This window comes from Camarhynchus parvulus, chromosome Z, assembly GCF_901933205.1.
Source record: "Camarhynchus parvulus chromosome Z, STF_HiC, whole genome shotgun sequence".
Taxonomy (NCBI): Eukaryota; Metazoa; Chordata; class Aves; order Passeriformes; family Thraupidae; genus Camarhynchus; species Camarhynchus parvulus.
In genome coordinates this window covers 19,864,156-20,008,334 of record NC_044601.1, presented here as the reverse complement: position 1 = coordinate 20,008,334, position 144,179 = coordinate 19,864,156, and the positions used below count along the sequence as shown (strand labels likewise).

At 38.0% G+C, this 144,179-nt stretch overlaps 2 protein-coding genes across 3 annotated transcripts; one reads left to right on the top strand and one right to left on the bottom strand.

Annotated features, from left to right (window-relative positions):
• Positions 1-41,011: 41,011 nt before the first annotated feature.
• Positions 41,012-109,970, top strand: SRFBP1 (serum response factor binding protein 1). Its single transcript, XM_030968223.1, has 8 exons — positions 41,012-41,124; positions 63,467-63,555; positions 64,496-64,568; positions 86,099-86,170; positions 106,075-106,156; positions 107,055-107,793; positions 108,213-108,250; positions 108,975-109,970. Exons 1-8 carry the CDS (start codon positions 41,095-41,097, stop codon positions 109,166-109,168), a joined length of 1,317 nt encoding a protein of 438 aa, XP_030824083.1. The 5' UTR covers positions 41,012-41,094; the 3' UTR covers positions 109,169-109,970.
• A 3,209-nt stretch (positions 109,971-113,179) lies between these two features.
• Positions 113,180-126,401, bottom strand: LOX (lysyl oxidase). 2 transcript variants are annotated; one of them, XM_030968743.1, is made up of 7 exons: positions 125,536-126,400; positions 125,035-125,143; positions 123,611-123,748; positions 121,178-121,334; positions 118,690-118,785; positions 118,434-118,549; positions 113,180-116,892 (listed from the first exon to the last, which is right to left on the bottom strand). In XM_030968743.1, exons 1-7 carry the CDS (start codon positions 126,257-126,259, stop codon positions 116,886-116,888), a joined length of 1,347 nt encoding a protein of 448 aa, XP_030824603.1. In that variant the 5' UTR covers positions 126,260-126,400; the 3' UTR covers positions 113,180-116,885. The 2 variants fall into 2 exon arrangements, with proteins under 2 accessions (XP_030824603.1, XP_030824604.1); XM_030968744.1 differs by lacking the exon at positions 113,180-116,892 and having other exon boundaries at positions 118,430-118,549; positions 125,536-126,401.
• Positions 126,402-144,179: the final 17,778 nt, after the last annotated feature.

Below are 144,179 nucleotides of genomic sequence, written 5' to 3'. Positions count from 1 at the left end.
AAATAAAGACTGTTGGTAGAAAGGAGAGCATCTGAAAGAAGTCAACAGCTCAAATCTGAAAATGGAGTTCATACAGAATGGCAGACCTTTTGTCTCTCATCCCTTATCAGAGAGGCACGGATCAAAAACTGAATCATATATGTAATGCAAAATAGATTATATTGCAGAGAAGAGAGAAAGATGGAGCTAGTCGAACTGATAGAGACTACACTGATTGCTCAGACATCTGAAGAAATAAAGATATTTAATTAATAACTTTATCTCCCTTCTTGATTACAGAATCTACAAAGTTGATGATGATCACAGTAACTAAAAATTTATGAAGAAGTGCCTGAAAAATGGCTGATCTAAAAGATTACAGAGTCTTCTTTAGAAATCAGACAATGACAAAGAACATTGATATATGCTCCTCTTCGGCAGAGCAAAGAGGAGCAAACCCAGATCTAAAAAGTACCTAGATGCCCAGAATGGCACCTAAATACCAGACTTAGATACTGGAAATTAGGTACAAAAATTCCCAACGTCAACTGCCTAATCTTTTAATTACAACCTACAGACAGGTGAAGGCTGATTAAAGAGTGGCAAGATCCCAAGACAGAATAGCTAGGAAGGCTGTGGATTTAAATGTACGTTGTGTTTCAGACCAGCACAACAGTTTTTTTCACCAAGCAAAGGCAGAGGCACCTTATAACATGGCATTGATACAGATGCTGATATTATATGCTTTAAAGGAACATGGCTGCTATAGGAGGTGATTGCCTCAGGATTAATCTTGTTCAGCTCTCAGAAAAAACAGTTTAATGAGAAAGTTCAGGGCCTGTGATGCTGTTTTGCAAAAGTCATCCAACAGAGAAATTTAAGACTAATGTTTCTCTTACGTCATCGGCTGACTCTCAGGGCGCAATTTGCTCAGCAGGTTACAGGGCTCCAGACCTCCCTTGATTTGCAGCTGCAGATAGTACAGGCAGAGCAGGCACACAATGCTGGGCCATTCCACTTGAGAGGCCCCACACCAAACTGTTCAGTGTTGAAATGCATGTTCTACCTGCTTATGTATTCTTACTCCTGTTCCATTTCCATGCTTCTACTCTAAATAAAAAATGATGGGTTTTGTGCGGGGAGGGGGTTTGTTTTATTTTTTATTGATGGGGGTTGCTACTCATCTTTGTATCCTTTCACTTCCATGACCTGACCTAAAGTCAAGTCCAATCTAATTTACTACCTTAAAGAGATTGAAATCAGTTTTAAGGTCATATTACCTATAAGTAACAGATAGAGCACTTAACATCAGTATGGAATATCAGATTGCAAATGGCTATGCCAGACAGAAATATCAAACCTAACCTGTAGGAATACACAAAGACAAAACACTGGGTTTTACAAGTTTCTCTATGCTGATTTTTTTCTCTATGCTGATTCCTAAAAGACAGTGACTTCCCCACCACCATGGTCACTTCTTAATAAGAAGTAGAAAAGTCTCTTCCCACCATATTTAAAACACCTGTGGAAAAACTGTTAGATAAATCAAAATTATGCTGCAAGGTATAATTTTCCATTAATGGAAAAGTGTTTGAAAAGTTCAAATTTAGTCACCAGGAAACATTTCTAAATATGTTTAAGTAACTGGAAGTGCTGCCAACACTGGATTAGCACTGTACCACATACAATTCCTCGTGCCATACACCAGAGAATATATGGAGTGATGGGAATAAGTTAAAATTTAACCTTTCATTTTTGACTGTCATTTTTCAGAACCCCTCCTATGCTAATACAGAACTCAAATGGAAGCCTTTTACCTTGGGGAAGCCAGATGCTATTTTCTGTACAATGAAAAGAGGGAAAGTTTGGATCTTCTTCTTGGTCATTAGTCTGCAGATGATTCATATTCAAATGAATATTGGTTTAGAGCTTTTTAATTGCAATTAATGAGATAAATAGTTACATTTTCTGGAAAACTTCAGGAAATCCTCTTATCATCGTCCACTTGAAAGAAACTAGAAAGAAACATAACCCTATTCTCACCCTGGACAAAAAGTGTTTTAATACTAATCAGTGCTCATTTGTGGTATGACTTTCTAATGTACATCTTATTAATGCAACAAAAATCTTCAACCTCACCAACATAAGAATAGGCATCAGAGGTTTTTCACACCTTAGTGTTCCCCCACCAACCAGATGACTGCTTCTACAGACATGATTTAAAATTCCATCAGCTTACAATGGGTACATTACTGAAACAAAACACCCCTAATTTACCTTAAACAGTTTGGTTTTGAGGTTCGTCTTACAGAAAAACTAAGACACTGGAAATTCTTACTCTGGGACAGACATAGACTCAGTAGTAGTAATGAAAGATTTTTTACTCTATCGCTCTTCTAGATTTTAGAAATATGTGAAACAACATTATTCGTTATTCTCATAATCCAAAATAAAAGGATTAACATGTCTCTGTTCAAAACCAGCATGAGTTGGAACTGGTACAGTGTTCCTTAAATAAAAGAATAAAAGAATGTTATGCACCAATTTGCAAGTCTCATATTAATCTTTTTCCAGCACTTGAAATGTTTAAAATTAAGAGCAGAAAGTATGACAGATAAAAAAGAAAGGTATGCTACAAACACACTGGGATTCCTTTTATTCTCATTTGTACATATATGAAGAACAAGGGCAAAATGAGGGGAATTAACTTGTATAAAAGTGGCAGAGGACAGGAGTTCAGCACATATGAATTTAAGGTAATCTGATTCTTGGTGTACCACTGCACCACAGCAGAGGAGCACAAAAAGTTGTCTTTGACTGCTCTAGCACCTAAGCTGGAGCAAGATGGAACATCCCCACCAACTCTGTGGATGCTGGGCCATTCCAGGCAGAGCATGTACACAGGTGGGAAAAGAGGTTGCAGCACACACATAACACAAGCCTTCATTCGGGCTTTTCATTTGATTTCAGGAAGTTTATGTTTCGTTTATTGAGAAAGCTGCTCTGTACACACTGATGAAGCCTGGTCATTTATGTGAATGGAAACAAGCCAATTCAGAGCCGAGGGCACTGGACAAATAAATTCTTTTCCAGCTCCTATCATTGCATGTGTCAGAGGGAATTGTTACTGTGTAAACTGTCAGCTCAGATGCCCCTCGGTATTGTCCCTACAAATGTGAGTAGAATACTTCATGATCAACTCTGTGCAACTACAGGAAAGCTGCTAAAGATCAAGGACATTCAAAAACAGCGGTGACATTTATCGGAAGTTTTACATTTTATTAAAGAAGACAGAAATTGAGCTCGATAGGCAACCAGAAGCACTAGATGCTAAATTATTCTGTATAATTCTGTGGTCCAGAAACACAAATTAGCTGATGCTCAAGGCAGTGAACTCTTGAAGTTTAAATGTGGAAGGTTCTACCTATTCCTATTACCAAGAATTGAAGTATTTGTCAATATTTCTCTCAAACATTCCATATACATCCATTCAATGACACCCAGCAGGACACAGGTACTAAGTATTCAACTGCAACTTCTTCTGAAATATTCCATAACACAGATTTTCATAATTCTGACATTCAATTTGAAAGAATTAAAAATATATGGTGATGAATAGGGCAGTGCACCTCAGATTTAAGATAACCCCTGTTTTGAATGTGCTTTGTGGAGTTATAATTAGGACAAGACCCATCAAAATGTTGCAAATATTGTAGTGACAGAGCAACGGGGCACAACATGCTCATACATCCCTTCTATCAGTACTAGTGTACTAGCAATACTTCTTGCACATAATAATTATCTCGGGTGAAGGAAGCAATTAAAATATAAAGTCATTTTTTAAAAACCTAACATGTAATTATGAACTTAAATTTTTAATGAATGATGACGTCCATATTCCTCCACAAAATATTGTCAGTGCTAAGAAGAAAAGATCAGGTTTGCCTATTTTAAACATAACAGTACCATGATGGTATTCTGCATTTAAGCCCACACTTTGTCCATTTATCTTGTCTAAAATTATAAACTGAAGTTTTATGAATAATATTTGGCTTATCTTCTGAGGCTTTAGTTCTTTAAACCACTTCTATATTGTAATATGAATTTCAATTTATTTAATTTCATCTCACTTAAGTGCTTCTAATTTTCAGAAGGTCTATTTTTCTTCAAATTTTTGGTCTAATTTCAAGTAAATCAATATCCAATTCAAGATAGAACAGGAGTTACAGAAATAACAGAAAAACTAGTTGTATCTATATGTTATACTACCGAGCTCGTGCTACAGTTATTGTGATTCTTCACAATAGGGATTACCTATTTGTTATTCAAAAAACCCCTACAGGTTAATCTGGAAAGTATATTTATAATCATTGAGCCATAATTTTGAAAAAGGTCAGAGAGTATTAGTACACTACATTTTAAAGCAAAGAAATCATCCATTTCCATTTTACATGATCTATTCCCCTAAAGCATAAGGTCACAAAAATGTACTCCATTAGCATTTCTCTTTCTACTTTTTAAATAATTAATATCTTTGCTTTAAGAGTTTATAATATCAAGATATTAATCTCGAAGGATTGTTTTTATGGTCTAATATTGATTAAAAGTATAACTTTTAAGCTTTTAAGTGCAAATCTACAAAAAATTACCAAGCCCATTTTCTTTTCAAAATTGAGACATGAGCATAACTAACTATATTTGCAGTTTTCAGATCAAGTGTTTAGAAACTTCAGTTCCCAAGACTTACATGTCAATTTATTTTTTTATATTGAAGTCAAAAGCAAATTTACAGTTGACCTCAGGGAAGTTCTGAAATATATCATAGGTAAATTTTAAAAAACACTCAAGCCCTACAAATAATAATACAGAAATGTTTCTATGCTTTTGCTAAGTACTCTGAAATACAGTAGTAAGTATATCTTTCAAAAGATACTAAAACTTTATTTTAATAAACAATTCTGGAATCTGTTTATTAAAAATATTCTCATAACTGAAGTTAATAAGGTTTTGATATTTTTGAAAACTGCATTTTTCCCCTCTGTAATTCTTAAACTTTCCTTATATCTGTCAAAAAGCACCTGTACAAAAAATCATTTAAAGTAATATATTCAGATAATCATTTTGCTTTACATTTTTGTTATCCTAAATCAAAAATGGGAAAACTATTTTAAGCTGAAGTATTGCAATAAGAAAGGCACCTGATTATTAAAAGATACCTTCTGCAGAGGGTAGAAAACAATAAATAGTGATTATATTTTCTCCTTTTTCTAGATATTAATTGGCTCATCTTTTATTTTGCTGTAAGATATCTCACTGTTATTGTTCCTTGCTTATGAATAATAATAAGCAGGAGGTTATTGATCACAGAAAAAGGAGAAAAAAAATTGTCCTAGACCAGATTATATACAGTTCTGTGTCTACAGCAGGAAGACTTATTTTGGCAGGATTCTGGTTATAGTGAAATTAAGGGCAAAAAATACAGCTACTTCAGAGGAACCAAGTCTTTGAATAAAGTGGCATCAAACCTTTACAGTGTTTCTCAGGTTACACAAGAGAAATCATTTTAAAATAATTCATACTTAATGAAAGACTGCTGACAATTCATTTAGGCATAAATGTTTTTTGAAAAAATACTGATGTTACTTGAAGTAATGCTACAGAAAAGTAATGTCCCTACTAGCCATTTCCTGACCAAGAAATCATTGTAACTGTGACATATTTACCATCAGCAAATGATTATTCATTTATTTTCCCACATGCATGAAATTACTTGAAGTTTCACTATTACACTAGTCCTCATTTTTACCACTCTTCTCTGCCATTGTGCATATGTTCTATAATACTGTTCTTGAAAACCTGACATTAGAAAACAATATCTTCAAGGTCTTCACACAACGATTTTAATAGTGCATACAGTTTGGAAATATGCTATTATCTTTGTCGCAGATCATTTGTAATACCTGGATTTTCTCAAGTATATTTATAATGATCTCAAAATAAATTAGTATGGTAACCGGCTGGCCACACCCTTGTGAATTTACCATTTCTTATTCGTGTAACACATGCCACAAATGACACCTTTGACATGAATGACACAAGACATACAGGAGCTTAATATCCAGCTTTAGATGTCACTTGAGGTGTGGGAATAGCTAACAGTTCACCGCAGACAAGAAAATTTACAAGGATTTACTATCTTCTTACCTAAGAATAGGAAATTAAGCATGGTGCAGAATGCCCAAACAGAATGTACTTCACACTGCTAGAATGTGGTTACAACTGAGAATTCCTGAAAGGTGCTCAATCCCACAGCAAAACTCAGATCAGCAAATAGCTTTTATATTCGGTACTGAGTGTTCATGTTCATTAGCTCATTAATTTGTAAACTGAACTTTGATTCTACCACCTTTGCTGCCAACATTTGAGCTGTTTGAGATGATTTTTGGCTTAATTAATTCCTGCTTCTCTGAAATTGTTTGTATACAACTTGACAGTCGGATTTGAGAGTGATTTGTTGGGTAGAAATGCCATGGCCATCGGACTGCATAAGCCCCAGTGGGAGCATTAGACATAGCTTGGCTATTTCAAAGGATGGCACGTACGTGCAAAAATGTTTACGAGAGTCAAGCTATAATACATTCCTACTTCCGGTAGGTCACTCAAGTCAAACACTTCTCTCACTGCTTCTGCAACACAAAGCAATGTGCTGAAAGCTGTACTCAACTTTCCATGACACAAAAAGCTAGAATAAACATCATGAAATTAGTATTGGGCAGGATAAATGTCTGGAGAAAGGGTAGTAAAGTTTAAGGTAAAGAAGATTCCAAGATTCTGAGCTGAGAAAAGAAATGGCAACTACACTGAAAGAAAAAGAAATCTGCAGTTAAGAGTAGATCAGCAAATACTTGTTGATAATATAAAAGCTCTCCAGCTAGTCACTGTAGTAACTTGCTACACACATATTAACCTGTCTGAAGTACGTTATTTAAAACCTCATCTGCAATTCTTACTTGAGAAAAACACCTTAGTTTCTTCCTTTTCTACTATTTATACATTGTTCTTCTAAAAAAGTCGGTACTTGAGATGACAAAGCAGACTCAAGGCCAGGTATTGCGCTGGAGAGGTAACTCAGCCATAGGGACTGACAGTGTCCAGATCCAGCAGACCAACTGAAGAAAATGTGATCAGCTGAAAATTGCGAGTCTAAACCTGAACTTCTAACTCAATATATCATTTGACATCCATTTTCATTGCTAAAACCTACTCCGGTGTTACACATGTTTATTCTGGGTCTACTTCTACTCCTCACAATCATCTCATTTCTGCTTCTGAACATGATCTGATTTTGACTAATTTTTGAGCAGCACAACTTCACTAGCTTCGGGGAAACTGAACCTCATCTACAAATGGTGAAGCTACATTAGAGTTAAACCAATGATTTTGACATTATCCTTGTCAATGCAGGCTTAATTTTTCAAAAAGCAGATTTCCCCCTATTTGCTGTCGCTATGGCAACAACATCCCTTGACTTGATGTGACAGCACAGGCAGGAGTTCGGATGGTGATGAAGATGAAGCCATAAAAATACTCCTTTTGCAGCAAGTAAAATCTGAAGCAGAATCATATTACTACTTTCTCTCTATAAATCTTTTTTTTCCAAACTATCTTCCACCAGACTTTTAAAAATCCCCGTCGGCTATTTCTATCCTTGTGATACATGAATAGTTTTTGCTTTGGCACTTTTAAAATTGGAGAGTGCTGATGCAGAGTTCTCAGGCTAATAAATTTAGGATTTAGCATTTATGTTGGCTCTTTAAGGCAATATTTTATTACTTCTTGTAATTACAGGAAAGCCCTGAGGGGGTCTTCGGTGATATATACACTATAAATATGAATATTGATTCACTCAGTCAATCGGCCAAACATTTTTTAATATAGTACATCTACCTTTCAGTGTTTATATTTGGTCACTACAGATAAATAATGGAAAGAGAATTAGAACCATAAATAAAGCCCCTGCAAACAAAGGATAGTTCTGACAGAAGATATAGTATGTAATGAATATGTGCATGAGGGCAACTTATTAGTAAGATAACTAGTATTCTAGCTTCTGTAGCAGCGCCCTGAATCATGCCATGAACCAGATGCCAACCACATTCCCCAGAGGCCAGCTATTAATTCCTTGGCTAAGCAGCAATATAAGCAACATTACTTTAAACACGGGCTGTTTCTCCTCTACTCTTTAACTATCCCACAGTGCTAAAATTGTAATGAGAAGAGATCTGGAGCTCAACCAGACAGTAATTTGCAATCCAGCCAACTGGATGTTACTGCACAGAGATTTTTTTTTTCTTGCTATGCTTTTTATCAAATTAAGGTTAAATACACCCAGTTTCTTTAAAATCCTCCTTTCACTCCTGTAAGTATCCGGACTTCAAAGTGGCCTCCTTATTTGTAGATCTACAAATTGGAAAGAACATGTGCTGCATGGTACTTGTCCAGAAAAATATTAAAATGCATTCTTAACTTCATGTCTAACCTGACTCTCATTGAATCAAACAGTAAGTCTCATCTTATTGATGACAGTGCTGGCTAAGTTTAGAGTGAAATATGGGTATAAATGCTTTGCTAGATAAGTTACAGAGTTTTGCATTTCTGGTATTTCCTTGAGAAATAATTGACACTTAAAAAAAACCAAAATTAAAATTGTTTGTGGTATGTGCATCTGGAGAAGTGAAGTGAAATCTGGTTAAGTTCTGAATGTTACAGTAAACAATGTAAGAGTTCGTAAGAATTTCAGTCTTTTCAACTCTCAAAACAGCATTCATACTTACCAATAAACTGTTGGTGCTAGGTTGGCCCTTGCTGGTAGGTAAGTGCTCACCTCATTGTTCACTCACCTACCCCTAGAGCAAGACAAGGAAGATAATTGGAGGAACATAGTTAAGACAATTTAAAAGCAAATGAAAGAAGTAGGAAAATTAAGAAGTGGGAAAATGCTATGAAGAAAGTTAACTCCACCAGGTTTCTTATCTTGATGACTTCCTTCTCCAAGTGTTAAAAAGAGGAGGAGTTAAAAAGAGAGGTGTCATGGTGGATTTTGCTCACACCAACAAGGAGAGGCTGGTGGGGATGTGAAGCTCAAGGGCAACCTTGGCTGCAGTGACCATGAAATGGAGTCCAAGATATGTGGGGCAGTGAAAAGTGTGCACAGAAAGCTCATTATCCGGGAATTCAGGAGAGTTGATCTGGCATCTTCAGGGATCTGTTTGGTAACATGCCTTGGGATAAAGCTTTGGAGGGAAGATTGGCCTAAGAAAGCTGGTTATTACTTGAGCATTTCTTCCTCCAAGCTCAAGAAGATGAAGAGACAATCTTATTAATACATACAAATAAGAACAAGGGTCAAACAGATAGGTCCAGGCTCCTCTCAATTTTAAAGTGACAAAGCAGTAGAGAAAAGCCTCTCCATTAGGTTATGTGGATGATTATTACTAGATTTGTTGCTAATAAAATATCTAAATATTGTCAATGCAGTATATAGTATAAATAGGTCTAAAGAGATAAAATATGAACAGATTGCCCTAGAAATGTACACGCTTTGGCATTGCAGAATGCACAGCTGCAAAGCAACAAAGTACCTATCGAACTACTTTAAGATTTTATCTCTATAGGTAATCAGAATCTTAACACTTTTACTTATCCATTCAAAAGTGAGACTTTCCAGTGTTATGGCTGGATGTACCTGGCAGACATTCCTGGCTGGAGATGGGGGAGAAGGAAGGAGGGGAGAGAAGGGAATGGAGTGGGTGGAGGTAGATCCATCTGGAAGCTGCCTGCAACTCCAGCAGACCGGTCAGCTCAGTCTCCAGCAGCATGTTGTACCCTCTTGCAAGCCAGTGTGCACCAAAGCCCATCACAATCATCACAGCTCCCTCATCTCTGAAATGCTTTCCTCATGTGATCATCCTGAGTCCCCCCCTGCAATTTGTCCTATGTTAAGACAAATCATATTGCACATTAGAGAAAATTGCAAGGAAGAGGAGGTACAAGTGTGGGGAGAATGCAGGAGAAGGCATTTTGTCACCAACAAACAATACCAAATACTTTCAGAGAGATATGAATCAATGCCTGACCACTAAATTGTTACCCTGTTTGGCAAGCCTTTATGGGATTCTTGAACAAAAGCTGAATGAATGACGGAGTTAATCCAGGGAAGAGGAATTCACTAAATTATTTCAAAGTAGCATTTACTGGAGTGAAAAGCCCATTATTGTGTTACTTCCCACAGCATACTGAAATAAAAAGTACTCTTTGGAGAGATCAATAAGACTTAACTTGATTGAGTTAAATCAGTTTGATTTCTTATTTGATGGTTGCTCTACACCTTAAAAACTAAGCCTGTCCAACTCTATCATAGCAGGCAAGATGGATTTAAACTAACAGTAAAGGGAACAGAATGTAAATATCTCTACATTTTCTATCCAAGCACACATATACTGAAAAGTGCACAACTGCTGTGAGGCAAGGATATTCCACAAAATATGTCACAGAGTTTCAGTATTAAAATACATTGGATTCTTGTCGATTTACATAAAAATTTATTTAATTTACAAACAGAATTTACATTTTTTTATTTCACAAAAGTGTTATGATTTTGGAAACATGTTTATTTGCTTGTTAGAGCTGACCAACAAGTTACTATTCTCAAAATCCCCAGAGCATACAAATGCAGGCTCAGATATCCTCAAACCCAGCACTAATTTCCTATGAACATGTGTGTTATCTTTATTTACTTTGGAAAAATGACATATGATACTAGTAATGTCATTCATTTCTTATATATATATAACTCTGAGAGGATGTTTACTGAATACTGAATAATTTAGAAATATAAAGTATGAGTCTCAATTTAGTCTTCATTGATAAGACCCAGTTTGCCCAAGATGTAGTTTCAAAGACTGTATAAACCACTTCCAACCTTTTAGAAAAAGTAACCCTTTACTCATACATTGTTAGAGGAGAATGTCAACATTTCTAATTGCCATTTAGAAGGACAAAAGGTAGTTGGCTGTGAAATGTCACCACGGAAATCTTGCTGCATACCTCCTAAATTCTGGCCGCTTTGGGAAAAAATAGACTTTCAGACTCTCTCATCGCTGTTATTTAAATTATATAGAGACTTCAGAAGTAATGAACACTCTTCAAGTATGACCAGGGGAAGCTTAAGATGTTCAAACATCTAGCCCAGCATTTTACAGGAGGAAACTGATGGCCACCACACTGTACAGGAAGAAGGCAGGCATGCCTCTTGGAAACTGGTTATGTACACTGACTCCAAATACCACAGTAAACTTAGTCAGATCTGTCCACTCTCTCTCTATTCTCCCTAAAATGCCTCACTCATCATCTCTGGCAATGATACAGTTTAAGAGTTTGTCCTTCTCATTGTTTTCCTCGCCCTTGCACTTGGCCAGAGACAAAAATATGGACAGAACATGAGGGTCATTCTGGTGGGGAGGTAACACAAGGTGTCAGCTTCCTTGTTGCCCATACCTGACATGGCTATTGTGGGAGTAGCAGGTATGGAGTATGGAGTGTTAAACATTTTCCCCTTTCTCTTTGACCATGATTATAGCCAAATTTATCTGTTCTATATGGGAAAAAAAAGGCCATTGCTTACCACAAATATAGAATACCCACATATTTAGGAACATATATCCTAGGACATTCTGCTTTAAGGCATTATTCATGCTTCCTCGTTTCTGATAGATAAAAAGAAATTACATTGGAATGTGCCTTGTTCCAAGTTTGAGAGACATTTACGTATGTGTGAATGAAAAAGGATGATGTGCTCTTTTCTAGTGAAATCCCTGCTTTAAAAAATGTGCTTAACAAATTTGTACACAACATTCTTAAGTCAATATTCAGTCGTGGTGGCTTATGGCAGAATTATCTGTTAAAACTCTTCAACAGCTATCAGAAACACCAAATTAAGGTGGTTTGACGTGATACTCTTAGTGTAAACACAGAATTAAAGAGCTCTAGAGATTACAAGAATGTATAAATCAGCTTTAATTGGAAATCATTGAGCCCCCAAATGGAGGATACTGGTTTTGTGAAGGGCTTTGGTATGCCAATTTATGAGGAACAAAACAGTTGAACAAAGTACAACAAAATTTCTCTATTCAGATGGCACAAAGTTATGTCTTGATCTTGGATTTTTGTTTCTTAACAACTCCCATCTAGAGATCTGAATATTCCTGAAGCCACAGTCTTCATGCAGATGTAGTGATTTTGCCAGACTGGCACACATACAGGTCCTAATTCGATTCCAACACAACAAAAATGTTTATATACATAAATATTGGATAGATAAATGTGAAAAAATCCATTAGTCTCCACAAATAGAAACATGTAGTTGAAGAGTTGATGTTGTCTATCCAGAAGAACTGCCTTGGCCTGCTCCTTGCCAGCAAACACACTTATGGGCGGTGTTTATCTATTGCTCATACTTTCAGTGTTTGCATAAAGCAGTAACCGTGAAACACCACTTGTACAACACTGATGCAGCAGTTCCATCCGAGCTGGAAAAGAGAACAATGACAGAATATAAACACAGTTTTATGGTATGACAGGCTTTTTGAGGGAATGTATACCCTCAGAAATAGGGGATAGGACACTGCACTCATACTAGGGAGCATGATTGTAATTATTTGAATAAAATAGCACATCCATGACTCTGATAATCATACCAATTTAAAATGTTTACATTATCTCAAGGACTAAAAGCTTCTCCACTATTTTCATATGTAAGTTAAAACTTGGGAACAAACTGTACTGTTCTGCAAGATGAGAGCAGACAAGCTGCATTCACTTTTAATGAATCTAAAGAGCAGAAATTTAAACTGAAGGCACTAGTTCCACCAACTGCTTACAATATGTAAGAAAATTTTGTCCCAGTTATTTCATTGTTTTGTTATTTTAAATTAATGGTATTTTTGTAAAGGTACAGTTAAAATGCAGTTCTGTTCTGAAAAGAAAATATGTGTTATTTTATTATGTTTCCCCAAATGCAAACTACCACTTCATTCTTTCTAATTAACAGCACTAATATAACTTACCTAAGATGTATTTAAAGGCAAAAGAGATGTGCTGCAAGGTGACAATTTTGCCACTGAAAGTTATTCACAACCTAAGATGAAATACAAACTGATTTACAGATAATTTCTCTGTAATTTTCACTATTAATTTTTAACAAACATTAACACTATTTCGCTCTTTATTTCTGTAAGGAAAGACACAAAGCTTGGAACACATACAGATAATAAAAAAATTATTGCTTCATCAAATTCTACTTACTTTATTAAAAAAACTAAGGTTACTCAAAATGCAGTTAATAATGATTTGTTCTTATGTGTGGAGTTTCACTGAATCAGTTACAAAGTTGCAACTTTTTATTTCACAAAGGTTTATTCAGGGCAGGGTCCTGTACAATGCCCAATGGAAATTATGACTCTGAAGATAAAAAAAAAAATACCTCAGACCTCTCCACCAACTCTTGTCCCTTGGAATGGAGTGTGGGATGTGTGAACACATGACAGCCACAAACAAAAATATACCAGCCCATAATTCAGTTTAAATAACTTGTACTCCATATTCCTCCTTGAGATATACATCTAAATTCACACTTCAAATAAGTACATGTGACTTTTAGCAATATGACACTTTAGGATGAAGTCCAAAATCACATGCCAGAAGTAACATGGTTAAATTGATCTCTGCATGGCAATATTAAACATAGGACTGTCACCAACAGAAAAAATTGTGTACAATTTCATGCCTCTATTATATCACTATATAAGAATCAAAGAGAGCCTCAGGGCTCACAGAAGGTCAGCATGTTTGCTTAACTGTGGTTTTTCTTCCACTATTATGTCATTATGATGCACTGAGTAAGAACTCAAACCCTTTCTTAAGCAAACCATGGACCAATTCTATGTCAAACTTATATAAACCTCTAATTCAAGGAATGGCTTTGTTCAACTAGGCTATTCGAGAACTCCATATTTTCCAAAGTGCTAGATGATTATGGGCTAGAATTAATGCATGTATTTCATATTCTCTCAGGCTGCTCAGACTTTCACTTGTGGACCTTGGCTGCCCAGAGTGGTCAAGTAACTACTTTCAAAATCATTGTGTCACAATTAGGTCAGGAGCTAGAATATTGGATGAAGAAGAAATTAAATGCAGTAGTTTTGTAAGAAAAAAACTCCACAATAAAGGTCAAAAAATGCAAATGAGATTACTATTAATCATAACTTTGCAGAGATTTAACTGACCATTGGAGCACAAAATATTATTACACTGTCACCCAATAAAATTCCTGTGACTGATAGGAAAAGAAGTTAATTTTTATCTCCTGCCATGAACTATTAAAGCATATAGAAGTAGATATGTAAGTAATAAAGAGACTGTTCAGCTTTATCAATTTTGACAGCTAATGCCAGGAAACATTTGTTTTCACAATAGCTGGATGTTGTCATTTATTTTGTTGTTTATAATTTTTTATCCTATTCAGTTACCCTTCAGTTGTCCCGATAGCTAATAAAGCTCAATTTTGTAGAAATTCCTAACCACAATCTTTTTGGTCTCTCCTCTATTGTATCCAGTCTGCTATCACAATCTTTTTGGTCTCTCCTCTATTGTATCCAGTCTGCTATTGTTTGCTTTTAATGACCTCAAAATCCAGGGCATTTGCAATATCAGTGATTAAAATTCTCTTTGGTCTTCTCCCATAGCAATTTTGCTGTCCCTTGTCTAGGTTATTATTACCTTATATTTGTTCCTTTACAGTGTAGAAATCAGAATCATCTTGCACGCTTAAAAACCATAGAACTCTCAGAATCATCTTGCACACTTACAAATAATAGAACATCTCCCTTTTTAATCTGTTTATCAGCTTCTGAGTTCCTGTCATACAATTTCTTACTTCTCTTGTCATCCTCTTTGATTTCTTTTACTGTTTGTTTTTCCCCAGGTACCTCAACATTTTAAAAATTCTTCAGTGTTACACCTTTGCCTGATTATGACTTCATGTTTTCCAATACAGACCTCCAACACAAGCTCTAATCTGAAAAATGCCACATCAGACAAATGGGTGCAGTAGTACTTATAAGATCTATAACTTTTAGTGCATGAAAACATTTTAGTGCATGAGAACCCTTTCTGCTTGCAAGCCTGTAGAAATAAGGAATATGAGGTTTAACTGTATGTAAAAAGGTGCAAACTGGCCAAGATCCCTTTACTGTGTGATGCTTGTAAGAAGGGACAGTGAAGCGTCAATCTGGAGAAGGTTCAGGGTTTTGAGGGGAGTGTTCAGTAAATACTCCTCTACAGCCTACACAATTCCCTCAAAAGTGATGAAAATAGAAATACCTATGAAGTAATTAGAAGAATGTCTGTTTCAAATAGATCTGTCAGAGGAGACTGGGGTAAATCAGGAGGAAAGGTTTGCTTTAGCAATGCTGTAGGAAAAAGCTAACATGGCTCACAAAGCAAACTCACAAACTCTTTTCCCTCTAACCTATAAAAAAGATCTGTCGAACTACATCATTCAAAATGCTTCTTTAATTTGTTCTGCCCTTGGCAGGCATCAAGCACTCCATCAGACTTAAAATAAGTATTAACATTGCTAGTAACAAGCATTCGAAAAGCTCAGGGAAAAAATGCCACTGGGGACACCTAGGGGGCATTCTGTGGGAGGGAGGAGGAGGCAAAACAAGGGCTACTTTTATTTCATCTTGTACTGAGGATTTTGTGAAAATGAATGCTTTTTTGCAAAGTGCATTGTCTTTGCCTATCTCAATCAAGTCATTGAAATCATTCTGCATATCAGAAGTGTGCCAGACAAGAATTCTGTGCTTCAAACACCTAGAGCAGTCAGTCTGTTCTTCTGTTCCTTATAAATTGAGTGCACATACCTGCTTTCTATATTGTCGTTATGAGTTATGCAGTTATTTCTCATAACTTGTAGAAATTGCAAAACCCTTGAAACAAGCAACATACACTTTACTCATGTTGACAAAACTATCATTTATAGGGCACCTACAGAGATGTGCTAGCCATGATTATTTACTAAGGTCTCAGGTGAGATTTTCAAGCTGATTTCACGTGCAGTGAGCTGTAACACAAAATTTAACACTTTGCCGACTTTAATCAGCATTTTGTTCTGGACTTGGCTATAGATATCCAAAGATTTAGATGTTTTTCTAACCCACCTTTTCTATCTGAACCGTTGTAACTACTGCTAAAAACCAACAAAGGATAAACTAGTAAATATTCAGAAAAAATTAATTTGGCCCCTAATGCATGGTCTTTTATACAGAATGAACATTGGGCAAGTGGAAAAGTTATTCAGTCTTATGCATTCCTAGTTATATTCCTAGATATTCTTGCCATGATTCACTTCCTCTTACCATCCAAAACTAAATCACAGAATCCTAGGGACCATAGAATGGTTTGGGTAAGGAGGGATCTAAATGATCATCTAGTTCCAACCTCGCCACACAGGCGGGGCACACCTTCAATGAGACCATATTGCTCACAGCCCGACCCAGCCTGGCCTTGAACACTTCCAGGTATAGTGCATCCATGGCTGCTCTAAACAACCTGTTCCAGTGCCTCATGACCCTCACAGTAAAGAACTTTTAAACCAACTCTTTTTCAATTTAAAATCATTACCCATTACTAAGTCATAGTAAGCAAGCCTAAAATATTAATCTTTCATACACGTCTTTTTTTTTAAAACCCACCAATTAAAAAAAATACATGCATTTACTGTCATTATGTTATTCTCCTTCACTTTTAATCCTGTATCACTCATGTTTTATTACCCATTAAACCATTCTGGCTTACTCATAGCTTTCCTCTTGGGAAAATTAGATTTCATATTGCAACCTTTTAATTTTTTACTATCACCTTCATTTTAATTTAGATTTCACCTTGAATTGCTAATATCTTCTTCCCTTCACTCATTTTCACTTAAATAAAGGTAAATTGGCAGTGCAATGTCCTTTCTTGATTTCTATATTTGTTCATTAATTTTAATCTATTTCACTTTTTTTGGTTTTTTGTTTTACTTTGAAATGTTTAATATTTTTCAAGGCTCTTTTTATCTAGCAATTATTTTCTTCACTCAGTTACAACATAAATGCCAATAGATGATGTTCTGGAGTTTCTTTGCTCATTAGCTACAGAAGAGTCTTCTCCACTGAACAGTCTTTCCTTTTATTTTTTCAAATCAAAGCAAGAAACCTTCATTTTAATGCAAATAAATGTTTGATGCTGATTTGTTTCTTAGGCTTGCTTCTTGCACCTCTCCTTATTTAATAAGAAAATAAAAAGAAACAAAATGAGTTAAAGTGTACAGGGAACAACTTGTGGATTAACCTTTTGTAGAAAGGTGTTCTTTAAAAGCAGACAGCATTCATTAGATCCTCTACACAAAAGAAAAAGTAAAGCAAATGGTGAATCCATCCCTCAGAAAAGAGTGGCAATAAATGTCTTAGATTAGTCAGGATTGAGCAGTTTGAAATAAGCAAAAGCCAATAGCTCATCCCCTGTTTGTGTTTATCCCCATGCAGCATGTTCAGTCTAACAACTCAGAGAAGAATAAATGAATTTACATTCCAATTCCCCCGCCAGAATCAAAATATGAAATTACTAAGATACTACAATTATTTTTTAGACAACTTAAGGGAATTTAAACTTTTCTTATAAATTGAATGTAGAGAGATGGAAAAGACAGATATAGCAGCAGGGGAGTTTAATTTTCCAGTACCCATGAGATCATAAGCTATTTTTAAGGTAATGTCTTACTGGGATTACTGGCAGTGGTAATTAGCTAAAATTGACAAGGCACTCATTGTGACATATTATGACAGGGAAGAATTTGTATCACAGCTCTACTTTAGCACTTCAACATATTAGAATAAATTTGCCTCATGGTCTCAAAAGGATACTCAAGGGTATTCCTCTCTTTTTATGTTTTGTAACTATCAGCTTTCCTAATGTATTATTATGAGTGTTTCTTTGCCATCTGTACCACTAGAGGAGACTCGCTATAAAATATTGTTTACATCTGTTAACCACACAGACTTGATGACTTTTATCTCAATGCACAGCTACATAGAGGAGTTTTTGCTGAAGCATGAAAATCTTGCAGCATAATCCTGGCTACCTTGAAATAACAGAAATCTTTGACACTTCAGAAGTACTTATTATTAGTTTGGGGCTTTTGATTTATTATATGTTTGGGAATTAATGAAGTTTTGATCTTTTTGCTTTTTATCATTGCTGCATTTTGATACATCTCTGAGAAAGGGCAAGAAATAGAGTTTAGGATCACTTTAAAGCTGACTTATTACTGTGTTTGCTTGAAGCTTTTAATGGCACATCATAAGAAACAATAGATGCCTACCTAAACTTTACATTCACTAATACCTCTTAGATGAAAGGATATTTTGGCATGCAAAACAGCACAACCTGGCAGCCTAAGAGTAATTACAAAATCATACTGCATTTCATTTTTTAAACTGGTTTCTAAAGAAAAAAGTGGTTTTCTAACTTTGATCATCATGTACTAGCAGAGAGAAAAGCGAAAAGTGGTTTTCCTTTCAACAGCAGTTGCGATCCCTACTAATGTAAACACTGTGGAAGCCTTCAAAGACAGATTCTATATGCTATTGTTCAAGAAATAGTTCAGTGTCTTCAGCTTATTTGGAAGATCTCCAACACAAGCAATGTATAATCAAGTATTTAAGGAAATTAGTAAGAAAAAAAAATTCTTCTTTTAAAATTAGAACCTGAGGAGCATGGATACATCTTTCTTCTGTGACAGATTTTTTTTATAATTCGATAGCTTTTTATGAAAATTACCACTTAAAAACCTTGATACATATAAAAAATTATAATTTGTCATCAGAAAGCTGTTACAGTATGTGACATCTAAGAGTTTATTTTGCATAAATGCAATAATCTAGCCCAACTAAAAGAGAATTGCTTCAATGTCACTTTATATTCTCATTGAATGAACAGAGGGCAACCTCCTTTAGACATTCATTTGTCTTGATAATAAATCACAAACTCCAAGTTCTTTAAATAAAAACACTGCATTTGGCTAGCATCAGCAATATCTTTTCACCCAGCCTCTACAGGGCTGCCAGTTCAATTCCTTCCAAAAGCTAGTAAAGCAGCTCTTCAATCAGAGGAAGGCTAGTAGAAATTCTAGGTGATAATGCTAAACCTATTTCCAAAGCCCTAACTCACAAAAGTTGGATTTGAAATGCAGATCTTGTTTTAAAATCACATTCTTTCCACATCATAAAAATGCTAAGTAGGAAAAGTCTTCATTTGTGTTTCAGATCCTGTGTAAGAATTTTATGATTTTAGTGAAGAGAAAAATTTTCGGTGACCTAATTGAGGCCTTCCAGTGATGCCTCAGTTTTTAGCTCTGATATTTTTCAGATTCTGTACTGCATTAGTATATAACTCTGAACTACATATAAAGTGTTAGCAAGTTCTCTTCACAGTTTAGTTAGACAACACAATCCACTTCCAGCCTGAAAACCAAGGTCACCATCGCATCTTCAAACCCAAGAAAGTATAAACAACAGCAAATTGAGAAGAGCAAACCAGGAGGATGGGACTTCATAACCTGAAGGTGTAATTGGACAATTAATTCCAATATGGCTTTAAACTGAGAGTAGGTTTAGATTAGACTTCAGGAAAAAATTTTTACTCCAAGAGTGGTGAGGCACTGGAACAGGTTGTCCAGAGAAGCTGTTTATGTCACATCCCTGGGAGTGTTCAAGGTCTAGTGGAAAGTGTCCCTGCCCATGGCAGGGAGGGTTGCAATTGCCTTTACAGCCTCTTTTAAGGTCTCCTTAACCCCAAGTCATTCCACGATTCTGCGTGCAAAGCTGTCATACAACAGCCTGAGCTGAACCAGTGATGGGGTCTGTGAAAATACTACTAGTCTTCATTAAGCAGTAATAAAATTCAGAATTTCCAGATGTTAAGTTTTGTAACATTACACTTACAGCACTGAGCAAGGAATTTCCTGCACACATAACAGGAGGTTCAATTGCACATGCCACTTGTTTAGAATTTGTGGTGTGGTAACTTGGAGACTTTGATCACATTGCTACTTTGATTCACAAGAGCTACTGAACCCAGAACTTTTGAAGTAAGTTCTTATTAAAAGTCCTTTCACCATTTCTTCACCAGTGTTTTTCTCTGGATGTTCATCCGGGAACACAGGATAAACATGTCTGCCCACGCATTACCTTCAGGAGATTCAGACTTAACAGGAAAAGTTTGAAGTGATGGATACCAAACAAATCCTTTTCTTTCTTCCGCTGTGTATTAAGAAAACACCTAGAAATAGGAGATATGGTCTTGAAAACGTCATCTGGTTAAGTCATAGGAATTCAAGAATTTTAAGTCCTTTCCCTAGCTCTGTCTGAGGCCTTAACAACCTTGGGATGTTTTTTGCATTTGAAAATTATGTTAATAACTACCTAGCAGCCTCAAAAAGTATTTGTGGTACTTTATTCTTCAGTGCTATTAAGAGCAATGAAGTGTTTTTCATACGGCAATGAAGCACACAACATTATTGTTTCACATGGAGCTACCTATAAGAACTATGATGTCAGCATGACCACTTTTCCTTCCTGGTTCATGTCTACAAGTATTTAAGTCTGATAGCTGGGCCTCTCGTATTTTTAACAACTTTTTGAAGTATCACTTAAGTTCTCTGCTTCTCTGAGTAGAAATTGAGAAAGCCCTACATGGTATCCACAGCATTTTCTCTATTTAACAGAAGGAACATAGGATTATTGACTACTAAATAGTAGTCTGCTACTATTGTCTGCTATTGTTTTCAAACTATGCAGACAACCTTTAATATACAACTGGCATACCTCTCCACAAGGGAGTATTGTTTTGCTTGCAAGACAGAATTGTGACAACAAAGTTGCAAAGTATAAAGGTTATAAATCAATCCACATTTGAGACTGAAACTAGGGAGATGTCATCTATGGAACTGACTGAATAATGGCTCAGAATTGAATTATTGCCTGAAAACATAAGTTTCTAGTTAAACCATTTCCAGATTAAGTAATTGATGAGGAAATTATGTCTACAAATGATTCAAGATCAAAATTCGGAACAACTGGATCCTGCATGTAGGGATTGTGAGCAGAGGGAAAAGGAAAGTCTGTGATTCATTGTTTTTTGTACATTTATGGCTGACGTGCGAAACTCTTTTCCATTCAGTCTAACTCCTCACGGCGCTTATAATACAAACATACCTATGACAGAAATTATATCTAGTCTTTACAAGTTCCTTATTAATTTTAACTAGAAAGAGCAAAACTGATGTTAGATCTCCAGTTTCTACTGAACTATTTGTGTTCTTGAAGGCTCTTGGATAAAAATTAAAAAGGAATTTACTAGAGCTAGTACAGTTCCACATGTTCAGTGAATAAGCAGTTGCTTAACTAATATTAATACTAAAGCTCATTGTGAATTTTCCACAGGAAAACTCTTTTCCTTATGTAAAGCCAAAATCAAACATTTCATTGTGAGTCTCTCTGATTCATATATCTTATAATGCACCAAAAGGAAACATCCTTTTGACACAAAAAAATGTTAAGTATCATTTCCCAGGCCCTATACTGCATTATGGAAATTATATGTCAGGCATCCATTTCAGCCAAGGCTCTCCTAATACCATGTCCCACAATCCAACATGAACTTCTCTCTCTTTGACCTGGCTACATGATTGAAAAATTTGAATTCATCATAGAAGGAACTGGAAAGCAGAGAAGACCATACAACACAGTCCTTTCTTCCTTTGTCAAGTACTGGAACATTGAAATGCCATCATACACTAACCCATCAAAAAAAAAAAAAAAAAGGCAAAACAAATTTTAGCCTCTGCCAATCTCCCTTTACCATACTTTGGGCATAGCATTTTAACTCCTAGCAGATTTCACTTTCAGTGCTGAACCATGCTGCAAATGCACCAACTTTGCTATCACCTAAGTGTATTCCTAGTGACAAAGAAATTTGTGTCAGAGTCCCTTTTTGTTGCATCCCATGAGTCATTGCTAATGTGCTCTAGAAAAATTTCAGTTTCTCAGAATTCTAAGAAAAATTTCCATCTTTTACAAAAATATCCCATACAATTTTATTCTCACATTCATATGTAAACGAATTTTCTGAAAATACTTGTCTACTTAAAAAAAATAAAATACAAATGTGCTTCATATAAACACTTCACTAAATTTCTTGAATGTGTTCCTAAAATGTCTCCAGCAGTCATGTGTAGAAGTGGGATTTGGGTAGTAGAGCAAGTTTTTGTCCAGGGAAACCTGGCCGAACTCAAGCAGAGTACCATATTGTGACAACTGGTAGTGGTGTATCCCCTGCCCTGCTCAGGCCAAACTATGACCTGAGAAATGCTCATTAGGCCTTGGCCATGAAAAACAGCACCTGGGTCAGCTTTTCTTGAGCTTATCAGAAAAACTGTTCCAGGAACCAGTGCTGTCCAGCGAGCTGCTGGTTTTCAACAAACAGTGTTGGAAATTTATTTTTCAAGCCTGAAAAACTGCCCAAGGGAAATAACACTTTTTGAAGAAAGTTACCTACCTGAATTGCAGCCAGGATGAGAAATCATTATGAGCAAAGCTCACTCTGTTGTAACCCTATAAACCATAGACCAAAGTGCGTTCCTTGGAGCTCTCCTGGACCTCAGCAGCTGTAATCAGCTCTTCCCTCTTCCCTCTGGGCCTCTCAGAGCCAGTGAACCTCTCCAGTCTGCCATACACGGAGGATCGCTGAACAACAGTGATGGTGATACACCCCCTCTTCCCGATTCAACCTTTTGCTTGCTGAGAAGATGCAAAGGCATCTGACACAAGTACTTCACTGAAATGGAAGGGAATTTTTTCAGAGGTGTATATCTGACCTACACTCCTTGACATATGTGTGCATGCTAATATGAATATGCCATAGCAAATGTACTTGGAATGTTGCTCTCCTGGATTCTTAAGTATTTTAGATTTGTAAGCAAGTTAGGCCTGTGAGTTACTATTATGCTACCATAAATTCTATATGAATTGTTCAGTTGTTTAACTTAAGCTATAGACTAACTGTTCTTAAGTTTAGGTTTAAACCTGTAGACCAAAAATTTCCGAAGCTCTGTTTAGCAAGGGGGTCTACTCTGAATCTTGTGAGTCAACAGGAGTGCCTTCTTTATTCCTTTATCCTTTTGACCCTTATCCTTTCCAACCATTTTTTTCCTCCCCCTCCTCCTCCCTCAGCCCCCAAGCCTTGTCACAGATAATTTTGGGGTTGATTTTGGTTGCAGATTGAATGGGTTTAGATTTTTGTTTGCTTTTTCCCTATGTGCTTTAGTAGCAGGGTAACCCTGAGCAATGAACTTATTATGGCTTAGCTTTTACAGGAGGCCTGCTTTTGCAGTACCTTTGCCAATGATTCTTTAAGCATCCCTAAAACACACATTCATGACAAGTCTCTGAAATATCTTGGCTCTTCAACATAAGCGCCCACTGAGTCCCTGTAAATTATTTTCCTTTGAAGGATGACTTAGTCCAGATCAATAGACTGGTAGATCTGTTTGTGGCAGACCACAATGTCCAAAACATCTTCTGGAACCTAGAGTCATGTATCAGCCTTTCTTGCTTCTTTTATTCTGTCATAAAGTTGGATAGAGTTTTTCCTGCAAGAAAAAATGTAGAATAAGAGAGAGCGCATGTTCTCACGTCTGATGGTGTAAAAGAAAATACTGCAGAACATTGCTGCCTGACCAGAGTTTCAAGGGACCAGAAACTTCTTTTTTCTTCCTTTTTCCTTTTGGCAGCTCTGTTTCACAGTGAGGCCCAGACAGGGCAGGAAAATAAAGGAGTACAGAAAGTTCAAATGAAAAACAGATGTTAGGAACAAGACTTGAAACAAAACTCAATGTCCCAGCAGCCATTTGCTTCAGTACACTGAATACCCCAGGAATATAGGAATATATAGGAATTAGGAATGTAATAAGAATATATTATAACAACATATATATCAGTACAGTGATGGAGACTAATAATACCTCAACCTTTAAAAGTAAGCTCATTAAGTAAAAAGTATCTGAAAACAGCATTTAATATTTAAAAACTATTCATTAACTAATTTATTTATTATTTGCATAACTAAATTCTAATGTAACAATACAGAACTTGGTAATGTGATTTTCTAAATATTAGACAACAAATTATTCTGAAATTAAATTTAAAGGCAATAATTATTGAAATGAGAGTTAGCAATGAAATGCTAACTGTCCAGCAGCTCCAGGGAGACCTTTTGTGACTATCATGGTGTTAGTACCTGTAGAGTAAGTATAATACCATGACATAAATCAATTTATGACCGTGAAGACTAAACTGAAATCCTATCATGTTTCAAAACTTGCATTGCAGACTGATCTAAGTAAGGACAATCATATACCACTTCTATGTACAGATGTACACAGAAAAGTCTCCATTGAGGGCCTCAGAGTATGTATCAGCAAGACCAATTTTCTATTACGCCAAAATATATACCTCCTTCTCCATAGGATATATGAGTTCGAGAAGAAAACATGCCATATGGAATCATTGCTTCTTCATTTTCTTCCCTTGCAAGAAGTTTGTATCACAATATGTTGTACCCACATGGCTGTGGGCAGATGTTATCTAAGGTGTTTTCAAGGGCATTCTGCCCAGTTGTACATTCCTGAAGAGATTGCTGCCTCTCATAACTGCTTGGTGGTGTTCCTTGTAAAGAAGTGAAAAGGAACAACTAAATAAACATATTTCTTACCTTAGTTGATCTGTATCTGACTATATATCTTTCTGCTTCGTGTACAGATTAATATATTTCTTATATTGGCTGAGCTGTATTAAAGTCTGTATCCCACTACTTCAAAATTGTAATCTGGAGTTTTGCCACCTTTCATGCAGTACTGAAGAAGTCTTTGAAGAACACTATCCTCTAACTTCCACTGAAGAAATCTGATGCTGCAATTTTGCTTTCAGGTACTGCCACATACCATACTGGAAACAACCATTAGTAATGACAGCTCTCCTACAGAGAGCTCCTGCAATAATCACGCTGTTATCAAGCAATTAAGGATGAACTGACAATCATATTTTTGTTACTACAACTTTGCTTCTCACATTTCCTATTCTGTTGAGAATTAGAGATTACAGACATGAGCTGATCTTTGCATCTAAAATTGAGTAACAATGGCTGTAGAAAGAAGGATTTGTTTTACATATTTTTTAAAATCATATTCTGAACTGCAATTTATTTTTACTTATAAGAAGTTGAATAATAAAGTAACCTTTAAGCAAATCTTGGTGCATTCCTTAATTAAAAGGAAAGCATAGTATTTAAGGATGTATGTACAAAACTGATTTTTACTGACATAAAGATCCAAGATATTCTGTAAGAAAGCTGTTTTAACACTAAGTCACTTGCTCTTCATAAAAATTTTGAAATACATCCTTAAAGTCAAGATCATATCTAAGCATTACATTGTAAGCATATATGCCTTTTATACCTCTGCATATAATATAATATGCAAATAATATATATTCTAAATAAATTAGAGCCTAGATTTTGTGAAAACAGATGTTATAATAGAAAGTATTTCCTTTTAACTGAAGTAAAATCTCCTGGCCAGTTTCTCATAACTTCCAGTAATACCAAGAATATTGTGATGAATTTAAATTTCAAAAAAGTAGTCATAGATTTTTAGCATACTTATTATGATATTAAACAGAGTTAAGAGAAAAAACTCTATGGCAGCAAAATCAGCTGATGATACACATGTGCTGAGAGATTTGTAATCGTGAAAAAGGTCTCTCTCAACATGAACATCTCTGCACATTGCATTTTCTGTCAAGTAGACAAAAAAGTTGCCATTAAACAGTGTGAACTTTCAGAAAAATTACTGTCAACTTTTAGAAAGCTGTCCCTTTTAGCAGTGAAAAGTCCTTTAATAACCCCAACAGTAGTTTTACTTTTCTTTCTTACAAATAAAAAAATATTGGCATCAATAGAACAAAAGATAGGACACACATGCTTATAAAGACCTGGAAGTTTCCTTTAAGCAGTGAACACTTTTTACCCAAAAATGCTTCTAGGTTATGATGGTAAAAGACTGGCTGTTTATGTACTAATGAACAAAATTTGTAAAAACAGCTGAAATTACATGATCAGATCTGACTGTTGAGTGATGTCTGAAGGCATTGCTTGGTGATATTAAAAGCTGAACTTCTTTCATATTCACCTTAATTAGTAGTTGTATGACATAAAGTTAAAATATGATTACATTTTCAGTCTTAGAGAAAGAAAACACCTCCTGTTCCCATGAATGTGGTGCATCAAACCACCTGTTTTATGTACCTAACTATATTCACAGACTATTATGTAGAATTGCACACATCACACAAATTACTTAAAATCTGCTCACCATAATTTATCAAGGACTTGTTTGGACTTGTATTCATAAAACAGACAGAATTTGATCGGTACTACATTAAAATTTCTACAAACTACTTTCTCCTGACTTAAGCAGAAAGAAAATCCACTTGGTAAGCATGTACCTAAAAGTATACTACAAAATGCATCTGAACATCCATGCAAATAAATGTTAGTGGGTTTTGGAGTTATAATAACCAACAACAAACTGTAAGATTTCCTCACTTACACGCATTATCCTGAACTGCATATAGGTTCCCTGCAAGCCAGATAAACTAATGTTTTGCAAGATTTGTGCATTTTTTCATCTTTCAGACTATCAGAAGTAGTGACATCTGCCAGTACAGTCATTCCTCAATTCACTGCATATATTCAAAATGCACATAATACTTCCTCCCATTGAACTGACAAACATAACAATGAAAGAGGTTTAGTTATAGAGGGTCTAAATTATCTGCTGTGGGATAAACAAATTTTATTAAAGTATTTATTAAAAAAAACAGCAGTAGCCAACCCAGAGCTATCAAAAAACCCAAATCCCATTGGGTTAAACTTACTTATTTCAGAGAAGCAAACCATAAGAATAGAAGCTGGAATTCAGAAATTAAGAGAGAAGAGATGGTATAATTTACTCGAAACCAAACAACTGGGTCTATTTCTACTTCATCCTTTACCATAGACACCAAAAAAGCTATTTCAGTCTATAACACAGAGAATACCGCAACCTGAACTCTTGACCTTGCTGTACTTACTTTGCTTGCAGCAAATCTCTATAACTTCAGAAGGAAAAACAATTCATAGAAGATCTTAGAAGTTCATATACAAGATCTGTGAGAACCAACCAAGAGAACACACAATTCCTAATGCATAGTCAAATTTAAAATTAAGTTGCTATAACAGAGTTGAGGAAAATATTCAAATAAGTCTAATATTAATGTCATTTACATTAATTATGCATGACAGGCAGTACCTTTTTGTCTAAAATATTGTTTCTCTAATATTCAGGATGCAGAAAGAAACCTGCTGAAAATATCTGAATTTTTTGAAAATCATAAAATGAGAATTTGTCCCTTAGAAATTATATTACAAGCATAATCCACCATACACAACCCAAATCAGGGTTCTCAGGTGGAGCACACATCTTATGAGTCAATTCTCAATAATGAGAATCATCCAAAGCATCACACATGGAAGAAATAGGGATTTTTACCCATTCAGACATCTGGTACAAAATCAATACAGCTAAACAAAGACTGTAGAGAAATTTCTTTTAATAAAGAAGTCATAATTTATCAATAATTTTTCCCCAAACTGTCAGACAATAATACAAAGAAAAGTGTACCAGGAAAATTTTTCTTTTCTAGATGTACTTCCCAGTGTTGTTCTACACAATAGGAAAGTTGGTTTAAATGTAAGTGGAAAATTGGGGTAAATAACCATTACTTAAATTTACAACCAGGTAATTTTGAACTTTTCCTTCAGGTTTCTGGTTTGATACAGGGTACAAAAATAAATTATTCAGAGAGTGCTTTTCAGGCTGTGTGTATAAGGTAAATGTTGTCATTCCTCTTGTTGTAATTGCACAGTTCATGGATGCCCATGTATTACTTTAATGACTACATAAACATTCAAAAAGCAGTGTGGAAATTGGTTTCTTTTTCGCCAATTTTTCATTTTAATCAGATCATAAAAGACCTCATCATCTCTGAAAGTATCTCCTTGTGGTAGTAGAAAAATCCCCGTTGGTCAGATCATTATAACAAAACTAACCCTGTGCCCATCCCAAACCCCTCAGCTCGCCTCTAGAGTAATCTTTATTTTTGAGCTTTAATGAGATACTTGAATTTAACTGGTATAAAAAAGATATGGCTAAGTGGATGAATTATTTACATGACCTGAAGCCAAACTTTTTATGTGTGAAGTCTAGGCACAAAGGTGCTTTTGCACTGCGATTTCCAATATCGTTTCAGCCTAGATTTTCTGGTTTGCAGTTGGCTATGCTCAGCAAGGAATTTTTGTCAGTTTCGGACATCCAGCAGCCCTGCAATTGGCTTTTTTGACCCTCACATAAATTTAAGCATCCTAATAGCCTGCTGCCAGCAACTGCAGAAAAGAATTCAGTGGCTAATGACTATCGTGACCTCTCTTTTTTCCCAAGGAGCTCCCACATCAGGGCAAGGAGAAAAATCAGAATCCATTACCATTAATTAACCCCCAGAAGTTGTGCACAGAAGTGTTATGGAGGCTGAGTTATCAACTTTCTATCTGCCTTCCGAAACCACTGCACTGCACAAATGTCAGGTCTTCCACCTAACGACAAAATTAATGAGAAATCAAAAGGACTGACATAACATTTCCCTTGGAAACAGAGCCTAAAATGTTGCTAATGCAGTAGATACATCACAAAGTTAAAAGCATAAACCAAATTTATTTCCTTGCTTGATAGAAATTTGAGCAAGAATTTTGACCAAATCAATCCTAAGCAGTCTTAAAAGATGTTCTTAACATATATTTTATGACAGTCCTTCTCGCTCAAATTTTTCCAGAGGTGGATATTCATCATTGGACATCAAGAAATCAGATTACAAGAATCGTTTCACAGACTTTCTTATTCATGTATTCACTTGAAAATTGCACTTTAAATGGGCTTCTTTCTGATTGAAACTTCATGAATCCACTTGTTATTTTCCAGGCATTATTCTACGAATGGAAGAACTACAACCAGGTATTGATCAAGATATTATTAAGGGTTGTAGAGACTTTGTATATTCAATGACAGAGAACTTGAGAAGTTCTCTATGTACATGCATTTCTTCCTAAAATAACTGCTATTCATTCAGAGTGGTAATCACCCCAACTGCCTCCCACTTATGAATATTTACTTATGGTGACCATTTTCAGAAGAACTCACATACAAATTTACAAGTCAGTCATCCCTACAGAAAAGTAATAAACACCAAAAATATTGTGACTGAAACATTGCTTGACACTGTTGTCAACGCCATTGAGAGTTTTCTACTGCAGCAGATGCAACAGAAAATCCAGGTTATTCACTAAGCTCCTGTCCTGCTCTATTTGCTTTGAAAGAAGCAAAATCTGTGAAGAGCTGTGTCTGCACTAAATCAGCCGTGTAGAGGCTGCTGCAGTAGTCCTATGGAGGCCTTATGAATGAATTCCTCTAAATTTCTCTCAGTAGTGCAAAAGACTTTTCTATTTATTCTCTCATGCACTATCAAAGTCACAGATCCACAACACAATTGCGCACACACACACATACACACAGATATTAAAGCAGTGAAAAAAACCCTACTAATGTTTTATTAGCAAGCCCAACAAAATTGCTAATGCTAAAAATATCAAGAAAAAAAGCAAAGAAGAAATTAGAATATTCTTCCTACAGTTATAATAAACTAAAATACAGAGGTTCATAAAATTGCTGGAGTGCTTATTAGAAATGTCAATGAAATGCAAGAAAAATGAAAAAATCCAAGCCAACAGACACAATTACTTTCCTATTCTGTTTCACAGCTTGTGGCATCTAAGAGAGGCTTTTATTTCAGAAATGGAAGTTAGACCAAGTTGGAAACAAGAACAGATATATATAATGCAGGCAATTTGGAAAAACAGACAGGAAAAAAACCTGGGAAGTGCCTGACAATCTGTATGGTGGAATCTTTATTCAGAATAGTATTCAGTGGACTGAAAAGGAGACTGTGAAGGTGCCTAATATATTTATGCAGTAACAACATCCTTGAGTCTTACATGTTCTAGCTTATTACTCACTTGCTACAAAATACAAAGTCCACCTTCCTACAAAATTGCATCAGAAAAAACCAACCAAACAAAAAAACCCCCCCCAAAAAAACCCAAAACAAACACAATAGAAGGAGTGCTCTTTTTTTCATCACTCTAGCAGTGTTTTTCTGACCAAAATACAAGATTCTACCCCTGATGTGTTCCCTTAAGATATGACAAAGTTGCTCAAAAAACCCAAAGAACTGAGATATAAACACTGATCAGTTAGGAACAGCCTACTCTTCTTCCTACCACTTACCTGTTACAATATAGAATAATAAACACCAAAAACTTATACACTGGGTTTTGATATGATTGTCAGTTTCCACCTGCTGCCTCTTGTCATATCAAGTAGGCACCACTTCATTCATCACATAGTTAGATTCACTGGTAAGATCCCCCTGAGCTTTCTCAAGGCTGAGCAGTCCCAGATCTCTTGCATGCTCCTGTAGTCATCTTGCACTTGACGTGATCCAGGATGTCCATGTCTTTCTTGCACTGGGAAGCCTAGAGCTGGACTGACAGTTTCAGATGTATCTCACATGTGACAGAGGGGAAGAAACACTATTCTCAACCCACCACCAGGCAATGGTATTCCTAATGTAACCCAGGAGACCTCTGGCCTTCTTTGCTAGGAGGGTGCATTCTGGCTCATGGTCAACTAGTGCCCACCAGGACACCATAGTGTTTTCCTGCCAAGTTGCTTTCCACCATGTCAGCCCCAAGCTTTCAGAATTCAGAAAATTATCTTGTTTTCAGTGATTTCACAGCAAACATTCAACAACAGCTTTGGCATTGGAAAGACACCAGATTTTCTCCATCACTTTGTGGCTTGAAAGCTCAGTATGTTTAATCTTTGCCAAAAGATCACGTTACATAAACTCTGGGTATATCACATAATGTACTCTCTTGCAAAGACATGGAGTACTTTTTAAATGAAACACTTTTTACTGTTTGTGCCGGTTCAACAACCTTGTAAATTAAACAGACTCATTAATTTTTCATCTGTATTTCTCAACTACACTTTTAAAAACCTTGAAATGCAATTCTGCTAATGGTGCTACAGCTACAGATTCATTAGTCAGAATTTTCACCACAGACTCTTGCTCTCAAATTTGCATCATAAAACTATGTTTAGATATTAACATTAGTTTTCTAAGACTAATTTTAAACTAGTTTTAAGCCAGGAGTACACACACACAAAAAAAAAAAGAACCAAGAAAACACTTGTGTTAGTGTATTTTCCAACTTTAAAGCATAAAGTCTCCCAGCTTTTGTGTTCCTATAAATTGTATAAAACAAAAATCAGACTGCTTCATAAACTACATATTGATGAGAAATCACTGAAATTTGTTCTAACTTTTTGCTCATTTTGATGAAAGAAATGATGACGTTATCCTTGAGAACTTGATACTACAAATCAGTACTCATTGTTTGGACTCACATGCTTGTGTCCAGCCTTCTTATATCAAGTTGCTACAATCTATCTTATATTAAATGTATCCTGAAACTGGCCAGTAATGCACTTTCCTACTCAAAGATGTAACAGATAGTCAGGTGAAGATATATAAGGGCAGTGCTTGAAACATATAGGAGACCGTAAAATGCATTATGCACCTCATATTGCAACGTCTGCTCATGTTCTTGGTTACCCAAACCTTTTAGAACTTCCATTAGTTCTGTGATTATGCTCATAACCTGTTTCAGCTGTTTCTTTAAAGTCAGAAGACCAGTGACAAAAAATTTGAGTGTGCCAAGAACTACTGCGTATAACTAATTACTTCAAGAAAACTTAGAGTGCATTCCAAACTTTTGTTTACATTTTGCTGATTCTCATGGAGATAAAACATGAATTTTTTTCTAGAAAAAAATCAGTTTAAGAATAAGATATGAGGAAACAATGCCTTTAAAAAAAACCAACTCAGGTTGAAATGCACAATCCTTTGCACATTATGGTAAAACAACTGTTAACTAGTACCCTGAAAGAAATTCAGAGAACTTAACATTGTAAAAATTTGTTCTTGTATGTCTTTTATCTTTCTCATATATCAAAACTATTAGTATCAACACTGAACCATGATTCTCATTAATCACAACGTAACAGTATTGTGTAAATATGCAATTTTCAAAGTAGTACTCTTTGTACTTTAATAATTTGATTTACCAAACTAAAGCTTCGTTTTGTAAGTGAGGGAGCTTCACAGGTCACCTTCTGATCTGTGGAGTTTGATGAGTTCCTGGACTGGACTCCTGAGGAAGGAATCCTACCTGAACTCTGCTTAGCTTCAGACTTGGCTCCTAGATCAGCTCTAAAAGGAAAAGAAAATAGAGAGCAATCTTGATCAGTCAGGTGCCCACTGGAATACACTCTGAGACTCTTAATTCCTCAGCTGCTTTTGTCCATAAACCTGATGAAACATGACACTGACTCAAAGGCTTTTAATTACTCCAGGGAGCACTCAAGAATCACCTTGTTGTGTCTGGAGTATATCACATCTGTTTATGCTTTCAGACTAAGGTAGACTGTATTACCAGCTTCTCTCCTTCTGTATTTCTGAGCTTTTCATCACACCTACAATGACACTCATGCTAAGATTCATCCTATCTCACTAATTTTTAATTGAGGCACTGTCCTGGTTTGAGAGGAAGTGTGTTTTTTGGGATGCTGTGGTCAAACATATAGGTGCTCAGATTTGAATACTGGCACCTGGTGTGGCCACTGAGGACATGGATACACCTCTGAGAACACAGGGGGTTAAAAGCAGAGAGCTCCCAGGAAAACTTTCTCTTGGGTTCCAGCAGAGAAACAGGTCAGACCTCCCCTGCCCAGCTGCTGTGGACTGGGCAGGGGAGGGGAAGTCTCGGGGTCGGCTGCTTGTTCTCTGCCCCCGAGGTGAGTTGGGTGGTCCAGGGAGTGACCCCAGGCTCTGAAGAATGAGACTGGACTCTTTGCTGTTCGGTCTTCAGGTTGTTTATTAAGTCTTATCTACAAAATTTTCTTCCTGGCAGACAGAGGTCTGACCAGCAAGGCAGCCACGATGCTCTCCGCCCGCCCCCAAGGCTGCTCCGTCTCTTATACCACAAATTACGTATATCATATTTACCTTTACCTTCCAATACCTATCACCCATGTTGGACAGTGCACTCCTTCCCCAAACCAATCCCTAAGTGCCATCACCACAGCAGAAGATGGAGAACAAGAAGAAGAAGGAAGAAGGATGAGACACGCCCTGTTCCCTCCATCTTGTCCCCATTACCTTTATACAAAAATTTTTAAAACTTATATTTTCACCCTGTGTACACCTTATAAAAACACCCTTTAAACCTGTGACACCTTCCAGCCCTCATACCAAACTGGCAATTCATTTGCAGGATCGAAATCCAGCCACCAAGTGCTCTGGGCATCATGCCAAGATCTCCGAGCCCCCTGACGGGGTTTCGGCTCTCGACGTGGTCTCGGGGGACTCCTCACATCTGGAGTGATGTGCAGAGTTCCCACAGGGAAGCCATGCAGCCAGGTGAGGTGAGCCTGGGCAGCGTGGGAGTTCTGGACAGGCAGAACCTGAGATTTTTAACCCTTTTCTTGGATGATGGAAACCTTACAAATGCTGATCCTCCTGGAGTTGAATGAGAAGATAGAGATGAGATAATAGGAAATGGGCCACGAGGGAAGTGGAGAAGACTCTTGGGTGGGCGGAGGTGATGGAGTGGCCTTTGGGTGGACTTTTCTTGTATTGCCATGGACAGAACTGTAATATATGGTAGAGATAATTCATGCTATATATGTGTATAAAATATTGTGAAACTCCAAAGTTATGTCTCTTTGACCACTCTGGCTGGGAGCAGAGTTCTATTTTCATTTAACCAGTTCCTGGACAGTGTCAAGATAATATCAGGTCTGTTACCATATGAATGGGACAGTCCCGGGCCATCATCGATGATTTCCCTGGCATCTGCACCTGGGAGATAGCATCTAGACCTTCCTGGACCATGATTAATGGAATGTCTCAGATACTTACAAGACCTGCACCTGGAATGATTACATCTGCTGTGTTAAGGAACTGATATCACTCTACTACAGCCTCTGCCTGGATACTCAGACATTTGTCTGGATCTCTGGATTCGTCTTTGTCTGTTCCTGCATATGTATGGATTCAGCTCTACATGTGAAGAGACACAAAGGAACGTGTGGTCATCCCTGCCTCAGGCAGAATAAACTGTATATAAGCTAGCCGCTGGAAGCACTCAGGGTGAACCACTGGGGAAACACTGTCACTTTGTAAGTCGGATCCTGGTTCATCCAGCGCCGAAACCTGGGTCCAACGCTGCCCAAGGCTGTGGTGGTTTTTTGAAATTCTATTTTTTGTTAGCGATCTAATAAATCTTTGTTAAATTTTTTTCATAAATTTGGCTACCGATTTGATAATTTATAACAGAACCATTTTTCCTGTGACACAGAGACTGCATTTAGGGGGAGGCAATGGCTTGGAGCCAAGAGAGTGCAGTGATGTTATGTGAAAGAGTGCGTGAACAGGGACGATGGGTGAGGAGGGTGGTGGTGGTGCCCTCCGTCTTCGGGGAAGAAGATCTCTGTTTTTGAGACTCCTCGGCCCCAGGGGGTGAAAGCTGGGGGGGACAGGTGTCCCGAAAGTGAGAGACTGTGCTCTTTTTGGAGCGTGACAAAGCATCCTTAAAAGGAAAACCCTAGAAGCAGCTCTGGTCCATGTGCAGTGGTGAGAGCACGGGGCATGGAAGGAAGATGTCACGATGGCAAATGACCTCCGGGCGTTGCCACGTGTGACATGGAAATACACGAGGTTTCAGCTGTGTTTCCAGAGGAAGCCTATGGCACAAAAGGGACTCCTCTCTCCTTGATGAATTGAGAATTGATTATCTGAAGGGTGGTGATGGACTGAGAGTTGGTGATCTGAGGAATGGATGTATTGGAAATTTGGTGGGGGGAGGAGGAATGGTTTTGGAAGGTTTTCATTCTTTCTATGTGTTTCTTTTTACATATAGTTGTAGGTTAATAAAGTTTTTCTTCTTCATTCCTAAGTTGGAGCCTGCTTTGCTCTGTTCCTGGTCACATCTAACAGCAGACACCAGGGAACATATACTTTCATGGAGGCACTGGCATTGCGCCAGCGTCAAACTGTGACAGGCACTTAGGTCAAGAATCTAGTCACCGTAGACTTCTGTTACCCTCAGCAACAAGATCTTAGATAAGCCTTAACTGTTCTCTGGAAGTATCCTGTGTCTCACTCTAAAGGGAATGGAAGTAATGAATAATCCTGATTTGACTCCTGCCTGATAAAACATTCTGTTTAAAAGCCTGACACGGGGTCTGACAAACTTTGGCCTTCTGACTTTTCTATATAGAAAATTTATGCTTACCAAATCTAAATTCTGGAACAAAATAATTTCTGAATTGCCAGAGTAAATTTAAATTATGCTTTGTTTTACATTTTCACATAAGTAACTAGAATTATTTTATGGATGTGAAATTCTCTTCCATTTTAGCCAAGCGTCTCCTCTACTTGTCTGTTCATACCTCTCCATTTGCAGTAATGATTCCATGTTACTTCTGATCCTACTTACTAAAAATTTCACAATAAAATTTATCCTTTTCTTGCCCACTCATTCTGTGCAGCTTTTTCTTTGCCATACAGGCAGTATGGCATATACAGACAGTCCCATTAATCCCATCAGTCACTCCAGTACGATCACATAAACCCCTTCCCCATACATTTCTAAGCTCCATCACCCACTTCCAAATTCCTTATCAGGGACTTGGTACAAGGACTCATCCTGCAGCTCTAACTGTAGTCACCACAGATGCGCACTCCCTGTGCATCTTTTACAGTGAATTCAAACAGCCCCTCCCTGTGAATGAGTCAGACCCATTTCATTCCCAGTACATCTCTTGTTTGAGCACCACAACAAAGACCCACCATCCATCTTTTGCTCATGGAATCTCTTCACAGAGCTTCTGCAGTTTATTTTCAAGTGTTCCTCCTGCAAGGGATCAGAGACAGCTTGGTCTTTTGTCTTTTTCTCCCCCTGAATCTTGCTTTTGAGTAGTCTTTTCTGCTATCATTAATTCAGCACTCACCTCTGGACTGAAACATAGAGTTGGTTTTCTCCAAACCAACCGACCAGGTTGTAACAATTTCTGGATATGAAATGTTTTGAGTTATCAATGACACCTTCATGGGATTTTTTTTTTATTTGCAATTATACTTAGGGAATTTAGCAGATATAAGGATCCTATTTTTTACTTAACACTTTATCTGTGTGTAATAAGAGAAAATTTTGGCCTCACACAACAAACAACTGAAATAGCCAGCTGAACTACTGGAACTGCTTCTTAAAAAAGAAAAATGTAGGATATAAGAATTATTAAATAATGCATTTATGATGGATTGTAGAAAAAAAAATGTGCTTTGCACACTTAAACATAATACCCCAGGTGGAAGCTCATTACAAAATCTTCTTTCCAAGCTCTGTTTTCATGCACATTAAAATAATCATTAAATTCAGATTTTTTTTTTAATTTAAATTCTCAAAGTGTTGCTGAAGTTGAGCGTATTCTAAGTAGGAAAGAATTTCAATGTTAATTCAGCTTTCTTAGTAACAGAGGTATATGAATATAGTGAGTTTCACCAAAGTGTGAGTTCTAATGTGTACATAAGGACAGCAGCACATGAAGACTCACTTCTTCTGTGTGTATGAAGACTCAAAAGTGAAGCAAGTAATATGGAAAACATCTCTGCAATATTAAGAACAAATTTTTCTATTCTATCTTAGAAGTCAAAACAACTAATTTCATAGAACTTGTTTATAGAGGACGAAGGTATTTTTTACTGTATATTTTTTCAATAATTTTCCTATGTAAATAAGAATGCCTCTCCTGGGGAAGAGGCTGGCATCATTTTCCCATCATTTCCCCTACATGCAGTCAGCAGTAAGGGCTGCCATCTTGGGTGGGGGCAGTACCCCAACATTCTGGGATTCTCCTTGTTCCCATGGGGCTCCTGAGATTTAGCAATTTTGTGTTAAGTGATTATTTACTAGCTGGTTTGCATTTTTTTTGCTGTTGATGTTTTGCCTGTTAGTAACCGATATTTTTTAACTTATATCTACTAATATTTGTTCCTTATTGGTGGAAAGGGATTGGTTGAAATTAGGGAGAGGCAACTCATTTTAATGAGTGTCTACATCTTTAAATTGTCATGACGAAAAGAAAGGGAGCAAGCCCAGAACACATGCCTTAGTATCAGTAAAAATAAACTCCTCTGGCAAAAGTCAAAGCACAAGCTATAGGAAACACCAAGTTGCAGAAAACCTTCTGTTTTTGTTGTCCTCAGTGCCTAGTCAACATTACTGGCTCTTCTTTCTATGAAACTTCTTGAAGTTTAAGTTCAATTCACAAAACATAAAAGATTAATTGAAATTTCTAGAATTTACTTATTGTCACCACACAAAACAAACTTCATATATATTTCATTACATCCATACTGAGCATACAAATGCAAGTGTCTGCAATAATCACGTATTTCAGTAAGTGTTCCAAAAATATAACTTTTATGCATGGCTTCTGGGATCAAGGCCAGTTGTAGCTACAAGATGGTCTACACAGCTGCTACCACATCACATGAACCTGGAGAGTGCCAAGATAAAGGGAGAAATAGGAGAAATAGCTATAACCCCCTCTTTCTTTAAATAGTTTTCCATTTCATCTCCCCTGTATTGTTCTGCAACATCTTATGTCCTATAAATAGAAACACAGAATTGTAGAATACCCTGAGTTGGAAGGGACCCAGCAGGATCACTGAAGTCCAACTCTTGGCCGTGCACAGGCCACACCAAGAATCACCCCACATATTTTAGAGCATTGTCCAAACACTTCTTGAGCTCTGTCAGGCTGGTGCTGTGACCACTTTCCTGGGGAGCCTGTTCGGCCATCTTCTGGGTGAAAAACCCTTTTCTAATATCCAACCTAAACCTCCCCTGACACAACTTCAGGCCATTCCCTCGGGTCTTGTCACTGCCACCACAGAGAAGAGATCAGTGCCTGCCCCTCCTCTTCCCCTCATGAGGAAGTTGTACCTGCTGTGAGGTCTCCCCTTCTCCAGGCTGAACAGACCAAGTCACCTCAGCTGCCCCCCATATGTCTTCCCCCTCTAGGCCCTTCATCATCTTTGTAGCCCATAAATATATGTTGCCCTGCAATGTGCAAACACAGACAGTTGTTTACAAAGGAGAGAAAATAGCTCAGAAAATTGCATTCCAACACTGAGAATATGTGCCAAAATATTGGAGTGAAATACTGACACCATAGAAGAAATGTCAGAACAAAGCATCAAAATACAAAAGTGTTATATGGGGCAATGCCTCAAAGCATCCTGACTGTGACAAGCTGACAAGAAAATCTTGACTTAGAATGCATTTAAGTCAAAAAATAGTATGACAAAAGGGCTGACAAGGAAGCTATGAGGCACAAAGATTCTTAACTCTGGACAACCACTGATGTTTAAAAAGGGAGAAAGAAATAAAGCACTTATTTTAAGCAATGACTAACTAAGTGAAAAGAAAACAAAATTGTTGGATGAAGAAAGGTCAGAAGTGTGTCATTGGGGCCTACAAGAAACTTTCAAAGCAAGTTATTTCAGTGTTCAGAGGAAAGGAAAATTGAAGTTATGACCCAATAGGCTACACAGATGGAACAACTCTAATTGATGTGAGGCCAGGCTGGCACTGGTTGGATTCACAGAACCAGCTGGCTCCCTGTTTCTGCTTCTGTCTTTCTCTTTGCTAAGATGCACAATGGAACCTCAGACTGGCATATGTAGGGATTAGTTTTGCATGAAATACCAAGACAAAAGGAAGGAGATCTTTATTTTCCTTGGAAGATTTTTCCTTCTGGATTTTTTGCACCCAATTTTACACTCACTGCAAACAAAAACAACCTAGATGAGAGATTATATCTAGTAATTCTTAAACATATATTGACAGCATGGTGTGTATCAGATCTAGTACTAATCTATACAGTCAAATTCAGCTCCTCCTCGCACAGGTCACTGTAGCTGCCTGACATTGGTGGTACTACAAAGAAAAGTTCACTCTCTGATGGTTGGCTGACTTTTGCTAAACTGGATATAACTGTTCAAGTCTGAACTTTTATGAAGCACCAGCTGTGGTAAACACCCCTCATCTGCAGAGAGACTCAAAGCACTCTCAGCAAACATACGCTTTAAGTTAAATTCAGCTCCTGTTGGAACAAAATTCCTTTACTATAAGATGAAGGGATGAGTTCAAAGTATTTTCAGTTGGATCTTTACTGATCCAGATGACACCTATACTGCTACTGAACATCCAGCACCACCTTCAGAAACATTCCAAACAGAACTCAAAAGTAACACTTTGAAAGGACTAACTTGGGCTAACCTCAATTGCATGCAAGGCTTGATAAGAAGCGCCGTCAAGTGGGATTTTGTTGCAGTTCACTCACAGGAGAGTGAACTGCCTAAGCACCAGTTAGAAATCAAACATTAAAATATAACAAGATCCAAATGCTAGGTCCTGCAGATAAAATGTATTACAGAGACAGCAGACAACAGTTGTATTTGTTGAAACATTCAGACTTCAAAGCAGAATTCTAAGCACAACAGTGCCATCCAGGGGCCAGCTAATTGCTGGTAAATTTCCTGAAACTATTTTTGGGCTTTTTTAATTTGTTGTGCATTGTTTGCTTTTGTTTTTTGTTTGTTTGATTTTTTTGTTTTTGTTTCATAAAAAAAAACAAAACCAGCAGAAACAAAAACTAAAAAAACACCCAAAAAATTATTCATTCTCAAATATACTAAGCTTTGCTTACATTTAAGCACGGCTTTTGCAAAAGTCTCAATAGAATATTTGTAGCAATTTAAATCAACAAATCCTCCTAGCACAGGAAACTGGCAATGATGAGGAAAGTTCTGATGAAACTTTGCCAAAATTTTCAGACCGAGAGATCACTCAGTCCAAAACACATGCTCAGCCACACTTCACCACGGCTATTTAAAATCAATCATGTATATAAAATTTCACACAACCAAAGCTTCAGGACGTATAGTTTCTACACAGCCCTAAATCTTCCTTCTGCGCAAATGGAAGACTCAATCTGAAAATTGTGAGGCACTTTGAAAACAGAGGCTGTTTTGTCATGGTGGCCACGGAGCAAAGTCTGGAGATACGGCAGCGCCACAGCTTACTCCTGCAACGCCTCCCCGTCAGCAGCAACAAGGCGGGAAAAGCAAACACTCCAAAATATTTCTACAATAAACTAGAAATATTTCTACTATAAACTCGTGGGGGCAGAGGCGGCTTCAGTTTAAGGACTTACAAACCTACATCGGCCAGATTAAGCCAGCCAACCAGCCGGCCGCCCGGCCAGCCGGCGATGCCAAGCCCAGCGCCGCGCCGTGAAGCGTAAGGTTCCGCCTAGGGCCAGGCGACCTCCTTAGGCCCAGCCCAGACGCCCCGAGTCGGCCGGGCTCGAGATCCGCCCCCTGCCCGCGCCGCCCGTCCCGCTGAGGCCCGGAGAGCGGCCCCAATCAAAGCTCTTTAACCCCGCGTTGAAGGCGGGCTCCGGGGCGGGGCCGCAGCTCCTGGGCGCCTGCGCGCAGTTTCGCTTCTTTCGGCGGCGTGAGGGGCTCGGAGCGGCCTGCGCGGTTCTGCGGCGCCATGGCTCCTGTGCTGAACCTCAACAACGAGGTGAGACACCCGGGGCGCCGCTGGGAGCGTGCCGGGGCGGCTTGGGCCTGGGAAGGGCCGGGGCGGCGGGCTGCGGCGGCGGGCTGCGGCGGCGGATCGCCCTGCGAGCGAGCCGGCTCGGGGCCGAGCTTCCCGCAGCCGGTGTGGCGGCCCGGAGCCGTGGGGGAGACCGCAGGTGACCGGCGCCGTCCCTCGGCGTGGGAAGACGCGTCCCAAGGTGCTGGAGCTCCGCTGTGATGGAAACAAACGTCCGTCGCGCGAAGTTAAGCTACTTGCGGGGGGTGGCACGCGATCCCGACACGTGTGCCTCGGTGCGGCGTCCTGACCCCGAGCGTCGTTCCATCACGCCTGCCTTGCTGTGTTTGTGTTCACACTGAAGTTTTGCAGGTGATCTAGCGGACCCGCCAAAGCCCCAGCTGCCTGCCTCCTGGATGGCAAAGATATTGCCTTATTTTCTTGGACGTGGAGAGATTGAAAATGAAAAATGAATAGGTTACAGCTAATTTCTTCTTGTTCTGTAAGAAGTTCGGTATTTCATGTTTATTTCAGTATATTTTTTTCTTCTTCACTATAGTGTGAATTCGGTTATGTGTGTTTCACTTGTGACGGATTTTGGTTACATATTTGCAAATCATTGTGCACAGTAAGTCTGACACAACTAAAGTAACCTCATTTTAGGTGTTGCAGCAACAGTTTAGAATAGCTGGCAGTTCTGCTGAGCGTGTGTGATATGAGCACCTGTACTTAGCACTGTGCACGTCCAGAATTCCTACATAACTAACAGCTTGATGCCATCAGCAGAACAAAAATTACTTTTTTTAGGCATATGATAGCTTGGAGACGGGTTAATTTGCAAGTTGATTTCAAGAATTTAGCAAAGTGTAACCTCTTCATCAGGAAAAGTGTTTGATAGTGCATAAAATCAAGATATTTACTCAGTAGTTTTTGGTTCATGCTGTTAACAAGTGTAAGGTCAGAAATGAGTGATTTGACATTGAAACATACCTGTAAATCACCAAGGAGAGATGAGGGTATTTCATTGATTGTGGTAGTGTGGACTTCTTGTGGTTGATTCATGTTTGAGTGATGCTTCATAGTCTTTCACTGCAAAAATGTTAATAAAACAAGGGCTGAAAACAGGAGCGTTCTTTGACTTGAGGACCTCTTCAGAAAAAGAGTACAGTAAGTTTCTGCACAAAACATTGGAAGATTTCAGGAATGTCATTTCAACTAATACTTCAAACATAACTTTGTCCTGAGAGGAAACTAAAAGTTCTGGAGAAAGTAGCTTTTACTAGTTTCTACAAAAAGCAGACACTCTGTAATAATAGCTTTATCTGGGATATAAGGTAGGAAAAGACTGAAATCTTGGATGCCATCTCTTCTAGAGGGACAGAAGATCAATCTGGCTTAGAGTAGGATGAGACCTAGCGTGAGTAGAATAAAAGGTGTTTTCCATTTCTATGCATATGTCTTTTTGTAAGTGTCAGAGCTGTGTTAATGACTATGGTGTTTAGTTATAAAATGTAAAATAAATAAAATTATTTACCAATACCTGGGTATTTCCTATCTCTATAATAGATACCCTCTGTGTATTTGTTACAGAGATGCCCTTGTAAGAATACATTTTAAGAGTAAAAATCCTATCTTCCTCTGATAAAGATGAAATGGAGGAATTTTATTAGGACCATGTTTAAATTAATAACTTTTCAAAATCTAGTCTATTAAATAATATTTCTTGTCTATTCTTCCAATTTGTTAAGGGAAAGCAAATTATGGAGCAGCTCTATTCTGTGCACCTTCAGCTTTCCACAGTCAGACAGTACTGTGGGGATCATATGGGTTTTTTCCCATTGGGCCATATACAGTAGGTATGATGGTATTTGTTGCAGAGACGACCTTGTCACCCTTATATAGCTGATAACTTGTTTGTCTTTGCTGGATTTACAGGAATCCACCGTCTGAAGGGAGTCTACAAGAAAGCTGGAGAGAGACTTTTCTCAAAGGCACGTAGAGATAGTATAAGAGGGAATCGCTTTAAATTGAAAGAGAGTAGATTTAGATTGGATATTAGGAAGGAATTCTATGCTGTGAGGGTGGTGAGGCAGTAGTGTTTGTTGGGCTGTGCATATGTGGATGCTCTGTCTCTGGAGGTGTTTAAGGCCAGATTGGATGCACTCCAAGCAACCTGGTCCAGTGGGAGATGACTCTTCCCATTGCAGCAAGGTCAGAACCAGGTGGCCTTTAACCAGGTGGCCTCTTTTTTAACCCAAACCATTCTATGAAATTCTGTGATATTATATATTTCAGGCTTTAATTCTAGCAAAGGAAGACTTCTGCTTTTAATTAACCAAAAACACCATGTCCTGCTAAATGGTGGAATCTTAAGGAATTCTAGGATGACAGATTTCAAAACTTTTTTTACCAATTCACCTTTTGTTTACAGGAAGAACAGATATTCTTAAGACCAGTGTTTCCCAGTGAAATAAACTGGCACTTATCTTAATGTTAATTGACCTTTATTTTAATAACTTACTGTTTTCTGTTTGATATTAGTTGCTAAGAAATAGTTATAAGTGCCAGAAAGCTTACTTGTTCTGCAGTGTCTTCTACATGAGATGTATGTGTGCTTTGAAACTAGAGGACATTTAATTGCATGATAATTTAATGGTGATGATTTAGAAAATGCTCTGGGGAAATTAGACAAGTAGTGGACTGTGATGCCTTTGTCCTTTCTGAGAGCTTTTGAACTCATTGGCTAATTTCAGAGAAATTGGAAAGGAATGGAGACCTTAAAAGTTGTTTGGCTTCAGTTTTTTTTTTTTAATTAGAATTTGCTTAAAGAATAATACCTCCATGGACCAATAGTCTCCCAACTGTTCTGATCTATGGGGAGCAAAGAATGAGAATGTTGTACTGTTTAGGTGACTGGGTGAATGAGGTACCTGTACAATGTTAACGACCCAGGGCGCAAAGAAGAAATTGCAATTATTGTGATGAGGTGAAATAAGACAGAAAATAATAAGAAACCAATCATATTCACAAATAATTATTTTAGACATTTCATTAATGTTTCTTTTCATGAAAAGTTGTTTATAGCAGTGTAAGTACTTCAAAATATCACACTATTTCCATGTTAACAAGCAGGACTTGTGCCAAAAGTGCATAAATTATTTCTTTTGTTTACTCTAATTGAGTATATACCTAGATAATAACAAAAAAAGTAAGGTCTTGGCAGAGCTCACAGTCAGCAAGGTCCAGTAATTTTAGGAAGCTATCTTGCTGCTGGTAAATAGCATGGTAGAGTTTCAGTGTGACTGCATGACTGAAAAATTAAGATTGAAAAGGGTTAAGAAACACAATTTTTTTGTAATGCAGGCCTTGTATTACTGTGTGGGATTGCTGCTTTTTGATTACTGGGTGAATTGGGTGGGTGCAAAATAAAAGGGAAGGAGGGAGGGTGGGTGCAAAGGAAATAAAAACCACAAAATTGGAACAAACTGAAACAGTGAAGACTAGTTTTTGGGAAAGAAGAAAATGCAGTATTTCTTACCATTTTCTACTCATTGCGTTCACTGAAACAAAGGAAAGCTTAAGTCATAGAATGAAAATTTCAGTTTTGCTATTCCATATTCATTGGATATGGTCTTACTTTTGAAGGGTTTGTCTGTATTAAGCCTAATGGTATTTTCCAATTGTGGTTACTCTTACAAGCATGCATGCTGAAGGAATAATTTTTAAAACCCATTGCTGTCTTGAATATGTTTCCCGTGTTAAAAAGCTTTCTAAGAAATTTCAGGTGTCTTGCCACAGAATAGCTTCCAAAGTTAAACTTTTCTGGAAACATTTGCTAGATGGCAGCACATAATCATCAACTACCATGGATAAGGGCAAGTTTAAAGGGAGATAGCTCATGTTTAATGTGAAAAAATTATCCTTGTTGATCAACAGTACACAATAGTATGAAACAGAAGCTGTTGAATGGGAGCCCTACAGATTTCTAGGGTTTTTTTCAGTACCACTGTTTCTTAAATTATGTTGTTATGCTTTTACCATCCAAATCTGCTAACGGCATTGAATTAATGCTACAAATTCAGTTCTCTTTCTACCCTCTTTTTTTTTTTTTTTTTGTATTCTGTTTGCAGCTACCTCAAGGAGCTGTGCTGTAGAAAGCTCTTGAAGCTAATGCAAATGAAGTCTGTATACAGTGTTTTAAAAATAAGTGTTCTTATATGTACCTCCATGAGCTCTGTAATGGCTAAAGTTGAGTATTAGTAAGGCATCATATTATAAAAAGCAAATTCTTAAGAGTTGAAAGTTGTTTCTGAGGGACACATGAATCAAATTTTCCAAACTTGATTGGTTATCAAAACTTTGCTATCAGGTGAATTTTTCTCTTAAATTTGTGGTAATTAATCTTATGCAGACAAAATAGTTTTTTATTGTATTTACAAAACTACAGGTTTTAGATAATAAAAGCGAATGTCTGCATAATGCTTGTCATCTACAATGGAATTGTTCTTTTTCTTTCCTAAAAGGTAGGATCAAGATAAAACCATACCTTGAGAATGATGTGTGTACACACATATTTTTCAGCCTGCCAAGCAAAGTCCAGAATTAAAATTGTTATGTAGGAGGCTTAGTAATAAAGCTCGAGGTGATAAATTCCATTTATATTGTTTTGGGTCCCAGCACTTTGTGTTGTGATGCTCTACATGGCAACACTCAAGCTCTTCTACTCTTTAGATTTAGGGCAGACATCCTGGCCTCAGATTTACCTGGGCAGCAGTTTGGGTCATGGCATGTTTAGAAGGTAGTCTGGACATATGAATTAAAAATTTAAATTGGTGTATTGCAAAGTCAGGTATGAGTAGCATAGCTGGTAATGAAAAAAATCAGACAAAAAGCCACGGAGCATAACCTTAACTTAGGGAGAAAGACTGACATACAGTCTCTGGAAGTCTGAAACTGCAGTCTTGAGTTTTAGCTGTAGTTTAATAATTGTACAAAACTATATCTGTAGTTATTTAGTCTTTTATCACAGTGCAAACGGAAGTAAATGTATATTTGTAGATGCTTATATATAAAGACTGAGTTGTCTTGGTGTAGTGTGGGTAGGTATTGTGTTTGTCCTTAGGTGTTCAGATGCAGCTAAGACCGAAAACAAAAAGGAAAGAGCTATTGAAATTGCATTTATACATGTCTTCATTCACGAGTTGAAGAAAGTTCAAGTACATCCTTTTACAAGTAAATACCTTTTGGTCACCAAAGTTTCTGTATAGCAGTAAAGAGAATGTGGTCTGAACAGAATATCAGGAAAGATTAGGGAGGGGGAAATTGAGCAAGTCATTAATTCTTCCTGAAGCTGAATTGATTTCTATAACCAGGAACTGCGTCATGTTTTTTGTAAGGTGCACTAAATGTGAATGATGTGATTTACCCATGCTAGTCCTTCGTGTATTATATATTTCTAGTTTTTATACAGTACATCTAGCATGCTTAAATATTTTTGAATTGATAATAAAATTAACCTAAAGTTCTTTAGTCTTTGAATGGTCGCCATTTTTGCAAGAAGCATTCTGTAAAGTGAGTATTTATTTGTAGTTACTTAAAATCTTCCATATTTTCAGCCCTCTTCAGCATTATGTATGACTGTCTTGTCACTCAGATGTGATATATCTCTCTGTGTTTTTATTGATTTAGGGTGATACATTAGACATATAATTTAAAATTTTGTTTATTCAAGGTCTGTTTTTTTACTCACATTTTATTCTATAGAAACCGGGAGAGTTGAAGCACCTTCAATATTAAATATAAGGCTTTTTGTGGAGAATTGCTTTGCAGCTCAGACAGATGAGACATGCCCCTGATGGAGTGTGATTCTCTTAACTGTGGTTTCACAAATGTCTGGACTTGCTGCTTCTGAATCTGGGGCTTCTCACTCACCCCTTCCAGCCACGTGGTCTTGCCTCCCACTTCTCTGCTCATAGGAAGTTTGTTGCTGGAGGAGTTTTCTGCTACAGAGTGATAGTAACAATCTTACCAGGTTCTTACAAGCCGGTGGGAGCAGCAGCGATGTGGGACTTGACGTGAGTGGGATGGGCGCAGAGGTAGGGAGGTGGACTATCCTGCCGCAGCGAGTGAGCTGTTTGATTGGCTGATAGAGCTGTGCTGTATTTCATCTCACTTTTGTGTTTCTCTGTAAGCAGTGGCTTTGTGTGAAATAAACACAGAATTTAAGGAGGGTATTGAACCATAAAACTCTACACTAGAGTGATGCATAATGTACAGTTATGTTGTCTGGCAGGTGTTTTGTTACAGAAATAGTGGTCAAGGCTGTGAAGGCAGGAGAATTACAGATTTCGAAGGGGAAGCCAAATGAGCCCTTATATTTGTCTAATATTGATAGCTTTACATAATGAGTTCCTAGGACACTAGTTAAAAATCGGCTTTAAAGAAGAATCTTAAAATTTCAGTGGTGTCAGGGTATACAGGTGCCTAGGATGCTCTGTGGTCAGAATTGAAGCTGTGGCTGCATACTGGCACTACCAAGATCTGTTTATCCCTGACAATTTGTGTTCTTAAATACTTCCTTGAACCTGGTCATACAATCTCTTGTATGTCACTAAGTTTATTTTATGGGAAATGTGACTAAGGAGGGAAAAAACAGTCTCTCATCTATTGCAAAAGAACAAGTCACAGTCTGGTAATTAGTAGAGGAAAGTGTAGTATTTGAGTTGTATTTCCAATAGTAATTAAGAAATTAACTCCTGTTGCTCTCAGGGACTTGTTGAAGCATGATGCTTCAATGGGCTTTCTTTTAAAATGCTCTTTACTATTGTGGGCAAATTGATATGAGCATTCAGATTTTTACTGTATTAGATCCAAGGATCCAAATGTCTCCTGTTACCTAAGGTATGTTTTGATATTTTAAAGTATATTCCTAAGCCTTCCTTACTGTGATGAAAAAGAATTCTAGATGGAAACTTTCAAAATAACACTGACAGAGTGCTGTAGACACTACCGTGTTTAAGGCAGTTTAGAATACTGGGCAGTCAGTTCAGTGCAGTGATCCAGCATCTCACTGAAATAAAGTAGCTACCCCCAAAGATCTATTTTTATGCTATCCCCTGGGCTATGAGGTAATTGAGGAATCCTTTACGGCAATTTCATATTTGTGTCTGGTCTCCTCATATAAAGGAGAAGTGAGACTTGAGGTGAGGCATCTGACCAGTTACCTGGTATTCGACTGAGCTGTGAGATATCTTAACTGCTCATAATTCAAGATACAGTCTTTCTCTTTAAGGCATGAAGCTGTCTGAGGGGGAAAAATTTTAATTTAATGGCTTTGTAATTATAAAACTTTCCAGTAATTGAGAAAGTTGATGGGTAAGTTCCCTCAGTCTGAGGTGAGTTGATTCCTGTGAATCTCAATGACCAGCAGAGTGCACTAATCACAAATATTAACAAATACTGTTGCTGGGCTACTGTCTGGCAAAGGGTGATTTTATGGAGTGAGGGGAGCCTGGTCATGTGTTTCACCAGTGGGAGCATTTCCGTAGGAAAAGTCCTTGACTGTGCTCCAAGGGCTGCTTATCCAACAATTAGCACAAAATAGATGAGCTCCCTGAAAGGAGAAACTGGAACTCGGAACTCTTTACTCCTGAGAAAAATTCTTCTTGCTGGTCTATAGACAAGTTCCCTTGCTATTTTCTCTGTGGTTTATGAGCTGTATTTCGTCCAGCACCTATACAGTGTGCTGGCCAAGCCATTTTCTTGAAGTAGAAACATTTACCCTAGACTTCTATACCAGGTTTTTTCTATTCTGTTAAGTGCCCCAGCATCTAAGCTGTTCCTCAGATGGTGGACACCAGTTCTTGTTCTCTCCTGAGCTATCTGCCAGTATGGTTCACACATGTATCACAGCATCTCTGCCTCTTGGTCAGCTTAAGCTGGCTTGAAGTTCATATATGAACACTTCAAAATTATTCTTAAGGTAGAATGGCTAGCACTTGGATGCTTTTGAAAAAGTATGGGTGCCTAGGATGCTTTGTGGTCAAATTGAAGCTGTGGCTGACTACTGGCACTGCCAAAATCTGTGTATCCCTTGCTCACACATGGTCTTAAATACTTCCTTGAAGCTTGTTCTGCATTCTCTTAAATGTCACTAAAGTCAGTCTACAGTCTTGGAAAGGCATATAAACAAGTTATGAGAACTGAGAAAAGATAAATTTCTGCACGATTCAAAACTAAATAGCTAATCTTTTCCATCAGTTCATTTCTTAGTACACTGGCAAATCACTGTTTTTTCTGTATATTACAAGTCTATGCAAAGTTGGAAAGCAAACACGGCTTTCTTTTTAAACTCTAGAATACTTGGCAGGAGTCATTTTAGCTCTGTGGAAATGCATGTAAAAATTCTTGCATTAGTTTTGTTACTAATAAATAATTGTAGGCACAACAGTTTCTTGAAGAAGGAAAAGAAAGTTGTGCTACATAGAGCTTGATTTCTGCTTAAAACAGTTGAAGTGTTAAATTGCTGACATTCTTTTACAGACCATGTAAATGTCCTAAGGAAAAAGTCTTTTGAAAGCTTATGAAATTTCCGAACTTATACTCTGTGAGATAAAATTCTGAGGAATTGTGGCTTTTTTTTCCCCCTAGGAACTGTTCCAGCAGCTGTTTCTAAAGTTTCTAGAGTTGCCACATCATCAATTTTACTAACATTAGCAGCAAATTCTGATCTGTTTGCTCTTCGCACAGTTTTTTTTCAGCAGATTACTGAAGCAATTAACCATGGCTAACAAGGCAGTTTTTTACTTCTGACAGTGTTGTATACAGCCATTATTGGACTACTGTACTTGAGGACAGGAATGAAAACTTTTTCTTAGCTCGAGTGGTTTATGTAAAGTGTGTGTGGTAGGCCACGTAGGCTAGTAAGATGCTCTCATAAAACAAAAACATCTGTGGTTCCTTGGTGTGGTAGTGTACAATAATGAAAAAAACATGCAAACGGTCATGGGAAACTTAGTAACTTTTACTTTAAGGGAACTGTGAGGTACTTGCAGTACACAGTGTAGTTTTTTTTATTAAATGTAATTTATGGCTATATATGCCTGAGTAAAACACAATTTAAAAATAGTTCTTTTACAGTAAATGGGCAAAATTGCTTACTGCTGTCCTTGCAGAGGTCTTTCGGTAGCCTTTACATTGCTGGATCTGGAACTTTGTGCTAAATGCAGAAGGGAGCAAGGCTGAAATAGGTGTAGAAGGGAAGGTGTGGTGTTAGACTTTTTCATAATAGGCTTTCAGATTTGGGGGCTTGGGGGAGGAGATGTTCCAATAAGAGAATAGTAGCCAGTTGTGAATTCATTGCAATTCCTCATTGGTATGCTATGATAAAATTCTTTTCAGTTTGTCTTGTGCTGCAGTAGTAAAGAGCAATTAATGGAGAAGTAAAGTGGCCAACTACTAAATTCAGTGACTCTTTTGAATGTGTTTCAAGTCATGTAAACTAAAGGGATTTAAAAGTCTTGTACTGATTTTGTCTGAAAAAAATACCATTATGTTATTTCCTTTGCAAAGAGGGGTCACAGTGATACCTCTCTATTCATATGGCATTTAATACCAAATGAAACTGCATAGAAAAAGAAGCTGAGGTGGGCAGCTCTCTACAACTACCTAAAAGGAGGTTGTAGTGAGGTGGAGATTGGAGATTGGTCTCTTTTCCCAAGTAACAGGACAAGAGGAAATGGCATCAAGTTGTGCCAGATTGGCTGTTAGGGAAGATTTTTTCACCTAAAGGGTTGTCAAACACTACAACAGGATGCTCAGGGTAATGGCTGAGTCATCATTCCTGGAAGTATTTAAAGGTGTGTAGATGTGGCACTTAGGGACATGGTTCAGTGGTTGGCTTGGCAGTATTTGGTTTATGGTTAGGCTTTATTGTCTTAAAGGTGTTTTTCAATGTAAATGATTCTGTGAATCCTCTTTGCTGTTTAATGAGGACACATATGAGAAAACATAAGGTCATGTACAGGTACATTAATATAGCAAGACATGAGCATATAAAAGGTGTTTGCATGAGAGGCTGGTAAGAGCTGTTCTGAAGGCACCTGGTTCAAAGGAATGAATGGTGGATTTCATCCAGAGGCAGGTGTCACTGAGGAAATGCTGCAGAGGTTGTGAATAGCACAGGAGAGCATACCTTACATGGATAAGATAGGAATTCCAAACAGTATAAAACAAAAGGGCAGTTAAGGTGATTGCTTGCTCGAAGGAAGGAAGGGACTTGAAAGTTATTGGCACAGACGAAAAAGACGGGTAGGTGATGGGATGTGTTGAACAAGAAGAATAGGTTGATGAATGAGGAGAGCTTATAAGGACAGGAAAGGGGAAGGGGAAATCAGTTTGGTAAGAAGCACCTAAAGATGGAAGAAGGTAGCAAGCTTCAGAAGAAGGAAATCTCCCAACAGAACCAGCACTTGGTGTGGAAGAAAAGTTGTCAATGGCTGGACAATGAACGCACTATTGGCCAGACAGGTGAGAGTACTTGTTCTGTCACAGCAGAGAAGGTTTTGCAAGAACCTTTAAGCATTGCTCCAAATTGTTAGTAAGTAGTACTGGGATAGTTGTGTACAAATCTGTTGTACATTTGGCATCTTGGCAACTGATGGAGAACAACTTGTGGAAAGGTATTTAAATTAATGAATAGATGTCAGACATCTGGCAGGGATATTTTGAGCACTTTATTTCTTCTACTTTTCATACTTGTCCTTTTCCCCAGTTTCTCTTGATGTCATGAAGAAACTTCTAGGAAGAATGCAGATTATTAGATTTTTGGGGGTTTTTTTAAACACTGCCTTTCCCATGTGTTTGTGTTTATGAAGAATTTTCATCATGAAATTGTCTTGTTTTTTAAACTGATTTGAGGGAATATGGAACACTAACTGGTGTAACAAGGTATTTCTCCATTCCCACTAGCAAGAATTCTTACCATCCTTCCAAAAAGACAGAAGAGTAGCTTATATGGTAGTGCTACTTAATTTTTTAAAAATTTTTTGCATAAATCTATAAATACTGAGAAAAAGTCCCCACAAAAAATATAAGTCATAGAGACATAATAGTAGAAAGTGCCATAAGGGATGAGCAGTTTTTCTGTGAGAAGTAGGATAGTATTTCAGAATTTGTCAGGCCAATCGTACTGCAGCATGTTTGAAGCCAGTGGAAGTTTACCTCATGTTCTGGTGATGTTCATAGTCTTTGGTTGAATATTCATCCTGTTTGGAAGTGTAAATCAAAAAGATCTGTGATGCAAATTTGGATTTCCCTTATATGAGGTTTTTATCAGAGTGTGTTTACTGAGGCCATGGCTCTTGCTAGTCATTGGCATTCTCTAGGTCTGAACAGGAGTTGATTGTACTTACTTGCACTCACTGGATGCATTTTGATACTTACTTTTTTTTAAGAAGGCAAAAGTACCAAATACTTTGAAAGTCATAAACTACAAACACATCTTTTCTGATTTCCCTATTTTCTTGTTCTCTTTTCTTTTTTTTTTAACAAAGGATTTTTTCCATTAAAAATGTGGTTACTAAATCCTTCTTACTTGTTTCTCAATAACTTTTTACCAGGCATAAGAAGAAAGTGGTTATGATTTTTTTTGTTACTATTATTTTTAATTTTTTTTTTCCTCCTGGAACTCAACTCACTCATTTTTATGTAATCAGTGTTTTAGATTTAACATCATCCTATGCTTTTCTTATCATGCTGTGTCATTCCATGACATACCACTCTACTGACTTCCTGTGTGAAGTTCTTTGTTATGGTCTTGTGATGCTACTTTTATAGATGACTTCTTTGTCTTTCTAAGTGTTATACATGTCATATCAAAACATCCGAAAAAGAAGCACAGCCTTAAAAGTTACACTTAGAGAGGAGAAACTTCTATTGTTATTTTAAAATATACTTTCAGGACTGAAATTTCTTAGGGCTGTCAGGAGAGTATAATAGAGAGAGCTGCTTATCCCTCCAAAATGTATCAATATGGTGGTGAAAATTAGCTGTAACTGTTACAAGATGTAACTTGAGGCGTGGTTTGCTTCTATCCAGAAGAGGGACTTCTGCATGAGCAGCAGAAGTTGATCACTGTTCCTTTTGTTGACAATTGATCATTCCCCTTTTTTATGGGAATTTTCACATACCTAAATAGCCTTCCAGCCCTTTTCTAATACTTAGGCCTCTTCATACTTGTGTTGACAGAGGACAAACTTTACAGAGGAGAAGTTTGAAGAAAAATTAATTTAAATTTTAAAGCAAATATAATTTTTCTTATCATAGTAAGATTTCATAATGCAGGCTAAATGTATATTTATGGTCAATCTAAAAATTGTGGTATTTAGCTAGTTTTTTTATCATTCAGATTTAGGGAGAAATGGAACATGATTTAGTAGGTATTTCTCCAACTTCATCATTCCTCTCCTGATGATGTTTTTTAAATGTTTCATTTAATGAACTTGAAACCATTTTTCCTTAATTATTCCTTTATGCTTGCATAATAACAACAACAACTATATAGTGACATTGTAATAAAAATTTTGAAATTAATGGGTCTTACTACAAAATGAGTGTTGGTGTTGAATGACAGATGATAATAATGCATTTTCCTGGTAATATTAAGATACAAATATTTGTCAAATATTGTGATGCTGTAACATTGTACAGGATTCCCATTCTTTTCCTGGCCTCTTGGTGTGTGACTAGTGCAAGCTGAGGGCAGTTGAAGTAACTATAAAAGTATATTTCATGAACTGTCTTGCATAGAAGCTCTCCTTCTTCCATCCCATTCAGCAAGTCATCTGTGTTCTGACTTCCCTTGAAGTTTCAATCACAAGATTAAATCATCAGTACAAACAATGTGATAAAAATAAAATGTGTTGTGTGTGTAAGTTGAGAACCAGTGATGGCCTGGCACGTTACAGCTTTCAGTCCAGTATTCCATAAAACTTCATATAGTATATGCAGTATAGATCATGAGTTATTCCTCTGTCTCTTTTTAGTTTTCATTGTGTTATCCTTGGGTTTTGTTGTTTGTTGTGTTTTTGGAGTGTTCTCAGTAACTGTAGTTATGGCCCATGTTTCCTACCTGTTTAGACAGTCAGGAGAGGGTGTTCTGTGGTTGGTTCAGAGCCACATGTGCTGGTGAATGAGTATGCATGTACTATTCTCAGCCAAAATGCAAAAGACTTGAATTCTGTGTTCTGCCATGCTGATGTTAGTTCACAACTCCTACATGGCTATCAGTTTTTGCAAAACATGTGGGAGCTGTGATGATTGGTCAACCTTGATCTCAGTTTAATAGACCCAAAAGTTACCAGAGATGGATACTGACAGACAAGCAGTGTGTGCTGACAAATCTAATTTTCTCAGAAACCAGGCTAACAAATATAATTCCAGAATACACAGTTTTTATATTCTGCTCTTTCAGAATAGCTGAGGAAAGTTGCAGCATATTAGTGCTCAAGACTTGAAGTTTCTTTGTGGAGACTTAGGAGGCCGTACCACCATTTATACTAGCATCTCTTAATCCCAAGCCAAAGTGGTAACATCGCCAAACATACCTCCAAATTAATACTGGAATCACTGTGATTGAATTTTGTATTTATTAGGGGGAAGGGTTCTTAACCAATTTTGATGCAATTTTCTTTTCGTCATGGCAGTTCAGCTCTACAGGTGTGGATCATCTTTGTGACCAATATAATTAATGTAAAAAAATTACATGGGTTGTTTGTGAGTCACCATAGTCAAGCTGTGGTGTCATGCTTCATATTACGCAAGTAATGTAAACATTCATAATGTTGCCTTGTGATCAGCGCTCTTTTCCAGCTGCTTTTAAAAGGTTCAGCATTTGAAGAGGGGTAGAAGCCCTCAGCACTCTTACTATTTATTCATACATGTTCACCCTTGTAATTCTTATGTCACTACTGCAGGTTCTGCTGTTACTGTCTTTCTGTAAAGTCAAAGCTTAAGGAGGCATGACATTCACATGTGAGTTCTAGCTAGAGCTCTGGTCTGATTAAGAAGTCCTAGACATCAAAGTCCATTGAGGTGAGCTTATCTGTGTTGAATGCCTTGATCACATCCTCCTTCAAGATTCCACAGAAATATTTTTAGCAGGGTGGTAGCTGGGGGTTTTCAAACTTGCTGATCAATTAAGTACCATTAGAAATTACCTTCAGGTAGTCCTCTGTTTTAGAAAGCATGTACAGTTTCTGTTTCCATGTGGATGAAATGATATATCTAATATAGCATTTTGAGGCTAGTTTATAACAGTTATTTCTTATCTGGACATTTACAACTACCGATGTGTATTTAGGGTTTAGAAATGTGTCTAGCCATCTCATGATACTGGTTTGGACTTGAATGCTTTCTGAAGTACAGCATGGAGTCTGACTCCATCCAGTGAGACACTGACTTTGAAACAGTAAATCCTTAAAATTTTGGTCTTTGGCAACAATCAAGTAATTCTAGGCTAGCCTTACTCCTTCCCAACTGTCTTAGATGCTTGGAATTGCTTTTCAAAACCTTTAGATGAAAATTATCTTTCCTAGCATTTCAGAGTACTCACTGTGGTTTCCACTTGGAGAAATTACACTAGAACTGACAACTGTTCTCCATGCAGGAGGAAATACAGTGCTATATGGAATAAAGAAACCGATATTTCAGTGCTTCAGTTGAGAAAATACAAAGAAAGCAGCATGGGCAGACTGTGGAGGAAGGGTTTGACAGTAACTCACATGGGGTGTGTGCATTACTTTTCCTGTGAGGAAGGTGAACTTCGCCCAAGTGGATGGTGTGCTTTTATTCATTCATCCTTAGCAAATCCCTTGGGAAAACTAACAGGGTAAGCACCCAGAGGCCTAAGAAGCTGCAGGTGTTTTGTTTTCTGGATGCTCTAGCCAACAGTGGCATTTCTGTCAGCTTTGAGCAGCAGGGTGAAATAATTTAATCCAGAAGAATTTACCTCATGTTTCAAGAATTTTTGTTTGTTCTGATAGTTGTATTGGGATAGAATTGAATCCACTTGATTCAGACCTGTTCACGTGTAGCTGCAGATGGCAAAGGCAAGATTAACGTGACAGTGGTGTTGATTAACATGATGTTGGCACAAACAGTAATTGAAAAACTCTGTTCCTTAGCACTTTCTATGTTGGGATTTGATCTTTATATTAAATGAAGAGATAGCTCATTTATTGTAATCTGCTTTGTTGTGGTCCAAATCTCTGTCTTCTATGAGTTCTTACTTTGCTGTTTGTGCTGGAGTTAGGTAACATATATGACCATAAGGTAAAACAGTCCAGGAAACGGATCTGGCTGAAAATTCACCTTGTTTTGATTTTTTTGAAATACATTCTTTTTTGCGGTATATATTTGTATAAAACTGTTCCGGAACTGAGCACTGATACTGCTCACAGGTGTGTTTTATGTTTGTGTTTTGTGTTTGTGTTTCTTGCTGCCTTTGCCACCCTACTTATATGTGTTTTTATAAAGAAATGTATGAAGCTGTATTAAGTATTTCTGCCTAGTTCCACATATTTTGACATGCATAAAATATATACTGTAATACAAGGATTCTTTTTTGTAAAAAAAAAGGATAAAATAAAACTTGGCAATTGCTAGCTTTTTTCCTAAGAATCTAAAAACCATTAGATCTCTCAAGCTGGAATTCCAGATAACAGAGAGAAATATTTGTAATGAAGTTCCAGAAACATTTTTTCACTTAGATTATTCACTCATAAGATTATGTACTATTGTTAGTTCTGGCTAATTTGTGATCTGACTGCAGGTGTTTTGAATTTTAAAACTCTGTGTTGCCAAATAGCACCAAAAATTAACATTGAGAATACTCTGTTGCCATGGTAATGTCTTTGTTAGAAGACTGCCAAGCAACTATAAAGTGAAACCAATGCTTTTGATGTGCCCTGAAATGAGGAAGGGAAAGAAGACCAGTAAGAACTGAAACATTACTAAGGCCCATGGGTTTTTTGGTAGGCATTGGAGAGACCTTGAATATTCATCTTAAACTTTTCAGTTTCTTTTTATTGCTTGATTTGGAGTTTTTAAAGCTAGATTTCTTGCTTGACACTTGCTGATGTGTAACTTAAGCAATTTGTAAAAATTTGTAGAAAAGGCCACTGTACAAAACACAAGTGATTTTGGTGTATTTTTAGTGACTTCTTCCCTTTCTACTTTAGTAGCACTGTTTAAACTTGAGGGAGTTCAAAAGTAAATCTCTTACTGCAGTAAAATCTAAAAGCTATTGTGTACTTACAGGCATATATAAATAATTTTTTCCCTTTGCTTTGAGCCATTTTGATTCAAGTAGTTCAGGCTCTCATTTCAACCTCCTAGGGTTCTCTTGGCATGAAGGGAATGTATGAGGGCTCAAGTATATCCTGTGCCTGCAGTTTCATCTTTTTCCTGTCATTCATTCACTAGACCGTGGTAAATGGTAGTTTGTCAATAGCAATATGATAGGCTATATTTAAAATAGACTTTTCCTGGGACAGAATCAATGGCCTTGGTTCTTGATGTTTTCTCCTTGTTATCCACTCTCACGTGACCCTCATGTCAAATAAATCCTGTTAGCCTGGAGAGTACAGGAAGAAACTGAAATGGAAAAGCAAGCTCAGAACTACCGTCTTTTTTTTCCAGGCATAAGTGATAGAAAATACATGAGACCTTATATCGCACCTTATATTGAATTTGGATGTGTCTATGTAAAATTACAGAACACTGCTTTAGGAACATTGTCTTCAAATTGTAAAAGAAATATTTTTGCAGTTGTGTCTGCAAAATTGTCTTGTTGAAGACAGTTTTCATAGACACCATACCATGTTGAGGGAGAGGCTGGAGACCTCTGTTTAATGAGTGTGTGTTTGTTCAACATTATGGATATTTCACAATGTTTTAAACTCTTATAATAAGGGATTTTTTCACTAGATGAGGTTACATGCAGTGTCCTTCCTTGAAGAGAACAGAATGATTTGTCTTTTCTGCTTTCTTGTACCGGAACTAGGAGTAGACTGTGTGCTGGCATAAAGCAGAAGTGGATGAAGAAATTCTGGTCTGTCTAGTGCTGGTTGTTTAAGGATTTAATAATTTAAGTGCATTATTGGGTCAGGACCAAAGTATTCAGTACCTCGTGGACTGAAGCCCAAGAAGAACAGTTGTATCTGCTTCAGACTGCTCTGAAGAAAAGGACATGTCCATTAGTTGATTGGCTTTCATGCATTTTGGATAGCTGGGGCTGACTGTGGAAGTTAACTTCTATTAAATTTAGTTAAGAAGAATTTAAGATATTCGAAGTCCTTCAGATATTTCATATACAGTATTAGCTTTTGTATGTGGTAATATTAAATAAGCTTTTGCTTCACAGTTGTTCTAGTATTTCAGTGTTGTTTGAATAAAACACATTCAAACAAGTCATAGGTAGAAACATGTTAGTGCTTCTCTCAATCCATTGGATTTTTTTTGTTTTGAGTAATGGTTTGGTTTTGGGATTTTTTTTTTTGTCAAGTACAGTTGATACCATAGTTCAGAGTAGACACGTACCTTTCTTGATACATCTACAAATCTTTAGTCACACTTTCCTTTTTTGTTTTTCTAATTGGCTGAGCATTAGCTTAGTTTGGAGTCATGTTGCTTGTACAGACCTCAAAACAAGTTTCAGAAGTGGCCAAGTATAATATTTTATTCTAATGTAATGCTTGTTTGAGAACTTTGCTGCTGTTGTCTTAAAAATGTGAAGGCAAATATCTTTGACTAGTCATGTGAATTTGAATGTATAATTGTACCTACACTGTCATTTTATCCACATTCCTTGGTGTTTTTCTGCCATCCATAACATGAGGACTGTTTTGTGGTAATAGAGACTTTCAGAACCTAAACTAGTCTTCTTGATGTTTTATCTAAAAATGCCTTACATTTCTCTTAAAGAAACTTGAAAATTTTCAAACAGATATTTTTGGAACAGCTTAATTATGTGGGAGGCTCTTAAAATAACTTCCTCTTCTGTTGTACATGTGTTTTGTGTTGTATTATGTACAATAACAGTGTCCCATTAATTTAAAAGGGATCATATCTGTGATCAGAAGCCCTTTCCTAACACTGTCTAACACTGATTTAGGAATTGATTCAGCCCTTCCAAGATTTTTGTTAGTCAAAAGTAATTTGTAACTGCGAGTGAAATACCAGAGTCAAAATGGAACTACTTCATGGAAAAACCCTAGAGAAGACTAAGAAATCAAAGGTACAATTAAGTAGTCCTGTGTCAGTTTCTTTCTGGGCACTAGAAGAGCTTGGAAATGCTGAGGATTGGGAAGGTCTGATTGAACTTGCACACAAAAATACAAATCTCTGGGAATGGCTTTTAACCCTTTGGAGCCAGGAATAACCTGAAATAGAAAGCAAAGTAGTTGAAGCTATTAGATTCTCCCTTTCTCAGCTGTGCATTCTGGGTTAAATACAGTTCTTGTGATGTCTTTAAATACACCCTTGTTCTTTATTATTTGGTAGAAATCACCCTCTTGGTTTGATATGTACCCTCTGGTGTCTTTGTACTGTGTGAGTGGTACCCATACCTTAAAGCTGGGGCTGTTTTCATTGCCAGCTGAGGAGTGTTGTGCCAAGTATCATGTTAATGTAGGCTGTGCTGAAGCCAGTAATTCCTGTTACAGTCTCCCTCAGTAATGCACACTCCTAGGAAAAGGTGAATTACAGGAGAGTTTCTAGGTCTTGTCTGGCTTGTTATCTGCTGATCCCCTGCTGTGCTCTTTGTTTGACCTTTTTTGAAAGGGCAGCAGCAGCTGCCATCTGCCTACGGCTTGAAATGGTTTGTGTGCTGCTGGCTGGTACGTGTCAACGGTTTTGTGGCAGTGCTTACTGCAGGTGAAAGCTGTTGGGTTGATGGTTGCCTCTCTTTGTGGAGTACCATTGTTCATGGAATTTTTTGGACTTCATCTTTGTTTAGCATCTGTGGTAATATAAATACATTTTGTATTTGTTTTGTGAAAGGGCATAGTGCTAAATGGATGATTTTTGTTCATAACCATAGCTTTTGAAATATGCTTGTGTGCGTTCTATATGTTACTACCTAGGCTTGTTTTCAAAAGTGAGTTCATTTCTTTTATAATTTCTTTTGTATTTAATAATTGATATGTAGTCTATATCTACTATTACTTTCATATTATCTATTATTAATAATGTGTGAACACAGACATTTGGTAGCATTAATGAGGATGTATAGCTTAATTGTCTCATAAATAGTATTTCCAACAAAATAAAGAACTGTCTTCAGCAAAGGAAAACATCTCTTGTTCTTTCTTCAAAGAAATCCTTGAAGTGGTTTTTTCCACATACAATTGCAGACTTCCTTAATTTCCAGGAATCCTAGATCCTATTGATAGAAGAAATTGTTTGGTTTATGTTTTGCTTGTTTATAATTATTCTTTGGTGCTTACTGTCACTGCTGAGTACATTAAAAATCCTTATTGCCTAGTCTTAAAGCATAAAGTCTGATCTGTACTTAGACTGCAGCCCTTTTATGTTTCAGTGCAAAGACTTCTCCTTTTCTTACTGTCTTTCCTAGAACTATTTATAAAAAATACCTTATTATGAATAAATATTTGTTATTATTTTTTGAAAGTCCTGACTATTCTTGGTGGTGTGTTGTGGTTTTTTTTTTTTTTTTGTTTTGTTTGGTTTGTTTCATTTGGCTTAGTTTGGTGGGTTTTTTTCCTACTGATGGTGAAGTTGCCTCTCTCCTTTTGTAATACAAGAGAGCAGGGCCTACCCTGGTGGTCTAAGCCCCATTGTTTCAGGCACACTGTAAATCTGAAGCTAAACTTTTTTGATTTCTTTCCCAAAGAGCTGACTGCTTTCTTGAGAATGTTATGAGTACTTCCAAGAACAGAGTTGATGCATGCTGTCCCGTGTGAAATAAGTGACTGGATTACATAAATTGATACTCCTAGTCTGCCAAGGAGCGAATACCTTCCCTCATTCCTGCTGTCATGTCTATACAGCCTTCACTGGCTGGCAGCAAAGGAGGCTGAAGTTTGGCTCTTGTAGGCCCTGGAAACATGCTGTGTGTGCATTAATATTTCTATTAAAAAATACCTGACAAAACGTTTTTGAGAGAAAGTTAAATATACTTCATGTTTGCATACACAGTAACTAATATGTAAAGTATGAGTTACTTAAATTCCAGTATGTTTCTAGCTTGTGGATGTTTTTAGTGGATGTTAAAAAAAATAGAGAATAAAAAATCCCAAACTCAAAACAACCTCCCCACCCCAGACATTCTAAGAAGGCATACCCAGTTTTCTTCTGACATTCCAAACATTCCATTGAATGTACCAGTATGTATGTATAGTATTGAAGAGGTGTTCAGACAGAAGCTGCAATTTTTCTTTCTTCCTTTAGGTACTACAGGGACCTATGATAATCTCATTCAATGTCTTATAAAAAAGAAATATCTGCATGCCTTGATGGCAAATGGTGATGGTATTGGTTTCTTTGCATGTTAAAGTCTCGAGCAGTGCTGCTGTGTAGCAGAAACTTGGCACTTGGCGCTTTTTGGCATGTGGTTTCTGCTGTTTACTGAAGCTTTTGTAGGTATATCTGTGTGTACAGTTACTTTTACTAGCGTAACTAAGATAAGTACTGACCTTCGCTGTTACGATTTTTGGAACAGGATACCACATTTAAGTCAGTTATTTTTATCCCAAAAACCTCCCTAACCTTTTTATTTCTCATGGTGCAAGTGACTAACACTCCCCCCGTACAAGTCCCCTCCCTTGCTTCCTAGAGGAGTACTGCTTCCCATGTTCTTTCACTTGCCTGGCAGAGGCAAGGCTGACAATCAGACATGCCTCTCTCTGGAAATTGTTTTGCTCTGATTCAGCCTTCAGTTAAGCTACTGGTGAATACCATTCAGGGCTTAACAACTTGATTCAATCAGTACTCTAAGCTGCAAACATAATCAGTTATGCAAAGTATGTGTTCTGCCTTCCTTTTGTTTGCTTGAGTATCACCATTATGGTCTGTGCACAGGGGTATATGTACTAGCTGACTCCCCATCACAGGTGGGAAGTACTGCTCTGTGAGCTTTGAACATTTTTCTGGGTTTTTTTTGTTCAAGCCTGATGTAGGTTTATAGTACTAATATTCTTGACCTAACTAGGTGTTGGAGTCATCATCGATCTGTCATTTTGATGTTATCGCTGAGAAATTAGAACTTTTTTTGAGAAAGAGGTGCCAACTTAATTTTGAAACTTACCTCACTGGATAAATTTAAGATAAATTTGCCTTTTGTCAGGAAGACTGATTTTTTGTTTGTTTGTTTTAGTATTTAATGTTATTTTAAGGTTACCTGTTAAATATAAAATTTTAATAGACATAGTAAGATATATATATATAATTAAGGGGGAAGTTGAGTTGTAAAAATAAAGGATCACTATTGACTCCTTGTATCTGAAATGTTCACCATTAGACAGCACCTGGGCTTAAGGTTTTCCATTATGGAACTTAATTGCAAAAGATTGGAAAGATTTCTTTGTTCATCCTATCTGTCTAATAATAATAATAATGAGAGTTCTTTCTTTGTTATTGGGGTGAGAATTAAGACCAAAATATCATTTGCCAAATTTTCTGTAAAACTGCTTGCTTTAAATTTGGGAACAGAGTAGTGGGTAGGATGGCAGGTTGAGACAGACTGTAGCAAGTTAGAAACCACTTGGACTTTTGTTTTCAACAAGAATGAATTCAAATATATAAAAAGAATTTAATATCCCAAATTCTGTTCCATAATAAATAGTGTTAATTTTTGAGAGTCTTTCCTTAATACTTGAAGATGTTTAATAATTAAAATGCTTTTATGTATTACGCGCCAGTAGACTTAATGTACTGCTGGTGTTTCTCTGGGACAAAAGTAAGCTAAGTGAAGGCAAAAGGTGAGACATTTCAAATCCCTAGCTCAGTCTAGCTCTAAGAATAATATTAAAGTATGGCTAGTTAGGAATGTCTTGTCTTCTGTTTAGACCTCAGACACATTTTTAGACTGTTGGTTATTCTTCCTCTGATGTTTATGGAAGCAGTTTGATTTTAATGGAAATCTGAATTAATTTGAAATGAGATTTGGTTAGCAGGGAAATGCACTCTATTTTTAAAATATTTCTCTTTGTTGAACTAATTTCTGAAATTTAAGTCAATGTAATGAATGTATTGTATATGGAACATAATCAAGGAAAACAATTTCTAATGTCTTCCATATTTCTCACAGGTTGTGAAGATGAGAAAAGATGTGAAGAAGGCCAGAGTCCTCACTATTCGCAGACTAACCAGACACATCGGGAAATTAAAATCTAAAAAGTCAGTTTTAAATAATAATGGGGTTTTGTGGTTTATAAATAAGACACTATTTTAATTGTTTTCAGAAAAATTGAAAAATGGGAGAAAAATGTACTACATTTAAAACTTGAGGCACTAAAACACATATTTGTCTTATTTTAACTTAATTTTAGACTAAAAATACAAACTAAAAGGAATTTCATAAAGCAGAATTGGGATTACTTTTTTAATGGGATTTAGTGTGTTGGAAGGTAATCTGAATCAGTTACAGAACCTTTTACAGCACATCTCAAGGTGTCAGATTTCATGTTTTAGATTATTCTGCTGTTGAATTTGAATTGCACCAAATTTTCTCACTGTAGTTGTCTTCAGCATTGTGTAGCAAAAAATACTTCATTTGTATAGATATACAGGTCATACTTGGTTTTTAGTAATTACTAATAATTAATTCTTATATGAACAGCTTAAACAATATATTGTAGATTATGTTTTTAGAGATTACTGGCCTGAAAAAAGCACGTATCTTAGAGATGGTGTGATACATCTCCTACTGTGTTCATAGTGTAAATTGAGCATACTCTCACAATTTTAGCAAGTTGTACAAAATAAGAAGCAAATCCAATGAACTTACACATTTAAATACTACAGATCTTAAAATAGAATTATATTTGAGACACTGGTGTCACTTGTTCTCGATATGAAGTGTGGTTTTCTATTTTCTGATACTGTAATTTTTGTTTTTCACATTGTTCTGCTAAATCCTCAGTGTTTCCTCTGCTGTTCAGTTCAGCAAAAGCTTTAGGCTATGTTCAACTTTTGCTAAAATGTTCATTTGCCAATAAGGGATTGTGTTTATGCACCATCTCCTGATTTTTTTTGTTTTGCTACTTAGTATTGCCAGAGAGGAAACAAAGTTACTAAACTAAGATTTTTTTTAAATAATTATAGACTTCACTTGCAGGGGTTCAGAAGACTTGAAATTAAAGAACCAAAAACGAGTTGAGAGATTAATAGAAGAAATCCATGCCATGAAGGTAATGTCATGTTTAGATAATTCAATATAATTCAATATTAGAGACAACTATTTTAAGTCTGTTTTCTGTGACAGCGTTACTGAAACTTTAAGTATTTTCAGAGTAAGCTTGAACATTAACACAGCTAGCAAATTGTGAGTATTTGCATTTGTCAAGGTGTTAAACAATTTGAGTCTTAAGCGTTCCAGGTCAAATATGAATTTGCTTAGCAATGTGTGGTGTTCGAAGTTTTTACTGTAACAGAGCACAGAAACTGAAGTTCTTGTGCCGGTCAGGAGTATGGGGGAGTATTTTGTGTCTGACAGTACGGTATCCTCATTGTCTGTCCTGCAAGCTCTAAATATCATGCCATTTGTATTTGGTTCTGTTAAATTTCAAATTGTAGCTGTAAGGGACTTGAGTCAGATCTTTTTTTAGCGTTCAGCCTTGCTGTTAATTGATACAGTGTTTGTATCTTATATGTTATGACATCAAGAAAATGCTTCAGAAATTTTATAACTTCATAATGATTTGTGCTAATCTCTCAATTTTAGTTGATACCACATAAAATTATATGTGGTGAAATGAGTTATAAATTCCAATCATAGGACTTGAGCACAAGTCATGTATAGGCTATGACAAATATTTTCTCACAATATGGCTGTTTTGATTATTTTCTTGACAAGTGTGGTTTATAACTGTAGTGATTATATCATTACACTACTATTTTGTGCTATTCTGGGAGCACACAGTATTTTTGTTTGTTTTTAACATTTCTCTCTTTCTTTTCTCAACCTTGCAGAGATCTTAGTCTTCAAAAAAGGCTAATAGCAGGGAAGGCTTCATTGACCAATTTAGGTGTGCTTTGTGCCAAATTGATCAAGTAGAATCAGAGGGATCTTTAGCTTAATGCTTCTAGGAAGAGTCTTCATAAACCAGCAAAAGGGAAAAGAAAATGGGCAGCACTGCTCAATCACCATGACAGTAATATTGAGGCACTCTGCATTACTGACTTGCCATCAATCTTAAACTTGGTCTTGTATTTGCTTATTTTTCTCTCTCTGTTTTTGTTTTTGGTTTTTTTTTTTATAATTTGTTTACATTGTTTTTTAATGCCAAGTATGTGTGTCTCAGTTTCTAAGAGAATGATGAAGTGATCAGGTGTGCTAGAGCACTGAGCTCAGAAGCCCATGTTTTTTTGTGGGGCTTTTGTGTGTGTTCTTGAGAGGGTTTCACTGCAAGATTTGTTCTGCACACATTTACCAGGAGTCTTTGTTTTGTCCACATTGTGCTTTTCCTGCCAGGATTGGCTCATGCAGACATCTTAAAGCCTGCTTGCACTCAGGACTGTATTGGCCAAGTACATTCAAGTGTTGCTTCAGTTGGCATGAACATGTACAGGGCTTGTAAATGGTAGCTTTAAGAGTGGCTGTCAGGAGTGGAAAGACTTGTAGTCTAGAAAGCTGAAGGCAAGTTTTGCTCTGAAATAGTTTATAGAAAGGGAGGAGTCCTCAAAGTAAACAGTTGATACGGAAGAACTCTCCTGCTTCTTGAGTAGATGCACTTGATTATCTGTAAGTTGAAATTAGTAAATGCACTTGTTATCTGAAATTTTAAGTGCTGTAAGTTGACTTTATTGTTAAAAACAACGTACTGTTATATTAATATTTAATAGGAAAAAGGTTTGCTTACTTGGAGATTAAAATTTTAGACTTCAAAAATGCACAAGTTGACACTTACCAGCTTTACAGGATGTTTGTTTCTTAAATGAAAGAAAAACTCCTGTTTCTTATTAGTCATTACCTAAAAGGCACTAGTAGTTTACCTGTTTTTTCAACCACTGTTGATTTCTGTACTAACAGAGATTTTTAGAGTTGACATTGAAATATTCCTCATTCAGCATGGAAGAAGTAAAAAAGACAGCTTTCACGCAAACTAGTAATGTTATTTCAGGTGACTGGAAGATTTTATATTGGTGAAATCTCACTCCCAGCAGCCTTTTGTCTTAAGTTATTGATCGTAAGATACATAAAAACACATTCACATAACTCAAATTATGAATTTGAGAATTTTAAGGAAAAATTTGACACAACAGAAAGTGATCTATAAAGTTGCAGTTTAGAGCAACTAAGGTTTGAGTTATTCAAGATTATTTTAACAGTTTTAGTGTGTGGATCTCAAACACATGCTAGGGGAAATTCAAAATCCTTTCAAAATTGATGGATTGTGTGGTGGATATAGCAATTTTTTGTGTTCTGTTAACAGCAAGTAGTTGTCCATTAACTTCTCGTTATGTGTTTTATGTAAGAAAAAATGCCTCTTCTCTCTTAGAGGATGATTGGTCTTGAGGAACTGCAAACTGCAAAGAGCAGTTCAGTGGAAAAGAGAAAAAATCCAACAGCCAAAGTGGTTTGGAACCAGAAAATGAATGTTACACCAGAATCTGATAGTGTGTGTATTTTCAGGATAAAAGGTTTATTGAAGTGGTAACTTACAACTTCTGGAAATTCTTTATTGGTTGAAGGCCTGAAGGCTTTCTGTAGGTTGAAGAAAATAGCACAGTTTTTTTCCAAGTTCTTCCCAGTTGCCAAAGTCATGGTTTGACACTGGCTAAGCACCAGGCACCCAGGAGAAAAACTATTCACTCATATTCCTCTGCTACAATTGAGCATAGGAGGCAGAAAGAAAGACTCAAGGGCTCATGGGTTGAGATAAGGATTAGTAGAAAACATTCCAAGGGCAAAACAGGCTCAAAACTTTAAAAGGTACAAAGAAAAATTTGTTAACATAATTTAAAGAGGTTAATAAGAACTAAAATAAACCTTGAGAACATTTTCCTCCCTCCAGCCTCTCCTTCATTCACACTGACAGTACAGAGAGACAGGGTGTGGGAGTTTTGGTCAGTTTTTCATCTGAAATCTTTCTTCAGTTTGCTTAGGGAGAAGAGTCTCTTCTGCTATGCCATGGGGTCCTTCCCAGGGGAGACAGTTCTCTGTGAACTTTTCCAGCATGGTGCTAGTTTTGATGAGCAGCAGTCCTGCCCAGCCTCCTCTAATGTGAGTCCCTCCCCCAGGCAAAAGAGTTTTCCCAAACTACATGGTGTGAGTCATATTAGTTCATGGGTTATATGTAAGTCTTTGAAGGATAAGCTGCTCTAGTTTGGAAGCAAGGTTCCTTAATCTCTGGAAGCAAGGGTCTGCGCTCTCTGTTCCGGTTTCCTACTAGACTACAGCTTTTCAGCATGCACCTGCTCCAGCATGAACACCTTTTCTTACAGGCTGCAAATGGATCTCTGGATCCCCTATGCACTTCCTGAATTACCAGGAAACACTTTGTTGTATTATAGTCTTCACCACAGCTTGCAGAAAAATCTCGGCTCTGACATTTGGAGCACCTCCTCTCCCTCCTTCCATTCACTGCAGCCTTAGGGTTGCCATGTTGTTCTCCTCATGTGTCCTCACCTTTTCCTTTTCTCTGGCTTGGAAGAAAATTGTTGTCTGTAGGTTTGCTTGTTCTCAAGTTCTGTCAATTGAAAAGTTCTCACAGGGTTTTGCAGTGCTGAAAGGTTGATCTCACCTGGGCTCTGTATCAGGGAGTTCCTCATTATGCCCCTCGCTGTCAGACATGTGCACCCCGCTGGCAGTGTATGGGCTGTGCCATGATGCTGGCACCGTTTGGCACCACTCTTCATGTGAGGGGCCAAAAAGGAGAAGCCTCTGCTGCCACCTCTGCCCTTGTGCCTGCAGCATGGCTGGCTAAAAGCAGCTAAGCACGCAGAGTTCACTGTGAACTGTGCTGAGATGCCGTGCTGTGTGGCCCCAGCAGCCGCTCATGGCGCTGGGATGGCCCTGGCACCTCTCCACCCTGTGGAAGAAGAGGAAGGACTGAGTGTGTTTTTTGCTTTCTTAAATATGTCACTGCAGAGGTGTTACCAACTTCTCTAATTGGGTCAACAATATGTCTGTCATTAGAGCCTTCAGGGATTGGCTTTTCTGGGCATAGTAGAAACTTTGTGGAGCTTCTCTCAAAGGATGCTTCTGTGGCTTTCCTCATCCCTACTAAAAGCCATTGTGTTAAACCAATGCACAAAGATGCCTCTTTCTAAACATCAGTCCTTTTTCTTCCATCATCAAGAACAGACCCAGACCTCCTTTCTCCTTATTATATATCCAAGAAAAAAAAAGCCACCTGAAGACTGTTGGCAGCAAAGTCTTTGGAAGGACTTTATGTGTTCTGATGACCTCAGAAAGCATTATTGGTGGATTCCGTTTTACAGGGAGTTGGGTTCAGTCTTAGGGAAGAAAGACTGAATATCTGCAACCTTGACACAGTTGTCCGTTTACTGAAGTTTTTAATACAATGGCTTAAGTTTCTCTTACTCAGAAAAAAAATCTAATGGTGTGAAATTCTAATCAGAGGCAATTCTTTGCCTTCTTAAGAACTGTGTTTCTCAGTTCAGCTGCCTGTAAACTCATAAATTTTTTGAGCCTGCAGCTCAGTGGGACTTCTCTGAATAAAACAGATTTGAACTTTCAGTTTCAAGATTTTAAATTCTCTTTCTAGATCTTTTCTGGATTTTAACGTTCTTTAACTTCTCTTTCTAGTTTGTATCTGTACTAACTACAGTCTGATACAATAGGAAGGACAAAACGCAATGCTGTTAATAACAGTTGTGTTACTAACTCTCAGGGATGCTGTTTTCCTGTCCTCAAGTAAATTCTGAGCAGAAGTGCTGACATAATATCACTTTAAACACACTGTTTCCTCGAAGTGAGATGGCATAAGATGCTTTCACTTTTTTAAATAGAGTGTCCATATCTTTTTTGAATATGCTCTACATAGTCACACATGCACAATTCTGCATATGTATTGAAAATCTATGAAGTGTTGGTGCTGGGCTGTGATAAAAACTTTTTGTTACTTGCATTTGCAAATAGTATATATTGTATTACTGTTAAAATGACATTTAAATATTTTATTCTCTATATTTTCATTGTTGGAACTAAAGAATAAAAAAATCTTAATCAGCAAAAACAATCAAAAGTGTCTTAGGCACAACAATCAGATGTAAACACTGTGAGAAATGAGAGCAGTTAAAATTCCAATTACATGGATGCAGGAACTGGGTTAATTGATTGCAGGAGTTCTCAAAGCTTTTGGAATAATACACTGGTTTTTGAGTTCTTCAGTTTTCATTTTTCCAAAACTGTATAAATATTTATTCCAAAATTCACAATAGATGGGGGAAAAGAATGGTGTGATCCTTTCTAGACTTCTATGAAATATAAAATAGTGTGTACTTACAGATAGTTCTTTACTTGTTTGTCAGGCTTGAGGATACTATCAATATGGATTAATTATCCATAGTAGAGTACTACTTTCCATATTTAAGAAACTGTTATTTTTTGAAAGTTTCTTGACACAAAAATAACAGATTGTCTAGTGATTTCTTAGCAATGTGTAGCTTACCTTGAGTTGTTGGAATTTCTTGCTGAGGAAGGATCTTAATATAATAGTTGTTTCTTTACCAGGTGTCTAGGTGTACTTTTGCCTTTATATTGCAACAAAAATCTTGTCATTATCTTGTCATTTTGCAACAAAAATCGTGTCATGATATAGCAAGATGTTGCTATATCATGTTTGGGGGATGCCCATTAAGAAAATATGGACAAAAGGCAATTTGCAGTGCTTAAAGGAAAAATGCTTTCCATTTGTCAGGAATGAGCAGCAGTTGGTTTCAGCCATATTCAAGTGTCTTGGAAAGATATGTTCTCTGTCCTGAAAATTATCACTGGAGAAACAGATTAGTTAATACAATGAGGGGTTTTAGTACACTTAAATCACAGTATTTATCACAGAATAATGAATTCAGTACAAGAGATACAGGAAAAATAATGCTTTACATTATTTTATTAGTTTTATATTCCAGCAAGATGTTAACAGAAGTAGACTTAAATATAAACTCCATTACTCTGGTTTTGAGAGCCAAATTATTTTATAAAAGTAGAACCTCAGTTTGAAGGTTATTTTCATACTCACTGTCCTTGGAACAACAGTCATTCGATTTCCTGAAAGTAATAGGTGTGGAATAGTGGTGAGGTTGAGGACAGGGCTGGGTAACTGATGATTTTTGTAGTAGGTCAGCTTTAGGAACTTGATAGGTGTTTCTTCTAGTATGGCCTTTTTGCATGGAATTTTTATATCCTAAAATACTAGTCTTTTTTGTAAATCCTTGTCATTTTCTTCTAGCAGTAGTGTGTTCTTTCTTTGTTAATGGTTTCATCTTCTGTAACCTGGCTTTCAGTTAACACCTCGCTGTAAAATTGTCTAAAGTCAGAGTGGAAACAAATGCACTTTTTTGCTTTTTCTTTCTCCTGGCATGTGTTTCCTACAGTCTTGCGTATTTTCTTTTAAAATAGATAGAAAACATTCATCCTAGTGTTGTAGAATCTTTAATCTTTACAAGTTTTTGTAAGAGTAATGGGAATTGCTTGAACTTCAGTGTAGTCAGCCTAGGAGCAGTTCTTCATGCTTCTCAATAAAAGGCAGAGGCACAGGTGGTTCAGCTTCCACCATGGTGTTGGCTAGATGCCACTTGTTGACAATTTCAGGGAAGGAAGAAGGGGTAGAACTTAGTTATTCAGCCCTCCTTCAGTGGAGCAGTCTGGAGATCCTTGCTTTGGTGCAGGTGTCTTTCTATCCATGGTGATGCATTCTTTGACAGTAATGCAGGAAGTGTGGGACTTTGAGTGGCAGATATATCCACGTGTGCATTGGTCAGACACAGATGTGTGAGGAGTCAGGCACTATTGGAAACACAAAAGTTTGCTGCTCGTGCTCTCAACAGCACATTCTGCTTTGCCAGTGGCAGTTCATGGCTGTTCTGGACAGGATATGCCTTACTAGGTAGTATTATTTTTGTTAAAAACTGTGTATTAGTTTAGTGGCTATCTAAAATTATGTTAAGGTTGAAGTAAAAGCTCTCCCAAGTAGGGAACACAATCTAAAGACCACTTAACATAATGGAGAAAAAGGTGGTGTGGATAAACAGTGTCCAAACACTGAATGAAACACAAAATCCACCAAAGGTGAAAGCAAGAACAGACAGCCTGTGATGAATGTAGAAGACACGGGGCTGATGATGTGCAGAGATGATGTTAGTAAATACGAAATTCTGATGGATTTTCAATTAATGAGAAATGTGAAGCTCTGCAGGAAAGGATTCTGTACGTACACTGCAGCAGAAGTAAGGCTAAAGGAAAATAAGAGTCCACAGCTCAGTGTGGAGCTATGGAAAAAGGTGAGCTATTTAATAATGGGTTTTTTTAAATTTATGAATAAGAGTGAGGAAGGAGTACCTCATCAGGAGCCTACATGTCTCCTCAATGTACCCACTTTAATTGTATATTCCTACTTACAGCCTTTTTTGATTCTCAAAACATTGAGAAGGAAGATTAGTATAATCACTGACTGAGTTCTGTTATTAATCTTTATAGCATTTCATACTCTTTTCACTGATACATTGCTTCCATTCATATTTATGCTAAAATGAGAAACTCCATACTTAATATTCTTAACTGTTTTCCTAAGCTAGTCTCGTGGTTGCTTCTCTTGCAGGGTCAAAATATGTTGAATGAGCAATCTCAACATGAGAATAGTGTAGAATATGATACTTTCTCTTTTTTTTTCCTAGATAGCTATTATAAAAGAATACTTAAAATTGTAAGAAAGACTGAAAGAAAAATTACTGTGGGATCTTGTAGTATACAGTTTTAATTTGAAGGAAGAAAGTAGCTGACAGCCATTCTTACTGTTTTATTACATTATGATAGCAGAAGTTCTTTGGCTTTTTTAGTATACTGAGATACTGTCCTGGATTACATAAAGAAAATAGGCTGCATGTCTTAAAAATAAAAGTTAGTAAAAACATCATCAGCTTAATTTTAAAAATTTGATTGTTGACAAGATACTTAAGTAGAAGCAGCTATTGTGGTTCTTTTCTCTTATGCATTAGATTCCTTGTTACAAAGTCAAAACAGATCACAAGGGCAGCTTTTTGTTGAATTTGAGACATCTTAAGGAAAATATTAGAGTACGTTCTAAGTGCAGGTTGTCAACTGACTTAAAAAATATGGCTTGCAGATGAAGCTTTTTCTAATGAAGTCTTGCATGAGGATTTTACTATCTCATTTTTTGTAAGGATGCAGAATAAGACATTTTCACTTTTTGAAAAAATAAGGCTTGCAGATGAGACTTCATCTCTTTTCTGAATTCTGTGTATTTTCATTGTTTATTTTAAAAAAGAGGCAACCTTTGCAATAATATTAAAAAAATGCAACTCGTATGCCTTTATGTGAAAATGAGTGACAGCAAAACAAACCACTTACTATTAATCAAAATAATGACAGAAATGTCAGCTTGTTTCTGCACTCATTTTGAAAATGTTTATGTGTATTCAAAATAGATTTTATTTTTGTACTTTTTTTGTACTTTTTACTTCTTTTGTGATCCCAACATGCATTTCACTTTACTTAACCAATTTGGACCTGTTCTTAAATGTCTCCGTAATTCATGAGACCCTGAAAAAAGAACATTTCTGTAAGTACTGCATACTTTTGCTTTGTATTTTGATGATCCTATACTGAGGTATTGTAGTCATTTTGAGATCTCTGAGACAATTCTAGTTCTTTCTGTATACTAACTGGTCTTTGTACTTAATTTATTCTGGAGAAGTGAAGAATAATATCTGCAATCAACAGTGAATCTCCTTAGTATGGTGGATAAATACTAAACTGTCTGAATATCCTTAATCAACTGTTCTTTTTTGTCGTCTTTCTTCTGAAATGAGATCTTTTGAAGGGTTTGTAGTGGGAGGGGGAAAGAAATTGGAGGTTACTCTAAGTATCTTTATAGTCACTTGGAAATTAATTATTTCAAAATCGCAACTGCAGCTGCTATGACTATTCCGACTGATGCTTTTGTGTGTAAAATCTTATTTCCCCCATGGCTACCTCCTGCTTAAAAAAAAATGGAGTCTGTTGGGAACATAATGCTAATGTAAATATGACTTCAGTGCTGGTCAGATGTATTGGCACTTTTATTTAGGTGAGGATTTAGTGAACATATAGGTCAATGGTAAGAGGTAGAATAATGGTGCCTTTAGGAGATGAAAGTCATGCCTTGCAAATCAGTGTGAGGTCTTTGAAGGAGTAAATACATAGTACATATTGTTGGTTTAGTCTTTATATTGTTTCATATTATAAAAAAAAGCCATTGTCCAGCTTTCACCAAAGCCTCTAGTGGTTTTATGTGGTTTTAGTTTGTTGGGTTTTTTTTAAAGTTGCTCCTGAATATGAATTTTCTTCTTTTAGTCACAGAGTTAAGCATAGCAAGCGAAAGAGAAGAATAAATGCTTGGCTTTTGTAGTGTTGGAAAGCTAACAGTGGAGTTTTGTGCAGATAGTGCTGGAAATGATTCAGAAGAAGTGAATGAATGACAGAGCTTGATGATTCCAGAATTTTGAGGTAGTGAAGATACTAATACTTAAGACACTGCAGAACTGATCAGCTAGGCATCTAAATGACTGAAGAAATTCAATGGTAGTAAATGCTAAGTAGTACTTGTGGTGGTGGTGAGAATTTACATTTCTAGTACTTCATTTTTACTGGATTTAAAGAAATTGGGTTTTGGTGATACCACTAGGAGGTGGATATCAGAGTTACCATATATATCTATGAAAATACTAGATTGCTGTTCCTTGTCTTCAGACAGAAGACAGTCTGTTCCTATTAAAATTGTTTTACTGTATAGTGGATAAATCATCTTTGTGTATGGAAAAGCAACCAAATAAACTAGTAAAAGTATAAAGAAGAGTGTCAAGATTGATCATGTATGGCGCAGCATCTGCATAAGGTGTAACAAAATCAGAGGAGGATTCTCCAGGATATAAGGTGAACTACTGATGCTGGAGCTCTACAGAATTCATGTATTTGTCCTGGCTAGATCTTGTGTACCAGTGTTTTTCTGAGGTGGTTTTAACAGCCTGTTTGAAAATCTGCATGTATTAAAACCAAAACTTTTTTTTGTGTTTTGTTACGATCTCTTCTTTCCGCCTTTACTCCTTATCCTGGGCAAATCAGGTGACAGGTTTCTCTTGCTGAAGTTTCTCTTGCTGAAGATCTCTAGGAAAGGACAAAAACTAATTCATTTTATCCTCCGTGGAGCTTGAAGAAATGACTGGAGGAGGAGTAATTCTCCTGGAGACAGAGTAATTCTCCTGGAGACATCTCCTGGGAAAAGGAATGAAAACAAGAAGTTCTTTTTTTCCTGCACGGTGTCTAATCTTTGAACACGTATGCCCTCTGGAAGCAGACAGAGAAGTTGTGCATACGGGGTCTGTGTATTCACGTGCTTCTGCTTCACGCTGCATCTCTTCGGGTTCTTCTGTCCCCGCTATTTGTTTCTGTTTCAGTCTCGGATTTGAAACCTGACCGTAGCAGGTGGGGGGTTATTACATGGATGGCACCCATTTGTCAGTCACTATCTTCTTGCTGGGGAATGCTGTGAGCATCTAGTGCGGCCTTTCACTGGCTGCCTCGGTGGCGCCTTGCTGGCTCTCACCACTGCCGGGCAGGAGTGGGGGCGCTGCGCCAGGGGAGCCCCGCGCCCTCTCGTGGCTGGTGGTGCTGCCTTCCTGCCTGCCCGCCTTCCTGCCTGCCTTCTTGCCTGCCTGCCTTCTTGCCTGCCTGCCTTCCTGCCTGCCTGCCTTCCTTCCTGCCTGCCTTCCTTCCTGCCTTCCTGCCTTCCTTCCTGCCCGCCTTCCTTCCTGCCTGCCTTCCTTCCTGCCTACCTTCCTTCCTGCCTACCTTCCTGCCCGCGTTCCTTCCTGCCCTCCTTCCTGCCTACCTTCCTGCCCGCGTTCCTTCCTGCCCACCTTCCTGCCCGCGTTCCTTCCTGCCTTCCTTCCTGCCTACCTTCCTGCCCGCGTTCCTTCCTGCCCACCTTCCTGCCCGCGTTCCTTCCTGCCTTCCTTCCTGCCCACCTTCCTGCCCGCGTTCCTTCCTGCCTTCCTTCCTGCCCACCTTCCTGCCCGCGTTCCTTCCTGCCCACCTTCCTGCCCGCGTTCCTTCCTGCCCACCTTCCTGCCCGCGTTCCTGCCTGCCTTCCTTCCTTCCTTCCTGCCTTCCTGCCTTCCTTCCTGCCTGCCTTCCTTCCTGCCTGCGTTCCTTCCTTCCTGCGTTCCTTCCTGCCTGCGTTCCTTCCTGCCTTCTTTCCTGCCTGCCTTCTTTCCTGCCTGCCTTCTTTCCTGCCTGCCTTCTTTCCTGCCTGCCTTCTTTCCTGCCTGCCTTCTTTCCTGCCTGCCTTCTTTCCTGCCTGCCTTCTTTCCTGCCTGCCTTCTTTCCTGCCTGCCTTCTTTCCTGCCTGCCTTCTTTCCTGCCTGCCTTCTTTCCTGCCTGCCTTCCTGCCTGCCTTCCTGCCTGCCTTCCTGCCTGCCTTCCTGCCCGCCTTCCTGCCCGCCTTCCTGCCCGCGTTCCTGCCTTCCTTCCTGCCTTCCTGCCTTCCTGCCTGCCCGCCTTCCTTCCTGCCTGCCCGCCTTCCTTCCTGCCTGCCCGCCTTCCTTCCTGCCTGCCCGCCTTCCTTCCTGCCTGCCCGCTTTCCTTCCAGCCTGCCCGCCTTCCTTCCTGCCCACTTTCCTTCCTGCCTGCCCGCTTTCCTTCCTGCCTGCCCACCTTCCTTCCTTCCCGCCTGCCTTCCCTCCTGCCTTCCCTCCTGCCCGCCTGCCTTCCCTCCTGCCTGCCTGCCGTGCTCACTACGGCCACGCTGCTGGCAGCTGCCGCCGCTGCTGGCAGCTGTGCCGAATACCGTGGATAGTAACTCTAAACCCTCGGCACTTCCAGCCAGCGCAGGGCTGCTTGGAAATATGTTAACCCTCAAGTCGCATGTGGTTGTTATTTTAATGTTAGGAAAGCACTGTGGAACAAAGTGTGTCAGTACCATGAAAATGCAGATTGCATTACAGTGCGAGGGAGCACTGACATTCAGAACTAAGGCATGTTTGAAGAAAAAGGAATATTCAAATAATGATAATTTTTGGCATCATGCCTGCTGTGCTCCTAAGCTTGTTTTACTTCTCTTTTTTGTCATTTTTATATGCTTGTAATTGTAGTTTACTTTCATGATACCTTCTACTTCTGAAATTGTCACAAGATTGCAGACTTGCTAATTGCTTTCTGTACGCTGTGGTGAAAATAGTGACTGCTCTCTGAATGTAACTACTGAATCAGATGTGAACCTCCAAAATGAAACAATTCGTTTAATCTAATTGACAGAATAAAATGCCAAGTTCACAGTGTTCATCTCAGTAGACTGATGTAATTGCTGGCATTTGACTTGCATACCTCTTGAAATATTAAATTAGTTTATAAACGTGGCAGAAAAGAGTGGCTTATACTTGCCAAATAAAGTTTGGGTATTTTGCAAGAGCTCAAACAATTAGCCATGTTAACTGTTCTTTTGGGGAGTTGTTTTACTCATTTTGTTTTGTTATTAAAGCATGAATAAGTAGTCTTTCCCTCAGCTGCTTGTTCTGCTTTTAGAAGAGGTTATGCACCACAGAAGAATGAAGGTATTTAGCTAGAGAAAGGTAACCATTTTTGCAAAACTATGTTCATAAGAATGTGGTGTCGATTGGTTAGATGGGTATTTTTGTAACTTTAATTTTCTAGAAAACAACAAACCCAGAAAACTATACAATTTTGTACTGTGAAACTTATTAGATGAAAATTCACAGGTTGACACTGAATTTCACTTGGATCTAAACTGAGACAGCAATACTGTAGACATTTAGTAATGTTTAAAACTGGTGCCAGCAAAAACCTGACACCAGTATAGTTTACAAAAAGAACAATCGCTAGACAAGTTCCTCTTGAAGTACGTTCTTAAATTCCCAATGATTAACTGTGATTTTGGAGTATTCTTTTTTTTTTTCCCACTGGTTAGGAATAGTTAATTTGCATCAAAATCAATTGTCCTTCGTTCATCTAAAGTCAGGTGATTCCTAATCTGATTTTCTTGGGAAGTTGTATTCTGGTAATTTCCTCTAGTGACGTCTTTGGTTTTGTTATTTTAAAATATGAATTAAATTTAACCATTTTTTTCTTAATCTGTTTTGTGATATTTCTCTCCCAAGTCGTTATTAACCCAACAAGGTTGAAAATTAATGATTTCAAGAAAGATTACTTTTTTACTTTGAGATGTCTTATATTAAAATCAAAGATCAGTTAAAGCAACATAAAATTCAATACAACTTTTGAAAATTTTAGTCAGTAGATAAAACATGCGAAGTCATTGAAAATACATTAAATGTCTTTGGTGCATGCATCAGGAAAATTAGAAACTGTAGAACCATTTCTTCTTATGCTTTTCTTCCTCTTTGCAATACAGATCTTAGAGAAGTTATTAATTAAAACACTATAATTATTTTGACCATCATAATAATCTTGAACCCGAGTGATACAGGGGAATGTCTTTGAATTATAATTCACTTAACCTGTCTCTTCAATTAGAGAGAGAATGTCTTCATTTCTACTGGATATAACTTCTGTTTTCAGTATAAGGTGATACAGAACCAAATCATCCAGTCAGGTCACTGGCAGAAGCTGTGTTGGCTATCCTGGTGAAACAAATCTAAAAAAATTGATGGAATCATTTTTCTTACTGTGCTCTTGCTTTGCTGTAGTTGTCTGTCCTTTATGACGCAGGTATGTATAGTAAAACTTGACTTCCACAGAAAGCTACATTTCTACATACATATATTTTCGGACACTTATCAGACTTGCTGCATTGACTGTAAGCTTTAGCAAAGGCTAACTTCTGTAAGTTATTTATTAAAAGAATATATTGTTTCTGAATACATGCAGACTTCTGAAATAGTATTTATTCAAGTACTATTAGATTTCTATTTGAAATCTGCTAGTACATATATGTCTTTGATAAAGCTTTGAGAAGCTTCCACAACATGCAGAGCATTGTTAGTTGGAAAGACATTCCTACCCGCATTGTAATGTGGCATCTAATTTTCTTAGAATAAAGAGTACATTAGTAATAATGCTGATTTGTTTTGTTTATATTAATTTTGAGTGCCTCTGTGCCTCAACAGACAGTCTTTACTTTGTCACTATATTACCTTGCATTAGATAAAAAGGTCTTCCCAAACACATGCACCCCACAGTGGTTAGTTACTATCTTTATGGTCTCTTACCAGACAGTAGAGTCCTGTGTTTTTAAGAAAATTTACATGATAGCACCACTTAGATTTTGTGTTCTTCTGCAATTTGAAAAGCAAGAATTTATGGTGGTGAGTCACCAAAAAAATCCTGAATATAGCTCCCAAAAATAGATTATTTTATTTTTTCTATCTGAAAGGTGTAGGCTCTGGCATAAATGTGCACAAACATTGAAAATCCTAAGTGTTGTCTTGCCAAGAAGAATGGCAAGTCAGACTGAATGAGGCAGAGAGATCTTTTACCTTACTGTGAGTAAATTAGGTAAAACTTGTCTTTTATTTCTTTTCCTAAGAACTTTGTAGACGTTTCTGTCTTTCTCAGGTATTAAAAATAAATGGGTTTAATGGCATTTTATTTAAATCCAGCATTAACTGTGTCTTAGTAGGCACAGCAAGGCCCTTCCCTATGTGGTATGAGTGGATTGTGGTAACAGAGGGGAGCTGAAGTACTGAAGTTTCCCAGCACATCCTCTGCCCTGACCCCCAAGTGTAGTTCACCCAAGAACTCCAAGAACAAGTCCCCATTTCAGCTGCATGGGCCAGCGAGTCAGCTGACGCTTTCAGCATGGGTGAGTGCAGGTTTTTTCCCAATGACAGTTAAAAAAAAACTAACAGGAAAGTTTTTAGCATGGACATGCATAGTTATTTACAAGATTCATGAAGGATTATAGTGATTCTTAACAAGTGACTTGGCAGTCTTTGTAATTTTCTGGACATCAGTCAGCTTCAGACCTATGATGCAGATGGCCCTAACAGCACCATCCTGGACTTCCTGTCAAATCAATCTACCTCTCATGAGACTGTTACTGGCCCCCCCTGGATTCTCACCTGTGGATTGAAAACCTCAGTCCTTCTCAGCAGGAAACTCCTGGTAAATGTGTAGTGCTTTCACATCCACAGATGTGCCTGCTGCAAAAGGAGGCAATGGTAGGTCTTTTTAGAATTGCTTTAGAAATGCAATGAATGCAACATCTTAATGATTATCCAATTTGTTTCTTTGCACCAAGTAAAATAAATTGAGCAATTGCACCATTTGGGCATTCTCACGTTGTCATTTGGCTGGAAGGATAAATTTTTACTGGGAACTGTCACAGTCAGCAAAGCAGGAAATCATTAAAAGTGAGTTCTCAGGTGAAAAATGCTTTACTGTAGAAGGTGCAGTTGCAACCAAGTAGCAAGTACAGTGTTCTGAGTTTACCTATCATCAGAGTACAGTTAGGGAAATTTGGGACAAATCAGCAGGCCTCTCTGGAAGAATTTTATGTCATTTACAGGTGATGGATAAAGATGAAAGTGACCTGGATTGCCTGGATTCCATTGAGGAAAAAACTAAAGCCAAATGGAAGATGAAATTTCCAGGGCTAAGGCTACAGACTCTTTGTCTAGGATCAGACTTCTCTTCTTCTGTGCGATATTACCAAGAAAGATATTGCCTCCCATTTTATTCCTGTTTAAAGTTAAAAAATGAGAGCAAATACAAAAGATGCTTAGAGACCTTACATATCTTTGAACTTTTATTCTGTAGATGAAGTTCAGGATATCTAATTACTCAGAAGAGAGATTGAGAGGTGTTTTACTAATAGTTTATAAACACTGGCAGTAAGTCAAGCATCTACTTGAAAATGCTTAGCTTTATGAAAAAAGTACATAGAAATATAGGGATTTTATAATAAAGCAGGTAAGTCAATGTAGCACTGATTTGTTTAATAAACTTGCTTACAAGCTTAAGCCACACTTAACTAGACTATGTCATATTTTACTTACTAATCATTTTTTTTTATTCTGTTTATTAATTTTATCTAAATTCTTATTCTGGTAATACTTTTCATCTTGGTTGTACATCTAGTAAAATGGGGACTTCGGGAGATCTAGGTTTGGGATTTATTTATTTTTTTATATAGGCAGAGTGCCTTTTACTTTGGTGTGATGGTCCACTAATGTGACTTACAATGGAAATTCTTGTGTGTGTATTTAGGTCACAGCTACTGACAAGGGATTTGGATTTATAAACTGCTAGGGGAAGAAGGTATTCTTTTTCTTCATAATCAGTTTGATAATGGTCAGCTACAGCACTGCATTTCTGGAAAACATGCCTTCCTAACTTAAAAAAAAAATTCTGCTTTTATAATGGATTTAGTTTCTTTTTGGAAGCTGGATAAGCTTTCAGATGAGACATTGCTGATTTATTTCACTACTTTGAAGATATCCCATTTTTGTGTATTTTCACAATGGTAATACTTACCCATAAGTCTAAGACTACTTTTGTTCTGAATAACTAAAATACTGAACTTCTAAAGGCTTAGAGGAGCAAATTGGTTATGAAGAGAGAACATGCAGGGCTTAAATTGTAGGTGAAAAAAAAGGCTAAAAAGTGTTCTGGAATTTCTTCTTTTATACCTTTCTCCTCACTAAGCAACCTAGAAAAATGACAGAAAGTAGCAAAATCAGACTGAATGCTCTGGAAAAATATAAGAAACTTTGTGAGGAAGTAGTCTCAAACACAGGTTTAAGAGTAAAGATTATGGTTATGTTTTAAAAGCTGAAAGTGTATTAAATGGGTAGCAAACTATAGCTGAGATTTCACCAGAAATATGACTTTTGGTAAGGGTGTTGTATTTCTATATACCTTGATTATACTACTTATTTTTTGTAGAAGTTTCAGCATTTTATGATTAAAATTGTCTTTTCATATGGAAGGGTTTAAAACTTGCACAGCTAAGAAAATGTGAAAAAATAATGATGAGAAGTAATGGATTTTATGATACAGGTAAACAAAAAATACTAGTCAAAACAAAATTGAAATTGTGTCTTTTTAGTAGTCTGAGGACTCTTAAATTGCTTCCACAGGCCACTGGCAGGCTGGGGTTTTTTCCTGAGTTATCTAAAACTGCCTGAGACAGCATAGCTGGGAATCCATTTTGTATGAAAAATCTTGCATTTCTGAGATGTGTTGAAGCCTCGTTTGACAGCAAGTTTTTTTGCTTTTGCTGTCTGTATTCAATAAATTACATTTCCATGCCTTTTATGTTTGAACCTCTATCTTAATCAGTATCACTTGGATAAAGTGTCATTTGAGCAGCCACAACCAATATAAGTATGAAGTCATATTTTCACATACCATTTACACTTGACATGCTTCTTTTCAACAGTCTTGTCTTTCTGTGTAAGACAGTTATGGTTTATTTAAAAAAAATCTCCCAGCATTGCCATTCTAAGTTTCTGTAAGTACTGGGGTGAGCTCGCTGCCTCCATACTCTGTTCAGAGATGATTTCCTGCCCCACAACTACCCCCTTCCTATGCCCAAACACTCACTTTTCCTAGCCCTGACCAGCCTTTGCCCACCCATAGTTACTTTTTCCGCAAATTTGGTGTTTCACTGTAACTTTGTATGCAATGTTGGCTTCATGTGCTATTAATAGTTCAGTTACCTTAGTACCTTGCCAGTTGTCCACCCCTGAAGTCTGCCCTATATTCCACCTTTCCATGGAGCTTGTCTGGTTTTTGTGTAACTCAGCTACAATGGTCTGTACAGCCACTCTGCAGCTTCTTGCATTGTCTGTCACATCCAGCAGTTTTCTTGTGTCCAGTAGTTTTTCACATCCTGTTTATTTATCTTAATATCAGGCCAAGGCCTGGTCATCTCCCAGCATCCAGGATCCAAGTGGCTGACAGGTCAGTTCTCCTGACAGTGCTCCACTCCCCACTGGAGCAGCTGCCTGGGCAGTGAATGACTGGAGGAGCATCAGTCCCAACACTGTTGGAGAAATTGAGTCAGGCTGGTCCTACTGCTGCCACGCCTTTGCCACCTCTTCCCAGTGTCATCTTGACATTTTTTTTCTTTTCTTATCTGTTTATAATTTCACCTTTTTGTCCCCTGCCTGCAAGTGCTGTAAGGACTAAGTGCCAGCTGCTGAGGGTATGGGGCAAGCAGCAGGAGTCAGGGCAGGAGTGTAGGTGCCCCAAACCTGTGGTGTCAGCAGCAGTGGGTGGGGGTCTCAGCTCCAGGCACAGGGGCAGTAGCAGCGTAGATACTGTCATGGAGGACAGGCAGTGTGTGTCCTACCTGCATCTGCAGGTGAGACTGGGATGAGTCATGCTGGGGTGAGTGAGGCTCTTGGCATATCTGGACTGGGCTGCTGGTCACAGCCTGTGCCTGTGCTACTGCTGATGGGACAGGCTGACTGTCTAGTATTCATGTGCTTTGACCCCACGTGTGTGTCTCTTTAGCATGTGCAGTTCAGTAGCAAACCTCAAATTGGGATAGCAGTGTGTGGGAGAGGGACTTTTACAAAGGCAGGTAGTGATAGGACATGGGGTAATAGGTTTAAACTGAGATGGGTTAGGATTGGATATTAATAAATTCCTTACTGTGAGGGTGGTGAGGCGCTGGCACATGTTACCCAAAGCTGTGGATGCCCCATCCCTGGGAATGTTCAAGGCCAGGTTGGGCGGGGCCCTGAGCAACCTTGTGTAGTGGAAGGGTGCCCACGGTGGGGGTTGGAGCTAGGGGATCTTTAAGGCCCCTTCTAACCATTCTGTGTTTCTACGGTTCTGTGATCTGGGAAGGGGTGTCAGGTGGCCAGAGGGCCCTTGCTGGTGCCTGTAAGGTGAGTGTGTGCATGTACCTGGTGACTTGCTGGTGACTTGCCATCCGCCAGCAAATGGGACACCCATGAGAGGGACACAAGAACTATGGCCCAGGCTAAGGGCTCTTAGATGGACAGAAGGATATGCTGTGCTGATACTGAGGGATCAACAAGTCCTCATGTGTTTGTGCATTTCGAGGGGGTGGGAGGTGGCATGCTCTCAGTAGTGAACTTCAGTCCTGATCAGAAAAGAAGGAAGAGGTCTTGGCTGGCTCTACTGAAGTTCATGTGGTCCTGAGAGGGCTACATACTGCAAAGCTGAGCTTCACTGCTGGTTGAACCTGTCAATAAGAAAGCAAGTGCTACATCTGTGGACCTGGGACAGACACCTCCAGATCTGTGGATGCATTGAGCTGGGCTGCAGCATCAGGGCAGGAGGAATCCCTGGACTGGACTCAGAGATACTGGAGGGGGCATTCATTTATAACATCCCTTAGCACAATTGTAAAGATGGTTCCATTACAGATATTCAACACTAAGATTTTCCTTGTGAGGAAGGTGCATCTCCAAGTTGAGAAAACTGTACTGAGAAAAATACCACTCTCTCTTTTTTCTGTTTTATTGTCTGCTGCTGACCATTAACAGAGACAGAATAAACATGTGCTTATTACAGTAACTTGACTTGTGTGGCTATGTTTACAAAACCAAACAATATTCTTCTGTGGAAGAATGTTTAAGTCAAAAATGCTTAGTTTGCCTTAAGTCTAGGAGAACTGAAGGAGATGATTTATAAAGTTGGGGATTTAAGCCTGAACAGAAGGTTCTTGGCCTCATTTTGTATCCTAGGCATTTTAGTGTGGCTTTAATGACTTCACATTCCAAAGTGTAATTAATTCTCCAGTATTATTCATGATTCTGCAATGTCTTGGGAATTCTGCAATATTGTCATATCAAAATTTAACTTCTGACATCCTTATGGAGGGATCACTAACGTTTGTCTGCCTCTGTCCTGAACCCTGTTGCAGCATTTAAATCCTAAGAAGACAGGAAATAGGCAGTTTTATTTGGGATGAAGATCATAGGAATTATCTTTTTTTTGTGTGTTTTTGTTCTTTTTTTATAAACCAACAGCTTGATTTAATGAATAATATTGAGTTACAGAGCTTCATTCGTAACTCCTAACCTCCTGTGTGACAGTAAACATGTCACTTAACCAATGTGTCCTACTTTTACCATCTGTGAAACACTTTGGAAAGTCATGGAAAACTGAATCATAGGTCTTTTCCATCTCTATTAGGTCATCCAACTGTTCATCTGCCAGTAGAAGATTGTTTCCTATATCCACTAGTGTTTTTCCAGTGTGGATCCTGTCCTTTAAGTGATTGGGCTTCCACTAGTACCTTTGGGAGATGATTTTGCAGAGTTCTAGATCTCATTGTCAGGAAACTCTTCTGACATTCACAAAAAGAGATTTTGTTGTGGTTGTTAATTTAACTGACTTCTATTACTTTTTTCCCGTTAGTAGGTAATTGCTTAGAGTTTTAAGTCATACACAATTCATGATAATTAAATAGATAAATTGCAAGTGTCTGTAAAGTATCTTATCTATACAAAGAAGAAAAACATAAGGTTTTGAGATGCAAGGTATGACCTTTCATAAGAAGGTAAGCTACTTGGTTTTTCCTGAAATCATGTGTAAGGAAGTGCTCCAGATTTACAACAGAAAAGGGATAGAATATGGAACCTAACAGTGGAGTTAAAATGAAGGTATTGGAATAGGTTTCAAGAATGCTTAAGCAGGGAAAGAAAGAAATTAACAAATACAGTATAGTTGTTGAACATGAAAGCTATCAGAAGAACTAAATTACTTTGTAGAGAATTTTAACTTTTCAAAATGTGTGGACATTGAGTCTGGCATAAGAATAGTTGAACTACTTTTAAAATGGCTATCTGGGAAACAACTGGTGTGTAACATGTCTTTTTGTTACACTGCTGTAGGAGGAAAATAATGTTCAATTAATTCATTTGATGAGGTTAATAGAGCATTTTGTAATACAACCTACATAAAGCATGTGTCTTAAAATAGCAAGAAATCTGTCATGGGGGCATGTTTGGTAAAATATTCAGCTTTTAACAAAATCCACTTGTCCAGGATTTTCATTCCTCTTATTTCAGCTGTCAATGCAAATGCCTAAGTCCAGGAATGCAAACTGCATGTTCAGTCAGTCTCTTTAGAAAAAAAATAGGGTTTTTTTTTATCTCAGCTTCATTTTCATTGTCTTTAACTTATATATTCATGTACATTGGTAAGATGTAACTTCATCAGAAGGTAAGTTGGGAATTTAAGGCCTTCCAAAGTTTATTTGTAGCACAACAATATGGGCAATATTTCTGCGAATAAAACAACCCATCCTACATACTTTGCTGTTGAAGAATCCCTCTTGCCTTCAGCACTAGTATATTACAGTCAGATTAGGTATAAGGTAGTGTTTTGAAAAGGTCAGTCAGTATAAATATGGTGTTTACATACACACCAAAAAATTCTCCACATAATGAACTGGTTTTCTTCCTTTAAGAGATTAGGGAGGTGCCATGATTAGAATGTTTATAAGGAAGGTGAACTTAGAAAGACTTCATATAGTCTGATCATAAGAACAATAAACTTATCTTTCATCTACAGGAAATAAAACCAGATGAAGTTACCAGACTTGCTCTTAGGACAGAAGTTAATTTTGAAAGTGTCTGCAAAAAGGTAAGACTTGCTGGTTTTTGTTTTTCTTCCCCTGCTTCTCTCAGTGTGTAAAGGTCCATGTGTGGGTACAAGTACATGGATTTCACACAATGTGTCTTGTTTGTTGTGTTGTATCTTCATTGTAGATATTCCTTTTCTGAGGAGGTTTATCCTCTGGGACGTATCTACAGAACAATGAATAGCTATGCAGTATGATTTGTCATTAGTCGGGTGGGCTAGTCCATAGTAATTAGAACAGAATACCAGTAAGCGTAGTAGTGATTTCTTAGTCTTTATAAGTAGATTTGTTTTGTTTATATAGTATATATACGTGATATAGTATAAATTCAATTAGTATAAATTCATTTTCAGTTAGTATAAATAATCTAAGTAAGCTTTCAGTTGGGAAAAGGCACTTTTAAATGCAGAGAGAAGTTTCCATGTGTAAACAAAACAGGACAAACATTAACTTGAAATAAAGGTGGAATTCTAACACCCCTGTGGCTCATTCATTTCCATTTAATGTTTCTCTTGAAGCCAGTATCAAATATTAACAGCCTAACTAAAGATGTCTTAAGAGATTAAATGAAGACACAGAAGTGCGAAGACACTCATTGAAATAAGCAGCTGAGGCCAAGAGCAGTCCTCTTTCAAATAGCATTTTACATTTTTGATGCAAGAAAGCAATTCTGAGTTTAAAAATGTCAGTGCATGAAGTTTTATGGGTTTTTTCACTTTATCCTTAATTCCCATGGGTGGTCACTGAGGAAGGCTGACACTTGAAATGTTTGTTGTACACAGGGTAAGTTTTAATGTAGACTTGAGTAATTTACTCCTGTGATGGCATCATTAGTTTGTGATTTAAATGTGCTGTTACATATTACAGTCGTGTGATGTAGTTCAGTTATTAGCATAGTGTGCAACAAGTTTTTCAGTGTTTTATGTCAGCAAAATCAAGTTAATAGGAAAATATCACAGGAATTCGGTATTTCTGGAGGAGTGTTTGGGTAGAAGCATCCTAACTGTTTTTCCTTCTCTTAATGATAGAAGAGAGTAAGGAAAAGGTCACAGATACACTGGCATGAAGCTAAAAAGCATTCTTCTTTTAAATTTATTTGACCAGGATTTTCCACTGTGAAGATGAGGCAGTCAGAAACTGCTTACTGTGATATTAGAATTGGGGCAGACACAAAGATTTTGAATGTGTGAGGACACATGGAGAGGGATTTTGTTCTTGAAGAGGGATGCTAAATTGAGTGACATTTTGTCATTTAACTGTATGAGATTCTTCTGCCAAGATTTCAAATTCATCAGGTTTATGCTGATTTCATAAAGTGAAGGAGCACCAAAATGAAATTATTGATGCTATTTTTTAAAGGAATTTGTAGGTTCACAGTTGGAATTTTATTTTCCAAGGTGGCAATTTTATTGAAAAGAATGCTGAAGGAATTTAATTAATCTTATTTTCTATATATTTTTATATATTCATTATTTTTATATATTATATATATTTTATATATTCATTATGTATTTATATATCACTCATGACTGATGGACTGTTTCTCATATTTACTTAAAGTATTAAAATAGGCTTTAAGTTAGCTTTAATTCTTGAAAATGTATATGCATGGAGTTGTTTCGAAGTTTTAGTCTGTTGTTTTTTCTGTTACTTTCTGCTGGTGGCCCAGTTTTTCCAGGGAATGGAAGTCTGTTAATTTCACAGTTTTTAGTGGACGGAACTTATATTTCAAATCAAGCTGATGAATAGATGCTGATCCTTTTTATAATCTGTAGAGGGTTTTAAGCTCTTTGCAGTAGGAGAATAGGTACAGTATATATCATAACCTCACTGGTTGCTTTTGGTTGACCATAACATATCCCCAGCCAAAGAAGGCATCTCTTCTGTGCTTAAACAGAAGTTAATTCTCCAATATTTCATTTCTTATTTTTCCACAGTTAGTCATTAAACATATAATAAAAAAATTGGTTTTCTATCCTTAGCAATATTCTGTAGTCTCATGAAATACAGACCACATTGTTTACCTTTTCATTAACTTGAGTTTCAAAATATTTGAAGGAAAACATCCTGTGGCTGTTTTCATTTTCAGAATAGGTTTGTTTTCATTGATAAAAGGCAATCTGCTTTTAATTCATTGTGGAATGCTGAATATTAGTTTTACATAGTGGTCATGTAGTCAAGATATTTTTTTAATTGCTTCTGCTCACTGAGTTTTTATGTTCCATTGCTGTTTCCCAAACTTTTTCAGAGTAAGTTAAGCATACTTTTCTGTTTAAAAAGAGTTTGCATATATTCCAGTCAAGTACAATGAAATTGTGCTAAGTGTTTAGCAGGTGGCAATTTACTGGGAGTTCCTGTGATTTAGATTTCAATATGGCTGTATTGATAATAAGCAGATCAGATTTATCAAGTTGCAGGGGGTGTTGGCAACAGTCACCAGCCCCATGACACAAGACTTTTTATAAAAGCATTACAAGAAGCAGCTAGTAAACAATTCTTTGTGTATGTCTGCTGAAATATTTTTTATCAATTTGAATATTGTTGCAGCTAGCACCATTGTTACCAACAGGTAATAAATACTATTGTAAAAATTGGATTTTTACAATACAGTAATACAAAAATTGGATTTTTACAATACACAACGAGGCACTGTCCCATCCCATCCCACATCACATCAATCCAAAACTCCTCCACATGAGAACACCTTCTCATAGCCCTCCATATAATTCCCATAAGGCTTCTAATCCTCAGACCTGAACTAATCTCCAGTATCCCCATATGCAAGTATAGTTTCAACCAAAACATTAGACCACGACTCTAAAAATAGAAGTTAAACCCTTCTTACCTGCCGAGGAGAGGTAAAACCAATGAGAACTGCTAACTCCTGTATCTGTAAAAATTGTAATAAATGTTACCATGCAACTTTGACTAGGCTTTATATTGTTGGTACTATTTACAACTGTTGAAGAACAGATCCTGTATTTTGTAGATTTTCTCCTAGTTCTCGTGCACTTTTTGTACCAGGCTGTGCATTGTCTGTCACAAATATATTTGGCAGACATTAGTAAAATTAGAAAAACATGTCATAGAGCTCATATTTTAAACTCACATTTGCAGCTGTGATGGCATTTTGAACTGTTGCACACAGCATATATTCCTGCAGCGTACAGGAAACTTGATTCATCAGTGTTGTGCTCCAGGACACTGAAGTTATAAATTGGAAGCTAATCCTAATAATGATCTTCATTACAAGCTGAAAACTGAACTGAGCACTGGCAAAGTCTTAACTGTTATCTTCAACTTGTTGCTAACAGAGATTTAGAGTAGTTCAGATAGGTGAAGATAGACAGGATAAATAAGTTAATATGAATTAATGTTTTTATTACAAAATTATGTTTATAATCTGGGCTGTTTCCTTAAGAAAAGAACATGTTGGTCCACCTGCAAAAACCTTCATCATAACCACAGTTGGTTTTGTTGCCTTTGCTAACAGATGTTGACTAACTTACTGTAGCATCTCATCTAGCTTTTCTTCCAGTAAGTCTTTGGTGTATAGCACATAAGGAAGAAATGTGTTTTAAACACTTGAGAATGACAGAATTCCAGCATAATGGAACTGTGCTTACAAGCAGTGATATGTCATCTTGCCTTAAGTCAAAATACTTATTATTTTTTCTAAAGAATAAATTCTGTGTGTTTCCAAATTCAGGAACAGTCTGATTTGGGGAGCTGGGTTGAAACAGAAATTAACTATGGTATTTTACTTAGAGTGTAGAATAGAGTACCAGTATACATTATGATCAGAGATTGGATTGAGCATGTGCTTCTGACTTGCAGAACAAGCATTCACAGATCATAAATACCACCTGTATTTTTTGCCTCCAGATGCAATCTTCATGTAATGGTAGGAGCATAATATTCCCTTCTTTTACACTGATCTTTAATCTATGGTCCTTGAGAAGAATGCCACCTTTTCCTATTAAGTCTTCTATTTCCACACATTGCTCAAATCATGTTGTGTTTGAATCATGCAGATGCTTGTCTGCAAAGAGGATTCTGCGCAGCAAATACTGAATGTATTATGATCCTCAGAGGTTTTTTGGGGCCACATCTCAAGATTACTGAAAAGCTGGCCCCAGTTTCTAAATGTGTTAAAAAAATTTGTAGGCCAGAAATGTAAGTCATTAGTAGGTTCTTTTTTTTTTGCTTTTTTTTTCTTTTTCCCTTAATTTAAGTTCTGGCAAGCTTGTTTTGGATTGCTTCATGTACAGGAACCAACTTTGTCTTGTTTGGAATTTAAAAGGAATTCAGAAGGCTTTAGAAATAGGATCTCAGGCAGCTTATGAAAAGCCATAGGGAGACATGCCAGGATTTAACTGAGCAACTGGGTACACAGTGTGAGTTTGGTCGTTTAAAATCTAAGCTGCCTGATGAGGACAACTCGGCTTAACATGATTTTGGAGGGTTGACATTAGTGCTGTGTGGCATCTGGTGCAGATCTTTTTAACAGATGCATAAAGATATAGTACACTTAGAAGTTCTGGGGCTGAGTGCATTTGGTGTCTTTGGCACTTTACCTATATGGCTTAAATAAACTTGGGATGAGGGAACCAACCAAAGTACTAGCAGTAATATGAAAGGGTTTTCTGTGATTTATCAAACAAGACTTTGACTTATTCACATGTGGGAAGACCATTTCTGTTTCACCTCCCAAACTTCTCCTTGAATTCACTCAGTCTCTGGGCTAAGGAAGTCCTTGGGCAACAAGGACATGAGAAAGGTGTCACTGCTCAGGACAGACAGGAAGAATGACAAAGTTATAGGGCTAAATATGTATTAATTTCATTTCTTTCAAAACTGTGTTTCAAGCACATTATCACCATAGCATTTGTCAGATTCATGTTCTTTTGAAATTATGCAGGTGATGGCCTGAGATTAGTCTATCAGTTCACAGCCTCTCTGTCATTGGTAAACAAAGAGCCAGCAAGGGTGTAGTCACAATACTAGTTTTGTTCTTCTTTTTAGATTTACATTGAAAATGTTTTTCACACCAATGGTATGTGAAACGCAGTTTATGGAAGGCTGCTAGCTTTGAGGCTTTAATTAACAGTGGGTAATTAATTGGAGCACCAGGTGTCCCAGAATAACTCAGTACATGGATACAAGCCATCATTCTTGCTGAAGGAATGCATGAGACATTGTTCTACTAAATACACTTATTTACTAAGGAAATTTCAAAATTAGTACTGCTTGTACTTTTGAACTTTGTGGCAGGATAGGAAAGATCTAAGTTCTGAATCAGGTAGAATTTTTGATTAAATACATCTACATCTATAGAGGAACAGTCATATCTGTATTTCTTAATTTTGAAAAATAGAAAGGTTTCTCTCTCATCTGATAATCCTAAATGTATGTTTGTGATCTTTTTCTTCATTTATTTTTAAAATGTACTTCCTAGTTGAAAATATCTAAACAAACCCATCTGCATGTACTGTAGATTTAATCTGAGGAAATGTACTAAATCATAAAAAGGGCCCCTAAAAAGAGTCTTGTGCATTTTAATTGGAGACTTCCTGCTAGCTTCAAAGGCTTTGGGTCAGACACAGAATAGTCGCTATCTTTCGTTTAGTGTTTGGAGGATTTTTCCACAACCTCCCTTCTCCTCCCCCCAGCCCTCCTGAAGAATTCTACTCATGACACAAACATACTAATTAGTCTTGATGTTATTATTGATGTAAAACTTCTGTTTCTGTTGTTAGTGCCTTTAATAGTAGATTCTTATGTACATGGATTTTTAACATTGCTTATGGAAATATTTTGTTTGCAGTACATAAACCATAGGGACAAGACTACTGTATGAATCAATTTTCTTTGTAACACTGATGTGATAGTCCATTAGTGTTGTATAATATGCTTATCATTAATATGTTGCAATTTTGTGGTTTGATTTTGTCTATGTGGGGGCAAATGGCTGGTGGTTTTGGGGAACCCATGAAAAACTTGATTCTCCTTTTTATCTAAATTTTGGTTGTTACATACTGATAATTTAATAGCCTACCTGGATTTCATAGATAATCTCCATGTCACTCAATCCCCCCTTCCCTATAAGTATTAAGTATTGGAAATGTTGTTATCTTATTTCCTTTTGCTTCAGAAGGAATGTATTGCCTTACTAAGTACATGGTTGTTTCTATTCTCCAACAAAGTGTTCATACTGAAAATAGTAAAATAATAATAGTCAATTTATTTTCCTACATGTTAAAATGTTACCTTCCCATCTTATTTCAGTATGAAACAAGAGATACTAATTTGCATATGAGATGCCAGATAGACTTTTCTCTCTGTAATAGATGCATCTGTCAACATGTTATATTTTTTGGAAATATGTTGCATTCATTTAATATTACAATTTCCTGCATCACAGACTAAGATAATTGTCTTTATGTTGGGCATCAGTGTTACAGAGTTTAATTATTTTGGTTCTGAGTATTTTTACTCAGTTTCAATGGAAGTTACACTAAATGTATGAAGCCACAGTTTCCTGAGAATTTTCCGTGTCAGACACCAGATGTTAGTCTTAAACAGGAATGTCTGTGATCTTTTGAAGACCACTGATGAAGTGAAGAATTTTGCATTCATTGATGAATATCACATTCAGGTGTAAATACTTTCTCTGTGTAACTGATTGTTCTTTATTTTCTTTTCCTGAAAGTTCCTCATCTTCCAAATTTGATCACTTGAACTCCAAGCTGTTTAGCATGGCCTTTATATATACCAGGCTGTATTTTAGAGCCTAGAATCCATTACTGTGGCTGCAACTGAATTTTTATGTCAGTATAAATGAAGTTTGCCAGTTTTTGAGGAATCTCTCTCCAGTCTTCTTCCCAGCTACTTTGCTTTGCAATTGTCCATATGTCTCCTAGCCTAGCCAGTATCAATCCCTCCCCAGGCTTCCTGTGGGAGAGTACAGAGTTGTGCTGGGTTCTGTACATGTCACTCCCACCTTATCCATCTTCTCCAGTTGCTCCTTCACATCCAAACTAGGCTGCATACACACTCCACTGTAGTGCCACTCTTTGAGAGCAAGGAGGTAGGCTAGACCAGAGCTAGCATTGTCTTCAACATCAGAGTAGCAGTTGCAATGAACTTTGATTGCAAACAGCTTTGATTTTGTTAATTCTGGAAAATCTTCTTTTAAAGTTTAGTATCGAAATAAGTTGCTAGTAACTTTGGCAGTGTTTCACAGAGATATTGTTTATCTCTGACACAAAAGGGCTGTCTCCTTTCAGATTTTAAATTGCTAGTCCAAGAATCTTTCTACCACTCATTTGCATTCCTGTGAGGCTGTATTTCTTAACTTTGTTGCCTAGTTGAACAGGTCAAGTTTGCTAAAGTACAGTCTTGTCCCTAGACTCAGAAGTGGTGTGATTGCCTTTGATTTGAATGTGCTCATTTCATTTACTTGATGTGCCAGACCAGAATGTGGGCAAGCATATCATAGTAAAGCTCAGAGGAAGTTGGTTCACATTTTGGTGAGTGAGACTTGGCTTGGATCCCCGGGTAATTCAAACAAAATGAATATGCTTGTGAGGGTATAATGGATAAAAAGCAGGGTGGGAAGAACAGTGTTGTTAGAGTCAGATATGCCTGTGGCAGTGGTGTTGTGGTGCATGATGCTGCACATATGCATGGCTGTACTTCTTCAGTCACAGAAAGATTTATGTTACAGCACTCACAAAAGACAAGCAACTCACAACTTTCATTCCTATTTTAAATTAGTATTTGAGTGATGTGTGATCAGTATCTATCTGGATATGAGCTGTCACAAGAATAATAGAAGAGAATATTAGAAGTAGTCTTGTTTCTAAACTTTCCTTGAAGAAAATACAGGAAAAGTGGCATGAAAAGAGGTTCTCAGGGTATTGTGGTTGATTTGGCAACTGTTTGGTTTGGTTTGGTTTTTGTTGTTTTGATGGGTTTTGGGTTTGGGTTTGTTGTTTGTTTTTTTTTTAAATAAAGGAAGGCCAAGTTACTGATGGCCACAACCTCCTTCTCCAGAGTATTGCCCAGACTTGCATACAATGCCTATGAGGCAGAATATCAGTGCCTAGACAAGTGTATGGTATAAAAATGAGACACTTAGATATTTGTAGTATGTTTGGGGCCAGGAAAAGCTGACATGAAAGATGACCTGCAGCATAATCATTATTGCACTGGGTTCTCAGCACTAAAAATTTTAAAGGACATACAGGAATATTTAAAAGCACAGGGAAGGTTACATGTATGGAGGAACATCAAACTAACAGTGATATGACGCACAGGGAACATGTGGCTACTTTTGAGGATGTCTCTTACAGGCTAAGGACAGAACAGCTTGATCCAACAAGTAATGAAGGTAAATCAGACTGACTACAGTGACAGTTGATTGACACCTCCACTACTAAGGTACAGGGAAAGAGTGTAAATTATGAATCCTTCAGTATTAACCCTTGCACTGAAAACCATAATGGCTAGAATTCCTGACATGTATCATCATCACATGATATAGATGCCCTCTTCCACCACATCTTCAAGATACTTAATGCAATTTACCATCTTTACAGGGATAATGAGATGTGATGTACATGCATGAGAGTGATACTTTTGACTGAAGCACTGTAGTTTAACAGCTCAAAGGTATTACCAGAAAAAAAACGCACCCAGAAGTGTTTTGAGTGGAAGTACCAACTGTGACAAAAGTTTGATACCAGTTATGTACTGCAGGCCCCAGTGAGAATGGTAATGGTGAACAGAAAATGTTCAATGAGACTAGAGAAGCTACAAATTTAGGACAGATAATAAGAGCAGGTATTTTCAGTTATGCTTAATCCTTTTGAATACTAAAGAGAGAATGTTTACATTGTATATTTTATGTATCTATAGGGAAAGTAATCGGTTTGTAAAGTTGATCCACATGAAGGGGCAGGGGAGATGGATTTGTGCAACCAAATGACAAAGGAAAATGTTTCCTCTGTCTTGCCATCTATCTCAAAATCCTCTGGGAATAGATACTCATTGAGCAATTTCAACCAAGCTTTCTGTAGCTTGTTTTAAGAGATTTAACTTCCAGCAGGAAGGCTTTTTTCTGTTTTTGTGAATGTGAGAAATCAGTGAACCCTGGAGAGGAAAATGGCCATAGTTTATTTTGTCTTGATCTTGCTTTGAGAAGCATGATAGAGGTGGGACTCTATGATAGTGTGCCAAGTGAATGCACTCCTGTCTAGAAGAAAAGTGCAAGGAGACCACATTAGGTAGAATTTACATGAGTTTAAACATTATTTTGGTTACTTGCTTAGAGAATTTTAAGTTTTAAGAAGCCTTTAATATTATATAAGCATGTGTGATTACTTATGTTAAAGACTAACAGTTCCTTGTGCATTATTAACTGGAAAAACTCTTCCTGTATATTTGCTTTGTCATGTGACTCAGAATTGCATTGCAAAATAAAAAAAAAATCTGACATTCCTGATACTTCTGAAAATGAAAACCAGCTGCTAGTGTCTTATGCTACTTTTATTTTTACAAATAAAACTATCAGTTTTTCATTATGTATATTATGTAAAAATAAAGTACATTTTTCTGATTTGTTCCCATCTCTGCTCTCCAGGTAAGTTTTTAAAATGCCCAACTAAGTACTAAGAAATTGATACTTAGAAAAATCAAAAATGTAAAATAAAAGTTATGGAATTAAGCAGGCTCTTTCAGCTCATTAGGAAGCCCATCAATCTGCTGTTAACCCTGGAAAACTAGGAAGAAAAGTGCTGGAGCCACCGTTGCCTGAAACTGTAGATGGTATTCCTGAATTATTGGAATTCTGTTTAAAAAAAATTCTCATGTATTGGGATGCCAATGAACATAGCTGCTAACACCATCCACGTGAAAAGGTTTTAGCTTGGTAAAATGACAGCGTAAGTTTACAGCACATTGCACCTCGCTAGCAATATTGGTAAGTAAGACAAAGTATTGGAAACTGGAGGTAAATAGTGACTTAATGGAAATATAACAACATTAAATATCTACTGGTGATGATCTGGTTTTTCTTGGATTTGGAATTCAAATAACTGCCGAATTATTGGAGTAGTTCAGTGGTTGCGCTAGGAAAACAGCATGCCAGAGTTAAGTAATAATAATGTAATAGCCTAGAAGATGCCTGAGAGCCTCTAAGCATAATGTTTCTGTGTGCCATATAGTGAAATACCAGCTATAAAATGTGAACCCCAGGATTGCCATCCATTTTACATCCATTCTCTGCTGATGTGTTCAAGTGGTACCAGGGATAACGTGTGTATCTGACGTGTGTTTATCTTTAGAGTTGGCCTTGAATGCATTAAGTCAATAGACTTCACAATGGAAAATCTACATTTTGGTACCAGAGAACTGGCATGCTTATCTCTGATGTTTTAATAGTTTTTCAGTGAATTGAGCTTGTATTTCCATTTTCTTTTTCAGAAAAAGTCTAAAAGACATATATATATTTAAAAAAAAGAATCTGTTTTCAATCATCCACACAAATTGCAGTGTGGTATGCCAAGAAATGCTGTCTTGAGTAGCATATTATAACATGGCCTAACCCTGGTTAGGTGCGGTGCTTGTGAAGTCTTTTAAATCATCTGTGCTTCCAATTCCCTCTCTCTTAGTTCCTTCAACAGGAAGGACTTTGAACAGAAGTACATCTCTCCTGAGAGTTTTATCTGAAGACATTAGCTTGACAATACTTTAGTTATATATAGGTGTGCTCCCTGTCAGTAATGCTTGCAAAGGTAAAGGTCTGAGCAAGACAAGATTTGTGCACAGGGATAATTTTTTTCCTTTATGTTATAAATTATCTGAAATATACATTATTAAAGTGGCACTTGTTTTTGAAATGTTAGCCAGTTTTAAAGCATTACATCTGTTTTAAATTTGAAGAGCTCAACTGCGTCTACTTCCTCTGCTATAAACTTAAGTTCATATATGCTTACACTTACAGTGCAGTATCAGCCTGCATCTGAATAGTTATAGTTTGAGGTTTGAGCATCTGTTTTAAAGTGAAATATTGTAAGGATATTTCAAGATTGCATCCCTGATAGTTTGGTACAGAGTTTTGTCAGCATATCCATGTCATAGGGAGAGTTGTGAATATCTCAGTTCTGAAACTCCTTTGGTTCATCCAAGACAGAATATTTTGGACTTTTTGGTTCATTATAATAGTTTTAATAATACAGTAATTTAGTTGCTACCATGAGCTCCCCTCAGTCTTTGGACAAGCCTGTGATGCGCAGCTGACTCATGGGAGTTCAGATGCATTCAGGTTAAAGTGAAGTCGGAGAATTCTGTTTACTGATTGTTTTACAGCACTGCCTGTGTTGTTGGTCTCCTTTGTGTATCTGCTCTCTTTTCTATAACAAATAAGTATAAACAATCAATGTTTAATATTTTTTTTAAATTTTCTTTCATGTTTAATTTTTATATTACCTAGCTTAACTCTCTATTTGGACAACTGCCTGTTTTAATTTTGCAGACCCTCATTCAAGATGGCCAGTTAAAAGAAATTATCTCAACTTTACTTTTTTGAAAAAGTCAGTTATTGTTTCAGATCTGATACATAGTTGGTGTCCAACTAATTTGTTTATGTTTTCTCCAAATTTCATTTTCTTCTCTTAAGACTGTGTGAATTTTGTGGCAAAGAACTTATTCACAGCTACTGCCAGTTATTCAAGATGTTTTTGTTTCTATTCCCTCTGAAGTACATCTTTTCTTTCAGGGTTTCTATTTCATCTTATTTTGCTTTACAGTTTAATCTATTAATAGGATTGTCTCTTACCTTTTTAGGATGGAATGTTTGCTTGGTTTTCTTATGTGGGGTTTGGATGAGCTTTTTTAGAGCCATCTATGCTCTCCCCCAGAACTGTTTATGCTGTTTGGCACAGTGCATATATTTTATAGCAGTACTATGCCCAAACAGTTGAAATGTCCAAAAATATGAAAGGCATATATTTTATAGAAAGCTATATATTAAAAAACCCCAAAAACATGTAGACTTCATATTGCTATACTTAATGTGTTTGATTTTACGTTTGTATAGTTAGAACTGTGTGTATTTTATCCTGGTCAATTGTCCTGGATGTACAATTTAAATTATTTAATTTTCTTAGGCTCTGACTTAGGGAACACTCCCTTCACATCTGTTTTCTACTTGGAATTTGTCCACAGTGTTCTATAGCATAAAATAATGTTCATCATTCCCTGAGGTCTTTGTAGAGGCCAGCAGTGGTTTCAGTGTTCATATGAATTAGACCATCACAATTTGGGGAGGAGTTGTCACAGAGCTCACTTTATGTCCTCTTTCATAATATTTAGAAGTTGTTTGTTTGTTTTTTTAACGTGAGCATTGTTTATGTGGCATGCCAAACTGAGATGATTGTAGACACATAGCCTTACTAGCCTTGGAAAAAATGAAGATGAGTTAGAAGCAGTTTCCACTTACACCTAGAGTTGATCCTGTTCTCCATAAGGAATAATCAAGAACCCATGCCTACTTTAATCTTGACATTTTTCTTCTGACTTTTCTTTGTTGAAACAATCATAGGAATTGGTTTTTTGCATAAAGAGAAAAAGGAAAGAAGTGTAGAAGATTAAGTACATAATTCGTAATTGGTCAGGTCTGAGGTTTATGCCAAGCTCTGCTGTAGATCACTCTTGATAGTTTGGGATGAAAGACTCCACTTTTCTTTGACCATTTCCAAATCTGAAAAATAAGTATTTACTTCACACTTCTTTGTCTGGCTAAATTAATTGTGACAGATTAGTCCAAATAAACTCTATTGACTTTTTTATACTCATATTAAATATGGTCATCTAACATTTGCAGAGTGCTAGGCTTTTTAAAGAGCCTGTTGTGAACATCTTAAAATGCTTAGATAGTAGGTACTTTTTATTATGCATGTAGTAAAGAACAGCAAATAATCTTATTTTTGTTTGAATCGATGACTTATTTGGAACTCCTATTTTAAAAGAGGAGGAATGATAGAAACGTGTTTATACATCAGACTTACTTTTGATAAAAGACAAGCCAAAGAACAAGACAAGACAACGTGGAAAGGAATGTGAATCTAAGTGGACAAATCTATTGGGAAAGGGTAGCTTTGGTCCAGACATTCAAATAAAATTACAGCAGTGTAAGTACCTTGATAGTATTTAGAAGAATCTCATGCTGTCCCCTGGTGCTGGTGGATTCAAGAGTCTGTGGTAGGCAGTGATGAGTTGAGTCAGTGCTACAGCTAGCAGCCCAAGCTCAGATAGATTTTCTAGACTTCTGCCTCCTACTGTGTGCAGTTTTACATATGAGCAAAAAGACTGTGCATATTGTCAGGTACCCCCATGTTCTTCATAATGTTTTGTGCTGGGTTTGCATGACAAGATTTTGGTGAATGGCTTGGCTATAGGGGTGTATTCTGTGAGAAGGGGCCAGAAGCTTGCCCTGTGTCTAATGGAGCCAATGCCATCCAGCTCCAGGATGGGACCCACCATTGGCCAAGGCTGAGCCCTTCAGCGATGGTGGCAGCACTTCTGGGATAACAGAGTTAAAAAGGAATGGGGGGAATGCACAGGAGAAATTGCAACCAGGGAAGAGAGGAGTGAGAATGTATGGGAGAAAGAAGGGAAGGAGGTGCTTCAGGCTCTGGAGCTGAGGAGGCAACAGCAGAGACAATGTGTGAACTGACCCAAGGCCCCCTATTCCCTGTCTCCCTCTCTGTGCCACTGGGGTGGAGGAGGTAGAGAAAATGGCCAATGAAATTGAGCCTGGGAAGAAGGGAGGAGTGGAGGGAAGGTGTTTAAGGTTTAGTTCTTAGATGTCATTACCCTATCCTTATTTGATTGGCAATAAATTATTACTTCCTTATTATTACAAGCTGAGTCTGTTTTGCCCATTGTGGTACTTAGTTAGAGATCTCTCCCTGTCCATATCTCAACCCATGAATCTTTCACTGTATTTTCTCTCCTTCGTTCTGCTGAGGAGGAGAGTGATAAAAACAGCTTCACTGGGAACCTGGCATCCAGCAGAGGTTGACCCACCATGATAAAAGACAAGATAAATAAATTAAATTTCAAGATAAATAAAGTAAATATCCAAATACTTTCATGGTTGAATTACCATGATAAAAGAAAACAATGTAAATTAATATAAATTGTGGCAAGCATTGAAAAGAATAATAAACAAGTTTTCTTGTGTATCTTGGTGTTTTGTAAGAAATTGTTCAGTTTTAATTCAGTAGTTCTATCACAGAACATTGTCTGGATGAGTTTTTGCAAAGGTTTTAGACCTGTTAAGACATTTTTTTATCTTCAAATGGAAATTTTTCATCAGCCTATTTTAAAAATTGTATATTGTCCAATTAAAAAAAAATTCTGCTGAAACTTGGACAATTTCCTGACATCCATAAAGAATTTATTTCTTTAAGAACTTCTCACCTGTCATGCTATTAAGCTTTTATAACTGCTACTTTATAACACCTGTATGATCATTTTGCTGTTACATTGAAAGTATTTAACGTTTGAGTTAAATCAAAGTAGTGGATTATTATAAAAATGAGAGGTTTTGGCAGATGATGAGTAAATAATTTGTCGTCATTTGTCATCATTAATGTGAGACACAGTCAACTACCAACCCCTTGCTGTCAGGAGCTGAGACAGCAATGCTGCAGTGGATGATACCATTAAGCAGTTGCTTCCCATGCCAAAATCTTCACCATGTCTGATGGCCACAAATCACATGCTGTATGCCTTACAGACATAAAACAAGAGGGAGAACAAGCTGAGTTTCATAGTCAGAAAGTAACTTATTTCAAGTCTTGTTCCAAAGTAGTATGAGGTCATGGTATAGACTTGGGTGGCAGCCATGATTGGCACCTTCAACCATCCTGTGACTTCACATTAATCACACCTGCTGTTCTGAAGGACAGCTGTAACTAGTTAGAATTTCGTAAAAAATGTATGGATTAACAGGTTTTCTAGTTTGGTTGCTTTGTGCTGTTTTTTAATAGAGAGGTCTTCTCCCAAGCTGCTAATAAAGGATGCTGCAATGACATCTTCTTTGGCCCAGAATTGGGTGTTACCTTTTTTATGCTTACTCTAGTTAGTATTGGCCCTTTTTTTTTTCCTTTATCTTAAATTCAGGGTGTTGTTAACATTTGAAATTAAACTGCACTTCTAGATAGTTTAAAAACTAGTATGACATTCTTCAAAGCTGGTTTCTATGTAATGTTTTTTCCATGTAGTGGTTGCTTCCCAGTGGGGTTTCTTACTGTCTCCATTTGAATGTCCTTGTTTTAAATAACTGACTAATGACATATGCAGAGCCACAAAGCATTACCAGTTTGGTAGCACTCTCACTCAGGTGGAACTCTTAGTAGTTGTCCTTATAGTAGTATATGCTTCTAATAACAGTCTTATTTCTGATGAGATCTGTAATGAGGCAGTTCCCTTTTGTGCAAAAGTCAGTTGAAGAACAGAATATGACCTCTTTCCTATTATTGACTATAACTATAGCAGAGTGAGTACAGACAGAAGTACCCTGGAATAGAAAGGTTGTTCAGAATATAACAGTGGTCAAAAGTCTACATTTCATGTTCTCAGATTGATCACAGGTTTCTGCCCTTTAATTCATCCTGAAGCTCTACTGCCTCAGGCTTAATACCAAGGCATACCATTCAGCTCCTGCAATCACATCTGCCTTGAGACACTCACTTTCTCATTCTCACTTTATTACCTGCATTGTATGAAACAAGTTCTACCCACCCAGCTTCTGCCTGATGTATACATCACACTGCTCCTTCTTTTTACCCTGTGGTGCCAGCTCTCAGAGCCATTCCAAACTTCTGACCTATTCCAGCATATCTCAGAACTTGCATTGGAAATCTTTGCAAGTTTGTAACATCCATTTTCTTCACAGTCATTGCCGCTATTTACCAAGTTTGTCTCTCTTATGTGGGGCTTACATGTGTGTTTGATAATAGATGTTTTTAGTATTATTTACGGAAATAATGTATTATATACCAAGATAGAATTTTAGGAGGCTGTCTCAGGTGGTTTAACTGTAGCAAACAGCAAATTCCAGGCAGCTGCTCACTCACTCCTGCACCAGCAGGATCAGGGAGAGAATTGGAAGGATAAAAGCTAGAAAACTCATGGGCTAAGATAAAGACAGTTTAATAGAGAAAGCAAAACAAGAAATGAATGCAGTGCTTCCTATGCCAGGCAGGTGTTCAGCCATCTCCAGGAGAGCAGGGCCCTATGGACGTGACAGTGACTTGGAAAAACAAACACCATCACTCCAAATGTCCCCCCAGTTCCTCCTTTTATCCCCCACTTCAGGTACTGAGCATGATGTCACATGGTCTGGAAATCCCTTTGGTCAGTTTGGGTCACCTGTCCCAGCTGTGTCTCCCAAGCTCCCATGCACCCCCAACTCCCTCACCACCATGGCAGCACGAACAGCCGAAAGGCCTTGGCTCTGTGTAAGCCCTGCTCAGCAGTCATGAAACATCTCTGTGTTATCAGCCCTGTGTCCAGCACAAATCCAAAACACAGCCCCATACCAGGGCCACTGTGAAGGAAATTAGCTCTACCCCAGTCTCAACCAGCTGGGGTTTAATTTAACAGAAAGTTAAAATTTCTCACTGCAGAGTGTGACTATACACTGCTCTGTTGCTTTGTTCACTTTACAGAGCCTCAGTTGCACACTGAAGGAGGAAGAAGATTCCTGTAGGAAGCACTAGCACATTCTTGCATAAAGAATAAGTAGTGCAAAATAATGCAAGAAGTAGCAGAAGTATGTCAGTAGAAGATGTACAATTTTAGTATCTAATTAAACATCCAAGGGATGGGAAGGAGTTGGAAAAGTGTTCTTGATTGTAAAGACAGATTTCTTTTGTTGAGGTTTTTTTTCTGTATTGTCTGTATTTCTAAAACATTTCATATACTGGAAAATACTTGAGGGAAAATAAATTGACTGTGAGCTGTGCCAAAAAAACCCCAAACCAAAGCAAAACCAAAAAACCCATACATCGCAAAATGAGAAATTTGAGGGAATGTGAATATCATATTCTGTGTTTGTTAGCTGGTGGCTATCAGTGTGAGTAGTGTTTGTGAAGTATTTTGCTCTAAGGAAAAAAATGTGGTTATGCCATATGGGTTGGCCTATATATGCTTAAAGCCTTTCTATAAATACTTGAATTAAAAGACACCAGATGTTGCACAGAAGCTGCTGCTGCTGCTTTCTGAACGTCATGGTATATTCTTTCAAAACCCACAGGAAGTAGCTGAGGGAAAAAGTGTATTAATTAAGTTCAGAAATAGATTTTCCAGCTATAGGAAAATCTCCAAAGAAAATAGCATATGATCTTCAGAAATGCAGCTTTCTGTCCCAAGAATCTGGTGGCAGCATGCAGCACTGTCACATGGGGATCAAAATTCAGATTTCAAGGTCTTCGAGCTAAACTAGCCTGGAAATAAGCCAGTCTGTGGCCCTTGGAAATGAACCCATCTTTTGACCTGTCCCCTCTGGCCTGTGTTCATAGTTCTAGAGACAGTCTTCAGAGAGAACATTTTTCCAGTTTTTCTTGACCTGAAGAGAAAATGTTGTAGTAGCAGATACTTGAGGGGAAAGTACTAGAATTCCCAGATACTCTACACTTCAAACTTGAAATATGGCTGACCGCTGAGTATATTTTATAAGCTCTAAAACTATGGCAAGAGAATTACAAAATGGGATTTGCTTTCCACTGGTTGAGGAAGATTTATGGCTGGCAAACCAATTAAATGTTTCTGCATTTAGAAGTACTGACTCTGGTTGATTTGTAATGCCTTCTTTTGCTCTGTTTCCTTCAGAGCAAAGCACTGAGAATGACTCTCTTGCACTAGCAGTTGGTGGGAATTGTCCCATCTCTCTCTGTGTGCTGGATATATAACTGTTTATAGTCACATGGTTCTGCTGGAAGAAAATGGACATGCAAACAAGTAACATTCACCACTGAGCAGTCTTACATGGATCACATCAGCTGCTTTAGGTGTGAATTGCTGATGTGTTGGGTATCGTGTGTGTTATGGTGGTTTGACCCCAGCCAGCAGCTAAGCACCCAGCAGCTGCTCACTCACCCTACCCCTGTGGGATGGGGAGAGCATCCCAAGAGCAGAAGCCAGAAAAACTTCTGTCTGAAGATGAGGATAGTTCAAGGAGGAAATCAAAGCTGTATGTGCAAGAAAAGGAGAAGAAGGAATTTATTCACCACTTATCATCATCAGACAGATGTTCAGCCACATCCCAGAGAATAGGGCTTCACTTCACTTAATGGTTACTTGGGAAGATAATTGTCATAACCACAAACATCTCCCCATACCTTTTTGTTACCTCAGGCTTTTATTGCTAAGCATGACTTGAAAAGGACTTGATATTCTTTTGGTCCATGTGGCTCAGCTGTACCTGGGGTGTTCCTTGCCTATGGTAGGGGCAGAGCAAGAAACAGAGAAGGCCTTGATGCTGTGCAAGCACTGCCCAGCAGTAACTAAAACACTGATGTGTTACCAACTCTAAAATGTTTCAGTCACAAATTCAAAACACAGCACCGTCTTGTCTACTATGAGGCATGTTAACTTCATCCCAGGAGAGAGCCAGTACCACTTCTACTCCTTGTTATCTACAGATAACACCTGTGGCTGGGGCTCCATCTGCTGTGGCAATTGCTTAGGACAGGAGAGGCAGCATGCTCTGTTGAGTTGATGGCACCAAAATCAGCTCAGGTTGGGTCACCAGGCACTTTTCTGGTTCTTTATGAATATCATCCTCTGTTGATTCTGGTGGCTTCTGCTGTGATATTTCCATAGGACAAAGCTGAAATCACAGAAACAATTTGAATATGTACCCATTGCAGTAGCACTGGGAGGAAGAAAGAAAGGTGTGTCTTTTGTATTTGTTTTCCACTCTCTCCCAGAGAATTCCACTGCAAGCTTTTAAGAAATCTTCCTGATAATGGTGTGTTTTACAAATCTGTTGGACCTACTTTTCCTCCTTTCAAAAAAGAAGTTAAGAAAAAAGGAAACAAACAAACAAACAAACACATAGGGAAAAAAAACAACAGAAGACAGAGCTGTCTTTGGAAAAGTCTTAGATACCATTCATTTTGTTTTTCAAGCAGAGTGATGACAAGAACCTGAAAATGAGAGCTTTTGCAATGTGTCACCTGTGATTTCCAGTATCAAAAAGGAAGTCAGAATAGAAGCAATTTCTTGTCTGTTTTTTTTTAATTGAAGCAAGAATATTTCTTCTTTGAATCAGTTTGCTGAGTTTCAGTATTCTACCACGTCAAATTTAAGGTTATTTGTCTTTATGGTCAAGTTAGACCTTGCCTTTCAATGGTTTACGTGTATTTCTTCAATATCTGCTGTGTCATTTTGCCAACTTTTATGGGATCAATACTGTAATTATTGCAAGCTGTTGCATTCCTTCAAGCAGAATGCCTTCTACCAGTATGATGTTCTTTATTCAGTGAGTTAATTCATTTTCTTTGCTTTTGTATGAAATAGTAAATGTAAAATCAGTGTCTGTTATGTTTTAAAGAAAACATAAATCATGTTATCCCTGTTCAGTACCTGAGAAATATCACGTGTTGTGCATCTGCTATGTTTCTGTCAGTGTTTAGGCGGGCAGATTTTAATGTATTTAGAATGATGGTAATACATGAAAATAAAATATTTGTTAGTGTCATAAGCTTTCCTCTTGTTCAGTTCCTGGTAAGGAGGATCACATTAGTATGCATTGTAGCATACTGACACAGACCTGTGTAAACTGACTATTCTGTTGACTTTATGCCCTTGAATTTTTCTTGTGCAGCCAAACTGTACTGCAGCTGAGCGAGCCATGGCAAGACTTGCAACACACCCCACCCTGAAGCCCAGATTTGTTGAGCTTAAAGGTATGAAGCATTTTATTGATTTTTTATCTTACTGGTGTGTTACCTTGTTCGTGTGTATTTCTGACATGAATAAAAGTAAAAAACCCACAAAAACGAAAAGCTTCTGTAATTAGGCTAACTAGCTGCAGTGAACCAAGCCACAAACTTCAAACCATTTATATGGCTTGAAGTTTATATAGCTCGGCTCGGCTTTATATGTGATAGTATACAGTATGACATTTATTTAATATAGGGTCTCGAACAAACAGAGCTTATAATGGGAATTCTAAAAATCAAATAGATGTAATGGAGTGTTTCTAAATTAAATAGGAGCATAAATGGATTAGTACAACTGGATTTTCAAAGGCACCTAAAAGGTTTTACAAATCACTTTCTTAATTTTCCCTGAAAACTGTCCTCAGAATCCTTAGGGTATCGTTCCTGGTTATTTAGGATTTCTCTTGCAACTGGAATTTTCCACCTAAAATTAATGTTAAAAATGGTAAAGTCCTAGTAGTAGTGTCACAAAGTTACTTCATTAATAACAGAGCATATCAAATACCCATTTATTTATATGTGAACAAAATAGTATTAGTTTGCAATTTTACACACAAAGTGTACATGTGTGTACAAGTGTACACTAAGTGAGCATGATTATCAGCTGCAGATTATTTTTGAAAGAGAAGTTCACAGTTTAACCCAATTCATAATGTATTTATTGATAATATTTTCAGGATTTTTCCTTCACTTTTGTTGATACTGTATTCTAAGGTATCTCTTGTCCCATGTGTTTGGTAAATACTTCATAAGGACATGCAAAATATGCTCAATACAACACATATAAGTTGCAAAAATGTTTTATTATATAAAAATAATTCATATGTAGCTGCAGCAAAATATTTTTCTGCCCCTTGTACAGCTGCTGTAAAAGCTTTTAAGGATGCAAGGAAGAACCCAGGCAAAGCCACTCCTATGAAGAAAGATCAGTCAGAAGAACAGCCTAAATCAGCGCAACATTCCAATAACAACTTGGATGACCAAGCTTGTAAGCGGCCTCAAAAACAGCAAGGATGCGAACACAAAACAAAACCAGACATGAAAGTAGAAACTGACAGGGTGGTTGAAGAGCTCTGTGAGAGTGAATCTAAGCAGAAAACTCTGGAAATGGAGAGAGCGAATGCTCCAGAGGAACCTTCATTTCAGGCAGTAAAGATGCAAACAGCTACTCAAAACAAAGCAGGAAAGAAGCTTGACTATCAAAAAAGGAAAGAAAATATGAGTATGAACAAATTAAATGCAATAAAAGAAATAATTGATGATAGTGACGAAGAGCATCCCAATGAAAAGGAATACTTTGATGATAGTACTGAAGAGAGGTTTTATAATGAGTCATCAGATTCTGACAGTGACAGCAATGATGATTTCTTCATTGGAAAAGTAAAAAAGAAGAAAAAAGTAGCAGCAGTTAATAATTTTTCTTCAACAAAAGAAAAGGGTAGTGTTCAGAAAAATGTAATGAAAACAGAGAAGAGCACAGTGTCTGGGACAGTGCAGGATTTGATCATGGAAGAGAGAAAGCCACTTGCAAAAGCGAGCAAGCTGGAGTCAGTGTTCTGCGGTTCTTTGTCTACCACCAATCAGATATCTCAGAACAGAAGGTAAACCTCTTCCCCATGTTATGTTCTCCATTCCTTCCCTCCTTCATGGCAGTGAAAAGGTGATTTCTAGTTGTGATTTCTAGTAATCCTTACTGAACAAAGAGAATTTCAGCCCGTTAAATCTTAGAACATTTTCACAGAAACTACTCACTAGTCATCTTAAGTTTTCTTGACAATTTTTTATATTCACAGTAGCACTGATTTATGATTCCTAACTAGATCTAAATGCAAATTCAATCACTTCTGAATAATTCTCTTTCTTCTTTTTTATTAACCTGGGTGGAGCAGTATTGAAGGAGCTTGCATGTTATGTTTGAAGTTATTCCATTACTGTTTTGATGATGATGATTCTTTATTCACGGGTCTTTGTAATCTTACAATTTTCTTGAAAAATCTTAATTTCTCTTTTTGTTTTTTAGAAATACTAAAGACCAGCCTCTCAAAAAGGAAAGAACAGGTATGTATTACTTGACTAGTAAAATTAGGAGAGAAAAACCATTTTGAAATTTTGTTGCCTCTGCAGTCTATTCGTGATGGGATGTGTTTGTTTCTTTTCAAGTTTGTGGCACATATTTTAACACTTGCTGTTAAAATAGTCAAACTGTTCATCTTTCATTTTAATCTATGGATATTGTCTGCTATTTTCTATTTTCTCATATTAGAAATACTTGACATAAGGTTTACACTGGCAAGTGCTTTTCTGTCTGTCAAGCAGTTAGCATTACTTGTGCACAGGTAAAGGTACCAGATTGTTACATGTAACTAGTACCTTATCTCACATGTAATTTCTTCACTAGCTCCTGAATATGGAATATTTTATTGGGTTTATCTTCTGTGGTACTATTTTGGAGTTCATTGGACTAAGGATATAATTCCAGTCATATTGAGTTACGTTGTGTAACAGTCATTGGTTTATTGTGAAGAAAAAAGTTTACACTGTGCTGAATGTTTGTCTACACAAATTTACAGTGTAGTCAGTATTAATAAATCTTAACTATCTGCAGCCTACCGAGTGGCAATTTACCAGGCTGCAAGATAAAGAAATCTTGCTGTGAATATGCAGATGACTGTTACCCATGGCTCATTATGAAATTTTTGAAAATATCTGCAATCCCAAGGTTGTTTGCATACTTTTATGAAGGTTCCTGATGTAGTTAATGTTTTGTTTTGTACTTGCACAGGTTTTCTTAAAAATGAAACAAAGCTCAAGAAGAAGAAACCATTTGCAAAAACTTCAGGGGATATTAAATGCAACAATAAGAAAGCACCTTTGGAGCAGCCTCTTCATCCTTCATGGGAAGCAAGCAGGCGACGCAGAGAGCAGATGTCTCAAATTACAGCATTCCAGGGGAAAAAGATTAAATTTGATGACTAGACTATATGTAAATGGAGGTTATAAAAAAGAGTTTTTTGCAACTGCCGTTTGAACATCTTCGTTATATTGTCCATATCCTTTGCAACCTACAAAATTGCAACTATTATTAACCTACAAAATTGCAACTATTATTTACCGTCGTAGAATATCAAGATTGTTTCATGCATTGTTTGTGCTGTCTGTTGATTAATGTAATGGCCATTTGGTGCTGGTTCATAAGTCCCATTATGTAGTGCCACCATTCATGAAACATACCCTAACATGAATAAAGGGTTTTGGGGAACATAATTTGTGCCCTATAGGAATAGTACAGATTCTTTAGAGGGGGCTTTGGAAGGGGTTTTTTTTGTATGTAAAAAAGTTTACTTTATATGAGAGTTTGATTGTCAAAAGAAAGGTTCTATATTGTATCTCAACTAAGACAAAGTAAAAGATTCTTAAACTTGAAGAGACTTCATAAATTCAACAGTGTATCGGGTAGCTGGAAAAGTCAATCCGTTTTAAGCATAATATGGAAATTTCTGGAGAGAATAAAATATTGTGCTTTTAAATTGTGATCTCTGTCCTCTGATTATACTGGCAATTTGAGGAAATGAAGAGGTGTCTTTAATGCTTTGTTCTGGTAGTTATGTCTGGATTCTTCAACATGTATGTCTTGCACTTCCTGAAAGAATGTGAAAACGTGAAAAAACTTTGTACACTAAGAAACATTTGACTTTTAAGTGCCAGTTTGACACTGGGAGTTCATTCTGATTAGAATATGACAAAAAATTCATTGAATACTTCTTCAGGTGCTTCTTCTACTACCTAATTGAAAGAAATTCTGAACATGTAATTAATTTTTAATAGTGTTGTTTATATAAATATAGTTACCTTTCATAATCAAATTAATTAATAAACTTGGTAAATGACTGGACTGTACTATTCATGTAGCATATTGAGATGCCTGAGGAAAGCCCTGCATCACCCCAAAGGCCCATCTAACCTAGTATCTTTGTAAGTAGTCAGAAAGGCATGCTTTAAGGACAGAGGGAGCACACAGTGCTACATCATGCAACATCCATCTCTTCAAGCTTCCAGTTTTACAGCTCAGTGACGTCTTGTGATATTGTAGCTTATGGTGTTTAATAATCCTTGATCAATTTCCTGTCTTCAGGTTTGTCTGCTCTTAAATCTCTGGAAACTTGTAGAATATGTCATTCCTTAAGGTGTAGATGGCCTTCCTACATACTGCAGCCTGAAAAAGCTTTGTCTTTTTCTGTGTCTCAGCCAGCCATCAAGCCCCTGGGCTGCATTAGAAAATGTTGCCAGCAGTATGAGGATCCTTGCCCTGGACTAAGCACAGATAATGCTACGTTATACACGTCCCATCTTGTGTTAAGTTCTTGAAGACTAAACCTTCAAGTTGGTCTGTTCTGTATTAATATTTAGGCCTGGTTTGCCTCAGTTAGTTAGGCGTTTTTTTCTATGTACTCAATAAATGTCAGTATATGTAATACTGTCTTTAATGGCATTGCCCCCAGAGGAATGAGAAATTCAAACCACCTTTCATTTCAAAGTGGTTTTGTTGCTATTATTTTCACTGTAGCGTATGGAACAGTATTGAAGGCCAAAAGCTTCAAAGTAAAGCACAGAAACTTGTTTACTGTGATTTTATAGGATTGTATTTCACAGAAAAAGCCATGCATTTGCCTGCTTTCTACAAACTTCAAGATTTCAGATGCAAATGTTAATCTTTAAATACAATAGGTAAATAAATCCTAGATGAATAACACAACAAACAAAGGTTTGGTATGTGACTTCTCTGCTTCCAGTGTAAGGCAAGAGAAATGTCTTTTGGTAGGTGTCATCAGTTGTATCAGTTTTTCATGGACTGCTTACCTTTCTTTTAGCAGATGGGTACCCTATTTAAGGATCAAAAATTTAAAGATTGCAAATAGTTTGAAAAAACCTCAAGACTTTAAGGAGCCAATGCTCTAAAGTGCTTTTTTGCATGTGCTTAAAAGATCTATGAGCATTGGTTTATCTTGGCATTAGAGCAAGTTTCTTACTGCATTATTACAGCTGTAATTTGTGGCCACAGAATTCTCCCTGAAGGAAGCCTGACTTATCAAAACATCCCTTTTTTCCCTTCAAAAATATTCTGAGCTCTTACTTTAAAGAAAAGAAAAAAGATAACATACACTGGACATGAATGAGAGAAGAGAGATTAGTATACTGGCATTACTTCATATTTTAATGGGTTACTGCTACTTTCTGCTGGTGCTTAGTGACTCACCTGGATCACAGCCTTAAGACATTGTACAAATGAGTAGTGATGGTGGAGGCTTGATAATATCTTTTACGTGTAACTGGGTGATTTGTTTATGAACTGATAAACCCAGTGAACTTGCCTGGAGGTTGTTGATAAAGTTTAGAACGTTTTCTCTTCATTATAACAACATAACATTTTCAGCATATATGTGATTTTAACTTGCATCATATCTGTGGCACTGTTTAGACAGAGGCCTCTCACAAAGTATTAGCAGTTTATTTTTATAGTGACTTGGGAAGTTATTTCTTTATGTGGTGATTTGATCTTAAAATGTTGAGAACCACACTTTTCAGTTCTGTACCATACCATAGAAGAAATGTCTTTAGCCAGGTAAGTACTGTCAGATACTACTAGGCTACTTCAGGTGCACAATTTTTTCACTTCAGGCTTACCGACAAATCCATCTTAGATTTTTTCAGTATCTTTTAAGACAGTCATCACTAGTTTAAATGTGATTGTTGGGGTTTTTTAATAGCCAATGGGTGTGTTATTGATGGGACCATTTTGTAGACTTCCAAACAGGCATAAATACTTCTTTAATCAGTTTTTTTTTTAATTGTTAGATCACGAAAAATGGGGCTTGAATGAAAATTCAGTTACAGCAATACTTTCTGGAGTGAAAGTGTTGAGTTGCTTTGTGAATGGTAGTAGATCTGCTGGCGGTAGATCATTTTCTGATACAAGGCAATGTGAAAATGAGATAGCAGAATGCGGGTAGAAGGTACATGGGAACTAGGAGATGCTTTATTTTCAATAGATTTGAATATGCTTTCTGCAATTATCACATGCCATTTTTATTGCATTTTTGTATTTGCACTGATCCACTCCAGGTTCTGTGCTCTAGGAATAGCACTTGGAGAAATTCTCAGTTTGAAGTTCTTAGCTCTAATTAGTAGTAGGATAGGAAATACTTTTTAAATAGAGAAATATTACACAAGGAGGGTTATATCTGAAATAATTCTACATTTATTTTATGAATTTTAAAAGATATTACATTGGTTTTGTCTCCATTTACATGAAGCCAAGAGTGCCAATTAGTTGATATTTTTGTTTGCTGACTTCCAATAGGAAAGAGTGTCCAATAAGACTCTTTTTAACTATTAAACTATTTAGACTCCAAGTCTCTTTTTAACTATTCTCTTCTGTAGTAGTCCCTCAGTGAAGGGACAAGAGATGCTTCACAACTCAGACTGTTTCATCGGTTCAGCATACAGATTGAAGAGGCAGCAGGACTCTGGCTTGTACTCAGAGGGTGTAAATAACAGGATAAAATGTGTTTGGAGTAACTGCATGTTTAATCTGTTAGTCAGTTTTCTAGAGTACACAGACTTCCCACCATGTACTGCTCAAGTGTTCTTTCTGTGAAAGCTTAGTTTTTGGAGCAGACATTCTGAAAGTGCTTTTTAAGTTCCTGTTTTTACCAAGACAGATATGATAAGGAAATCATGTGTCCAGATGAACCATATGCCTCCTCCTGTTAAACTTTGACACATTAATCCTTTTTGTAGTATGGGGGGTAGCTTATCATGCCTTGAATTTTTTGTTTTTGCTTCTATCTTCTTTTCATATTTTTTCTGAGACCATGTCAGCAAGACAGAATTTTCTTCATTTTCATGTAGACATAACAACCTTAACTGAAGCCTTCTCACTGAGGGATGGATCTGGCCTGTGCAATAAGTGTAATACTTCGACAAGCAGAACGCTTGAAACATTTTATTCAAGTCATTTTCACATAAACTTGCAACCATAATACGGGCAGGTAACACAAGAATATGAAAGTGCAGTGAAGAATACAAAGCTAGTGCATGAATATTATAAATTAGAGCTCTTCAGATAAAGATGAAAAGTTACTGAAATTAAGACTCTCTGAAGAAAAGTGAAGAAAATAATGAAAAGTCTTCAAGAAAGTTGCAAAAATAAGTGGCATTTCACTGTATCTGTAGCATTTAGTTGCATAATAAAAACCTCCCAATTACATACTCTTTGGTTTTAATTCAAGTTAAAAATCTTTCAGCACCTTTTAGGATTTGGAGAAAAATGAAAATGCCTTTTTGGCATAAATGTGAGACACAGGATAAAACCACCTTTCAATGTCTCATTTATGAAAACCACCCTGCTGCTTTTGAATGAGCAGACTGCAAACAATGCATGAATGACAATAGGAAGGTACATTTGATATGTGCATTCATTCTGGAGCAGAAAAAAAAATAGTAGACTTTTCCTAACACAAAAACGTCATCTACACAATGTTTTGGTTCCATTGGTGACCAGTCTTTCATTTTTGTTACACTTTTGTCTAGAAATACACAAATACCAAATGTATTTCAGGATTAAAAAAAATACATAGCAAACCCTTCCTCTAAAGAGCCTGACATACATTATGTTCCTTATGTGCAATTCTTAAGTAAAGATTTGAAGTGTGGGAGGTTATTGTCTCACACACATTTATATATTCTGGCTTTTCTTCAGAAGAAATTTGAGACTGCAAGACAGCAAATTCATAGTAGAAATCCCACAAAATTTAAATCTGGTTTTGCTCCCACTGAGACCAATGTCAATTCAGAGATAAGGGAACAAGCCCGATGTCTGGTAAAATGGAATCCAAATATAATTTGCAGTAAAAATAAAAACTTTTTCTAAAACGGTTTTTAAAGATGCCCATAATCCCAAAAACATATTCCAGTATGCCAAAAATAAGGTGTCAAATCTGCAGAGCCAAGATACTGAAAATACTGGTTGGCGCTCCCCTAGTTAGAACTACCTCTACACATGCTATATAATAAACTCTTCTACTTCTACTGCATTGTGATTTACTATAGTTAGACAGGGTTGAAGTCACATTCCTTCATTTTTTTTAATCCTAAAATCCCTTGTTTTTCGTTCATGTCTTAGGCAATTTTTGTGCTATTTTACATCAATGTCATGTCGCTAAACACACATTTCAAAACAAATACAATATTTTGCTACGGAAAAAAAAGCTACATTTTTGTAGCTCCAGTATCCCCAATATTCAAAGTTACAGCATTCAACACCTTTCCAAACGAGGCCATTCCCACTTGTTCCAGCTACACAGATGCTCAAGGCCCTCTGGCTCCTTGCTGACTTCAGTGGCGTTCTGCAAGTAGTTTGGGCACAGACGTGAGAGCAGGTGAGCGTGTCAGGCGCGAGGGGCACCCCCTTCCTGCAGCTGCTCCGTCTCCACTTGGTGCTCTCGGATCCCACTTCCAGCATCAGGCACCATGAGGTACGAGCACACCACCTCTTCCCAGGAAGTAGCCCGTGCCCACAGCCTGGCTTCCATTCAGTAGCTTTTGTGTCCGTTGCCCAAGCTGCTCTCAGGACTTTGACCCCAGTTTTGACCTAAGTCTATAGAAAGGTGAATGTGCTTGCATCCCTTAACACCTCTTAAACCTAAGAACTCTTTGGGCTGAGATTTCAGAAGCCTAGACTTTAAACAGGCCCTCGTTTCTGCAGACGTATGTAACAAATGGTCTTCTCATAAATCAAGTTTCCAAATTTTGCTTCTGTTCATTGCCCGTACTGGTTACAGATTGCTAAAATGGATCTCGCAGCAAACAGAAAGGGACCTGCAGGGATAAATTATATTATTCTGCACCCTCTCCCACTGGTGGGTAGGAATCACCAGGCTGCTGGTTCTCAGGTTCCTTCTAAGTTCTGATTGTGCAAATTTGTAACCAAGTTATGATTGAGGTGGAAACAAACTTAAATAAATGTACTAAAGAACAGCTGATCTGTGAAGAATGTTATGGTAATTCATCAAACTTCCAAATTAAATCCATAGGGTTCTAAAGCATAAAATATTTCCAAATACTACCTGAAGTATTTTCAATAGTGATAATAAAACCTCTCCATACTCCTCAGATTTTTAATTTTTTAACTATATTGAATAGCACTTTTTCCTTTTTTTTTTTTTAATTTACTGAGCTTCCAATATTTCATTAGGTGTTTCAAACTGCTGATCAAATTAATGAACACCAATCAATATTTCTAGGTCCCATTGCTCCAAAGTAGATTCTTCATTTTACATGATCACAGCTCTTCTGAAAAAAAAAAAGCCAGATCCCCTTGTGATATGTCATTTCACAGTTTAAAACAAAAATCACAGCTACTGTAGCTTACAGCAGGGTGCACTGCAAAAGCAAAATAATTTGGGGATGGGAGGAAGAGTAGTACACCCAGCACCAGTTAAGCAGTTCAGCAAAAACATTAATTTGGGCTGGAAGTTTTTCCCCTTAACAATGTTGCATTTGGTTCCTGAACAGCCAAAAGTAGGATGTCAAATACACTGACTTTTGCTTTTCCTCTCTAGATAGTATATTTTCAACTTTGTTATTTTGAATACTGAGATATACATTTTAAAGTCAACTACAGTACTTAAGGGGGAAGCAGGTAGTAGGTTTTCTTCACACTAAAAATACTTTGTAAGAGATTCTGACCTACTTCTGTTTGTCGTGCCACCTGAGTTAATTGCCTGTATTATTTTGATGGTTAGCCTGTTCAAGTTGGATGTTTTTCACAGATGACCACATCAGGGTCTCGTCATCATCTCCAAGAGCCCACTTCTTGACAGGTATTTTTTATCCACATTAAGTTTGCAGAACTTTTTTAAAAGTCCCACCTTGAAAAATTTCTTGAACATATAAAGTTGGGCAAGCTTTTTAATTAATTTTCACAGATGAAAGTTCTATTTCAAAACCCCATCTGTTTTTCACTTAAGAAAATGGAAGAACTTCTAATGTATTAAAAATGTAAACATAACTTTTCTTGCAGGGGTATAACTGATATATATAATATATGTGTATTTCTCTGCTATATGTTAATATTCCTTGAAAACTGAACATACTTCTCTCTTTCGTATCAATGTGTCCTAGCAAAAATTTTTAATAGTACTGTATTACACTCTTAATCTGTTTTTCATCATTGTCTTTTTTGAGATAGCTGACATTAGTACTTCCTCTTGAGTTTTATTTAATTCATTTTGTGTACATTTTTTTCTACGTTTTTAAATATGTTCAACTCATTCACCAGTAATATTCCCACTACAGTCTACTATCATGTAAACTCCAGATTTGAAGGAGCTAAGAAATGGTCCCATGTTTTTATGAATGAGTTAGATTATCAAAATTTAAAATATCTCTACATGAAGCACCAGTTTCACGCATTTCAATAGTAATACAAGTAATGCCAATTTAGAGTCTCAAAATCCAGTTAAGTTTTGGTTGAGAAGCAGCAGAAGTGCTTCAAAGTCACATAAGGTGTGTGGGTGTATCTGTGTATGTTCTGTAGTTTTGTTTCTATAGTGTTTGCATCCTAGTGAAGTTTGTATAATGATACTTCAGTTCAAAACATCTGTCACCATCTCGTCCACTTCTTGCAAATTTCTCAGTATCTGTTGAAAGAGGAAAAATAATTTTATGCAGGTGAGCAGGCATGCACAGAAAGAGGAACTGCTGAATACCCACTTGTCAGCTGGAAAGCACAAGTCAGCCAGACATTTGATTTCCTAGCCCTGTGTGAATATGTACCTGAGAAGAGAGATATAATGTATGGTGTACATACATACATGTATATATATATATATATATATATATACATATATATATATACATATACACACACATACACACACATATATATGTATTTTATTTATATATATATATAAAATATAAAAATATATATATATATGAGGTGTTAGCCTGGAGAAGAGGAGGCTGAAGGGAGATCTCATCACTCTCTACAAATCCCTGAGGGAAGGAGGCAGGGGTGAGGTGTGGGTTCGTCTCTTCTCCCATGTAACCAGTGAGACAGGATGAGAGGAAATGGCCTCAAGAGGAGGTTTAGATGGGAATCAGGGGAAACTTCTTCACATAAAGGGTTGTAAAGCATTAGAGCAGAATACCCAGGGAAGTGGTGAGGTCGCTATCCCTGGAAATGTTCATAAGCCATATGAATATGTCACTTGAGAATATGGTTTAATGGTGAGCATGGTGTTGGTCTGAGGTTGATGGCTGGACTTCATGATCTAAAAGGTCTTTCTGACATTAACTATTCTATTATTTTATGTACTTGGTAACATTTTCAGAGGTAAGATGGGGAGATCAGATGTTAAAAGCGTGAAATGTAAGTTTGGCTAATTTAACTACTGAGTTCCTAATGCAAAGTAAGGAATGAATATTTCACAGGCTAACTAAGCAAGTCACATTAATTCAGTCTGTTTCACTGATACTGTTATAGAAGACTGCACTGGTCATGTGTTTTACTTTTCCTTCACTGCTCTGGAATTTGTTTCATATGAACTCTATACAATGTTAATGCTCCTTATAAAAACCAAATGAAGTCTCTTGATAAATATTTCATATGAGCAACTTACACAGTGTTCTGAGAACTGCTTACCTCTGTGTTACAGAAGACTGCTTTCTCTGTGTGTGTTTCACAGATACTAAGGTACAGTAGATCTACCATGAGGACATTTATTAAATGAATTTGCCTTTTTGGAGGAAAAAATGTAAAAAAGGAATTTTTTTGGCATTGCTTAAACTTTTAAAGAGCAAAACTGTAAATGAAGGATGTGTGAAAGAACTGTTTCAGGGAGAGTGGCTGCTCTGCAAGCAGCTGCAGCAGTGAAGTAACACACGTTTGTGGATTTTGCAGAATGTCTTAAAGAGCACTGTAGCTGCTCAGTTGTGTGTGGGTGCTGTAAAAGGGTACTGAATGATCCTAGAGAGGTCCTAATGCCAGTACAAAGGAAGGTGTGCGAGCCAGAGGTTGTTATCTGGCAGACCAGACAGGAGCAGCAGTTTTGGGAAGCGTTGCGTATTCCAACAGTGTGAGTGTGAGAGCAAAATTCCTGCAAATTTTAAAATTCCCACAAAACAAAATCGTGTCAGTGGGGCCCAGTGGCAGAGAGGGCAGCAGTGGGGAGGCACTCACGGGGAGATGGTGCAGCCAGAGGCGTAGGCGTGGTGGCCCGTGTAGCGGATGTCGCAGCGGACGATGTTGTTGGAGTAGTCGGATTCAGGCACCAGGTAGCTGGGGTTCACACTCACCTGCAGGGGAGAGAGCACACTGCTGTCTGCTGCCACTTCAGCTGGTAACATGTATGCAAATGATTTACTTCTTTCTTTGAACAAGGGAAAAAAAACCACTCCCAAAAAGCCCCAAACCTCCCCACTCCCAATAGGCTTACCTTCAGAATGTAATTTCCAGGTTGTACATCAGTAATATCAATCCACTGGCAATCTATGTCAGCATTGTAAGTGTCGTAGCAGCCAGGGCTCAGACCCTTAAGAATGAAGTTAAGATGGATGTGAAAAAAAATGAATCTTTAAAAACAGTGACAATCTAGGCATTAGGGACACTCAGACTGAAGTTCATTTAGCTATCACAGTCCACTTAGAAAATTAACTTAGAAAAGGAATCTTATTTTTAGCTGGCATTTTATTTGTGTGTCTAAACTAGAACACCTAAGTCTAATGTACCACTTTTATAGACTGCCCTTTATTGCTACTGGATAAAAACTACCTATAATATTGACAGTTGTTCATCTGTGAGGCATCTGTATTTTCTTATAACCACTTATTACAGTACTCCTTTTATGTCAAAACTGTTGATGATATTATTTCCTGTTCTTCACATAAGATCAGAAGACAATAAAAATTGATGAGAGACTGGAGGTAAGTATCTGTAAATGTTGAGTGAATATCTTCTCACGTCATGAGTACAGTCATGAGACAGACTTGATCATCATGTTGGATACTCTCTCTACCCTTAGGAATGATGCAATATTTTGCTATGGATGTGCCATCTTTGAATAGTAGGGCTAAGGGCCATTTTCATATTGAGCTTTGCATGGAAATGGTCTCTCTTCAGACAAATAGTGACACAAGAATCTGAGGGAACTGAAAATGTAGCCTTTATTCCAGATGCATCTTTCTGAAAAATTCTTTCTTGTTAGGAATATGAGTAAGAATCCCCACATATGAATGTGTTGATGGTTCAAAGTTAGTGTCTTTAGCTGTGGCCAATACAGATTGCTCTAGGCAGAGCTGATCTGTTCTGGCAACACACAGAGTGCAGAAAACCCAAGTCCTGCAGGAATTCCCTCTTGACCCAGCTGGTGATCAGCTCAGACTGTTGCATGTTTGTGCCAAGTCTGAGGCTGGAGGAAAGTTTTACAGTCCAATTACAAACCCCTGAAATATGGGCTTCCAGTGGAAATGCTGACACAGCCGTGATTCTAGTGACACAAATACTCAGCTGTAAATATGTATGTTGCTTAGTTAGATGTCATAGTTACAGAAGTAGAAAAGGTATTTATAAAACCCCTTCAAAGCCTCTATGTATTGCAGATCATTCATTATAGTTAAAATTCAAATGTGGACATGTCAGCCAGGGAAACATAGCTGTCATTTCTCTGTGACAGAATAACTACCTTCTAGATTAAAAGCTGAAGAATAAGGGATACAGGTTTGTGCGTACGTATGGCCACACTGAGTTAAACCACAGATCCAGCAAAGCTCAGTGTCATGTCTCTGGCAGTGGTCAGCAGCAGATGCTTAACGAGAAAAGAGCATAAGGAATGAGATGTGTAATGTCAAGAAAATTCCTTCTACCAGGCATTTAATTGTATTTTTAGGCACGGGGTACCATTAGATCTTTGTGTGTGATAACATCTGTTACTTTGTCTAAATTCTTCTTGAGCCCATGGAGATTTTTGATCTCTGCAACATCCAATGGCTAGGAATTTAATACTTCATTCATGTATCCAAAGAGCACTCCTCTCTGTTTTAAAGCTGTTACCTGACAGGTCTCCGGTTCATATATTGACAGAAACATCAACTATTGTCAGTAAATATCAAAAATTTCCTCTTTAAATCCACAACCAGTCAAGTTTTGGTCATACATCTGGTTTTCCAAATGGAATAGTCTATGAAATTTCTTAGCCATACTACACTGCTGGTCAACCTTGTTCTGCTGGGGTTGGCTGGTTAGAATTTTTTAAGCTTTTCTTTAGCAGATCTGAGAGGTGGTGATGCAATGTTCAAGGCAGGATTCTTGCATGGTTTTGTCTATCATAATGGTATGTTCTCTTTTCCATGTTCCCCTAACAAGCCCTGGCACCTGGCTTTACGTTGGTACGTGCCCCCCCAAAACATCCACACAGGTGCCACTCTCCTAAACAGCCTCCTGCACTGTGGGCACAGAACAAAACTCTGAGATTCCTGTGCCAGGCTGCCAGCCAGCAGCTGCAGGTGTTGGAGAAATCCAGCCCCTTACAGCTTCAGACTCCACAAGGGAGAAAATACCAGCTATGAACTCTGGCACCAGCCTACAATGTCAGTTTGGGGAGATGAACACTGGGAACAGCTTCTTTATGGGCTGTCTTGTGTGCCTCTTAGCAAGCCTGGCCAGTCCTACTGCCAGGAGAACCTGTGGTGTGTTTTAATACAGTTCACTTAGCAGTGGTGCTATGCTAGTGAGTGTCACTGCCCTTTAACAAGAAACCCACAACTAACAGCACATGGGTGAATTGCCAGTCTCCAGGTTAGTATCCTGGTCTCTACAATGAGGAATTCCAGAAGCTAGTTAGGGCATCAGCTAATTTAGGGCATCAGGTGATTGACAGAAAAGTTATCCAAACACAAACCCGTGGTTGTCTCCAAAGGAGCTCCTACCTGTGTGTGTGCTGTACATGCATACCGCCTGTAATATCCATAATCACAGGAAGTATCTTCAAGGCAGAAACTTGCTTTGTGTCCCTCAGCAACTTTTCTATGTGAGCTTGCATCCAACAAGTCATAGTGGCTGAATTCATCCATGCTGTGGTAATGTCTGTTAAACCACAGATATATTATTAAAGATGGATCAGATCTCATCAATAACATTTTCACATATTCTTAATTGATCTACATCCTGTCAAATGTGGACAAATTTAATTACTTCCCAAAACTTGTGTGTTAATACACTTTCCTACTGACCACTCTATTTTCATTACTCTCATTTTCAAGTACCACATGTCATCCTATAAATAAATAATGGGTTTTAATTTGTTATGGGAAAAATTCCATAGCAGCACTGTTTTTCCGAAATTTTGTTTCATCTCTTTTCCAACAACAATAGCAAGTATTAAACAGTTCATATTTGAATTTTACATCTTATAAGTGCCTTTAACCAGAGGTTTGCTAGGAATGCTTACCTTACATACCATAAATTCCATGGAAGTTTGCTACTTGCTAGCAAAACCCCAACAATTTAATTTCACATTTCCGTGGCCCTCAGACAATGTAACACATTTGTAACATTGGTGAAGACAAAATCTGCATAAAGAAATCAGCTTCTGTGTACTGGCAATGCAGATTTCATTAAATATCAGCTATTTTTACAGTCTGTACTTAATGCTGTCTCTATTCCAGAAGTGTTTATTCTTTTGATTTGGGCAAAGTGATGCATTTTTCTTGCTTTCACACAAAGCGACTTCTAGCTCTTACTGTGGAGTTTTAGCACGTCTTATTCTTGTAATTCCCACCTTTCCAAAAGTGTGGGAAAATAAACCTGTCTTCTCTACCTGCACCATATCTTTTGGCTGCCATTACTTTTGAATGATTTCAGCTCAAGAGGGATATGAGAAAGACCTAATTAAACAAAACTCAAATGTATTGGTAAAACAAAGCAGCACAGGAGCCTCAAAGCACATCCAGAACACTAAAGCCAGTCCACAGATGATGATGACTAACACTGAGGTCTGATGGCTAGCCAAAGCAACTGGCAGTTCGGGTTCATTTCCAAAAGAGTTTGCTTCACTCTTATGGAAATGATCACGAGAGCTGCATTTTTTTGTAGGCAATGTATTTTCTGTCCAAAAACTGTATCAACATCAGAGACACTTTGCATCTGGACAGTGATAGCTGGGCTATTGTGGCACAGTAAGAAACTGTTCTTCTACAAATGGAAAACTTCAACTGCTCTCTACTCATTTCATCCATTTATCAAGTTTGTAAGCACAAGGGTTGGGGGATTTTTGTTATTGGTGGAGATTTTTTTTTCAGGGATAGAGGTTAACTAAAGCATTTGTGGAGGCTTTTTTGTTAAGTTTGATTTAGTTTTAGCTTTTTTGATGCATGTAAGATTTATAAATTGATAATATGAGTCTTTTTTGAAAGAATTTGTTCTAATGATACTGATTTTTCATTCAATATCTAAAGCCTCTGAACCTAGACAGAAATATTTCATTGGCTCAGAGGCCTTCAGATCAAACCCACATTGCATACCATTTCTAAAAAAAATTAAGTTATCACTTATGTGCCTGTAGCAGCACAGTTGTACTTTAAATAAGGCGGAAGTAAGTATTCTGAGTAATTAGTTCCGGTATTTTATAACTGCTCCTGCTAAGAAGTAGTAAAAACTGGAACAAACCTGCAGACTCCTGCATATGAGTTTTCCAAAAAGGTACAGGTTTGCAGTGTTACTTGCTTGTTCTGCTACATTTCCCTTGCTGTGTTTCCAGCAAATATACTATTTCTAGAGCAATGCTGCTATGTCAAAATATCATCATATGTAGATAGAATATTATTGATAATGGGCTCAGTCAACTCAGTAACTTTCCTTTTCCAACTTGATCAGACCATTCCTTGTGAAGAACTAGATCATTAAGTTCAGCTCAAGAAGTATGGGTCACTGTTTAAAATGGTTGTTATTATAGGGAATACGCTAGTAAATGGACATTTTAGGGTTTCTGTTTATTTTTACGTGGTAAGGACTTTTATTTACTTAAATGTACACTTAAATGTAAGTGGACTATACGTAAAATAAAAGGAGAAAGTCAAATCTCATTTCAGACTTGTATTTGTATTTTATCTACACATTGTAAGAGTTTCATACATATGGATAAGCTTTGTATCCATCTTCATTTCATGTGTCTGTGCAAAGTGTAATTATCACTACCTACAAAGAGTAATTACCACAACATAAAATTAATCAGATAGTAAAGGGCTAGAGTTTCCCCATGGTTTCTCTCTACTTCACTTTACTTTTAGAAAATGTTGCCTTGTAAGTGACAGTTGTTAGTGAAAAGCATAATTAGAAGATGCCATACTGAGCACTTCACTCACTGGTGACAGCTGTGCCACTCCCATGAGTAACGGGGTCTGCTGGGCAGAAAATCCGACGTGCCTTGATTTTTCACTCTTTGGGGGAATCTCAGGAGCACCCGATTGTCATAGTCTCTAACATCTGCTCGGTAAGCTGAGCTGCAATGGTGCAAACCAAAGAAAACAAAGGAAAAAGCCATAAGTATATGCAAGAAATACTTCGAAAAAATGCTTTATATTGTCTCAGAAGTAACTGATAGCACAGATCTTTTCAGGCTCCATAAGCCTCATGCATTGGAGATTCACTGAGGAATTCCAAATGGTGTGGAAATGCCTGGTGTCAGACCAAGACCTGAGTAAAATTCAGACCTGGTTTTAATTTTATAAATGGAAGTTTGACCACTGACTGACTCTCTCTATGAAGAAGATCACTGCTGAGCTGTAAAATTACTCTGGTACCAAAAAACATAATTTTATTAGTTGCTGTTAACCAAAATAACTCCCTGTGTATGCAAGATCACAAAACAGATGTCTGATTCTGTTATTAAAAAAAACCCAAAAAACTAATATGTGTATGAATGAGGCTGTGTTTTCCCATTCTACATAGCTATTATCTACACTCTTTTAAATACTGGAATATTTTAATCAACTAATAGCCAGCAAGAACACTTCAATGAGTCTTCACTGTGAAGCTAGCAAAAAAAAAAAAAAAAGAACAACTGCTATGTCTTTTTTTTTTGTGAAGAGCAGGCATGACCCTGAAACATAAATTTATGATGCTGGTAAATAAATAAATTTGTTTTGCATGATAAGGTATCAAACAAGTTAAAGTGGTTAAAACCAGCCATGTTGATTTCTTTCCAAAGAAAACAGGAAAAATCCTTCTTTGCCAACTGGACAAGACCTAACTTCATAACAAAGCTGTTATTTCAACCCCTTAAGAGACTCTGAAACACTTTTCAGAGGGATTTTAGTTTTAGCAGACATTAAAAGGCACAGGCCCAGAAACAATTAGCTTATTATAATCTTAAGAGTAAATTGTGCTGGTTAAGAATAGGGTTTTTGTTCTTCAGTTTTTGGGTTTTTTTTTAATGAAGTAACATATGATCTTGTGGGAGTAGAGGAGGGAGATTAACAGAATGAAGTTGTTTTCTAGGTGCCTCCATTTCACAAAATTCAGAAATGTCCAAGTGAGCCTGACAATAAAAACATGTAATACAACTTTCCACAGCGTGTAGGTTCTTCATGAGATCTGCAGCTTGTCTCTCTAATGTGGCAGGACTGCTTTCTCTACCACCTGCCACGAACTTGGAAGAAGGTTACAAAGGGCTGTGTTTCCATGAGCCCTCCAGCCTCACTTTTCTCCTTCCTTCGCCGCGTTCACAGGTGGAAACAGGAGCACAGCAACCCACAGCAAACGGGCAAAACCTTGGGACGATGCCTACCTTGCCAAGCAGTTCTCCTCGGCAGCACACCTCAAGTTATACATGGACATCCTCTGCACATATGTGGACGCCTGGATGTAATAGGGATCCGGGACTAAGTCAGGGAGACCTGCAGTTCATCAAACCAACCACATAACAGTAAGATCAACCCAGGACACGTTTGCAAATATTTGGCTACCATCCCAGTCGTTAGGAGCCGTCGTTTTGCTACGGACCCCTGCACTCCGTTAACCTCGCATTCCCCTTTGCCCAGGCTTATCCCAAACATCCCACCGCAAAGACGACGCCCGGAACCCCCGGTGGGTTCATCGGCAGCCCGCCCCTCTCCCGGGCGCGGGGACTGGACCGAGAGCCGGGCGAACGGCGGACCGGTCGGGCTCTGCCCCGAGCGAGGGCCAGGCAGGGCCGGCAGCAGCGCAGCTCCTCCCGCCGGGAGCGGCAGGATCGGGGCCGCGGGCAGGGCAGGGCAGGCACGGCGCGGGCGGAAAGGAGGGCTCTTACCGTACTGGAAGTAGCCGGTGCCGTAGCCGGGTCTGTACCTGCTGCCCTGGCGGGGCCTCTCGTAGGTGTCGTAGTAGTTGTAGTAGGGGTTATCGTCCGTGTACTTGTAGGGGTTGTAGGGGTCGTCTCCTACCATGACATCTTCCCGGCCGGGCCTGAAGCTGCTCAGGGGCGGCAGGCTGCCGGCCCCGGCACTGCTCCCGTTGCCGTCGGTGCCGGTGCCGCCGGCGGGGCTGGGTCGCGGCGCCCCCGAGGAGGCGCCCCGGGCCGCGGAGGTGGCGGCCGCTGGGCTCCGCTGCGCGGCAGCGGCGCGACCCCCGGAGGAAGCCTGGTAGCCGGCCTGGAACCAGTGCCGAGCCCCGGAGCCCCCGCGACTGCCGGCGGCGGGCTGGGGCTGGGGCTGGGGCTGGGGCTGCGCGGCGGCGGCGTTGCGGGCGGCGGCTCTCCGCGGCAGCACCGTGCCGTTGTTCCGCAGCAGCAGGATGGGGCTGCCCGCCGCCTCGGCCGCCTGCCTGCGCCGCGGGGGCTGGTACTGGGAGCCCAGGCTGAGCAGGCTGTACACCTGCCCGTTGTTCTCCCACTGGATCCGCTGCCTCCAGGCGGCGGGGGGCGGCGGGGGATCCCGGCGCGGCTGCTGCTGCTGGCAGCCGGTGGGCCAGAGGCAGCTCCAGTAGATGCACGCGTGAAGCTGAGCGAGCAGGAGCCCCGGCGGCGCGAAACGCATCTTCGCCTCTTTCGTGGGCGCCGGCGGGTAGAGAGATACGGGCGAAACCGAGAGGGGAGGGAAGGGGGTGGCGAGAGGAGAGCGAGGGGCGCCTTTCCTGCTCGGGATAGAGCGGGGGGGGGGGGCGGTGCGGGGAGGCCGAGGCGTGCGGGCTGCGCTTCTGGAAGGGTCGGGCGGGCAGCGGGGTCTCAGGCGCTGCAGCACCCGGGAGATGCCATCGGGCAGGTCGGGCCGTCGGAAAGGAAACTCGGCCCGGGGGAGGCGGCGAGAGCGGCTTTTCTTCTCCCCGGTATTTATAGGCGAGGGGATGCGAATGGGAGCCGGAGCAAACAATCAGCCTCTCATCGTCCTCCGGCCCGCGCTGGTGTCTGGAGCGAGGGAAGGAGGAGGAGGAGGAGAGACCAGGGACTTTAAACTTGCTGGCACGCTCGCAAAGTTACACAAGCCCCGCTGGCTGGGCTGGCTGCACCCCCGCCATTTGTTCACGTAATGCGGCTGGAAACGTGCGGCCCTGACAGTTCCCCCCACGGCCGCCCCCCGCCCGCCGCCGCCCGCCCCGCACGGGGGCGGCTCGGGGGGAACGGGAACGGGGGGAACGGGAACGGGGCGGCTCGGGCCGGCGCGGTGGCGGGGGCTCCCCATCCTCCCTCCCTCCCTGCCCTGCCTGCCTCCCTGCCTGCCCTGCCCTGCCCTGCCTCCCCCCGCGCCCCGAGCCGCGCCGAGCCGTGCCGAGCCTGCGGCGGGCGGCGCGCTCAGACACACGTAGGCTGCCAGAATATGCCGTGGGGCAGCGCCAAAGTATGCAAAGGAAAAATGCTATTAGCTCATCAGCGCTGGAGAGACTAGAAACGGGGCGGCGGGGAGGGGGAAGGGGCTGCTGGCGAGAGAGGAAACATGTTTCTGGAAAATGTGCTGGCCGGCACATCTCCCGGGCTGGAGCAGCTGCTGGTGACCTTCGTCTCAGCGCTGAGTAACAGTCGGATCCCCTTGATGACCTCTTAATTAGGAGAAAACCTTCATCAAATAAAATCTTGACTATTGACTTTTGGGTTTTGTGCATATGAGTCACACGAGAAATATATTGGCGATGCTCCTCCCGGAGTAAGTTTTCATTGAAAAGTGAAATTTCACATGGGAGAGGCTTAGCCCCATCACCAGAACAAATAAACCTAGTTTGGGTAGTGTCTCCCCAAAATCGGGCTGGGGAAGAGGAGCACGCTGTGGCCCGAAAGCCTCTCCCTTCCTGCTTTTACAAGAGTTCATCAAGGCTGTGTTTTGATAAGTACAATCACCCAGTAAGGCAAATGAATTAAGGTCCATGGATTTCAGCCAAAACTTCTTTTGGGTGTATTTTTCCAAAGGCTGTTTGCTTATGAATCCTTGCAAAGGAATTGAGAAGAATACACAAAAGTTCTCCTTCACCAGAAGTTTGGTGGTGAGAATATTTAAGTGAATCCTGCCAATGATGATCACTCTGCGCTGGAGGTTTTCACCTTACTCAGGTAGATTCAAGGCACCCTAGGACTGCTGCCAGCTTCCCCAGGTCAGGTTAACAGGTCACATGTTACTGGCCAGGTGGATATTGTGACTGGATTTTGATGGTTTTGTACAGTTCTCCTGTCATTTGTTGTGTTGTAGTTTATTTTAATTGCATGTTACTTTAAATGGTACACACTTAATAATAGAAAAACAGCAAAATGTGGTCCCACATTGTGGCTGTGATGGATGCTGAATGCTGATTTACACTGCTGTAGAATTATTAGTTGCAGTGCTCATCTTTAAAGTACTTTCACCGCCCTGAAGTCAGCAGTGCCACCTGTGAGTCAAAGGTCCCCCTGCGGACTGGGGGTCATTGGCTCTGACTGCCACTGGCACCGGCTGCTCGCCACGCCAGGCTTGCTGGCCGTGCTCTGGCCACAAAAATGGTCAGTCTGCAGAACACCGGGGAGCACAGGGCACTTGCGCTCCAAAGAGTGCAAAGTCTTCTTACCTGAGAACATATCCAGTAGCCAGGTGGGTGCTTGCTACCATTGCTAGCCAGCACCAGGGTGGTGGGGAGCATCTGCTGCACTGGGCCCCCAACCAGAACAGTAACTGGTGTCCTTCCACAAGTGTGCTGTGCTGCTTTGGGCAGTCTGCTGCAGAGGTGGTTTGGTTTGGGTTCTCTTATTCATCGTATTTGCAGGTTGCTCATCCCCTATGATCTTCCTCATTGTGGCTTTGAAAATATTATTCCCCATTTAAGGGTTTGCCTGGAACAGTCAGTGACTAAAGCTGAGTAAAATGGAAAGGTTGAAGATAGGGAAAATGCAACACTGAAGGAATGAGATTTCTGTCTTTTTAATCTTCCTCTAAATTTTACTAATGTTACAAACAGCAGGTTGTTGCCCAATGTGTGATATTAGACAATGTTTCCACACAGTGGGATTCCAGCCACTTTTTTCTTATGCCTGATTAAGTTACTATTTTTCATGAAACTGGAGAAAGTATATTTGAGACTGGTATTCTCACCCATCTATCAACTATTCACAGTTTGCCATTTTCTCTATAGCGCAAGTTTTATCTGTTAATTAATTTAGGGTTCGTAATGCCTGAAAAGCATTATTAGCATCACTAGAGAGTCATGTCCTTCCCTTAGCATGAGATGCCCATGTCCATTTAACTACTTTCCTCTCCCCACAGGTTGCCCAATTACACCAGGTTTTTATATCTTAGGTCTGAAAAGACCATCAGAAAGCTCTGTGACCTGAGGTGTGGAGGTGAAAATTTCTGCAGTACTTTAAAAAGACTCAGAAGCAAGTCAGGTACTGTGACTGCCCCAAAAACTGTCAAGCACTCTGATATTAAATTTTCTCATGAGGTTGATACAGCTGCTCTGTAAAGTCCAGTTCTGATACTGATCACAGTTGATTTAGTTACTTAAGCATTTGCTTACCCCTTTCTTTTTTGTCTGGAATGACTGGTATGCCTGGGTACTTCTTGCACTGGAGATTTTGATTTCTGCCACCTACAGAAATAAATACAGTGTATATCAACTGAAAACTAGAACCTTCCTTCACTAAAAAATGACAAATAATTAAAGCAGATGTCAGTAAGCAATTGCAGCAATGTCTCAGAACCTGGTATCAGGTGGAAACTTATATTTAAATTTACATTTAATTATAAAGTTTTAGCAGTCCTCATCCAGATGTTACAAATGGAAAAATGTCTCCAATAGCATTAGTAGCATTTGGAGTTACGTTAATGTGTACACTACTGCTAAACTTCTAATTCAGTTGTAAATCTTGAAAATTGAAAAATATTAACCTGTTCACCACAAAAATCAACAAAAATACCCAAAACAGAACCAAAGCTATTTGAATTTGGCATGTCTTAATACATCTCCTAAGACACACATTTTAAGGTTCTTTTATATTGATACGTGTATGAAAAAAGTATGATAGTGTAAAAAAGGGGAAGCAATTTTAAATGTCAGTTTACATCAATCACATTATTTGTTACATTTAATATTATTTTTTAAATATCAGCTCTGTAGGAATGAGTTGGATAATTTGTGTTCTTGTTTAGTCAAAAACTGGTATGCTTAGCTAGGGTCACGCACATAAACCAAGAAATAAAATAATTTTATAAAATCCTAACAGGAAACTAGACAAACTTAATATGTGTTAAGTATAATTATTAGCTGTTATTTTTTTCCCTTGGGATTGAAGTGTTGTTTGTTGAGGAGTCACTACAATGAAGAATCTTGAAAAGTAGGGATTGGTTTCAGCTTTTTCTACCTGGTAAATATTCAGTGTACTAATCTGATTTATGTTTGAATAGACAAAGAACTTACTCTGATTCTTCAGTTTGCATAAACACTGAGTTGCAAGTAGATTATTCAAATTTATCTTATTTTGTAGATCTTACTTATAATACTTTTTATTCCTTCAATATTAAAAGTTTCTAAAGTAATTTAAAATTACTTCAAATATTAAAAGTTGTGTGATTTTGTTGCACACCAGAACACTGTGGATTTTTGTGAAGCATGTTTTGCAGAAGGTCCAGGTATCTTTATTTAGGAAGTCACTTGTAAATCCATTGGATTAAAAAGTTGCTAATTTTAATTAATTCCCCTTAATAATTGGGATTAAGATGTTTTACAGTATGTGAATTTTACTAGAAACTAAGAACACTGAGCACTTTGAGATTCAGGTCTGTAATGAGATTTTTTTTACAAACCAACTTAATTAGAGACAAGGGTTATAGACTTTTTCTGACATCAGTAGTCTTTGGAGCAGACAGTTATTATTTTTACAAAAGTTAGTCTTCAAGTTAAATTTAGCTATGCTTTGTATGTCTGATTTTGAAGTCTCTAATCAGGCAACTTTCCACTACCATAAGTAAAATGCAAACATAAACTTTCAGACTTTTTTTTTCTGCTTGGAACTTATAAAGGAACAAACAGATTTTTGTTCATCAATGAATTTGTCAATTTGTTGAAAAAATAAAATTCTTGTAATTTTATTAGCAGGTAAGGTCCTCAATTCAAAATTAACAGCCAAAATGCCACCTGTCCCTTCTCTAATATTATCTATCTGCAGTACAACACCAGTTTGTGGTTGCTTTGTTTTATTGCACCATGGGTAGAACTGCTGAATTGCAAATACCTGCACCAGATGAAGTAAGTTAATCGCACCTTTCTATCCCTTCAAGATCTGACAACTTGATCAGGAAAAGGAACTACAGGGCCAGAGACAGGTGTTGTTCTTTTCTTGCATGGTGACGATGGTGAGGGTTGAAGATAAAGCCTTCTGATATCAGTGAATTTGTCAAATCACTGGTTTACAATGAGGCTTTAATAGCAGTATTATTAAGCCTAGAGTATTAAAGTGTTGCTAAAGCCGAACATGAGTGGTTTCACAGGATGCAGTTACATAGTTTCTTTCTTGAAAGTAGATTTTTAAAGAGCATAGCTAATATTAAACAAAAAGCCTTTCACTTCTTGAATTTATAATGTGTTTCATCTCGGTATATTTTTTCCAACTTTCATATTTGTTTTCTGTCTTCCAAGATTTCTATAAAAGCTAGATTTCGAAAAATGTGAAATAAATAGATAAATGTGCAGTTGCTGAAAATTTGTTCAGAGACTTGAAAATCCACCAAAACTTTTTCTTTTCTTATATATCAGCATCTGTAATGAAAGCTTCCCTACCTATTATTTATGTAGTTCTCATGGCAATGGTATGTAAGTTGTCTGATGACATATACAAAGGAACAGAAGTCCAAGACACTCAAAGTAAAGATCTATGCATTAACACCTGTGATTGGAACTAGAGTTAGCTTCATTTAACAAGGTCAATAAAATTCAGATTAGGTTAGACAGTGCATGGGTAAACAGTGCCTTACTGCTCGGGTAGTTCAGTCCTGTACTGTCTCCACAAGCTGAGCAGGTGCTAAAGGACTGCCACCATTCAGATACAAACACCTAAATTTATTGAAACTCATGGACACTGAGGAGAGATTACTGTGAAAAACACAAGCTGGTTGAACAGTTCTATACACATCTTTGTTGTGGCAGTGCTCCAAAATGAGTCTTTCCTTATGTATATTTTGCACAAAAGCAAGAAAACCCATCTAGTAAACTTAAAGAATGCTTGAGAGAATAATTAGTTTTGAATTGAGACATTCATTAGGTTGAGATTATGTATGAAGGGAGAGAAATGGACAGCTTTCCAAATCTGTCATTTTCCTTCCATCTTCAGCAGGGCATGAGTGCCTGTAAATCATTAACAAAGAGGAACGCTGCCCAACATACTGTAAGAACAGAACATGTCAGTAGAAATTCTGGAACATTATTTTACCATGCATCTCGTCAAAAAATCTCCTAAATACCTGGATGTGATTTTTTTTTTAATAGCATCTTTGTCTCATAACCAACCTCAAATTTGCATGGCCATCACAGACACAGGTGACGTTATTTGTGGAACTTCAATGCCTGATGGAAAAATGCCAGAGAAAATGTATGTTTCAAATCCCAAGGTGAATTTTCATAATTGACATTAGAAAAAAATTAGTGTTATACTGAGAAGGCTCAATTAAAACATTGATCAGTATTGCCCTTCATAATGTGAATGTGAATGCATAAAAAGCAGGACACTGATGATGGTAAATAAAGAGCTGGTAGAGGGACTCCTATGTCTAGGATTTTAATTGTCTACTTTGTTTTCACTAGAGAATATGTACACAATAAAAACAGGCAACCCCCCTGAGCCTTTGCATTAGAGAGAATGTTTAGAGGCATCAAGGACAGTAGAAATAGAGCTTGCAGTTTGCATTCAAAAATAAATGAGGGTAGAATAGAAACAGCTGAATGGCCCAGCTTCTCCACAGTGAGATCTGCTTCTTGCAGGACATAGCAACCTGACAAAAGTCTTCTGCTAAGGGAGGCAGGATCCAACTTGTGAGTTGTATTAGCCAAGCTCCTACAGAAAAACAGTATTGTTTAGGCATCTATCTGTCCTGAATATCTACAGCAGTGCTTTGCTGTACAGCATGTCAAAATGGAAATACATGATCGAGGGGGAGGATGTTTCTAAAATAACACATTTGCAACTCAGTCTTGGTTCCTAGCATGGTATTGGCAAGCAAATGTTTGATATTATTAACACCTATTGTTTTTGTTTTGCTTATCTGACAGCTATGTTCAGAAAGTTTTATGTGTAAACCCTGAAAAAGGTTTTTTGTGTAGGTTACATAAACATATCCTCCTGGATAACCTGTCAAGGCATGTGGATGACAGGGTGTTAATTAGAGGCAGCCAGCATGGCTTCACCAAGGGCAAAATCCAAAGAGCTGCCATCAACAGTCCAAATGGTGATTGGTAACAAAGAGTGCCCCTCAAGGGTCCGTATTTAGACCAGTAGTGCTCAATATCTTTATTAATGACAAAGGCAGTGGAATTGAAGGCATCCTGAAAAAGTTTTTTGAGTGGTGTGATTTTCTTTGCTGGAGAGAAGGAGTACAGTATGCACTTCCAGCCCAGAAAGGCAACGGGATCCTGGGCAATTCTGCTCCTTTGTTGTACTCAGATCCCACCTGGAGTACTGTGTCCAGTTCTGGGGTCCTTAGCACATGAAAGACATGGACCTGTTGGAGCAGGTCCAGAGGAGGGATACAAAAATGATCAGAGGGCTGGAGGACCTGCTTTTGAGAAGGCTCCAGGGAGATAATCTAGCAGCCTTTTAGTCTATAGAGGTGGCTTGTAATGAAGATGGAGGGACGCTTCTTACTGAGGCCTGTACTGACAGAACAAGGAGGAATATTTTAAACTGAAAGCTGTTAGGTATAGGTTAGATACAAGGAAGAATTTTTGTTACAGTGCTGGTGGTGACACATGGAAAGAGGCTGCCCAGAGAAGCTGTGGTTGCTCCGTTGCTGGAAGCATTCAAGGCCAGATTGGAAGGGCTTGGAGCAACCTGGTCTAGTGAAGGTGTCCCTGCCATATCAGGACAGTTGAAACTCGATAATCTTTGAAGGTCCCCTCCAATCCAAACCATTATATGAGTCTGTGAAAATAGACATATTTCCAATCCTGAAACAAATCAGCATACATTCAAGAGTAGAACTATGACAGTTTGCCTAAAGTGATGGTCTGGACTGGTGAACATTTCTTGGCTTCTGATCATTTCTTTGTCTAGGCATAGCTAATTAAACTATTTCAGGAAGATTGAAATAAGTAGTATCTAATTGAATAAGTCTTGGGAAAAACTGACTTTATTTATTTATCTTTCTTAAAAGAAGAAGAGAACATTAAAACTATTGAGAAATTGTTTGTTGTTCAGATTCTCATCCTATCAAGTACATGATCTTGATTCTGTTATCTTTCCTCTTTGCTACTCTTGTTTTTTTCCAATTGTTATGTCCCTTTTTCCCCAGGGCTTCCTATGTGTCAGCTCAGTGATGCTCACAGTAGGGCACTGAGTCTGACTATTACTTTTGGCCTCTGCTACAATATGAAGAGCAGTCCTGAATACAGAACGCTGCATTGAACAAATGCGACATTTGGAACATGTGAAAACCCTCATGCAGCTGTGTGTGTTATTGAACAGAGTTGACACTCAGCAATTCTGACTCAAATAAAACACCCATGGTGGTTTTCCCTTTGGTCTAAATTTCATCATAATATTTTGTCTTACATACCAATATTATGAACTCTTTTACTATTCTGCTTTATAGTAGATCCTTTTTGAAATACATTCCTAATCTAATCCCTATTTTCATCCACACATAATTATCAGATTTAGCTTTAGATATTCTCAGTGATTGGGGAATTTTTTTGGAGTAAAACATTAAATCATGCAGTTAGATTGAAAGGAATGTTTATAAAAATATTCTGAAGGTATATCAGGGCAATGACTCTAATATTTGCTTTACCAACTAAGAGTAGAAGAAAAGTGTATACTTAGAAAGAACTTGTTTGACTTTAATGAGCTGAAATAAAGTTGATGTTTAACACTTTTCCTCTCACATCGAACAGACTCAAGCAGCTCCTAATGGAAGACCAACCATTCTTTGAGGGCAAGCTCAGAACCTGTATGGTAGGCCAAGCTGATTTCACTATGTTTATTCCAAGTTGAAGTCTCACACAGCAATTGGTTTAAACTGCTCTTATGTGCATAATTGCAGAGAATTCAAGATTATCTCAACATTCAATGTCATGTAGTTAAACAGAAGTTTCTGTGAAAAGAGGTAGTTCACTCAAAAGTGTGCACATTCAGCTGTGCACTGTAGTGACAGAGGTGGCTGCTGCCTTTAACTGGGAAAGTGAAGCCCCTTCTCCATCTCTCCAGCTTACTTGTGTCAGCTCCCTGTGCTGGGTCAGGGTGGTGTGACAGCAGCAGGTCAGGCACTGGGCTGGGCTGGTGCTGCTGCTGGGGCCCATGAAAGGACGGGCAATGGGCTGAGGGAGTGCACACGCAACAGCCTTGACTGGTGCAACACTGACTTCTCTGCGGCATTTAAAGCTCTGGGGGAAAGCTGTGGTTTCACACAGTGGCTGGATTTGTATGAGTTATCTGTGTGGTGACATGGAAGCATGATGTGAGGACATGAGATGAGAAAGACCAGGAAAAATTAAACCCCTTACTTATCCTTCCCAATAAATCTACAGTTAAACCCACCATGCTTTTTCTTTTGGTCTAGTTTTACCATGGTAATTTCTTTCTTGCTCTTGTTTAACACAATTTTCTCTATGCATCTGTATATATAACACTGTATGTAGGTACAATTTCCTGGCATAGCTTGAACAAAATCAAATTCTTGGATCTACATAAACCATCAAAAACCCCCATAATATCCTAACCTTCAGGAGATTTTATACTTCTGATCCCTCTGCCCTTTGTTATGGAGAACTGAGGAGGGTGGCAGCTGTTCTGCAGCATGGGATACATTAGTAGTCATAGTATGACAGACTACACCTTGCAGCACAACAGTGTGAAAGGGCTTTAGGGAGGTGTGCCTGCTCCAAGGTTTTCTGCTCTTTCAAGTGGAAGTCTCTGTGCCTGCTCCAGTGAAGTTGTTGTTGTTGGGTAAGCCAGAAAGAGTTTTTCCAAAGGGTAACGAGAAATCAATAATGAATACAAAAACCTTGACTTCATGGCATTGTTTTACTCAGTCTCATGGACCTCTTGAGGAAAGAAGAGCAGAAACTACAGAAGCTGCTTTAAGGCTACTGTAGGAGTCATATCAGCAGAAGGAACCATGTAGAAAGACAGAACCTGATTAAGCATTGGCAGGTTTAAGAAGCAAAGATGCTGCTTGAGGAGAATGAATGTCTGGTTCCAGAAGTGGATTTTTCCCCCACAGACAAGAAAGGAATACAGTATGTCTGGAATCCCTTTAAAAGTTTTGTGGATAATACTGAGTTCTAGTGAAAAACTCCCATGGAAATTAATTGAGTTACCAGTTTCACAAGCGTGAAACTTTGCAGCTGAGAGTAGAACATTTAACATGTTTTTATATGTCCTGTGATGGACTTTTAAAATCATGTAAATTGCTCCAGGTATTGTATTTTCCACTTATTTCACCGAATTATTGTTGAAGATTGCATGCAAGATGTTTTCCATTACCATCTGTATGGCTGATTACCTTGTCAAGTCGGCAGTTTGCCTTATCTCTCTCTTTGAGTGACCACATTCACACCTTCCTTGGGAGGGGACCTCCGCTGATAACAGACTATTGAATATCAGTGCATGACTGATAAGAACTGTAACATCCCATTGTGAGATGCTCCGCCCAGAGAGAAGAGCCAAGCACTGAAACCCCAATATAGTCTGAGATTCTGAAATTGCAGTTTCAGTTTTTCTCCACGAGATTCCCCAGAGGAACAGCAGCTGCCTTTTCCTCCTGGATCTTCAGAGGAAGACTACATCCTTCTCTACAGATCCTCCTTGCTCCAACAGAACCACACCTGATACTTCAGAGGACTGCAGCCACATTTTCAATCGGACTGCCACCAACACCCTGACCCACAGGGTGTCAGGTTGGGTTCTGACTCTGTCAGTGTTGTTCTAGTGGACTGCATTGTTTATTTTTTTCCTCCCTATTAAAGAACTGTTATTTCCTGCTCCCATATCTTTGCCTGAGAGCCCCTTAATTTAAAATTATAGCAATTCGGAGGGGTGGGGAGGGTTTACATTCTCCATTTCAGGGGAGGCTCCTGCCTTCCTTAGCAGACTCCTGTCTTTCCAAACCAAGAGAATTATGAAATCAGAGAATATGCCAAGTTGGCAGAGTCCCACAAAGACCATCAAGTCCAGCTCCTAGCCCTGCACAGGACACCCCAAGAGTCACACTGTGTGCCTGAGAGCGTTGCCCAAACACTTACTGAGCTCTGTCAGGCTGGTGCTGTGACCAATTTCCTGGGCAGCTGTTCCAGTGCCCAACCAGCCTCTGGGTGAAGAACTTTTCCTGATACCCAACCTAAACCCTTCCTGACACAACTTCAGGCCATTCCCTCACATCCTGTCACTGACACCACAGAGAAGAGATCAGTGCCTGCCCCTCCTCTTCCTCTCACAAGGAAGCTGTAACAGCTGTAACACAAGGAAGCAGTGAGGTCTCCCCTCAGTCTCCTCTGCTCCAGGCTGAACAGACCAAGAAACCTCAGCCACTCCTCACAAGACTTCCCCTCAAGGGCCTCAAGGCCCTTCAGCATCCTTGTGGCTCTCCTTTGGGCCCTAATGGCTCAATGTCTTTCCTATAAAACTATTTATCGTAGGTCTGGCTTTGGATTTTGCTTCTCATTAAAACTATAATGGTTAATAGCACAATTGTGGTGTAAAGCTTTGGTTAATTTAAGTCTAAATGTATAGGAAGTCGATCCAGAGCACAATCTAAAAGTCCTGAGTTAAGGGCAAGGTACTGTATTTCTCAAACTACTACTTGTCTTTCCATCATTACTGCACTCTCTTTGCAGGTTAGTATTTGCAAGGACTGAAAACCAGCAAGAAGAAACTTTGGTTTGTGTCATGTCATGAAAGATCCAAAAGCACATTACAGAAATCTTTCCCATGACGGATCTTTGCACAACACCAAGGAAGAGAATGTTAATTCTGTTGAAGTAATGTAAATGAGCATTGTTGGACGGAAAGAAAATTAAATATCCTTTTATAGAAATCTCTGGGAAAATCTGTAAGTAAGATTATATGTGTTAGAATTTGGATTTACAAAATTTTAAAGCCAAGAAGGACCTGTACAATCTGATCTTCTGCATAACACAGGCAATGGAATTTCACCCAGCAATTTCTGCATAAAGATCATAATTATCTGAGCGAAGATATCTTTTTTAGAAAGACAGTCTTGGATTAAAGAGGTCAAATGATAGAGAGCACACCACATCCCAAAGTCAGCTGATGCAATACTTTATTCCCTTCCCTACAAAACATAACAAATATGTCTTGTTTATAATTTGAATTGAACACCTTCACTGAAGCTTTCATTCAGGACAGCACCTGTACTAAGAAAACATCTGTTAACACAAGCATGAATAAAAATGTTTTAAGCATGGCAAATGTTGACTAGAGAATTAAGAAAAAAAGAGCAAAGTTTTGTTTACTGTTCTTGTTCCCTCATTTTTATAAGGTCCCTCACTTTTCCCTCCTGAGGGAGGATCAGATTTTTGACGGTGAGCTGCAGCAGCTTTGAAACACCCCTGCCATTATCTGGTCTTCAGTGACTGTCTTTCCCTGGGTTTCTAACTGAGAAAGGGACACGTTGCTGTAAAGGAGGTTTATGATTCAGACTCTGGTTTGCTGAAAATGTATTTATCTAACTTTACATTCTTCCTACCAAATGATGGAGTGCTGCTGGGCTGAGAAAACCTCTAGTAACTGTCAGCTGGCAGGAAGACATCCACTTATCCTCCAGAAGCATTTTAGAAAGTTTTCATACACATGCACCTAAAGACAGTCTGATGTCTTTTTCTCAAGGAGTCATCAAACACATTAATTAGGAGAAATTGCTAATTCTTCTCTTTTGTTACATGGCTTCTGCTTGCCATGAAGCTTGAACACGGCAGTCAAAATCAGTGCTGCATCCCTTGAAAAAATTCAAATTCCTTCACCATTCAAAATTTATATTCAGAACACATTTATTAATGTAGTTTATAAAACTACATTTAGGATCCATACTGTAGTAAATAGGCATACTTGGTGGAGGGACTTCTCAAAAAAAAGCCTGGTTCTGGGGCACCACATAGCTCCTTAGTCTTACATCATGATTTGCAGCTATTGGCCAGGCTTAAAAGGTGTCACACAAACTATATCTGCACATACCTGAAGAAACTGACCCGGTTTCTTTCTCTGGGGTCAAAATATATCAATCAGAGGCCAGAAACAAGGTACAGATTTCCACTGCAATTAGTGTGACGCAGGCAGTCCTGTCTTGCCTGTGCAGTCCCACTGAGTCCTGTGCACCTGTCTGTTGCACCTCCACCTCTATGTGATAAAACCCTTACTGAAAAGTACTTTTCCAAAAAAAGCCTGCCAATCAAAATAGAGATTGCTGGTACATTCCTTCCTGTTCTGAATCGTTGGTGACTGTATAGCATCTGGACAGCATCTCTTATCTCTAGGTTTTAAAATACTGTTGAGAAAAATTTGCCTTCATTTTTACTTTGCTCCCTGTGGCAGCAGCCCAATTGTAAAAGTAATGCATAAACAATAAAGTTTACCCTCTTGAAGAACATAAGTCATTTTCTGTGACCAAAAAAATGCTCATGTTGTTCTTCATATCCCATGAAATCATGTTTTTATAAACAGGTATTTAAAATGCATTATGTAAGAAGGATATTCCAAGCAGTGAGCAAACTGTGCGGGTTAAGTGTGAGAAAACAATATCCTGGAGAAACATGAACTCAACTCATCTGAACCCATAAAAAACTAAGCACTGAGGTTAAACCATAAAAAGTGGTGGGCAGTTTCTCACTGCAGTAAACCACTAGACTATTAGGTATGCAGGCAATATGTGTTTGTTTGCTCCCGTGGATACTAAAAGTATTCTGAATTCCTCAGGACTTTAAATATTATGTTATAAAATATTAAACCAATACCTTTAGGACAAAAAAAGAATCCAACACATGCCACCTAAATTACTAAGGCTGAAAAATAAAAAATCAGGACTTGAGCTTCAGAAGAATATTTTTTTGGTGGAACATATTTCCACTTCAGCTATAAAAAGGCTCCAGTTTAAACCCCTGCACTTGTTTATACCTGAGAATAATGATGTACCTTATTCATTTGCTTTTGGAGAGGGTTATTTTTGTTTCTGCTGAAGCAACTTCTTTTTTTTTTATTATTTTTTTATTACAGCATCTTTGAAGTTTACAGTTACCCTGTCTTCTTAAACGAAGAAAATTATATGCCTCAATACAGCAGTACAATTTATTGTTGTTTATGTCTGCAGTGGACTTAACAGCAACACACAGAGCAGCAAGCATTTTTTTTTTTCTGGGGAAACCAAACAAATGCCGTCCTCCTTTTGTTAATGAACACATAGATTTTTCAGAGTTCACCCAAAGTTAAGCTTCCTGAAAGTGATTAAAATGAGCTAAATAGGTTTCTTAAAAAGAATATGTGCTGGGAAAGAAGCAACTTAAGAGTGCATTCATGTGAAGACTGTTGTGAAAGCAATTTCTTAGAACAGATCTTTTTCAATGGATTTTCCACTTCTAAATGCTGGTTGTTGGGGTGGGGTTTTTTTTGTTGTTGTTTTCTAATGCAAATTTCTGTGGCATTAATTCTGGGAATTTTTCCAGTTAAACACATTCTTCCATTTAGCGCAAGAGGAAATTCTCAGCAGCAATTCTGAACTGTTTTTTATTTCAGCAAGATGGATGAGGAAACCTTTGGTTTGTTTTGAGAGACCCTGAGACTTATTGTGTGCAATGTGGTAATATTTAACCCCAGAACTGCAGCTTCTTCAGGGCTAGTGATGGTGCAAATATATATTTATCCCTTGATAAAAAAGAAAAAAATGGCATACCATTCAGTAACTGGGGCCTTTCTGGCTATCAGCAATGTTCTGTGTGCTCATTGCCCTCTCCTGGTTTCCTCTGGTAAGTTTCAGGTTTAATATATCCAAAATGGGTTTCCTAAGAACATTGGGCACTTCTTGGGACAGGTTTTTGCCTTTGTCAGTCGAAGGTATCACTCATGAACACCTTTTTTCAGGTAGCACAAACAACTCTTTTCATCAGGGTGCAGACACCAGGCTAAAAGGCTTCACTGGAGTCACACCTGAGAGCTCTCTGCTCTCTGTGCTGCCGCAGCACCTGTCTGCAACACCTACTTTGGGGCATGCAGGCAATTCTTGACTTTTTTTTAAGAAAAGCTTTTGGTAACATCCTGCCTTACATATTTGCAACAAAAAGAAGCTGTTATGAGATAACAGCTCACATAATCCCTACATTACAGTAGAGATTCCTCAGAGGCCAGAGGTGTCTGTTTCTTCACGAGGCATATGAAGCACACCCTCAGCAGCTTGCTCAGGTCAGTGCCCAGGCTGGTTCTGAGTATCGCAGGGAAAAAGACCCCACTTGCTTTCTGGGCCTGTTCAAGTGTTTCACAACCCTTGCAGTAGATATTTTTTCTTAATATTAAGTTTCCTACATTTTAATTTGATGAGGTTGTTCCTTAGAATAGGACCTTTCATTTCATAGGGGAGAAAACCGATGTTTTCAAAGGAACAATACAAATTAAAAGTTATGACTGATGCAGAGAAGGGGAATAGGGAGATTTTTTTTTAGTACTAAAAACTATGACCATTGCCAAGTTTATATTAAAATGTAATATTTTTTCACTATCATATAATTACCTTGTAAACTTGCTACTTCTGATTAATGTAGAGGGCTATGCTATCCTATTTCTACACACATTTCTTTTGTGTGTGTGTGTGTATGTTACACAAACAAATGTGCATGTATAAAATGTAAATAAAATCAGTACATTTAACTTAGAAAGTTGTTCTCCAACCTGATGTCCTGCTCCTGTGAAATGAGAATGCTGAAGTAGTAAAAGAGACTTTGAAGGCCCACACCTGAGGGAAGACTCTCCCAGGCGTGGAAGTGTGACAGTGAGCAAACCAGGTATCTTCGAGAGCAGCTTCATTAGGGTCACATCAGCAGTAAGACTAGGGTTGTAACTGAGACATAGTAGTGAATCATCCCTGATTTTCCTCCTTTTGAATGGCGAGACCCCATGTTTTATAATGCAAAATCAGCATTTTAAATTTATCAAATCCCCAGTCATTTGCTCTATTAGAAAACCTGCATGGACATCTACAATTATTTAAGCAAAATTTTGGAAATCACAAATTTGTATACTCTCACAAACTTGCAGATGCAGTGTTGTTGTGAAAGCCAAAATATTGGGACATTCCTGAAATTTCACTTTTCCTTTAGCTATGTTATGTATTAATCTACATTTGAAGATAATTCCATTCAAATCCCAAATTGTCCAGGAGGTATGTTGGTGGTTTCAAGACCTCCCAGGAGTAAGAAAAGTCTTTAACTTCTGATGGGATGAGACTTTAAACTGACTGTTTTGACTAAAGAATTTGTCTAAAATAACTTCATAGTGCTCCCAAAATAATCTGTCTGCCAGATTTAACAGACATTCTGGTAGGTTTTGGTGGAAATGTCCACATCCTGGAATAATCTGGCTTTTATATAACATGGTAATACTAACAGGGTTTAGAACTTTTGGTTTTTCTACAGCTAAAATATACAGTGACTATTAGCATACTATCCACGAGGCATCATATACTGTGTTGTTCTAGGTAGATCTATAGCCAAAAGAGGTTATATCATGTGGCACTTACAGGGAGTGGTTATCTAAGGCACATCTGTGTTTTTGGGTTCAAGATAAGAGAGCCTTGTGGTTTAAATTGAAAATAAAGAGCTATTCCAGCAGTGGTTACATGTAGACTATTTGTTATGTGACTACCTAGTTCTGACCAATCCAAATCCATGACAAACTACATTACTCTTAAGGAGATCAAATGCATGAAAATCGGTATGTCTTATTTTGTCTTTCCTTTAGTAAATCTTCAGGAGTATACCCAGCACCAGATCCAGAGCCTTCTTAAACAGCTCTGGGGATGGAGAATCCACCAGTTGTTCCCTGGGCAACTATTTCAATGTCTGACCACCTAACAGGGAAAGATTTTTTTCTGGTATCTAATCTGAATCTCCTGTGTCTCAGTTTAAGGCCATTTCTACTTATCCTCTCAGTGCAGGCACCATACAGAGAACTGATCCCCACCTCACCACAACCTCCTTCCAGGAGGCACAGCAGGTCACCTACCATCTCCTCCCAGATTGTGTAGGCTTCACTAATCTCCCCACCACCAATTTCCATCTCAGGGAGATGGGTATCTAGAGGACAACTGGTTTTGATATTAAAGACTGAGGCAAAGAAAGCATTAAGCTCCTTTGCCTTTTCCTCATCCCATGTCATTACAGTACTCTGCTATTCACAGATGATGGAGACTCTCCTTGAGCCTCCTTTTGCTGCTAATGTATTTATAGAAACTTTTTTATTACCTTTAACTATAGCTGCCAAATCAAATTCTAATTGAGTTTTGGCCCTTCTAATCTTCTCCTTATATGACCTCAGGACATCCTTATAGTTGTCCCAAGCTGACTCTCCTTACAGACATGGTAGAGTCTGCTTTTCCCCTAAGTGCTAGCCTAACTTCTTTATTTAACCAGGTCAGTCTTTTTCCCCTGATAACTTGTCTTTCCACACATTTGGACAGCTTGCTTCTGAGTATTTAACAGTTTTCTGAAAGCACACCCACCCTTTCTGGACTCCTTCATCCTTCAGGACTCATTTTTGCTACTCTCCAGGGCCACATGTGTGTGTAAGACCAACAAATTTAATTTTTCAAATAGCAGCACCAAATTAATATTCAGGCACAGATTTTCAACATATTTTTAAAATATATTTTTAAAATAATTTTGTACTCTAGACTCATTTCTAAGTGTTATGATTTATTTAATTAAGATAAGGAAGCCCACTAGAGATTGAAGAGTGCAAATACTTTTCTGTTAAAAAGTGTTTAAAAGATATTTAAGAAACCATAAATGCAAAGCAATTTTAAAGAGAGCTGTTGATTAGCTAAAACAATACAAGAGAATAGTTGAGAAGCAATATCTTAAATGTAGTTCAGAAGAAGGCAGACTATACATGGTCAGCTCTCTCTGTCTCTATGGAAGTGTACTGCTGGAAAGTGCTGCAGTATACAGTGATAACAGCCTTCTTTTGGGTCGTTGCTAACAAACCTTGCTGTCCAGCACAAAGGTAGGAAGTGCTGTGTTGTTCAAGGTACAGGATGTTATGTGAGTTGAGGGGAGAATTAGGGCTTAAATAACTTGCAA

Bases quoted from the DNA above. Each gene is read 5' to 3' on its own strand.
- LOX (XM_030968743.1), bottom strand. From the start codon at position 126,259: ATGCGTTTCGCGCCGCCGGGGCTCCTGCTCGCTCAGCTTCACGCGTGC. The intron at 123,749-125,034 runs GTAGGCATCGTC...GCACCATTGCAG, and splicing joins GAGGAGAACTGCTTGGCAAG to CTCAGCTTACCGAGCAGATG. The intron at 118,550-118,689 runs GTAAGCCTATTG...TCTCCCCTGCAG, and splicing joins CTGGAAATTACATTCTGAAG to GTGAGTGTGAACCCCAGCTA.
- SRFBP1 (XM_030968223.1), top strand. From the start codon at position 41,095: ATGGCTCCTGTGCTGAACCTCAACAACGAG. The intron at 64,569-86,098 runs GTAATGTCATGT...TTTCATCTACAG, and splicing joins AAGAAATCCATGCCATGAAG to GAAATAAAACCAGATGAAGT. The intron at 86,171-106,074 runs GTAAGACTTGCT...TTTCTTGTGCAG, and splicing joins TTGAAAGTGTCTGCAAAAAG to CCAAACTGTACTGCAGCTGA.